We start from the raw sequence: 144,179 nt of genomic DNA, 5'->3' as shown, positions 1-144,179 counted from the left end.
TCCAAAACAATTCACAATTGTTAATTTTATGTTATGTTCAGTTTGAGAAAAAGAGCGTGAAGATGAGGACTGTGGAGGCCAACTTTTATAGCTTGCTTCTAGCCTACTATAATTTATTTGATTAAAAACAATATGTTTCTGGCCATAATGTAGGCCTATTTTCAGAGTTATTGACCTCACAATACGCCTGATTTGAGTCATTTACATTGTGGTGCTGAAATTTGAAGCAGCAGCCGAGACACAATCAATCGGAAATGGACAGCTTATGGTGCTGAAAGTAGGCAATTTAGAGCAGGCAAAATCATTTTAGTTCGACTTTATTAACGAGGGCTTTGTGTTGAGCTTTTCTTTTTTTTTTTTAAATGAGGTAGACCTACCTGTTTGACAGATGAAATTAGGCTATAGTCTGATATATCCATAGATTTTTCTGTCAATTCTTCCACCCACAATGCATTCTTAAATAGCCTACCTCTTTGTCAGTGAAGGGCTGTTAAATTAAAACCAAGACTTGAATTGAGGGAGTATGAGAGGGTATACCTTAGGCCTAAGCACAGATCTACCCCTTGTCAGAAGACCTATTATATCTGGGGTGGAAAGGTAGGCCTAACTTTTGAAAGTACATATTCCCAATGATGTCTCAGATTAAATTATTTGCAAACAGGGACAGTTTCGTTGCGAACAAGACACACGGATTTGGCATTGGAGAAATATGATAAAGCCTATAACTCCGGTTATTTGTGTGGTATTAAAAATATATTCTGCTTAATGTCTAAAATCACGTAGAATTGCATGACATTTTTTTAAAAAGGGGCATTTTTTTCTTGAACCTAAAAAGACGATGATGGATTCATGCTATGCTTTTACTATCAAGGATATCTTTCCACCCCTACTTTTATCCACGGTGGTCTGCGAACCCAAAACCATCTGTCCCGCAGCCCTGTGTGCTTTCAAAATGCCTGCATTGCCATATAACGCTTAGAGGACGAAGAACAGATTTGTAAAAATTGCATATCAAAGGTTCTGGTCTGTCCAAGAAGTAAGGGTAAGTGGCAGACATGTTCTCTGCTATCCACTTTGTGTTAATGATTATTTTTGGTAGGCCTATAGGGGAAGGGTCACTTTATTTATTTTTTCAAGCGTTCAGGGATGGTTTAGGTCAAATATATTTTAAATAATGTTTGGTTCCCAGCCTTGGCTCATTCTAAGTTAATTGTGGCCACAGCTTGCATGGAGGCATATCATTAGCAGTAATTGCACACAGCAGCCTACTGCCATGTGCCTCCCTTTTCATTCCAGACTTCGGTATCAGTGATTCACGAAAGCATTGTATTACCCCACACATGCTGCTTGAGGTGAACAGTTGTCTAACTTCTGGTGGAATATACAGTAACTTCAGAAAGTATTCACACCTCTTGACTTTTTCCACATTTTGTTGTTTCAGGCTGAATTTAAAATGGATTACATTTAGGTTTTTTTTTGGTACTGGCCTACACACAATACCCCATAAAGTCAAAGTGGAATTATGTTTATCATTTTTTTTAAATATTTTTTTATTTTTTACAAATGTATAAAAAAATGAAAAGCTGAAATGTCTTGAGTCAATAAGTATTCAATACACCCAGTCACTACAAAGATACACGTGTCCTTCCCAACTCAATTGGCGGAGAGGAAGGAAACCGCTCAGCGATTTCACCATGAGGCCAATGGCGACTTTAAAACAGTTACAGTTTAATGGCTGTGATAGGATGGGTCAACAACATTGTAGTTACTCCATAATACTAACCTAACTGACGGAGTGAAAAGAAGGAAGCCTGTACAGCCTGTTTTCAACAAGGCAAATGTGGCAAAGTAATTCACTTTTCGTCCTGAATACTAAGTGTTATGTTTGGGGCAAATCCAATACAACACCTTACTGAGTACCACTCTCCATCTTTTCAAACATAGTGGTGGCTGCATCATGTTATGGGTACGCTTGTAATCGTTAAGGACTGGTGAGTTTTTCAGAATTAAAAATTGAATGGAATGGAGCTAAGCACAGGGAAAATCCTAGAGGAAAACCTGGTTCAGTCTGCTTTCTACCAGAAACTGGGAGATTAATTCACCTTTCAGCAAGACAATAACGTAAAACACGAGACCAAATCTACACTTGAGTTGTTTACCAAGACTGTGAATGATCCAGATTGGCCAAGTTACAGTTCTAACTGAAATCTGCTTGAAAATATATGGCAAAACCTGGAAATGGTTGTCTATCAATGATCGACAACCAATTTGACAGAGCTTAAAGATTTTTGAACATAATAATGTGCAAATGTTGCACAATCCAGGTGTGGAAAGCTCTTAGAGACTTACCCAGAAAGACTCACTGCTGTAATTGCTGTCAAAGGTGATTATGCTGCCAAAGGTGATGTAATAACTCAGGGGGTTGAATACTTTTGGTTAGATTATTAGATGTTTTCCCACACTATGACATTAGAGTATATTATGTAGATCGTTGACCAAATAATTACAATTAAATCCATTTTAATCCCACTTTGTAACACAACAAAATGTGTAAAAAGTCCAGGGGTGTGAATACTTTCTGAAGGCACTGTATAGTATACATATGTGTGTATGTGTGCTTACTTGCATAGATACTCCTATTATGTGGTAGTACAGTAAATACAGTACTTGGGATGTGAGTGGGCTTTATGTATGTGTGGCAGTTGATAGCACATGTGAACAAGCCCTTAAATCAATGTCAGAATGTACGGGGATTAATAAGAAGCAGAGTGTGCTTGTGTGAGCATGTGTGTTTTTATATCAACAGGGGTTAACCTTGATGGCGCTTGTTTCCCTGCTACAGGTTGGGACATGCAGGACCAGAAGGAGCTGTAGATTTAAACCAGTGGAGGCAGGTGGGAGGAGCTATAGGAGGATGGGCGCATTTTACTGGGATGGAATCAATGGAACGGAGTCAAACACATTGTTTCCATGTGTCTGATGTGTTTGATACCATTCCATTGAAGCCATTACAATGAACCTGTCCTCCTATAGCTCCTCCCACCAGGCTTCTCTGATTTAATCACAATTACCCTGTTTCCCCTCTCCTTTCTACATGAGCAGATGGTTGGGGCCCACTCAGCAGCGATGAAGCCCACTGTGATGTCCCACTAGGCTGGGCACCAGCAGAGAGACCAAGAGGGAGCGAGAGACTCTCTGGCTGAGACATAGGAAATCAGTATCCTATCCTTCTACTGGATTATGGTTATGGTAACAGAGGTGGTTCTGAAATGAGTGCTGTCAGAGAGGAAAAAGCAAAGCAAGAAGTTTTACTCACCCCAAAATCTGTCCACGAAAATAAGCCCACGAAGTGAGGAATTTTTGTATTGAGGTCAATGACAGGGTCGAATTTGGTCAACAACATCTTTTATTGCTAATCCTACGTAAGACTTATTTTTATTTTTTTATTTTTTATTTCACCTTTATTTAACCAGGTAGGCTAGTTGAGAACAAGTTCTCATTTGCAACTGCGACCTGGCCAAGATAAAGCATAGCAGTGTGAACAGACAACACAGAGTTACACATGGAGTAAGCAATTAACAAGTCAATAACACAGTAGAAAAAAAAATGGGCAGTCTATATACAATGTGTGCAAAAGGCATGAGGTAGGCGAATAATACAATTTTGCAGATTAACACTGGGGTGATAAATGATCAGATGGTCATGTACAGGTAGAGATATTGGTGTGCAAAAGAGCAGAAAGGTAAATAAATAAATAAAATAAAAAAACAGTATAAAAACAGTATGGGGATGAGGTAGGTGAAAATGGGTGGGCTATTTACCAATAGACTATGTACAGCTGCAGCGATCGGTTAGCTGCTCGGATAGCTGATGTTTGAAGTTGGTGAGGGAGATAAAAGTCTCCAACTTCAGCGATTTTTGCAGTTCATTCCAGTCACAGGCAGCAGAGTACTGGAACGAGAGGCGGCCAAATGAGGTGTTGGCTTTAGGGATGATCAGTGAGATACACCTGCTGGAGCGTGTGCTACGGATGGGTGTTGCCATCGTGACCAGTGAACTGAGATAAGGCGGAGCTTTACCTAGCATGGACTTGTAGATGACCTGGAGCCAGTGGGTCTGGCGACGAATATGTAGCGAGGGCCAGCCGACTAGAGCATACAAGTCGCAGTGGTGGGTGGTATAAGGTGCTTTGGTGACAAAACGGATGGCACTATGATAGACTGCATCCAGTTTGCTGAGTAGAGTGTTGGAAGCCATTTTGTAGATGACATCGCCGAAATCGAGGATCGGTAGGATAGTCAGTTTTACTAGGGTAAGCTTGGCGGCGTGAGTGAAGGAGGCTTTGTTGCGGAATAGAAAGCCGACTCTTGATTTGATTTTCGATTGGAGATGTTTGATGTGAGTCTGGAAGGAGAGTTTGCAGTCTAGCCAGACACCTAGGTACTTATAGATGTCCACATATTCAAGGTCGGAACCATCCAGGGTGGTGATGCTAGTCGGGCATGCGGGTGCAGGCAGCGATCGGTTGAAAAGCATGCATTTGGTTTTACTCGCGTTTAAGAGCAGTTGGAGGCCACGGAAGGAGTGCTGTATGGCATTGAAGCTCGTTTGGAGGTTAGATAGCACAGTGTCCAATGACGGGCCGAAAGTATATAGAATGGTGTCGTCTGCGTAGAGGTGGATCAGGGAATCGCCCGCAGCAAGAGCAACATCATTGATATATACAGAGAAAAGAGTCGGCCCGAGAATTGAACCCTGTGGCACCCCCATAGAGACTGCCAGAGGACCGGACAGCATGCCCTCCGATTTGACACACTGAACTCTGTCTGCAAAGTAATTGGTGAACCAGGCAAGGCAGTCATCCGAGAAACCGAGGCTATTGAGTCTGCCGATAAGAATATGGTGATTGACAGAGTCGAAAGCCTTGGCGAGGTCGATGAAGACGGCTGCACAGTACTGTCTTTTATCGATGGCGGTTATGATATCGTTTAGTACCTTGAGCGTGGCTGAGGTGCACCCGTGACCGGCTCGAAACCAGATTGCACAGCGGAGAAGGTACGGTGGGATTCGAGATGGTCAGTGACCTGTTTGTTGACTTGGCTTTCAAGACCTTAGATAGGCAGGGCAGGATGGATATAGGTCTATAGCAGTTTGGGTCCAGGGTGTCTCCCCCTTTGAAGAGGGGGATGACTGCGGCAGCTTTCAATCCTTGGGGATCTCAGACGATATGAAAGAGAGGTTGAACAGGCTGGTAATAGGGGTTGCGACAATGGCGGCAGATAGTTTCAGAAATAGAGGGTCCAGATTGTCAAGCCCAGCTGATTTGTACGGGTCTAGGTTTTGCAGCTCTTTCAGAACATCTGCTATCTGGATTTGGGTAAAGGAGAACCTGGAGAGGCTTGGGCGAGGAGCTGCGGGGGCGGAGCTGTTGGCCGAGGTTGGAGTAGCCAGGCGGAAGGCATGGCCAGCCGTTGAGAAGTGCTTATTGAAGCTTTCGATAATCGTGGATTTATCGGTGGAGACCGTGTTACCTAGCCTCAGTGCAGTGGGCAGCTGGGAGGAGGTACTCTTGTTCTCCATGGACTTCACAGTGTCCCAGAACTTTTTGGAGTTGGAGCTACAGGATGCAAACTTCTGCCTGAAGAAGCTGGCCTTAGCTTTCCTGACTGACTGCGTGTATTGGTTCCTGACTTCCCTGAACAGTTGCATATCACGGGGGCTATTCGATGCTATTGCAGTCCGCCACAGGATGTTTTTGTGCTGGTCGAGGGCAGTCAGGTCTGGAGTGAACCAAGGGCTGTATCTGTTCTTGGTTCTGCATTTTTGAACGGAGCATGCTTATCTAAAATGGTGAGGAAGTTACTTTTAAAGAATGACCAGGCATCCTCAACTGACGGGATGAGGTCAATGTCCTTCCAGGATACCCGGGCCAGGTCGATTAGAAAGGCCTGCTCACAGAAGTGTTTTAGGGAGCGTTTGACAGTGATGAGGGGTGGTCGTTTGACTGCGGCTCCGTGGCGGATACAGGCAATGAGGCAATGATCGCTGAGATCCTGGTTGAAGACAGCGGAGGTGTATTTGGAGGGCCAGTTGGTCAGGATGACGTCTATGAGGGTGCCCTTATTTACAGAGTTAGGGTTGTACCTGGTGGGTTCCTTGATGATTTGAGTGAGATTGAGGGCATCTAGCTTACATTGTAGGACTGCCGGGGTGTTAAGCATATCCCAGTTTAGGTCACCTAACAGAACAAACTCTGAAGCTAGATGGGGGGCGATCAATTCACAAATGGTGTCCAGGGCACAGCTGGGAGCTGAGGGTGGCCGGTAGCAGGCGGCAACAGTGAGAGACTTATTTCTGGAGAGGGTAATTTTCAAAATTAGTAGTTCGAACTGTTTGGGTATGGACCTGGAAAGTATGACATTACTTTGCAGGCTATCTCTGCAGTAGACTGCAACTCCGCCCCCTTTGGTAGTTCTATCTTGACGGAAGATGTTATAGTTGGCTATATATTTGATAGTATATACGTTTTGTAATCATTAGGTTCTTATGAATGCACTGATATAAGAGAGACGCAAACTCGGTCTCAACATTCAAGTCTTTATTGAAGACTCGTCTCTTCAGTAGGTCCTTTGATTGAGTGTAGTCCAGCCCAGGAGTGTGAAGTTGAACTGAAAGGCACTGGAGCAACGAACCACCCTTGCTGTCTCTGCTTGGCCGGTTCCCCTCTCTCCACTGGGATTCTCTGCCTCAAAACCTATTACAGGAGCTGAGTCACTAGCTTCCTGGTGCTCTTCCATCCTGTCCCTAGGAGGGGTGCGTCACTTGAGTGGGTTGAGTCACTGACGTGATCTTCCTGTCCGGGTTGGCTCCCCCCCTTGGGTTGTGCCATGGCGGAGATCTATGTGGGCTATACTCAGCCTTGTCTCAGGATGGTAAGTTGGTGGTTGAAGATATCCCTATAGTGTTGTGGGGGCTGTGCTTTGGCAAAGTGAGTGGGGTTATATCCTGCCTGTTTGGCCCTGTCCGGGGGTCTCATCAGATGGGGTCACAGTGTCTCCTGACCCCTCCTGTCTCTGCCTCCAGTATTTATGCTGCAATAGTTTGTGTCGGGGGGGCTAGGGTCAGTCTGTTATATCTGGAGTATTTCTCCTGTCTTATCTGGTGTCCTGTGTGAATTTAAGTATGCTCTCTCTAATTCTCTCTCTATTTTTCTCTCTCTTTCTTTCTGGGCCCTAGGACTACCTGGCCTGATGACTCCTTGCTGTTCCCAGTCCACCTGGCCGTGCTGCTGCTCCAGTTTCAACTGTTCTGCCTGCGGCTATGGAACCCTGACCTGTTCACCGGATGTGCTACCGGTCCCAGACCTGCTGTTTTCAACTCTCTAGAGACAGCAGGAGCAGTAGAGATACTCTGAATGATCGGCTATGAAAAGCCAAATGACATTTACTCCTGAGGTGCTGACCTGTTGCACCCTCGTCAACCACTGCGATGATTATTATTTGACCCTGCTGGTCATCTATGAACATTTGAACATCTTGGCCATGTTCTGTTATATTCTCCACCCGGCACAGCCAGAAGAGGACTGGCCACCCCTCAGCCTGGTTCCTCTCTAGGTTTCTTCCTCGGTTCTGGCCTTTCTAGAGTTTTCTTCTAGCCACCGTGCTTCTAGCCACCTGCATTGCTTGCTGTTTGGGGTTTAGGCTGGGTTTCTGTAAAGCATTTTGTGACATCAGCTGATGTAAGAAGGGCTTTATAAATACATTTGATTGATTGATATAAGTGGACCCACATGGCATTTCGGAAACTTTGCAACAAAAAACTATTTGCGTGCCTGTTTTCCGAGATAGATAGAGGACTCATCATGGCTATAACCCATTTTAGCATGGACATTGCCCTTCACCATTTTAAAGTAGTCAACTGGGTGGGGATTCCTATGAGTTGGGAGTAATCAGCCAATTAAGAAGAAAAGGTTCAACTTTAAAATGGAGATAGCCTCAATGGCGCTGACCATGCTTTCACAGACACTATAATTGTACAGATACAAATATGAGTCCTCGATATATCTCTATAGCCTGTTGTTCACACACGTATCTGCCCTTCCATTGGCTAGAATGGTCCCACCTGATCACGCCTCCTCCATCCTTCTCTATATCTTTGAGGACATGTATTTCAATTGTTGGAGAGGTCACTTGACTGTATTGTCAATGCAACAGACAATCTTTGGTGTTTGTTACAAAATGGCCACTGCACTAAAGTAAATCGAAGCAAAAATGTAGGCTGCTAGGGAGATTGTGACGAATGTAGGCTACACCTCACTGGATATCACTATCTGTGGAACATACCCTTTCTCCTTTCCCCATTACCATCATTATGCAAGGCTCCTAATACTGTATCTTTGTTTAAGTTGTGTGGCCCTCTGTGCGCAACCTAGTATAAAGATACAGATTCTTGGAACCAATGGTGCAACCACACTCTCTCTCACCGCAGGGTTTCGAAAATGCTGCAAGCCTGCATTCCTTCCCCTCACTTGCGTTTGAATGGGGTCTGGGGGTAGAATGGATGCTAGGAAACAAACACCGAGCCAAGCGCAGCTCTGAGCATGATGGTCAGCATCATATTTGGACAAGTTAAGGGCCAAAGGAAACAGCTTGGAATGAGAGCTATGAAATCTCTGGCAACAGTGAGGAAAAGCAGTTCAGTAGTTTGAGAGGAGTCAGGGGTATGGGAGGGGTGGGCTGAGCTTCTGAAGTTCCTGGTAAGATGATCTGATTTGGAGATGGGAGGGGGGTTACCTAACACTGGATTGGCCGGCGTGCTGCTGTCCTCCTGGTTATGCAATAATGACATACAGGTAACTGCCAAAATAATGGAAACTCGAGTATGAAAAATGTATGCACTCATGACGGTAAGTCGCTCTGTATAAGTTATTTGTTTTACTTAACCTTTAACTAGGCATGTCTAAAATGACTAAATGACAAAAATGTAAATGTAAAATGTGTAAATGAGGATTCTGGCAGCTCGGATACGGTGTGGGGTGCATTTCCTTGGCATGATTTACAGTACCAGTCAAAGGTTTAGACACACCAACTCATTCAAGGGTTTTTCTTTATTTTTTAAATAATTTCTACATTGTAGAATAATAGTGAAGACATCAAAACTGTGAAATAACACACATGGAATCATGTAGTAACCAAAAAAGTGTTTAATAACAAATCAAAATCGATTTTATATTTTAGATTCTTCAAAGTAGTCACCCTTTGCTTTGATGACAGCGTTGCACCCTCTTGGCATTCTCTCAACCAGCATCACCTGGAATGCGTTTCCAACAGTCTTGAAGGAGTTCCCACATGCTGAGCACTTGTTGGCTGCTTTTCGTTCACTCTGCGGTCCAAATCATCCCAAACCATCTCAATTGGGTTGAGGTCGAGTGATTGTGGAGGCCAGGTCATTTGCTGCAGCACTCCATCACTCTCCTTCTTGGTCAAATAGCCCTTACACACTCTGCTGGTGTGTTGGGTCATTGTCCCACTAAGCGTAAACCAGATGGGAAGGCGTATCGCTGCAGAATGCTGTGGTAGCCATGCTTGTTAAGTGTGCCCTGAATTCTAAATAAATCTAAATGCATTAAGGAAAGAAATTCCACAAATTACCTTTTTACAAGGCACACCTGTTAATTGAAATGCATTCCAGGTGACTACCTCATGAAGCTGGTTGATAGAATGCCAAGAGGGTGCAAAGCTGTCATCAAGGCAAAGGGTGGCTACTTTGAAGAATCTCAAATATAAAATACATTTTGATGTAACACTTTGTTGGTTACTCCATGATTCCATATGTGTTATTTCATAGTTGTGATGTCTTCACTATTATTTTACAATGTAGAAAATAGTCAAAATAAAGAAAAACCCTTGAATGAGTAGGTGTGGCCAAACTTTGTGGACTGGTACTGTAGGTCCACTCAACCCCTTAGAGGGCAAGTAACACCAATACACAGCCATTTTAAGTGATCACCTTCAACCTATAATTAATCATTTCTATCCACAGGGCACGAGTGTTCAATTGTTTGATGAGCATGAAAACGATGTAAACCATATGCCATGACTGTCTCAGTCACCAGATCTCAACCCAATTGAACACATTTGGGGGAATCTGGAGTGGCGCCTCAGTGTTTTCCACCACCAACAACAAAACACCAAATGATGGACTTTCTCATGGAAGAATGGTGTCACATCCCTCCAATAGTGTTCTAGACACATGTAGAATCTATGCCAAGGCGCATTGAAGCTGTTCTGGCGGCTCATGGCAGCCCAACGCACAGCAGGCAGGGGTCAAATAAATCAACACTGACATGACTTCAAATGAATGAGAGCCATCCAGGAGGCTGGGGAGAGTAGAGCAACACAGCAGCACGCTAATATCAACTTAAATTGGGGGCATCGAGGTAGAAGTTTGATTTTTTTTTTGTTAGGGTGAATGAGAGTTCAGATTTCAATTCGATTAGCAGTTTTCTACTGATAATCGTGAAAAAGCAAGAGAGTTGAACAGTTCCACCATTTACAAAGTCAGCTGGTAGCAAATCACTGTGATAATGAGGAGAGTATGGCTATCATATGACCAGTGTGGCTAATGGAGGACGAGTAGTTGACTTACACTAGGTAACAGACAGTGCTTCACTTAACTGAGTTAAGCGAGGTGGTGAATGGTTGCATAAAGTTACATAAAGGTAAACCTGGCTGGACCAGACTTGTATCACAGTAGTGGTGCTGACACACAGGTGAGAGCTAAACTACATCAAGTTAGTCAAAATTAATAGAAGTACATTGAAATATACACAAACCAGCCAGCGCACGTATTGCCTGTATATTTTATTTTATGTACATGTAAAAAAAAAATAAAAAAAAAATAAACTGAAAATAGCCAATAACATTGACCAATGTGGGCAACAGCAGACAGCCATGTAGCTCACCAAATACAGGAATTTCCTGACATCTGCTTCCATCTTAATCATAAACCAGGTGAAAGGGGGAGCTAGGCACTCTCCTTCCCCATTCTTCCTAAAGAGTCAATCAAAACAAAAGGGACTCAAAACGGAACACAAATGCGACAGGAGCTCTGGGTAGTGTTCATTAGGGCTTGCAACAGAAAACTAAAATAAGGGATTTCTATTGGACAAGTCCAGGTAGTCCTTGCCCGTTTTCTTGTTTAGTGCCTACTGAACAACCCATGGTTCCTGCGGTCCCTCCCTTCCCCCTACTTTCCAACAGTGCTGCTTTCAACTCCAAGGTCAATAAAGGTTGATCCTGCAGTCTCTCCCTCTCCGGACTGCAATCTGCAACCTGTATTGAGCATACAGAGTAGCCACCCATCTCCCCCCCCACCAGCACACTCAAAGAGTTGAATTCACAGTATTCTTACAGCATTTTCAGGTGAATATAAAGCTTTAATTGATGGATAGGGTTTGACATTTGATCATTTTCTCCAGTGGAAACATTTGATGGAGCTGGGACGAGTTGAAAGAATGTACAAATACACACCCGAGACATAAATGCAAGAATACAGTGTACACAACCACCCCTGAAAAAGGTTCAATCGCTGGTGTCCCAAAACTTAAAAAAAAATATATATATTCTCCAAGGCCATGGATAGTCAACCGTGATATGAACTCCCGCTGCCTGGCAGTGCTGTAACTCCAGTTAGTGAAAGGACAATGAGCTTACAGCAGGCCACCAAGGTACAGATAAAGTGCTTTTTCTTTACATGACACATTAAATAATGAAAGTGAGTAGAAATTAACTTTGGGGATCTCTCAACAACGACCAATACATACCACACTTCTAAAAAGGTATTCAAACCAAAATGGAAGAGACAAATTTGAAAAAAAAAGTATAAATAACATTACGTCGACATATCCAACTAGCAACGCTGAAGAAGGCTACAAGGATGAATCACTGTATAATAGAATAAACTACAGTACTATCTCTAGATGGAACAGTTTCACATTCTCATATTTGGAAAGTAAAGAACTTAGTGTACGACTTTTCACCAGAAATGCAAATATACATTTCCTGGTCTGTTCGGGAAGAAAGTGGGTGGGCTTCCAATGAGGATGGCACTGGGACTGAACAGACCTGACGAGGCCCTCTGACTGGTTGTCGTTGAACCACTTCACGACCAATCGGTCGAGAGGACGTTCACAAAAGCAGCAGTATGGAGATCTTAAGGAATTGTAGAAAGGTAAACTTAAATCGTTATGGATAATAAATGGTTACAGATAATAAATACATTCTGATTTGTAGTGTGTTGCTATTCAGTTTCTACTGATATGGTTAAAAATAAAAAATTATTGAAGAATTGTTCCTTGTAGTCCATGAGATGCCTCAAACTGGCATTTCTTGCTCCCTTATCCAGTCAACAACACTCCACCTGGGTGGCCATTTTCCTCCAGCCATGTGGGAGGGCAGGGGGGCTGTATAAATAGTGACCTTAGCAACTGCACACGCTTCCTTTCTCTCCTGGGGAGTCAGATTTCCGTGAAGCCTTTGAAAGGAGACTATTCTTCAGTCTTCAGACTCTACAGAGAGAGAGACAGATGGGAGAGAGAGCAAATAATGGTTAGGCAAATAATGGCAGTATGGTTTCCAATGGAGGGACATTCTAACTACAGGCCTAGACTTTGCACTGGAACAGTTATGCATGTTTACAGAAAACATGGATTCTCACTTGACCATTCAAGATATGCAACATTTCTAACTGAACCGTTTCAGAAGTCACTCTTGAGCAGTGGGCGAAAATGTACCCAATTTTCATACTTGAGTAACAGTAAAGATACCTTAAAAGAAAATCACTCAAGTAAAAGCCATCAAGTAAAATACTACTTGAGTAAATGTATTTGTTATTAAAATGTACTTAAGTATGAAAAGTAAAAGTATAAATCATATCCGTATATATTAAGCAAACCAGTCTCGATTTTCTTGTTTTTTATTTTATTTTTGATAGCCAGGGGCACGCTCCAACACTCACAGACATAATTTACAAATGAAGCTGTTGTGTGTAGTGAGTTCGCCAGAACAGAGCCAGTGTCCTGCTAAGCATTCAAAATGTAACAAAGTTCTTTTGGGTGTCGAAAATGCAAGGAGTAAAAAGTACATTATTTTATTTTGGAATGTAGTAGAATAGTCAAAAATAAATAGTAAAGTAAAGTACACATACCCAAAAAAACAACTTAAGTAATACTTAAAAGTATTTTTACTTAAGTACTTTACACCACTGCTCAAGTAATGAAGAATGTATTCCAGACACTTTACAGCCAGATCTCTGGACATCTGACGTGGCAAAACTATTTATGAGTTACGGAAAGAATGGCATTCTCAAAAAGAGTCTGGTGTGCATTATGAACATAGTTCAGTACAGGTGTACCTTCACCAAGGCAAACAGTGGCCCTGGGAGCTGTCTGGCAGTGTCATATCACCCTAAGACAATATTTAACCTAGGTGTAGGTGAACGGCCTGGTGCTTGGCTACATGGGATCTGATTCCACACACCTATCAACAAAAGAATACCAAGGGAACAAGGGCTTGTGCTTTCGATCTATATGATCAGGCCTAATGTTTTATGACAACTATTGCTAGGCAGACTGAGACCAAATCATAAGTCCCTGGGTTCAGTCAAACAAAATGATTCAATTAAGAGTATTTTACCATACAAGGGTGAGGTGAGCAACAACTTAGTTTAGGCAATCAAAAGAGAGGATGTATTCTGCGTGAAGATTTGAATGAGCTCAGAGCCCAAACCATTGTCCAGCATGTAGCATTAATCCAAGGTACCGGACTACTGTGTATTTAGTGATCAAACTCAAATTGTCTGAGTGTTGTGGACTCACCTACGTTTCGCAGTGAGAGGTGAGTAGAGAGGTGATCTCAGGGCTCATGTGGCCCACGGCCTTGGCAGCTTCCACAATGGCTCGTCGGTACATCCCTTTCTTCTTGCGGTTGAACCGCGACCTGAAAAACTCCCGGAAGGGAGAGAGTTTGGCAACGGTGAGCTGGGAGGTAGTGGGTGAGCCAAACCAGGCCACCTTAGCCTCTGGCCACTGGGCTTCGCAGTTAACGGACTCCTCTTTGCGGCTGCCGCTGATGCTGAGCACCCTCGCCGGCCACCAGGGGAACCCATGGATCTTCCCCCACACCACGTCTCCCACGGCCACCGCATGGCCCTCCTCCGTCACACACTTGGTCATGCTGCGCGTGTGCAGGCGCACGGTGAGTGGCGGCACAGTCTTGCTGTCGTCTCGCGAGAGCGATGAGGAAGACACGGAGGAGATGTGCTCTCCGGGAGCCAGGTCGCACAGCTCCAGGGGCGTGCCGTCTGAGGTGAAGGATTTTGATTCATCCAGGCTATCGGTGCTGCACACAGACAGGCTGGAGGAGTCCGCCTTCCTCTTGCGGAAGTTGATGAGCAGCGTGAGGTCACTGTGGCCTCGGTCGGCCTCCTCTCCAGAGCTCCCCGACCACAGCTCCATGGGAGTCTTCTCCTCAGAGTCCTCCGAGTGGGGCATGGGACCAGGGACTGGCACCCTGGAGCCTTTCTTCCTCGACCCCTCTACCAGCTCCGCCTCGTACACCGTCAGGCTGTCCTCTCCGTCCCCCAGGGTCGTCACGCGGATCTTTGGGGAGGGGAGGTCCAGGCCGGCCGTTAGGGGCCTGGGGAGCTTGAGTTTGGGAATGGACACGGTCAGGCCCGTCCTGGTGGCGTCCAAGATGTGGCGCTGCTCCTGAGTCTGGGTTAGGGTGGTGGGCTCAGGCACTTTGCCCTGGTGGTCTCTCAGGCCGTTCTGCATCAGCTGCTTGGGGCAGAAAGGCTTGACGGAGCCGTGGACCCGAGCTGGGATCTTCATGACCTCAACCTTAGCTTGCGGAGTGCTGTACGAAATCTTGATGACTGGGCTGTGGGGAATGATGTCTACTGCAGGGAACTTTGGATCGTCATCCCTTTTGTCCTTCCGGAGCCGCTTGCCGTCGTAGCCAGTGGGGCCATTCTCCCGTCTCTTGTTGCTATCCTTGGTGGCGTCTGCGTCCTCTTTCCTGGCCAACTTGACGGACCCCTCGTCACTGTATAGCGCGTTCTCTTTCCTAGACGTCTTGGTGGTGGGCATCCCGTCTTTACTGTCTTCGTCACTGTTCAGCGTGTTCTTACACTTCTCGCACAACACCTGCCGGGGGCGGAGCCTGATGGTGCTCATGGTCATCTGCCCGGGCTCTCGGGTCCGCCTCTTCTTCCTCTTGATTGTTCGCGGTGGTGGCTGGGGTACCCATTGACCATAGCTGTGGCGGACCCATATGGGTGGAGGGAAGGGAGCACCTTCAAAATAAGGAGGGTATGGAGCCTGCCCGGCAGGCACTGGTGTGGGCAGAGGGGCAGGGAGATGGGCACCTGGTGGATCATTCTCAGGGAGCGTGTTTTCATCCTTTGGTCTATGATGTGAAGACTGGCTGGGAAGTTTAGTAACTGGCTCCTCTGTCAGGACTTCAGGGATTTCACAACCAGGTTTGAATGCAGGGCATTTCACTGGCTTTGTTGTGACATCTGGTAGGCAGAAAAGCCCAGTCCTATAAGAAAACAGTGAAAATAAATACTTTAGTATGTTTTGTAGCTTCTGAGTGTTTGCATCCAATCGTGATAAAGTCAAATTGTTTGCACTCAACATCCACATTGTGAAATAAAGCAGGAATGTCAACGCCTCACTGAGTTCCTGTTCAAGACCATTAACTCAACAAAATCTATGCGCAACAGATGCACTCCTTTGACCCTGTCGGAGCACTTATGAAAGCCCTTATGGTTGCAACACTTCAGTTTGTATAGAAGACACAAATCAGACAACAGATGCTAATTGCTACTTACAACAGATGTTAATGCTGTGAACAAGCTAATTTACAAAATCCACGTCCATTTTCCTAATCAGTGTAGTTCATATCCCAATTACTTCAATACTATAAAAAAGGCAACATCAAAAAAGATGTTCCTTTGTTAGAACATTGCACTTTCTACTGGATTGGGGGTTGGGAGACAGAAAGCAAGCAGGTTGTTGTCTAGCTATCCTATAGCCTGCCCTCCAGCCGTGTGCTACAAACTGAAAGAGCTGGAGTGTGTTTTTTTCTGTAAATTCACATGTTCCTTTCCATTCCAGTGGACCTGCAAATGTAACACATCCAAGCCAGGATTCTCGAAGGAACCCTTTGAAAGGTAGCTGACAGTAGCAACATGGCTGTGCTCTGCTGTCAGAGACAGCAGACAAAGAGACTACAGGAAACCCAGGAGCCCCCCTCCACTCCAACTGACTGAACAAAAACAATCCCATGAATCACTCGGGACCAAGAGAGCCAGGGGATTCACTTGTTTCCATATCAGTGTCTGCTGGGAGCTTGTATGTTATGAGAATATTAATTAAAGCACATTTAGGAAGCCCGAAAGGCGTTTCCCCATGAGCCGCTATTGGCACCTTTCAATAAAGCGGCTCGGCGAGGCCCGTTTCCTGTGGTTTGGGGGAAGACCTTTAAAAAGGCCCTTATTGAGAAACAAAATGTCAGCCATCGCGAAGGTTTAAACAGGAGGTACAGTCCTGGCCTAGGCTGTGTACAAGGTCATAGCGGGTAACCGGCCATGACTCAAACACTTGCCATTTAATCCTGTATACATCATAACCAAATAAAGTGATCCTGCTAAAAAAAAAGTTGACGACATGGAAACTAGAGACACAATGAAGGGAAATGCATTTTTATGAACCTAAAACGGAAGAACTCGCATTTTGACACGACAAGGCGAAATAGGCCTGTATGCCAAACCACTGTTCTTTGTTAAAGCCACAGGGGAAGGTGAATCTCAGGGCATTTGGAGTGATCGATCACATGAACATGTAGGCCTACTGACAGGAAAAGCCATTAAGAGTAAAAACAAATAAACACAGTAAAATATAAAAGGTGCACTCACTGCACTGTACTAGTGCAACACAAGGCCAGAACATGTGACTAGAGTCCTGGTGTGACACACTGCATGCCCCATATTAATACCAATCATTCAAAGAAAATGTTATACCTTAGGCTACCCATTGTTAACACCCTATACATAGGCCTAAATGTGATTTCTAGCCAACATTGTCTACTCTAGTTCACCCTTTGTCATGCACAAAGTAGGCCTATAGCCTAGTTTTACTGGTGTCTGTAACCTCCTTGGTAACTCAACGAGTGCCATCTTTAACAGCTGTATAATCTCTTCTTTTTTGTTTCAGGTCAATCATTTATAACAAAAATATATATTTAATTGTATCATTATAAAAGGGTAGAATTATATGACTGTGAGTTTCAACCTAGGCCTACAGTAAAAGCACCAGAAGTCGGCTAAATTATTAATGGTGTTTATGCCCATCACCTTACACAGGCCTAGCTATTAAAACATGATGTAGGTAGATCGATGAATTATAAGAATGCATATACAAAAGTGTAATATGAGAAAGGGTGTTTCAGCAAGGCCTGTCATAGTTGGATACATTGTCGCCAGTCTAAATCTAGACAACAGTAAACTGGCTTGATAGCTAAGCTAACAATGAGGTATGAAGGTACCCACAAATATAATGTATAACTAACCCCTGTCTGTGGTACCCACGTAGGCATAATTTTTCTTGAAATGCCCATCGCATGTTACTTTGTTTTTATTTTATTTACTTTATCCAAGTTTCATAGTAATGATACACGTGTTTATATGCTGTTAATACATGTTGGCTGTAAAAGTGAGCAAAACAAATAGTTAACGTTAGCTGGCTAACTAGCTAGCTAAATCGCCTTGGAGTCTTTTGTATGAAGGCCCATGTAGCTACCTAGCTAGTTTAGCCAGCTAACGTTAGCTAGGTAATTACTTTGTGATAAATGTATCAAATTATTCGAAAAAAATAACTTACTTTTTGTTGCAATCGAGTAATATCCCCATGTAGCTCCTTTCTTGATAGGTTAGCGTAACCACTAGTGTATCGTTAACTATTTGATCGATAGTAACAGGAATCTGAGAGCCGGCCCGCAGCTCGTCGGCCACAGCCTCCATATTTTCCGGCGTGAGATGTCCGGCTTGGCGGTACTCGATCGCGGCCGCGGGAGCCACGATCGCCTCGGTTAAAGATGCTACTCCCCTTCTACTTTCGAGCACGGGAGGCTACACCAGGGCACGAAATGATCAACCCCCACATAGTCAATTACAACAGTTCTGCCACTGATGACATCACACAAGAAGAACAGAGGAGAGAAACCTTTTTAAATTGCCTCTCTGTCTTGCTTGAAATTATACCATTTGGCTTTCAGTTTATTAACTCTAATGTAGCCACAATTCAGAAAATATAGCTATTTCATCATTAGCTATTACTCTAGCTAAAAGCCATGTCTGCTCTGCTGGTTTGCAGACAATACATCCACCCTTCTTGGAATGACGAATGCATGATTTTTTTGTATTTATTTGTATATTTTCTATTATCTTCTCTTCAAGGACATTTGTATCGTGCCATTCCCAATTAAATATAGGTTACCCTCTTTAACTTTGCTGGTTTACATGCATCACCCCACCCCCATCTTTACTGTCTGTCTGTACTGTATCCAAGAAATAGGTCATTTAGGCTATAGCGTATACATGATCAGTCATTGTATAGCTTATTTATAGATGCAGGCACCTGAAATACAGTGACCTATTAGGCTATATATGGCACTATATTGACTTGAAGAATGAGTTTGTTTTCTTTGGGACACAAGCACTTTATAAATACTATATAATGTCGTGTCAAATCAAATTTCTCACGTATACATATTAGCAGATGTTAAAGCAGGTGCAGCGAAATGCTTATGTTTCAAGCTCCAGTAGTGTCAAACAGTACAATTCTAACACACAAATATTGTATTAGAATAAGTTAAAAACAAAAAAATAAGAACGAGCAATATCAGAACTAGCAATGTCAGAGTCCGGGAAATATTCTGTGTATACACAGTATGGACCAAGATTATTATAGTAAATTAAAACTGACACAAAAACGAATCATCAAAAAACGATTTAGTAAACTGACATATACACAACCCCGTTTGAAAAGCTTTAAAGCTATACTGAAACGTATCTTTGACTCCAAAACTAACAGCAAATAAATAAACACATCATGAATTATGTTCAGTTTAAGTTTTTTTACCTCACAATTCTGGGCAAAAATGTAATGGGGTTTGGTTTTCAAGTTTTTTCTTCTAATGGGGTGTCTGTATCTCGCAAGTCATATTGAGATTGACTTCAATTTAAAAGGTAGACTGAGCTAGATTGACATTTTTTGGTAATTTAGCTGCCACTTTCATCCAGAGCAATTTACAGGAGAAATGAGGTTTAAATGCCTTGTTTAGAGCAGATCGACAGATTTTTCACTTAAATCGGCTCGGGGATTCGAATCGGCGACCTTTAGGTTACTGGCCCAACACTCTTAACCAAGTATGGGTAGCTGCAGCCCAATATGGTGACCGAAAATTGGCGACTGAGTGTGTCGAAAGCAGTGGGTGTATGGAAAGCGAATCAGCTAATTAGGCAGATTGTTGCCACTTGTGGGATGCACAACGAGTCGATAAGCTGTCGACCGGTGTTGTGCCTGCTGACATGAAGTGCCTCCTTCCTACTAATTAAAGAAAAAAAATCATTGTAGTGTGGCCGGCAATAGTTACGTGGCAATTGTTTTCCTGACACGTGATTTTATTTCAGGTAGGTTAGCTGCATACACAATAAATAACTAATAACTAATACTAAAACTAATATAAATAACTAATATTGATAACCATCTAGATTACCTTGATTACATACAGTCTACTACTCAATGGGGAGTGCATAATATATGCCATCTAGCTTCTTAAAAAAAGTCATTTAGCAGACTAAAAGCGACTTACAGTCATGGCTGCATACATTTTACATATGGATGGTTGCGGGAATCGAACCCACTACCCATGATCTACAACATTAACACTGGGGCAGTGCCCTTAGCTCCCGATTGACATACACTACCGTCCGGCAACGGCGTGGGAAGTAGCTAACTACCTAGTCGCCAATATCAGGGTGACAGTCACAGTAAACACACGCATACAAGACAATAAGCAACAGTTCACCCTTCATCGATACTTTATCATAAATAAACAATCCTCAGTTTTATAATTGAAAATGTACAATTATTTGTGTTAAACTAACAGCCCACTCAGCACGTGAAGTCCATGGACGTCGAATTATGGGTGATATCAGGTCTGTCCGTCGTGGCTGCTATTTCACCCAAAAATACATCATCCCAAATGGGCTAGGTTTAGTCCGTCCTTGGTTTAAATTTAGCCGAAGATCAGCCTGACCGCTCAGCACAGGGGAGACCAACTCCATATTACTGCCCATGATTTCGAGATGTTCAACGAACACATACTTTTGGTCATGTAGTGTAGTTAGCAAACCAGCTAGCTATGCGTTCCTGCCTTGTTTACTAGCTAGGTAATTTAGCATCTGACTGCAGGTAACTTTACCCAGAGTAGCTAACGTTAACTGCTAGAGAAAAATAGTTCGCTAACGTTTGCTATCTAGTTACATACTGTAACTAACACGCACACAATGACTAGATAAGTACCAGCAGTAGATAAGCCCTGGTAATGTTGCCACAGAAGCAAATTGGTGGTTAAAATATATTCAAATTTATATAAATTCAGTTGTTAAATTGTGCACCCATAAAGATACAAGCCGTTTTCAGTCATATTCTACCAATGTCAAAACATCTAACACATGATGGAAAGAGTGCGCCCCTTAGCGGATAATCCATGAATTGCAGCGAATTAAAAATATTAATTCCATGTCTTTTATGCATTTTTTCCACTTTCAAATTATCCTGCGGGCCTGATCGAACCTCCTTGGGGGCCGTATGTTTGACACCCCTGTAAATGATCTCATATTTCCAAGGAGCACAGCAAGCTAGGCTGCCAAAACAGTCTCCACTCTTCTGGGAAGGCTTTCCACTAGATGTTGGAACATTGCTGCAGGGACTTGCTTCCATTCAGCCATGAGCATTAGTGAGGTTGGGCAGTGATGTTGGGCGATTAGGCCTGGCTCACAGTCAGCATTCCAATTCATCCCAAAGGTGTTCGATGGGGTTGAAGTCAGGGCTCTTTGGAGGCCAGTCAAGTTCTCGACAAACCATTTCTGTAGGGACCTCGCTTTGTGCACAAGGGGCATTGTCATGCTGAAACAGGAAAGGGCCTTCCCCAAACTGTTGCCACAAAGTTGGAGGTACATAATCGTCTAGAATGTCATTGTATGCTGTAGCATAAAGATATCCCTTCACTGGAACTAAGGGGGCTAGCCCGAACCATTATTCCTCCTCCACCAAACTTTACAGTTGGCACTATGCATTGGGGCAGGTAGCCTTCTCCTGGGATCCACCAAACCCAGATTCATTCATCGGACTGCCAGATGGGTAAGTGTGATTCATCGCTCCAGAGAACGCGTTTCCACTGCTCCAGAGTCCACTGGCAGCAAGCTTTACACCTCTCCAGCCGACGCTTGGGATTGTGCATGGTGATCTTAGGCTTGTGTGCGGCTGCTCGGCCATGGAAACCCATTTCATGAAGCTCCCGACGAACAGTTCTTGTGCTGACATTGTTTCTAGAGGCAGTGTTGCAACCGAGGACAGACGATTTTATGCGCTACGCACTTCAGCATTCGGCGGTCCCGTTCTGTGAACTTGAGTGGCCTACCACTTTGTGGCTGAGTCGTTGTTGCTCCTAGACATTTCCACTTCACAATAACATCACTTACAGTTCACTAGAGCAGCTCTAGCAGGACAGAATTTTGACGAACTGACTTGTTGGAAAGGTGGCATCCTATGAAGGTGCCACGTTGAAAGTCACCAAGCTCTTCAGTAAGGCCATTCTACTGCTAATGTTTGTCTATGGAGATTGTATGGCTGTGTGCTTGGTGTGGCTGAAAGAGCCAAATCCACTCATTTGAAGGGGTGTTCACATACTTTTGTTATATACATTACCAGTCAAAAAATGGACACAGCTACTAATTCAATTTTTTTTTTTTTTACTATTTTCTACATTGTAGAATAGTAGTGAAGACATCAAACTATGAATAACACTTATGGAATCATGTAGTAACCAAAAAAGTGTTAAACAAATCTAAATATAATTTATATTTGAGATTCTTCAAAGTAGCCACCCTTTGCCTTGGCATTCTCTCAACCAGCTTCACCTGGAATGATTTTCCAAAAGTTTTGAAGGAATTCCCACATATGCTGAGCACTTGATGGCTGCTTTTCCTTCACTCTGCGGTTCAACTCATCCCAAACCATCTCAATTGGAGTGAAATAGCACTTACACAGCCTGGAGGTGTGTTGGGTCATTGTCCTTTTTAAAAACAAATGATAGTCCCACAAAGCACAAACCAGATATGATGGCGTATCGCTGCAGAATGCTGTGGTAGCCATCCTGGTTAAGTGTGCCTTGAACTCTAAATAAATCACTGACAGTGTCACCACCATACATGCAGAGCTCATCCGTTCACCTACTCTCCGTCTCACAAAGACACGGTGGTTGGAACCAAAATTCTCAAATTTGGAATCATCAGACCAAAAGGACAAACTTCCATTGGTCTAATGTCCATTGCTCATGTTTCTTGGCTCAAGCAAGTCTCTTGTTCTTATTGGTGTCCTTTAGTAGTGGTTTCTTTGCAGCAATTGGACCATGAAGGCCTGATTCAGCCAGTATCATGTGAACAGTTGATGTTGATATGTCTCTGTTACTTGAACTCTGTGAAGCATTTATTTGGTCCTCATGAGATCCAGTTTCACCATAGCGCTTGATGGTTTTTGCGACTGCACTTTTCCAGATTGACTGACCATGTCTTATGTCTTAAAGTACTGATGGACTATCGTTTCTCTTTGCTTATTTGAGTTGTTTATGCATTTCTCTTTGCTTATTTGAGCTGTTCTTGCCATAATATGGACTTGGTATTTTTACCAAATAGGGCTATTTTCTGCATACCAACCCTACCATGGCACAACACAACTGATTGGCTCAAACGTATTAAGAAGGAAAGAAATTTCACAAATGAACTTTTAACAAGGCACACCTGTTCAATGAAATGCATTCCAGGTGACTACCTCATGAAGCTGGTTCGGAGAATGCTAAGAGTGTGCAAAGCTGTTATTAAGGCAAAGGGTGGGTACTTTGTGTTTAACACTTTCTTGGTTACTACATGATTCCATATGTGTTATTTCATGTCTTCACTATTATTCTACAATCTACAACTTTTGACTAGTACTGTAAATTGTGCTTCCGTGAGATTGTATAGCCAGCATGAAGCCTGGCCCCTTAACCGGCACAGGGGGCTCTGGCAATGGGTGACGTAATTCCCTGTTTGCCAAACGTAGGGGCACTGTTGTCACAGTAATGTTTTTGGGTAGGGGCGTAATGTTTTTGGAACTGAAAATAGGGGCGTTGCCAAAGCTGGTCACTCAGACCCGTGCATAAGCTAGCAAGGCCCAAGCTCGCTCAGGGGTTACACAACTCCACCCTGGGGAGGCAGGAATAGCTAGCTCGCCTCTGTGAATTAGCCAACTTGGCTAGCATACTATGCAGCGCTCATTTAGCTAGCCTGGTCTTGAAATATCACGTAGAAACGGATCACCAAGGTGGGACCAGGTCCTTCATCAACAAGTCTGGGAAGATGGGCAAGAGATGTTTGACCGAAGCGGCGGGGGTACCCACCAAACCTGGCCTTCCACTCTATTTGAGTAGCCTTCCGTAACCAGCGACAGAGTGCACAGGAGCTGAGTTGGGCGCAGGCAGCCACCGCATAACCCACGCCCAGGCAGACAAGACATTTGCTCTGACCACCCAATCCATCTCCGCTTCCTGCACCTCGGTCTCAGCCAAGATACCGGCATCCGGGAAAGGAAAGTCGCCATCGGTAATTCCAAGCTTCCTCAAGAATGCTAGACATCTTTCCAGGGAGTTTGTACACAGTACGTGGCAATGCGCACACTGACTGGTTCGAGCGAGGGCCACCTGAGTGTGCTCCAAGCCAGACAAACTACACGAGACAAACTACACATAGATCCTATCTTACAGAGAAACCGCATGACTGGGGGCATGATCTCGACCCTGAATCCAGTTTAGCCAACGTCGTCTGTTAGTTTACTTAGCCAATTTACTCATTGCACCAGCAAATTGAAGAATAACAAATTGTTTGTGATTAGAAACAAGTACAACCTTTAGGGGTTGAGTATGCATCGCCCAGGGGGTGAGCATGCTCTACCACTATGGGACAGTTTATTTGGCACAATGTAAGCCAGTCTCGTTTTCAAATTGTTTGTTTTAATAGTTTGAATCGTTCACACTGAAGTGAACAGTGGAATAATTTAAGAAATGAATCCAAGCCTCACACATATCACCTGTGGAAGTGGAGGCCCTTGGCTACACATGGATTTCTTGTCAGGCGTGATTGTAGATCCTTCAACCGAAGTCGCAAGAGTGCGACTCCCCATAGTATGTTGTTTTTACTCGAAGACTGGAGTTGGAAAACTCTGTACTAAATGGTAGCAGGTTGAACAGGCCATGGCTCGGTTGGCTGAGGTCCTTGATGATCTTCTTGGCCTTCCTGCGACTCCGGGTGCTGTAGATATCCTGGAGGGCAGGCAGTGTGCCCCCGGTGATGTGTTGGCGATGCATTGGGCTAACCGCACCACCCTCTGGAGAGCCTTGCGGTTGTGGGCAGTGCAGTTGCCATACCAGGTGGTGATACAGAGCGACAGAATGCTCTCAATGGTGCATCTGTTGAATTTTTTGAGGGTCTTAGGGGCCAAGCCAAATTTCTTCAGCCTCCAGAGGCTAAAAATGCGCTGTTGTGCCTTCTTCACAACTGTGTCAGTGTCGAGGGTCCATTTCAGGTCCTCAGTGATGTGCATGCCGAGGAAGTTGAAGCTTTTGACCCTCTACACGGCCCTGTCGATGTGGATGGGGGCGTGCTCTCTCTGCTGTCTCCTGTTGTCCATAATCAGCTCCTTAGTTTTGTTGACTTTGAGGGGAAGTTTATTTTCCTAGCACCGCTCCGCCAGGGCTCTCACCTACTCCCTGTAGGCCGTCTCGTCGTTGTTGGTAATCAGGTCTAGCACTGTTGTGTCGTTGATTGAATATATCCGTAAACACTCCAGCCAGCTGGTCTGCAAATGCTCTGAAGATGCGGCTTGGGATGCCGTGTGGGCCGGCAGCCTTGCGAAGGTTAACACGCTTGAATGTCTTACGTCGGCCACGGAGATCAGGAGCATACAGTCCTAGTGAGCTGCAGGGGCCCACGTGTGTGTGTGTGTGTGTATGTATGAGAGACATAGAGTAGCAGGGTATAGCATCATACTGTGGGTAAATTAAGAACACTTCATGGTGGTCAAGTAAGAATATGAAATGTTTATTGATGAATGGGTATTGGATACCATTGTGAATGAGGAAACTGTGCTTGTAGAGTGCTATAATTCCATACTACTTCTATTTTTACATGCAATGTAAATTATTTTAATATTGCAACAATTCAAAATGGCAGTAGGGCTACACACTCCAAAAATACTTTCACCTGTCATAGCAGAGTTGTCCCCAGTAAACACGATGAATCGATACTCGATGTCTCCCAGCGAGTTCTGACTGCAACTTCTTGGCCTGAAACAGAAGCAAAAAAATTGAAAAACCCACATATTCATTCAATTCCTGGGCCTTCTTTGTCATTGAGCACTGAACATTATTGACTTGTTGATTAACCATCTGTAGAGGATCTACAGATAGAAAATCCAGACTATCCAAATAAAGTGTGACCTACAGTAGAAAAGTAACATACTTCCTCCATATCTTGTCTTGCAGCTTTAATCTCCTCTTTGGCCAGTGCCCCTGGGCCTCCTTCATCATCTGAACATGGCTCCTGATACGCTGCTCCAACTCCCTGTCTCAGGCCACCCTGAGGTCACAATGGTCAAGGGTCAAATGAACTACCAATCCACAAACTAAAGATTACCTTAGTTATGTACCACTATATGTGGTTGTCATTATCATCTTAGCATGTCAAATACTGGGGTTTAATTCATTAAAACAATCAGCTGAACAAAAGTATTTCACAGAGGGGACAAAATATATGCTATGAACAAAAGAGATGGCTGTACAAGCACCCTCTTTCCACTAGATGTCTCTGAACATCTTTGAATTATCTGCCATTGGTTCTGTTGGTGGCTGCTGTTAGTAGCTGCCCACTGGGCACAGAAGTCAATGGAATGTCTATTCCACGTAGGTTCAACGTAATTTTGTTGAAACGCTGTGGAAACAATGTTGAATCAACCAGTGTGTGCCCAGTGGGTTATTGCAACAGTGTAACTATCGAGCAGACCTGTTAGTTACATCATACCAGGCTTCCACGTGTACAGGAACAATCTCTATCTCTGGATCCTCTTTGGTAGGGGGTTGAGGGTTTTGACCCCACCACTACATAGAGACAGCGGTACATGTAACATGAAAATAGATGAATTTCTTTAGAAAGCTGGTATTTTCTTTATATAACCGAAACTGTGAGCTTATAGTAAGTTAAGGATAGATGACAGGACATTCAGTGACACAGATGGACTACTACTATCCTGGCACATTTCTGAAGAGGTTAGATATACAGCTATGTTTAAACCATTTAGATTAGACTGTAAGACTGTAAACTCTCCTTCCAGACTCACATCAAACATCTCCAATCCAAAGTTAAATCTAGAATTGGTTTCCTATTTCGCAACAAAGCATCCAGAAAATCACATTGTAGGATTTTTAATGAATTTATTTGCAAATTATGGTGGAAAATTAGTATTTGGTCACCTACAAACAAGCAAGATTTCTGGCTCTCACAGACATGTAACGTCTTCTTTAAGAGGCTCCTCTGTCCTCCACTCGTTACCTGTATTAATGGCACTTGTTTGAACTTGTTATCAGTATAAAAGACACCTGTCCACAACCTCAAACAGTCACACTCCAAACTCCACTATGGCCAAGACCAAAGAGCTGTCAAAGGACACCAGAAACAAAATTGTAGACCTGCACCAGGCTGGGAAGACTGAATCTGCAATAGGTAAGCAGCTTGGTTTGAAGAAATCAACTGTGGGAGCAATTATTAGGAAATACAAGACCACTGATAATCTCCCTCGATCTGGGGCTCCACGCAAGATCTCACCCCGTGCGGTCAAAATTATCACAAGAACGGTGAGCAAAAATCCCAGAACCACGCGGGGGGACCTAGTGAATGACCTGCAGAGAGCTGGGACCAAAGTAACAGAGTCTACCATCAGTAACACACTACGCCGCCAGGGACTCAAATCCTGCAGTGCCAGACGTGTCCCCCTGCTTAAGCCAGTACATGTCCAGGCCCGTCTGAAGTTTGCTAGAGAGCATTTGGATGATCCAGAAGAAGATTGGGAGAATGTCATATGGTCAGATGAAACCAAAATATAACTTTTTGGTAAAAACTCAACTCGTCGTGTTTGGAGGACAAAGAATGCTGAGTTGCATCCAAAGAACACCATACCTACTGTGAAGCATGGGGGTGAAAACATCATGCTTTGGGGCTGTTTTTCTGCAAAGGGACCAGGACGACTGATCCGTGTAAAGGAAAGAATGAATGGAGCCATGTATCGTGAGATTTTGAGTGAAAACCTCCTTCCATCAGCAAGGGCATTGAAGATGAAACGTGGCTGGGTCTTTCACCATGACAATGATCCCAAACACACCGCCCGGACAACGAAGGAGTGGCTTCGTAAGAAGCATTTCAAGGTCCTGGAGTGGCCTAGCCAGTCTCCAGATCTCAACCCCATAGAACATCTTTGTCGAGTGACAGGGCATCACAATACCCTGGTTCTGGTACGTTGTGATTCGTACTGAAGTAGGGGGAGTGGGACCTAATGTTCATAATGATGTTACACTTGCTAATGTACTAGTCTGCTGCTGTGTTTGTATGTTTCTGACTGTGTGTGTGTGTGGGGGGTGTTATGTTGCCCTCTTCTGGTTGAGAAGTGCACTTCAGGTATGTGAAAAAAAATAGTGGATTACAAAATTATAATGTAGTGAAAGCAGACATACACAACAGGCATACCTCCCCTCTCATATGTCTCTCACACCTTTCTTGCTTGTGCTCTAAGATGTTCCTCTCCTGCATGGTCCTAGCATGAGTATGTCATTTCTTGAGGAGCTCTTGGTCTCTAAGGGACAAAGAAAGGCAGGGGCCATACAAAGCACAGTGAGGATTCAAGTACCCTATAAACACTGATCTAAGGTCAGTTTAATCTTGTTTAGGTTATGGTTGTGGATAAGCTGCTCTTAGATCTTTCTGCATTTCTTTACCTACCCCTTATTGGCATTGTCATTGGCTTTTTGCGGCACATAATATTGATCCCTCCCTTTCTAGGATTTCATCAAACACCAATTTGACACAATACACCCCTGCTTTCTGAAACTGCAAGGAGAGTGAAAGTTCTCTCGCACCCGTGGTATTACATAGTTGGCAGGCAACTATATACGGTATGTCAGTGGAGGCTGGTGGGAAGAACTGTAGGAGGACGGGCTCATTGTAATGACTGGAATGGAATAAATGGAACGGTATCAAACATATGGAAACCACTTGTTTGACTCTGTTCCATTTACACCATTCCAATGAGCCCATCCTATACCTCCTTCCACCAGCCTCAACTGCTGTAAGTAATTCACATGATTTGAAAGGCCACAAAAGCAGTAGGGAGTCAAAGGAGGTAAACTGATGTGAGATACTTCTGCTTGGGATCTGTAAAATCAAACAGTAATAACTTTCTTCCTACTTTGTTCATTGCAGCCAGTCTTCTCTCCCTCTGACCTCTTCCAGTACTGCATGTCAAACGGAGGGAGCTCTGGAAATATATTTCCACTGGTAATCTCTTTCTGACAAATAAATGAATCGAAAGAAAATGTTTCATTTTTTATTGCTCTCAGAAGGACCGTGTCCCTGCAGAGCCTGGGCGAATTTATCGCTAGGCCTTCTCCTCAAAGACTGTCATAAAAATACTTACACTGTCCATGCTGTATTTTCCACCTCTATAGCCTATTAGTCTAGAATGGCTCCCTCTCCTTGTCTCCTTTCCTTCACTGCATTGAATTCCCCAGAGAAGGCATCCAACATATTGCTTTCACCCATCATTGCTTTCCTCGTAACCCATACTGACCACTGCACTGAACATAGTGGTCAATCTGGTTAACCAGTTCCGGAGAGGACACTAAACTACTGAGTCCTCCCCCTAGATCTGCAGTTACCAGACGCCTGTCATTTCTCCCATAAGAGACGATTAACCTTTTTGACTTTTACCTTTTCATGACGGGCAGGGGGTGTGTCAGCCCTCTGCTGCTCTAGGGAGGCGTGAAAGAGGGAGACCATAGCCAAACTCAGCTCTGTCCATTTGGACAGGTTCTCTGAACCTCTGCTGCTCGTCTTCACACACCACCTCTTCACAGAGGTCCAAACTGGACTTCACAAGCTCTGTCAACTGTAGCTTCTCCACCATGTCTGCAACCAAAACATTAAGAACTTTCCATGAAAACTATTATGGCAGCAAAATAATACATTTCAGTCACTTCCTATGCAAACAATTATGCAACAATTGTCCTCTTTTCATTTGAACTCTTGACCAAGGTGGATCCTTTGCATCAATGCTGAAATAAATGTTTCAGTGTAAAATGGTTGGTGTGAATGCCTGATGAAAAGACAAAACTGTAATGAGCCTATAGTAAGCATGTCCTCTCATCCATTAAATAACATGATGAAATCTGGTATGACATGATCTGAATGCCAGCATATTGCCCTGGTAGTGACAAAATAATATCCATCAAGACTAAATGACTTTTCCAGAGACAGTGAGCCTTGAACCTCTTTTTTTAATAACATAATTATATAAAGATACAAGGCACCTTTGTTCTAGGTGTAGGCTTTGTGCTGTGGGGTGACTTGGCTAGTCATGCTGATTAGCCATAGGCACTACTAGCCAGTGGTTGATGTCAAAGTGCCTCTGTTAGAAGCACATGGGTTATCGATAATTTTCATCTGGCTAAAAATATGAATGTGTAGAGCTGCACATAAAGTCTGCCTGCTGCACACGCCGTCTAAAAAGGAAACAGAGTCACACCGCTGAGGTGGAACCAGGGCAAGGAGCTATTTTGGTGGCCATCCTTCTTTTCTTATGCATAATAACAGACGGCGGTGGACGTGTTCAGAAGGGTGCAGACCACTGTCGCATTGTCCAACTTAATCAGGTGACACTACAGTTATTGTTACCATTCACCTGGAAGAGAGTTCTGCACGCTAACCGATGCAGTGGAGGCCCTGCTGCACAACCTCTTGAGGCGGAAATGTGACAGGGCAATGCCTCAGACTCAGGGCCTTGAGAGTAATCGCGTTACCTGAGAAATACAAACGCATATGTCAGAAATAGCTGGAGATGAGTTACTGAAGAATAAGCTGGGGAAAAACATCATGTCACACTCACACCCCACTCTTCAAGTAAAGGAAATGAAGTCCAAGCATCCTGAGAGGGACATATCCCAAAATACCGTCAAAGTCAGTGAAGACTGTTGATGCAATGCAGTGATGTTCTTGTTTAAAGGACAACGGGGAAAAACTGATAAAGGTGACAAAGTTCAACTAACCCAATTTCAGTGGAAGCTCTGTGATTGGATTCCTTTCTAACATTTTCAGACATCTGCATCAACCAATAAATAAATTAATCCATTCGATTCCACAGCACATCCACAATCTACAGACAAATATTTTGACTGAAAGGCCTATACAAACTAGCCTATAATACCTGTGCAGAATAATTTCCACAGGAAAGGATGTGATTTGATTATTTCAGAGATCTGACCACACCGAGTTTGACAAACTGATGAACAGGGTATCCGGAAGACTGGATATTTCATTACCTTCAAGATACAAATTCTTAAAGACAACAGGAAGATAGAGAATAAAGTCAGCTACGAATAACAAAGACTATTCTTGAAAGCGAGAGCATCAGAATCACCTGCTTGACCTACTTTTAACTTAGTATTCTTCAAAATGCAATCCACAACATATTTTCAGTTTCTTATGCTTAAATATAGGGTGTCAGATGTGACATATTCAGTGACATGCATATGTCCAACACACTCTGAGAGAATGTGCGGGGGTCTCTGTTTTAACAGTAGTATCAGCACAATCTAGGCTTAAATTAAGGTTAGTAATTTCCGGTTCTAAGGAAGACATTGTTGCTGTGCTGTTATATCCTTTGGTTGGTTAGTAAACCTTCAGCCCATTATTAAAGTGTAATCTTGCAATCAGATTGTCAATGCTGATGATGGCTAGAGGGAGAAACAATAAAAAAAACATGTCAGTCATGAACTAATCTTCCAGTAAAATACAATGATAGTCCAATTAATTCCCTGGCCCTTTGGGAGCAATGAATGTGTACAAACTATCGACGACAGATTTGTATATTGTCAGCTCGGGGATTCGCACTTGCAACCTTTCGGTTACTAGTCCTTTCGGTCATTAGTCCAACGCTCTAACCACTAGGCTACCCTGCCGCTTGTTCTGCCAACTATGATTAATTTGCCCCATTGGAAACGACAGGCTCTCTTCTATCTTGTTAGTTATTTTTAAAAATGCTATTACCAAAGACTACACTAAGAGAGTAGGGCAGAAACTGCTTCTCCAATAGAAATCCCAGATCACGCTTGTAAACGATGTTGGCTCATGTTGGCTGGCTAAGCTCATGCGCAGAAACGCGTCATCGGGTCTAACGGTCGTCTCGCGCCAAACTGCGCATGTACAGGCCGTCAAATCAAAGTTACGCCCTCGATATAAAGTTGTTTTTGACGAAAATTAAAACAAGTAACATGTTCAACTACCTAAGACATTGGCTCGAGTCTAGGTTGTGCCTTCCTTCATATTTTGAGAAAATGAACAACTAAGGAAGAATGTTTCACTTCTCTCATTGACTTCTCTAACCCTAAACCCCAGCAAAGACCTTTATAACTAAACCAAGATAGACCACAGGAGTTTCAAATGGGAACAAATGATTTTATTATGATTTTTTTTATTTAATGGGAACAATTGAGTCATAGAGGGCAGTGCACAATTGGCCCAGCGTCGTCTGGGTTTTGCCGGAGTAGGCCGTCATTGTAAATAAGAATTTGTTCTTATTAACTGACTTCCCTAGTTAAATAAAGGTAAAATAATAAAATGTAGTTCTAGTTTTGGGAAAAGAAAACTAAATTGAGATCAAATGTATCATTGATGAGAAAATTAGCAGAATGTCGGCCAAAATCCATCTCGTTCCATCTTCTCCTACTGCAGGCCACTGGGCTTGTGGAAACGCCAAGCGGATGCTTCACATTTATACATCCTGAATATCTGTCTCATTATTATATCTGTGATCTCAAGCCTGGTCTGCTTAGCAAGCATTCCCGGAAGTCTCGAAATGTTGAGGCTATGGGTTTAGAAACTCTTTGGTAATTCCCACTGAGCACAGACATCAATTCAATGTCTATTCCACAGTGGATCAACAAAATTTAATTGAAATGATGTGGAAACAATATGGATTCAACCACTGGGTGCCCAGTGGGTAGTGACCAGTAGCAGGATAAATAGATAGATACTAATGGTAATGGCAATCAATAATCAATGAACAGCAGCGTAGTGGTAGTAATACATCTAATCAATAATAATTTTAGCAGCAGTGTAGGTGTGAGGGGGAGCAGTAGTTGTTAACCATTTAACTGTCTTATGTCCAAGGGATAGAAGGTGTTTAGAAGTCTGATAGTCTGAGCATTGATTCACCTGTACTGTCTGCCGGACGGGAGCATGGAGAACAGTCCATGTCTCAGGTGGCTGGAGTTTTTGGCAATTTTTCTGAATAGACACCGCCTGGCATCTCTGTCCTGGATGGCTGGGAGCTCACCCCCAGTGATGCGCTGGGCCGTCCACACCATCCTCTGTAGGGCCTTCCGGTCGAGTGCACTGTAGTTTCCATACCAGACGGTGATACAACCAGTCAGGATACTCTCGATGGTACAGCTGTAAAATGTCCTAAGGATCTGAGGGGCCATGACAAATCGTTTCAGCCTCCTGAGGGAGAAGATGCTCTGCAATACCTTCTTCACAACTGTGCTGGTGTGAGAGGACCATGTTAAGTCCTCAGTGATATGGACACAGAGAATCTTGATGTGAATGTGCACCTGCCCCAGTTTCATGTAGGTTTCATTAAAATTACTTTTTAAAATGACATTTTCTATTATTATCTACAGTTGAAGTCGGAAGTTTACATACACTTAGGTTGGAGTCATTAAAAGTTGTTTTTCAACCACTCCACAAATTTCCTGTTAACAAACTATTTTTTTGGCAAGTCGGTTAGGACATCTACTTTGTGCATGACACAGGTAATTTTTTCAACATTTGTTTCAGACAGATTGTTTCACTTATAATTCACTGTATCACAATTCCAGTGGGTCAGAGGTTTACATACACTAAGTTGACTGTGCCTTTAAACAGCTTGGAAAATTCCAGAAAATGATGTCATGGCTTTAGAAGCTTCTGATAGGCTAATTGTCATCATTTGAGTCAATTGGAGGTGTACCTGTGGATGTATTTCAAGACCTACCTTCAAACTTGCAAGCCAAAGAACACCATCCCAACCGTGAAGCACAGGGGTGGCAGCATCATGTTGTGGGGGTGCTTTGCTGCAGGAGGGACTGGTGTACTTCACAAAATAGATGGCATCATGAGGCAGGAGAATTATGTGGATATATTGAAGCAACATCAGTCAGGAAGTTAAAGCTTGGTCGCAAATGGGTCTTCCAAATGGACAGTGACCCCAAGCATACTTCCAAAGTCGTGGCAAAATGGCTTAAGGACAACAAAGTCAAGGTATTGGAGTGGCCATCACAAAGCCCTCACCTCAATTGTGGCCAGAACTGAAAAAACGTGTGTGAGCAAGGAGGCCTACAAACCTGACTCAGTTACACCAGCTCTGTCAGGAGGAATGGGCCAAAATTCACCCAACTTATTGTGGGAAGCTTGTGGAAGGATACCCGAAACGTTTGACCCAAGTTAAACTATTTAAAGGCAATGCTACCAAATACTAATTGAGTGTATGTAAACTTCTGACCCACTGGGAATGTGATGAAAGAAATAAAAACTGAAAAGAATAATTCTCTCTACTATTATTCTGACATTTCACATTCTTAAATAAAGTGGTGATCCTAACTGACCTAAAACAGGGAATTTTTACTAGGATTAAATGTCAGGAATTGTGAAAAACTGAGTTTAAATGTAGTTGGCTAAGGTGTATGTAAACCTCCGACTTCAACTGTATATTATTATTTTCACTGCATTGTTGGCAAACAGCTCCGTAACAATTCCACTATACTGTTTTACTCTTGTTGTATCCTGTGCACGTGGCAATTCAACTTTGAAACTTGAAACTAGTCCACGATCAGCTCCTTGGTTTTGCTGTCGTTGAGGGAGAGGTTGTTGTCCTGGCACCACACTGCCAGGTCTCTGACCTCCTCCCTGTAGGCTGATTAGGCCTACTACCATCGTGTCATCAACAAACTTAATGATAGAGTTGGAGTCGTTCGTGGCCACACAGCCATTGGTGAACAGAGAATACAGGACAGGGCTAAGGCCATCTCCCTGGGGGGCCTCCGTGTTGAGGGTACGCATGGCAGAGGTGTTGTTGCCTACTCTTACCAACTGGGGGTTGACCTATCAGGAAGTCCAGGAACCAGTTGCAGAGGGAGGGGTTCAGTCCCAGGTTCCCGAGCTTGATGAGGATCTTGGAGAGCACTATTGTGTTTAACACTGAGCTGTAGTCAATGAACAGCTTCCTCACATACGTATTCCTTCCTATTTTCTAGATGGTAGAGGGCATGTGGCGTGCAATTGAGATTGCGTCGTCTGTGGATCTGTTGGGGCGGTATGCAAATTGGAATGGGTCCAGTATGTCTTGGATGAAGGAGTTGACGTGTGCCATAACCAGCCATTCAAAGCACTTAATGATTACAGATATGGGTGCTACAGGGCGGATGCGATGTGACAGGATGCCTTAGAGTTTTTGGGAACAGGAATGATGGTAGTCAGCTTTAAACATGTGGGGATTACTGACTGGGACAAGGATAGGTTGAAAATGTCAGTAAAGACGCCTGCCAGCTGGTCTTCACATGCCCAGAGGACACACCCTGGAATATCATCTGGCCCTGCGGCCTTACAAGTGTTGACCCGTTTAAAAACCTTACCCATGTCAACTACTGTGTTGTTATGTCTGTCTGGTCATTATGTCTTGTGATGTTGTATGATCTGATATGATATCTTGTGAATATGTTATCTGCATGCTATATGAAGCCTACTTTGTTGCAAAGCAATATCCTTATGGGTTTTCTATTCTATTCAATTAAGAAATCTAGATATCCAATTCCAACCATAGCATGCCTTTCTATCATATTCTATTTTAAGTTATATATATATTTTTTCCTGGCCTATCCCATTCCCAATGTATGCCATGATGAAGCATTATGTGTAATCTCACATCTATTCATTGATGTGGCCTATTCTAATGCTGTGTTCATACCAAAGTGGGAAGGTGTTAATTACCAGTTGATAAGTCGGAAATATCAGTTGGATGCATTCATCTTTGAAATCGTTGAGAAAAGACGATTGGCTAATATTTTTTCTTTTTTACATTTATTTAACTAGGCAAGTCAGTTAAGAACAAATTCTTATTTTCAATGACGGCCTAGGAACAGTGGGTTAACTGCCTGTTCAGGGGCAGAACGACAGATTTGTACCTTGTCAGCCACTAGGCTACCCTGCCGCCCCCAACAAGCTGCATCAAACATAAACAAAAATTACAGCTATCATGCTTGTAAACACATTTTCGTTTTCAAAAACCACATTACTACACTGCTTATATAGATAATGTTTTGTTGTTTAATTTAACTGCTGAAAAAGCTGTTGTCGAGGTAATTTCCTTAGTAGGGGACGTCAGAGGTCAGCATGTGTGAGAAGTCGGAGCTCAGGGAAGATAGAGATGAGATTCCCACTAGTAATTATACATTCAAGTGGATTTTCCGTCGTATGTTGTAAATACCGCATTCCCACTTCGCTATGAATGCAGCATAAGGTCAAGGAAGTAACGTGTTATGCTGCATTCATAACCATGTGGGAAGGTGCTATTTACCACATACAACTGGGAAAATTCCACTTGAACATCCCTACAACTCTCGTCGGAAACTCGTCTATCATCCCTGAGTTCTCCCACATGCTGACCTCAGACGTCACCTACAACTAAGGAAATGACCTAGATAACACAATTTTTGGCAGTTAAATGTAACGACAAAACATTATTTATTCGTGTTTTTTTCTTTTTCTCCCCCCCTTTTCTCCCCAATTACGTGATATCCAATTGGTTGTTACAGTCTTGTCCCATCACTGCAACTTCATATGGTTTCTGAACACTATAATTGGTTTACAAGCATGATAGCTATACTTCTAGTTTATGGTTGAAGCAGCTTGTTGGCTATTAGCCAATTGGCGTTTCTTAACGAGTTCAAAGCACGTGAATACATCCAACTGGTATTTACCATGGTGATGGGAAGTTCAGCTCTTTTTACTGACTTTTTATCGAAGCATTTGTGACTGAGACTTGTAAAAGTGTGCTTAAACATTATTTTATTTTTTTGCTAGGCATACAAATAATTGTATTTCTTGATACATCTGAAAAGAGGTTTAGTTGTGGCCGCAACCGGATTAGATCGTGAGCAACTCTTGGCAGAAGGCATTGCTTGACTGCCGGGAGGGTAATAAGCACAATATAGTTCATGATTCGTTCTGGAGTTCGAGTTTGTTGAGCAGAGGCTTTGTATATTTTGGTTCTATAATGTTGTGTCCATCATAACATTCAATAATCCATTAATCAAAGTAATTCTTGCACCATGCGATCAATGATCAGTTCTAGGCATATCTTTCTTTGCCGTGTTGCCTGCAGCATGATCTATTTTCCTGTGACCATATACTGTACAATGAGAATACAAAACATTAAAAACACCTGCTCTTTCCATGACATCGACTGACCAGGTGAATCCAGGTGAAAGCTGTGATCCGCTATTGATGTCACTTGTTAAATCCAGTTCAATCAGTTTAGATGAAGGGGAGGAGACAGGTTAAAGAAGGATTTTTAAGCCTTGAGACAATTGAGACATGGATTGTGTATGTGTGCCATTCAGAGAGTGAATGGACAAGACAAAATATTTAAGTGCATTTGAACAGGGTATGGTAATAGGTGCCAGGTGCACCAGTTTGTGTCAAGAACTGCATCATGGCTGGGTTTTTCATGGCCAACAGTTTCCAACGTGTATCAAGAATGGTCCACCACCCAAACGAAATCTAGCCAACTTGACGGAACTGTGGGAAGCGTTAGAGTCAAATGGGCCAGTATCCCTGTGGAATGCTTTTGAACCTTGTAGAGTCCATGCCCCGACGAATTCAACTAAATATTAGAAAGGTGTTACTAATATTTGCTATGCTCAGTGTATGTTGGTTGGAGACATAGGTCAGAGCACATCTCTGGTGACACTGAGCCGGAGGAGCGTGTATCAATCTTTCTGTACAACTCATTGCGCCTAGTAGATCAAATGACGACTAAAATGAACGAGTCACTCAGAAATACAAATCATAATTCTCGAATCAGTAATATGAGTAATTGAAAAAACAAACAAATTGCTCTCGAACTGCACATCACTAATTTACATGAAATGTACATGTAAAATTTACGACTTCACAGCTGGTAATTACCACCTTCCCACTTGGTTATGAACGCAGCATTAACCCCTTTTTCAATGATCTGGCGCCAATAATCTCTGAATTAGATTCGCATTTTTGCAACGACTGAATCCAGTTGTTTAATATACAGCAGAACTTCCTGTAATATTGAAAATGGTCTTACATTATAACACGAGACCTGCATAAAGGCATGGTTCTTGACATCCATGACAGAGACTCAAGCTACGACGACTAGAGGCGAAGTGTCACACACAGCTCCGCGAACATAGCTAAATCAGTTGAGGACGGAATAGAAAAATAGGCAAGCCGAGTGTTTTTCTTTGAAATACAGTATTGAGACTCTCTCTCCGATCTAATCGCTCGTCTTCATTGGTTTAGCGAGACAAAGTCGCGGTGCGTTAATGAGAGAAAATCATCGACAAATAATAACCGAGAACGGAGCGATGCATTTGTTCGACGTGTTCAATACAGAGCTGTAGCTAGTTTTTTGTAAGTGGCGAGGAATGCTATCTGAGCTCACGCATCAATGTTTCACTGGGGCAAGTGGAAGAAGAGGATGGGCGCGAATAGTTCTAAGAGACCGGTCTACGATGAAAAGGAAGATGGTAAGAAAACACAAAGAAACGAAAGCATCGCTATTCTTTTGCGTTGATAGTGAACTATAGCGCAACATTGTAGCGCCAACTAAATTGCATTTTTTGTCAAAGTTCGTTCAATGGATCAAGCAATTTCATCACGATGTTGCCTAGGCTATAGATGATGAACTCCTATTGATGTCACCTCGATCATTTTGGGGGGAAATTCCTCCTCAAAATACATGGTCTTGCAGCCTAGAGATGAAAGCATATGTCGGGGGTGTGGGGTTCAACTTTAGATTGATGGACAGTGAAACCAAATGTAGAATTTCGGCTAAAGTCTAGCAACTGACACCATATTTCACATGTACACTTTTTTTTGCCAAATTATACCAATGTTTTGTTCTTGATGATGACACAGGACACTGAAATATTGGTTGCAATTGATTCATTTTGGAGATCAATCAAGTGGCTACAGTGTCATCCAGTCAGTGTAATTACTGGGGATTGCATTTCATGTAGATGTCTCATTATTTGATAATTTTTCTTGCTATTCTTCAGACTTCTCAGGATGTGTTTGCTGAATGCAATACCTGCACACTTCACTTCATCTTTACATGCCTCGTTTGTATGCAGCTGTCTTTGGGGAACTATTATGAAATATGAGTATGTGGAGTCATTGTGTTAATCGAAAAATTCTTACAAGATTAGTGGCATGCATGAAAGTAATGCACGTTCATGTCTGTCACTGTGATGGAGAATAAGCCCATTCGAGCTGAACCAAATATGCCTTGCTTTGAATCATCAATGCCCCTTTATACTGTTGCCAACAAATCTGAAATGACAGATGAACTGACTAAATCAGTGAAAAACTGTAACTAAATGAGGTCAGTTCACTGCAGACTTGTGGTCATATGATTAGGAGGGGATGGAGATTGTGTGTGTTCCTGTGTGTATGTGAGTTCTTGTTTGTTTGTTTGTGTGTGTGTGTTTAGCTACAAGGGTGACCCATTTAGAAGCTACATTTTGTCCATACAGTTCAAATGGTACTTTTGATGTATTAACAGACATCAGTGAAAATGATGTAAATGTTATGAAAGGTGTAATGAGAAGCTGTGGACCTGCAAACAGTGCAATTTTTGTTGTTTTTGTCAATGTTAATTTTTTTTATGTGGAGCTGTGTACAGTATATCTGTGTTTGTCAAATAAACAATTATAGAGGTGGTTCTATTTGCAGAGGGAAAAGGGCGGCAGTTTGACAGGCATTATGATATTGTTTTTCCCCCTATACTTTTGATTAACGAGGAGCCTTGAGGCTCAAGGCTGGCATGGCAAAAATGGGGAGGAGACAACATACACTGAGTATACAAAACATTAGGAACACCTTCCTAATATTGAGTTGAACCCATCCCTTTGCCCTCAGAACAGCCTCAATTCGTCGGGGGATGGACTCTACAAGGTGTCGAAAGCGGCCCATGTTTACTCCAATGCTTCCCACAGTTGTGTCGAGTTGGCTGGATGTTATTTGGGTGGTGGACCATTCTTGATACACACGGGGAAACTGTTGAGTGTGAAAAACCCAGCAGCGTTGCATGTCTTGACACACTCAAACTGGTGCGTCTGGCACCTACTACCATACCCCGTTCAAAGACACTTAAAGCTTTTGTCTTGCCCGTTCACACTCTGAATGGCACACGTACACAATCCATGTCTCAATTGTATCAAGGCTTAAAAATCCTTCTTTAACCTGTCTCCTCCCATTGATATGCACTGATTGAAGTGGATTCAACAGGTGACATTGTAAAGGGATCATAGCTTTAAAATGGTCAGTCTGTCATAGAGAGAGCAGGTGTTCCTAATGTTTTGTATACTCGGTGTATGTTCTGTTTTTAAGTCTTATATCATCTCTATGGGCCGGGGTGATTGCTGCGTATTCTTTACCATACTGCCGTATCTGAATCACTAGTTACATGAATAACTAACCCCGCCTCCACTCCACCTCACCCAGAGTGAGCATGCCATGTATGATCATAATCACCATCCCCATCACAGGAGGTTGGTGACGGCTTAATTGGGGAGGACGGGCTTGTGGTAATGGCTGGAGCGGAATCAGTGGAATCAAATACACTACCGGTCAAAAGTTTTAGAACACCTACTCATTCAAGGGTTTTTCTTTATTTGTACTATTTTCTACATTGTAGAATAATAGTGAAGACATCAAAACTATGAAATAACACACATGGAATCATGTAGTAACCAAAAAAGTGTTAAACAAATTAAAATATATTTTAGATTTTAGATTCTTCAAATAGCCACCCTTTGCCTTGATGACAGCTTTGCACACTCTTGGCATTCTGTCAACCAGATTCATGAGGTAGTATGGTATGGAAAGCATGTCAATTATCAAGTGTGCCTTAAAAGTACATTTGTGGAATTTTTTTCCTTAATGCTTTTGAGCCGATCGGTTGTGTTGTGACAAGGTAGGGGCGGTATACAGAAGATAGCCCTATTTGGTAAAAGACCCAGACCAGCTCAAATAAGCAAAGGGACGACAGTCAATCATTACTTTACAAAATGAAGATCAGTCAATACGGAAAATTTCAAGAACTTTGAACGTTTCTACAACTGCAGTAACAAAAACCATCAAGCGCTATGAGAAACTGTCTCTCATGAGGACCGCCACAGGAATGGAAAACCCAGAGTTACCTCTGCTGCACTGGATAAGTTCATTCGAGTTACCAGCCTCAGAAATTGCAGCCCAAATAAATTCCTCGCAGAGTTCAAGTAACAGACACATCTCAACATCATCTGTTCAGAGGAGACTGTGTGAATCAGTCCTTCATGGTCGAATTACGGCAAAGAAACCACTACTAAAGGACACCATTAAGAAGAAGAGCCTTGTTTGGGCCAAGAAACACAAGCAATGGACATTAGATCGGTGGAAATCTGTTCTTTCGTCTGGAGTCCAACGGATGAGTGAAGGGATGATTTCTGCATGTGTATTTCCCACCATAAAACATGGAGTTGGAGGTGTTATGGTGTGGGGGTGCTTTGCTGGTGACACTGTAATTTGGTTAGAATTCAGGGCACACTTAACCAGCATTGCTACCACAGCATTCTGCAGCGATACGCCATCCCATCTAGTTTGCGCTTAGTGGGACTATCATTTGTTTTTCAACAGGACAATGACCCAACACAACCCCAGGCTGTGTAAGGGATATTTTACCAAGAAGGAGAGTGATGGAGTGCTGCATCAGATGACCTGGCCTCCACAATCTCCTGACCTCAACCAAATTGAGATGGTTTGGGATGAGTCTGACCGCAGAGTGAATGAAAAGCAGTCAACAAGTGCTCAGCATATGTGGGAACTCCTTCAAGACTGTTGGAAAAGCATTCCAGGTGAAGCTGGTTGAGAGAATGCCAAGATTGTGCAAAGATGTCATCAAGGCAAAGGGTGGCTACTTTGAAGAATCTCAAATATAAAATATATTTTGTGTTTAACACTTTTGTGTACTACAATGATTCCATATGTGGTATTTCATTAGTTGTTATGTCTTCACTATTATTCTACAATGTAGAAAATAGTACAAATAAAGAAAAAGCCTTGAATGAGTAGGTGTTCTAAAACTTTTGACCGGTAGTGTACATCAAACACATGGTTTGATGCTATTCTATTTACTCGGTTCCAGCCATTATTATGAGCCATCCTCCCCTCAGCAGCCTACACTGATCCTCATCATCATCATCATCATCATCATGCGTAGATGCACATACATTAAGTGGAGGCGGTTGATTGAATTCCTTTCACAACATGAAAAGACCATCTTCACAGAGCAGAAATACTCTCCTGAAAGGGTAGGTAAGGCACAAGTGGGGTTGCACATTTTGGGGAATATTCAGAGGTGGACACTTTCTGTGGGAATTAACGGGACTATATGGGAATTAACGGAAAGATATGCAAATTAATATTAATACCATTTAAATGTAGATGTTTTCTGCTTTGGATATATTTACCATATCATATGGAGACAGAATCATAAACATTTTACCTTATCATAAGTAGACATAAATTCTTCCAATAGAATTTAAATAAACAATTTAGTTATGAATTTAACTTTAATTCAATTAGTTGACTCTTCACATGGGATGATTTCGCTGAACAACAAAAGAAAGGGAATATTGAATGATCCATCGCATCTCCCAAAAACCTTTTCAAAATACATCTGTAAAATGATAGTCTAGAAACGAAAGCTTTGGTTGTCTTCTTCTCAAGCTTCCATGTCTTCTCCCTGGACCTCCTCAATGTCCACCTCTTGAACATCAGAATCTGAGGCCTCATCTACACTGTCACTTTCCAACCTTGTTGAGGATGGCTTTGTTGTCGGGCACAAAAAGCCTCAAATTTGCCCGGGTGGCCACCAATTTTTCTACCCTTGTATTGGTCAGCCTGTTGCGTGCTTTGGTGTGTGTGTGTGTGTGTGTGTCCAACATAAGGAACAGTTGCGCTCTGAGGTGGATAATGTTGGTGGGATTTGGAGGATGATGGAAGCAACAGGGGAAAGAGCCTCAGATCCACGAAGTTCCTTCCACCAGGTGTCTGATGAGATATGTTGGCATGACTGCCATATTGCATCTCCATCCCAAAGCCCTTGCTAGGAAGTGTACTTCACCAGACTGCCAAGAACCATGCCCTCATCCAGGCAAAGGTGGCTAGACATGGTAGTGATGACACCATAGGCATTGTTGATCTCTGCACCAAACCGGATGCTCTTGCCAGCATACTTGGAGTCCAACATGTACGCTGCTGCGTGTTTTGACTTCAGGCAGAAGTCTTCACGCTTTTTGATGTATTTCAGAACTGCAGTTTCCTCTGCTTGGAGCAACAGTGAAGTGGGCTGGGCAGTACGGATTTCCACTCTTACATCTGCAAGCAGAGTCTAAACATCAGTCAGGATGGCATTGTCTCCCTCAATCTGTGCAATGGCTACTGCTATAGGTTTCAGACTGCTTTACCACTCTCCCAAAATACATCATCAGGATCCTCTTGATATGGCTGTACATATCGACAGAAATATGGCCATTTCTTGGAAAGACTCCTTCCCCTCCAGGAGACTGTCAAACATGATGACAACACCACCCCAACGGGTGTTGCTGGGCAGCTTCAATGTGGTGCTCTTATTTTTCTCACTTTGATTAGTGATGTAGATGGCTGCTATAACTTGATGACCCTTCACATACCTAACCATTTCCTTGGCTCTCTTGTAGGGTGTATCTGTTGTTTTTAGTGCCACGATGTCCTTGAGGAGTAGATTTAATGCATCAGCAGCAAAGCGAATAGGTGTGATGTGAGGGTAGGACTCCTCCACTTTAGACCAAGTAGCCTTCATGTTCACAGCATTGTCTGTCACCAGTGCAAATAACCTATGTGGTCCAAGGTCATTGATGACTGCCTTCAGCTCATCTGCAATGTAGAGACCGGTGTATCTGTTGGCCCTTGTTTCTGTGCTCTTATAGAATACTGGTTGAGTGTTAATTATTCCTTGCCCACGAACATTCAACCACCCATCAGAGAGGATTGCAATACTGTGGCACTTATAACTCTTGTGCCTAGGGTTGCAAAGGGTCAGAAACTGCCAATACGGTCTCCTTTCTCTATGATTTGCTTGACCTTCACTTGAACTCTATTGAACTCTGCATCCAGCAAATGAGTAGATAAAGCATGTCTGGTTGGAGGGGTGTATGCTGGGCGAAGAACATTTAGAAATCTCTTCCAATACAAATTGCCTGTGAGCATCAGAGGTGAACCAGTTGCATACACAGCTCGAGCAAGACATTCATTAGCATTTCTCTGACTACGTTCCTCCAGTCAAAAAAACTTCTGATTCCAGGAGGACCATGAGCTGTTGCTATCGATAATGTGTCTGATTCATCATTTTTACCTCAAATAGAAGTAGAGGGACTTTTGTCAGAGGTTACTTGTTGTGAGCACTGAGGGAACTTTATGCACTTGGCCAGATGATTCTGCATCTTTGTTGCATTCTTCACATATGATTTGGCACAGTATTTGCAAATGTACACAGCTTTTCCTTCTACATTAGCTGCAGTGAAATGTCTCGACACATCAGATGGTGCCCGTGGCATTTTCCTGTAAAGATTAAGGAAAAAATTGTAAAAAAGAACCCCAAATACAATTCCATGTACAGATAAATAGTTATGCAGTTAGAATAAACAACTCCGTTGTAAGATAAATGTTTTTAAATGAACCCTGTATGGAGTTAGCACTCCTCAGTTAGCAGGCTCATGCAATTTAAAACCCACATGGAAGCAAAAACTAACTAGCAGAAATGGTTAAGTTAGAAATGATTTAAACACACTTTGCTGGAGGCTACTATTTACTAGTTAACAAAAAATTATGTATGTCATCTAAAATATATTCACCCCACCCAGTATTTTATTCAAAAGTTACCAGAAAGCATGTAGTCCTTGGCTCAGACAGTGTGTGGTAGTGTGGGCTCAATAGCATCTCATTAGTGTGCAAGATCTTGAGAATCAGCTGTAGATGTGATTGAAGAATGCAATGTGTATGCAGAGGGTTGCAATTCCATTGAATTGGTGGATAGTTTAACCAAAATATGCCACAAGACCTAGAATTGCCTTGTGTATCCCACAAAAAAAGGTTAACTGTTAACTTTTAAGCTAACTTTTTTAATGAATTACCACAAAATTCCCAAAATTCCCAGGCTTAACTTCCCATGGAAAATTTCCCGGAAAGTGTCCGACCCTTTGCAACCCTAGGCACAAGAGTTATAAGTGCCTCGATACTTTCTTAATGCGTTATCCTTCGATGTATATGATCTCTACTAGGGATGTGATAAGTCACCGATATGCACCGGTGCATCGGTCTGCGGACCCCAAACTGATCCAGATGTAGCATGCATCAGTCAGAAAATCGCTTCAAATGTTATGGATCGCCATGTTACATTCTTTTTACCTTCCGAAAATACCTAATCTTTTGTGACAACTGATGCGTCGTCTCCTTCAGCGTCGAACCGCATGTAACTGTTGACAGTCATTGATCTATACTTTATTTTTTATGCCGAACAACAGGCAATATCAGTAACCTAGTCAAACTGCACTGTGCCCAGCTCACTAACGCGAGGTAGGCAGCCTGTTCCAGATCTTGGGATATTACAGGGTAAAGTAAATCATTTCATAACGAGGACAGCAATCACTTTTACGAGATGCGCTGCACGGCCAAAGCGAGAGGAGAAGAAAAGATCACTTCCTAAAAACTTCCAAAAACATTTTATTTTAAGATGGGGAGTGAAATCCAAAGTTGTGCTATATATTCATTCCCTATGTTGTAGCTAATTTGTAAACGATCAATATTGATGGATACTAGCTCAAACAGTTAATTTGCAAAAATGACAAGTTAATTAGAGGGTGACGATATTTCACAACCAAAGTGAGGGGACAAAAAAACATTGGCTACATTGCCTACTAATCCGATGGTGGTAGATGCCTAGTCTCCTTTATGGCTGAGCTCAGGTGCCTACATAGTACACACACCATAGACACTCACACACAGAAGTAATTTCAGACAAATCCAGCTCCGAGAGGCCCATCTCCTCATCTCTATCAGCAGCAGAATTTAATTTAGAATGGAAAATGAATGTGTTCATGCAACAAATGTATCATATTGCATCCGGCTCTCCCACCGAATTCTTCTAAACTACAACGTATCGTATCAGAGCCCATGTATCTAAATACAAATCGAATCGTCTTGAAAGGGAAAGATGCACATCCCTAATCTCTACACATTACACCAATAGTAGCATCACATCCCATTCAGCCGACTGTATCGAAGTTGCTGAGTTGGTTTCATGTGAAGAGCATCCACTAAGTGTTGTGTTTGTTTCTGCCTGGGTCTCTCAGAAACAATATCTCTTGGCTTCTTGGAAAACAGTATATGGTCTACATTGGGCAGTAATATTAGAGCAGTACTTGGCTAGAATGGAGTTATCAGGTTAATGTCTAACAGAAGCTGCCCGAGGGCTATTTCAGTAGATTATTTTTTTTTAAACATTTATAGCAAGGAGTTAAGAAAGAGCCTGTGGGATTGATTAGGGCACTCATCCTCCTTGCTTGACTGTTGTACAATGCAATATTTCTCAGAACTACTTCCAGCCTTGGTGACAATTTAACTTGTGTCGTATAAACAGACCGACATATGACCGGATCCCACTGCTCCACTCAAGCCTTTCTTCAGAAAGGTCATGCAAACACTAGCTGGATGAACGTGTTGAAGCATGTGCCAAGGCAAGCCCCTGGAGAAAGAAGCACTTTCCTTTGAGAACCTTGACCGGACCACTGCAGTAATGCACATACCGTCGCCCACTTTTGAATGGAATGTGTTTGCATCGAAAGAGTAGACAATCCAGGGAGACGCCGAATGGAGATATCCATGCGTTCTTTGATAGAGCCCACCAGGCATGTTCTTCGTGTACTCCATACGTTTCATTGCTCCTTTGATTTACTATACAGAGAAGCCTACTGTGCGCGTAATGTGCTCGATGTAGTGTGTGCAAGTTTGTATGTTGGGAATGTGTACTTCCGTGAGTATGAGGGTATGAGGAACAAAACAGCGAGGCAGACATGGAGGAGTGTGGGAAAGAGATGAAGAGAGAGATGGCAGATTGCTTGCATGGAATACTGAGTCCCGGTTTTCTTTCATCTCCAGCATTAGTGTCTCTCTCTCTCTCTCGAACAGAGCAGGAGCCCTCCTATGCCTGCAGCTTTTAGCCTCACTAGTACTGACTAATTCCCCTTATGCCAGTAGTAATCCAATACGTGGCTGATATATGGTGGTTATACTGCGGTATTATCTGATTTGTGGTGAGAAAGGAATACCTCACCAACTTCACAAGTTGGACATACAGTACAGTTATAGAATAGCAATAACATCACAAACTTTGGGTGACGGATTAGACTACTTTGAACAATGTGTAGTAGTAGGCAGTAGTCCTTGTTAAAATAGTGTATCTACAGGTCTTGAATATATTTGCAATTCCCTTAACTTACTTCCGGTGATAAACAGGAGACAGGTTTCATAGCAAAACTAGTTTCAGACTGTAGGTGTCTTCAAAGAGATCAGCTCAGTTGGGTTCTGAGATAAAAAAAATGAAAAAAATGAAAGGTCGCTCGGTGTGTTTGTGTGCGTGCTTGTGTTGGCCAGCGCATGATGTGAGGAGCGGATGAGGGCACACAGAGAATGTAATTGACGTCAGCCCAGTGGGTTGGATGAGAACCTGTCATATATTCAGGGTGTATTCTCACAGCTGCAGACTTCTCTTTTTTATATGTTTTCCTTTCTCTTTACTGTGCTTTTTGTTGCTCTTATTCTCCATTGATTTTCCTCTCAGTTTTAAAATGTGTATTGATGTAGGCTAATAAGAAAATGATTGATTATGCAAATCTCTTTCTGCCCTTTTGCAGTGTTTACTGTCACTGTTGTTTCCGTCGCTATTGCAGATGGTTGTCTATGCAGCTAAGAATGATTAATACACACAAGTAAACACTGTTCTTTTATTTTTTTTTAATGGACAAAACATTATTTAACACTGCTTATAACCCCCACAGTTTACAGTTTACTACACTGAACAGAAATATATATAAATGCAACATGTCAAGTGTTGGTCCCATGTTTCATGAGCTGAAATAAAAAGATCCCAGAAATGTTCCATACGCACAACAAGCTTATTTCTCTCAAATATTGTGCACAAATTGGTTTCACATCCCTGTTAGTGAGAATTTTATCCTTTGCCAAGATGATCCATCCACCTGAGAGACGTGGCATATCAAGAAGCTGATTAAACAGCATGATCATTACACAGGTGCATCTTGTGCTGGGGACAATAAAAGGCCACTCTAAAATGTGCCGTTATGTCACAACACAATGCCACAGATGTCTCAAGTTTTGAGGGAGTGTGCAATTGGCATGCTGACTGCATGAATGTCCACCAGAGCTGTTGTCAGAGATTTGCATGTACATTTCTTTCTGTAATATAGCCCTTTTGTGGGGATGAACTCATTCAGATTGGCTGGGCCTGGCTTCCCAGTGGGTGGGCCTATGCCCTCACAGGCCCACTCATGGCTGCACCCCTACCCAATCATGTGAAATCAATAGATTATGGCCTAATGAATTTATTTCAATTGACTGATTTCCTTATATGACCTGTAACTCAGAAAATTCTTTGAAATTGTTGCATGTTGTGTTTACTGCATGAATCAGGCCTTCGTGGTCGAATTGCTGCAAATAAACCACTTCTAAAGGACACCAATAATAAGAAGAGACTTGCTTGGGCCAAGAAACACGAGCAATGGACATTAGACCAGTAGAAATTTGTCCTTTGGTCTGGAGTCCAAATTTGAGATTTTTGGATCCAACCATCGTGTCTTTGTGAGACGTGTGTGGTTGAACGGATAATCCCGCATGTGTATTTCCCAACGTAAAGCATGGAGGAGGAGGTGTTATAGTGTGGGGGTGCTTTGCTAGTGACAATGTCTGTGATTTAATTAGAATTCAGGGCACACTTAACAAGCATGGCTACCACAGCATTCTGCAGTGATACGCCATCCCATCTGGTTTGTGCTTAGTGGGACTATCATTTGTTTTTCAACAGGACAATGACCCAACACACGTGTTATTTCATCATTTTGATGTCTTCACTATTATTCTACAATGTAGAAAATGTTAAAAATAAAGAAAATTCCCTTGAATGAGTAGGTTTTCTAAAACTTTTGACTGGTAGAGTGTGTGTGTGTGTGTGTGTGTGTGTGCAGTACCAGACAAAAGTTGTGACACAACTACTCAAGCTTTTTTCTTTCTTTTTTATATTTTATACTTTGTAGAATAATAGGGAAGACATCAAAATGATGAAATAACACATACGGAATCATGTAGTAACAGTTATTTTACATTTTAGACTCTTCAAAGTAGCCACCCTTTGTCTTGATGACAGCTTTGCACACTTTTGGCAATCTCTCAACCAGCTTCACCTGGAATTATTTTCCAACAGTCTTGAAAGAGTTCCCACATGTGACCCGATTCAGGAAACTAGGCGTATGTCGCAAGTCACGACATCACAGGAGTGCCATTTTGAATGTAAAAAAATATTTTATCAAAATGCATTTTGTGATAGAAATGCGTTTTTTTTTCGAACATGTGAACTTTCATGTGCCTTAATAACAAACTGTATGCCATCTGTAAATACGAATAAGATTGTTAAATTACGAGCCTTGTTAAGCCACAGAAAGAGAGCATCTTTCCCACTAGCCATGATTGGCTGAGATAACGAGTTGCCTGGACATGCCGAGAGAGGAGTTCGGATTGGTCTGCCATATTGAAGGCTTCTGTCAATTTGAGCTCATCAGTCTGTGTTGGTAATCCTGTTGAACGCGGCTTTAAAACAAAATGTATTTGGTAGTGGAGCTGCATAAGTGTTGCTCTCCACTTTCTGGAGGATCAAGTTTTGAAATCAGTGGAAGTAGAGTATGATAGCTAAAGAGCTGGAGAAAACACCTGTCTCTGGATTACATCTTCAAACTAAGGGCAACCATGGTATGGCATTCCTGACCGGGTGACTCGTCCATCATGCATGATGATGTATACAGGTAAGATAGCTAATGTTGGACTAACTACATTTTCAGATATTACACGTTTCTAATTTTGACAAAGTGGTTTAATTTCAAGCTAAAGTGTACTGTTAACTAGCTAAAGTGCTAACGTTAGCTGGCTGACTCCCTAGCTAACATTAGGCTCCAAATAGAAAAGCAAACTTTGGACCTGGTTGGTTTGCTCCCAGCACTGTGGCCTTGTTGTTCGTTGTTTAACTAGCTAACGTTAGCGGTCTTGCTCGTTAGCTAACGTTACGTGACGTGTGTGTGATCTTAAATGTTGTTTACCTAGCTTGGTTCATTGTTTAGCTAGATAGTTAATGTTAGCTGGCTGGCTCTCTAGCGGAGGTTATTATTAGTTTCCCAGAGCTGTTTGCTTTTCTTGTTAGAGCCTAATGTTAGGCATTGTTGGCACTTTGTTCATTGTTGTTTATCTAGCTAACGTTAGCTGGCTGGCTCGTTAGCTAACGTTACGTGACGTGTGTACAACACTCGTTGAATATGGTCGGTGTCAGTAACCGTCTGCAAAAAAGTAATACAATTGTTTCCATCAGAGCTGGTTAGGCTGTTTTCATGTTATCCAGAGTGTGTGCTCCGAGAGCGAAAAGAGATGGGTGGGGCTAAAGCTTAAGAGTGTGTGAACGATGCTGAATGGGTGTAGTCAAAGAAGAGCTCTTCAGTAGATACCAAAACATTCAAAGGCTGTTTAGTCAAAAGTGAAGTTACAAGTTTATCAACTTTCAAATCAGAATTTCTTTCCCATTATTCCTCAAATGCAGTGTATCATATACCATTTTGTAGCTCGGAGTGTCTGCTTTTATCCAACGTAAAAAACACAATTTCAAATTTTGCTACATGAGACTGAATCAAGGCGGTTGGTCACATTCACTGTCCATGAGAAAGCAAGCGAGAACGATACTAAGCAGAAGAGAAGAGGGATGATAAAGATGTCAAAAACAAAAAAGTTGTTTGACAAAAGCATATATTGTAATTTTCCTTAATTTATGTGTAAATCCTGGCTCAGTTTTTTTAGACCAGTGGTTCTCTTTTGTGTGTGTGTGTGTGTGTGTGTGTGTGTGTGTGTGTGTGTGTGTGTGTGTTCAAAGGGGAGTACTGGAGCTTCTTCTCAATCCTCTGGGCAGTGCACTGAAAGCTGGCCAGATTCTTGCCTTTCATTTGGCCCCTCTGCTTTAGACATTTCAGAAATGCCTGTTGAATCCAATTAGGCTCAATTTATAGGTAATCTCAAACAAGTCTCAGATTGGGCTGGGGAAGTTCTGCAACATTTTAAGATGCGACTGGACTTGCCTACTTTTACATAGAAAAAAAAATAGCCTCTGGAAACCTGTCTGTGCGTGGAGGTGTTGAGAGGTGGTTGTCCTTTAGGAATAAGAGATGCCTTGGGAAGATTTAGTGTGTTAATTTATTCATGTGGCACTTTGGAGTTCAGGGAGGGATTGTATTTTGTCTCGAGCAGCAGATTCAAAACAGTAAGAGATTGAGGCCAGGGGAGGTTACTGTAGTGCTGTATTCTCAGGCTGGTTGTGTGTCTTCCGCCCTGTGCATATTGATTGCTATATTGAATGAAATTGCATTTTGATTGCTATATCATGAAAGAGAGAGTGCGAGATTTTGTCAATTAAGCCCTTTAGCTACTTACCCAGAGTCAGATGAACTCATGGATACCATTTGAAGGAAGTTGAAGATAGTTTTGCGAGCCATTGCTAAAAGTGTTAGCGCAATGACTGGAAGTGTACCGGAACAACTAGCATGCTGGTACCCATGAATTCATCTGACACTGGGTAAGTAGAAAAAGTGCTTAATTGGTAAAATCTCACACTATACTTTTTAATGTTTTCTGGGAAGTTGAACACTTCTCCAAGGCTTTTTGAGGTGTGATAATATGTGCAACACGACTGTGTTAAAGACGGGTCGGAAATGCATCAACCGATATGTTAGAGTTAGCCTGTTGGGCTTAGGACAATGCCAGCTCACTGTACCACACCACACCTCTAAAGATGTGAGCCTCACTCGTGATGCCAGAGGGGGTGTCACTCACGGTGGCAGCATGCTTGGCTCATTCATGAAACACTGCTCACTGAACCCATGAATCGGCCATGAAATGTGACACCATCAAAGCTGACAGAGGCCCCTCCCCCCACAGCTGCCCGTTGGTCCCCCAGGGAGCATATATGCAAATCAACCTGCAAAGAAAATCCTACAACAAGTGTAGACTTAAAGTGAAATGCTTCATTATGGGCCCTTCCCAACAATGCAGAGAGAAATTAAACAAATAATTGAAAGATTATAACACAAGGAATAAATATACAGTGAGTAACGATAACTTGGCTATATACACAAGGTACCAGACTGTGCAGGGGTACCAGATAATTGAGGTAGATTTATTCATATAGGTAAGGGTAAAGTGACACCCACCCCATTGGTTCTTCAATCACATTCGGAAACACAGGACTTCTTTCAGGTGCCACGAGGGATCTGTCATGCCCAATTGAACAGCAGCGTTTGAAGAAAACTGTCTGGAATAATCATGTAAATAGCTGTGGTGTAGCCAAAGCCACAACACAGATTATGGCCATTCCACTATGCCTGTTTGCGCAGATGGTGGATGGACATCATTCACAATTTACTGTGACTAGGGTGTTTATTTTAGCACAAATGTGTTTGTGTTATGCACCTGTGTGTGTGTGTGTGTGTGTGTGGTGTGTGTGTGTGTGAATGAATATATAATTGCTGGAGCGCTGTGTCCCAGATACCTGGTAAGGCTCACAGAAGCAGGTGTATCTGGGCCAGAACTCAACGTGTCCTGCCGCAGCCCCAACCAAGAGCTGGACAGAGAACTAGGCCAGCCCCACCCCCCCCCCCCCCCTTAGTCACATGCAATGTCAGAGGTTGTACTTATGAATTTTGTCATGCGCGATTGCCAAAATAATATGTTTGCAGCGTCTGAAGTTGGTAGGTGCCATCAACACCTCTCGTTATCAATCAATATGCCATGAAGGAGCAGACTCATTTTTATGGTGTTCATCCTTCCCCTTTGCACCATGCTTTCAATTTACACCGTAATTGTTTTCGTGCCTGTTCCTGTTTGTGTTTCTATGTTTGTGCATACCTGTTTGTGTTTCTATGTTTGTGCATACCTGTTTGTGTTTCTATGTTTGTGCATACCTGTGTGTGTGTGTGTGTGTGTGTGTGTGTGAGGACAGCTGTTGTAACGATGAATTATTCAGCCCTCTATGTGTACTTTTCACCTCGGAAAGAGTCTTAAAATAGAACGACGGTGTAATTCCCTCTCCTCACGATCACCCCTTTACACTTGTGGGAATTGGCCTATATAGATGTTTCTTACAGAAGAAATATGAAAAGCATATGCATAACCACGGTGGCAATTGAAAGGGAACAGTGTGTAGATTATGGGCAAATGATTAGACCAAAAGTGAGGACACAACAGTTCACCTGACACAAGACTGAATCCTAACATTCCACTATGGATTTTATGTGCATTCTACATTTGTACTTTTCGCCGTATTTGTTGATAAGCAAATCTGAAACTACTCTGGATACATTCAGTAACACCATAAGAATATTCCTGGAAAATATGGGGTAGGTGCAACATAAGAAAATAATTGCAAGGGTTTGAGTGAGAGGACCAACCAGACCCGGCACCATGATAAAGTGACCAAGGGGGCAGTTGAAATCAGTGAGGGGGCAAAACATTTTGGGGTTCTTGCAGTGGAATTTATATTTAATTCTGCTTATATAATCACGCTATTCCACAATAAACATAAAGTTCAAATGCCAAGACTCCGAGATCATTAAATGATTTTGAAATCGGTAGCATATCTCTGCTGCTCTGTATCAGCATAATGGACAGTGCTCTACAGTTAGGCAGTTTTGGTAATGAATATAGGCTATAAGATAGGCTGTTTGTAATAGGAGAATGCAGCCGTACACATGGCTGGCTTACCAAAGAAATGCGAACTAAATGCCGAAAGTAATAGCCTAGTTAGTCATGCATGCAAACAAAAAATACTGAATAGCAGTTTGGCTTAGAATACCGACTGCGAATGCGACCTAGGGTTGGGCGATATGGCCAAAATATCATATCACTGTATTTTTCAAATCTTTGATGTTTTTTATGGTTTAGAAATATAAAAGTTCAACATTTGCTTTATGAGTAGTATGTGACGCTAGGGTGTCGACACATACCTTCTAAGTGATTTCAATGGGTCTCCCTCCATTTTGATTGTTATATACTGTTCAATATATACAGTGGCAAGAAAAAGTATGTGAACCCTTTGGAAAAACCTGGATTTCTTCAACAATTCGTCATAAAATTTGATCTGATCTTCATCCAAGTCACAACAATAGACAAACCGTCTGCTTAAACTAATAACACACAAACAATTATACGTTTTCATGTCTTTATTGAACACACCAGGTAACCATTCACAGTGCAGGGTGGGAAAAGTATGTGAACCGTTGGATTTAATAACTGGTTGACCCTCCTTTGGCATCAATAACCTCAAACAAACGTTTTCTGTATTTGCGGATCAGACCTATACAACGGTCAGGAGGAATTTTTGGCCCATTCCTCTTCACAAAACTGTTTCAGTTCAGCAATTTTCTTGTGATGTCTGGTGTGAACTGCTCTCTTGAGATCATGCCACAGCATCTCAATCGGGTTGAGATTAGGACTCTGACTGGGCCACTCCAGAATGAGTCTTTTCTTCTGTTGAAGCCATTCTGTTGTTGATTTACTTCTGTGTTTTGGGTCATTGACCTATTGCATCACCCAACTTCTGTTGAGCTTCAATTGGCAGAAATGTACTAACATTCTCCTGCAAAATGTCTTGATAAATTTGGGAATTCATTTTTTCCAACGATGATTGCATGCTGTCCAGGCCCTGAGGCAGCAAAGCAGCCCCAAACCATGATGCTCCCTCCACCATACTTTACAGTTGGGATGAGGTTTTGATGTTGGTGTTCTGTGCCTTTTTTTCTCCACACATAGTGTTGTGTGTTACTTCCAAACAACTCAACTGTAGTTTCATCTGTCAGAATATTTAGGCAGTAGCGCTGTGGAACATCCAGGTGCACTTTTGCAAACTTCAGACTTGCAGCAATGTTTTTTTTAGCAGTGGCTTATTCTGTGGTGTCCTCCCATGAACCCCATTCTTGTTTAGTGTTTTACGTATCGTAGACTCGTCAGTAGAGATGTTAGCATGTTCCAGAGATTTCTGTAAGTCTTTAGCTGACACTCTAGAATGCTTTTTAACCTCATTGAGCATTCTGCACTGTGCTCTTGCAATCTTCTTTGCAGGATGGCCACTCATAGGGAGAGTAGCAACAGTGCTGAACTTTCTCAATTTGTAGACAATTTGTCTTACCGTGGACTGATGAACATCAAAGATTTTAGAGATACTTTTGTAACCCTTTCCAGCTTTATGCAAGTCGACAATTCTTAATTTTAGGTCTTCTGAGACCTCTTTTGTTCGAGGCATGGTTCACATCAGGCAATGAGTTTTTATAGGGCAAGGCAGCTCTAACAACATCTCCAATCTCGTCTCATTGATTGGACTCCAGGTTAGCTGACTCCTGACTCCAATTAAGCTTTTGGAGAGGTCATTAGCCTAGGGGTTCACATACTTTTTCCAACCTACTCTACACTGAATGTTTAAATTATGTATTCAATATAGACAACACACAAATTATTGTATTTTTCTTACCTGTTTAAGCACATTATGTGTGTCTATTGTTGTGACTTAGATGAAGATCCGATTCAATTTGTTGACCAATTTATGCAGAAATCCAGGTAATTCCAAATGGTTCACATAAACTCCTCTCACTGTCAACTGCGTTTATTTTCAGCAAACTTAACATGTGTAAATATTTGTATGAACATAAGATTCAAGAGAGACATACACTGAACAAGTTCCACGGACATGTGACTAATATAAATGGAATAATGTGTCCCTGAACAAAGGGGGGGGGGGTCAAAATCAAAAGTAACAGTCAGTATCTGGTGTGGCCACAAGCTGCATTAAGTACTGCAGTGCATCTCCTCATGGACTGCACCAAATTTGCCAGTTATTGCTGTGAGATGTTACCCCACTCTTTCACCAAGGCACTTGCAAGTTCCCGGACATTTCTGGGGGAATGGCCCTCACCCTCCGATCCAACAGGTCCCAGATGTGCTCAATGGGATTGAGATCCGGGTTCTTCGCTGGCATGGCAGAACACTGACATTCCTGCCTAGCAGGAAATCACGCACAGAACGAGCAGTATGGCTGGTGGCATTGTCATGCTGGAGGGTCATGTCAGGATGAGCCTGCAGGAAGGGTATCACATGAGAGAGGAGATGTCTTCCCTGTAACGCTCAGCGTTGAGTTTGCTTGCAATGACAACAAGCTCAGTCAGATGATGCTGTGACACACCGCCCCAGACCAGGACGGACCCTCCACCTCCAAATCGATCCCGCTCCAGAGTACAGGCCTCAGTTTAAGGCTCATTCATTCGACGATAAACGCGACACCAGTGAAGAGCACTTTTTGCCAGTTCTGTCTGGTCCAGCGACGGTGGGTTTGTGCCCATAGGCGATGTTGTTGCCGGTGATGTCTGGTGAGTACCTGCCTTACAACAGGCCTACAAGCCCTCAGTCCAGCTTCTCTCAGCCTATTGCGGACAGTCTGAGCACTGATGGAGGGATTGTGCGTTCTTGGTGTACCTCGGGCAGTTGTTGTTGCCATCCTGTACCTGTCCTGCAGGTGTGATGTTCGGATGTACCGATCCTGTGCAGGTGTTGTTACACATGGTCTGCCACTGCAAGGACGATCAGCTGTCCGTCCTGCCTCCCTGTAGCGCTGTCTTAGGCATCTCACTGTACGGACATTGCAATTTATTGCCCTGGCAACATATGCATGCCTCCTTGCAGCATGCTTAAGGCTCGTTCACGCAGATGAGCAGGGACCCTGGGCATCTTTCTTTTGGTGTTTTTCATAGTCAGTAGAAAGGCCTCTTTAGTGTCCTAAGTTTTCATAACTGTGACCTTAATTGCCTACCGCCTATAAGCTGTTAGTGTCGTAACGACCATTCCACAGGTGCATGTTCATTAATTGTTTATGGTTCATTGAACAAGCATTGGAAACAGTGTTTAAACCCTTTACAATGAAGATCTGTGAAGTTATTTGGATTTTTACAAATTATTTTGGAAAGACAGGGTCCTGAAAAAGGGACATTTATTTATTTGTTGAGTTTACTTTTTCTTGCCACTGTGTGTGTGTGTATACACAGCATTTTCTTCAATTTCTTTATTTCCTTCTCTCATTTGTGATCATTTCCACACTGCCATGCAGGGCGGCTGCACAACATGTTCCAAAAATATAGACCTTTTTTTAAACCAAATGTTACAATTGCGATTTACTTGCGATTTAGATCAAACTGTTTGAATAATGGAAAAATTATGATTATTCAAATTCTATAGTTAGAAGATAATAGTGGGCAAATTTGAATATAGTGTTTGACATGAAAACGAATACAAATGCCAGGGAGGAGTTTTTGTGACCATGTAGGAACCAAAGTGTTGGTTAGGGTTTCCTAGGGGACCCTATAATCTTTGGCTACATTAAATGTTTTCTCTTAACTACTTCATGTAGTTAACATATTCATGCGTTGCCTATTCCTCTTTGATTTAGAAAATAATGTTGCACAAACAACATACTGATTTAGCCCTACACCATCACTGGTATCAGGCTGTATAGCTAGCTACATTTATTCGGACTCCGTACATTTATTAGCTAGCTAGTTAGCATTAGCGGCTAACTTGACTTAGCCACAATTTGCTAAGAAAATACAAACTTGCTGTTTGCAGATGTAAGAAACACAAACTAATAATGTAATTATAGAACGCTTGTGGATTTATATTAAAAAGCAAAGTAGAAACAGCATTCTAATCATCAACATTGTTGCATATGCTGCATTGACCATGCAGACTGAACGCAAGTGTCTCGTGCTTGAGCAACAACCAATGCTTTCCTTGAGTGACAGAGGGCGGGACAAGGTCTGTCTGGAAAGCAGCATGGAGAGAGATGATTCGAGTAGCGAGTAAACTATAAAAATGATGTTACACAAAATTAAACTTTTAGCATTTCCCTCACTGAGACAACAAAACATTTGCAAAACTTGGCAACTTCTTGTTGCGTGAGGTGCTTAATTTCAGAACTTCTGTCTGTCAACCCATACAGCGTTGTGAAGCGCAGAACCAGAGCTCCGGCATCATGTATAGCATGTCACTGCACAGCCACTACTTTCCAATTTAGGTCACTTATTAGTGCCCAAATCGGGAATTCTAACCCGTATACGGGGACTTACGGCTATGAGTGTAAAGGGTTACCCCATTGCAACCTCCTCCAACCTGAACACAGAAGGCTGCTACACACTATTAATATACTGTAGCTCTCACCCCCGTCTTTTCATTTCTTCCATTTCCTCCCCTCCATCCCTCGCTCTCTTCCTGTGGTCTTTAAATAGGTCTCTAATGTTATCCTGTGTGCTTTGTGAAGAGGAGAATATGGCATTTTAACCCTGCAATATGGGCCATTACCTTTACCAAGGACTTCTTCCGAACCAATGGTTTGTTGATTCATTGGCTGCGAAGGAGGACAGTGTGGTAATGATGATGTTTATGATCAATTTAATATCTTGATCATATTACAAAAAAAACAGACAGACTTAGAGCCCTCTCAATGCGTGTTGCCGCTAGTCTGTTGTTTTGGCAGTCTCTTTTAGCTAACATTCCACTCCTTGCCACTCCTTCTCATTGCCAAGGAGACTGACATCTCAACATTCAATATGTGCTGGATTTACGGCAGAGTTGCTCATTGGTTGTTGTAAATAACATGAATATTTTCCATGGTAACATGTGGAGCCTCGAAAATAGAATTAGAATTTATAACAAAGTCCCCCAAAAACATTTAGCTGTAGCTAGGCAAGTTGATGTATTCTGGGGCTTAAACATCTAAACTAAGACAGTTGCCAACATATTTATAAAAATGTTAATGACATTTTATAATTAAAAAACATTATTTTAATGAGTATTACTAGCCTGTTCAACCCCTCTTTCGTATCGTCTGAGATCCCCAAAGATTGGAACGCTGCTGCGGTCATCCCCATTTTCAAAGGGGGGTACACTCTAGACCCAAACTGCTACAGACCTATATCTATCCCACCCTGCCTTTCTAAGGTCTTTGAAAGCCAGATCACCGACCATTTCAAATCCCACCGTACCTTCTCCGCTATGCAATCTGGTTTCCTAGCGGGTCATGGGTGCACCTCAGCCACGCTCAAGGTCCTAAACGATATCATAACCACCATCGATAAGAGACAATACTGTGCAGCTGTATTCATCGACCTGGCCAAGGCTTTCGACTCTGTCAATCACCACATTATTATCTTAACAGCCTTGGTTTCTCAAATGACTGCCTCTCCTGGTTCACCAACTACTTCTCAGACAGAGTTCAGTGTGTCAAATCGGAGGGCCTGTTGTCCGGACCTCTGGCAGTCTCTATGGGGGTTCAATTCAGGGGCCGACTCTTTTCTCTGTATACATCAATGATGTCGCTCTTGCTGCTGTTGATTCTCTGATCCACCTCTACACCATTCGGTATACTTCTGGCCCTTCTTTGGACACTTTAACTAACCTCCAGACGAGCTTCAATGCCATACAACTCTCCTTTCGTAGCCTCCAACTGCTTTTAAATGCAAGTAAAACTGAATGCATGCTCTTCAACCGATCGCTGCCCACATCTGCCAGCCCGTCCAGCATCACTACTCTGGACGGTTCTGACTTAGAATATGTGGACATATACAAATACCTAGGTGTCTGGCTAGACTGTAAACTCTCCTTCCAGACTCACATTAAGCATCTCCAATCCAAAATTAAATCTAGAATGGGCTTCCTATTTCGCAACAAAGCATCCTTCACTCATGCTGCCAAACATGCCCTTGTAAAACTAACAATCCTACCGATCCTTGACTTCGGCGATGTCATTTACAAAATAGCATCCAACACTCTACTCAGAAAATTGGATGCGGCCTATCACAGTGCCATCTGTTTTGTCACCAAAGCCCCATATATTTCCCACCATGCGACCTGTATGCTCTCGCTGGCTGGCCCTCGCTTCATATTCTTCGCCAAACCCACTGGTTCCAGGTCATCTATAAGTCTTTGCTAGGTAAAGCCCCACCGTATCTCAGCTCACTGGTCACCATAGCAGCACCCACCTGTAGCACGCGCTCCAGCAGCTATATTTCACTGGTCACCCCCAAAGCCAATTCCTCCATTGGCCGCCTTTCCTTCCAGTTCTCTGCTGCCAATGACTGGAACGAACTGCAAAACTCACTGAAGCTGGAGACTTGTATCTCCCTCACTAACTTTAAGCATCAGCTGTCAGAGCAGCTCACAGATCACTGCACCTGTACATAGCCATTTGTAAATTGCCCATCCAACTACCTCATCCCCATACTGTTATTTATTTATTTATTTTGCTCCTTTGCACCCCAGTATCTCTACTTGCACACTCATCTCTTCAGTATCTCTTCTGCACATCTATCACTCCAGTGTTTAGTTGCTATATTGTAATTATTTTGCCACTATGGCCTGTTTATTGCCTTTACCTCCCTTATCCTACCTCATTTTCACACACTGTATATAGACCTTTTCTATTGTATTATTGACTGTATGTTTGTTTATTCCATGTGTAACTTTGTGTTGTTTGTCTCACTGCTTTGTTTATCTTGGTCAGGTCGCAGTTGTAAATGAGAACTTGTTCTCAACTAGCCTACCTGGTTAAATAAAGGTGAAATAAGAAAAAGGTGGCCCAATCGGCTAAGACGTTTCAGGCAGGACGGTCACGTGTTTGTGAAGCAGAGGTCCCGAGTAATGCTCCAGGTTTGGGCCAAATCGTGAGGAAGTGTTACTTGCCTAGCAAGTGATTAACTTGCTTAGCAAGCTGCGTGCTGTCATCTACACTTCGCAACCGGATACCAACGTGTTCTGTGGAGAGACAAAGTATTAGTATTCCAATATTTGCGTAATCATTGTTATTGGAAGATAGTTGTGAGGGTGATCGAATCCAGATCAAATCCTCTGTGCTCCTCAAGCTCATTGATGATATAATGGTCTTTCTGCCATCTTCAAATATGAACAGTTTCTTTGGCACATGACATGAGTACAGGAAGTGGGTTAGCTAAAGAGACTGGTACCCAGGCTGTCGCCTGCATGCAGTGCCATGAATAGAAATTAGGTTTTTATCGGTATCGGACGATAATCGGATGATAATTATCGGTATCGGACGATAATCGGACGATAATTCCACCGATAACAGATATTCAATATATAGGAGGAAAAAGGGAATCTCAAGCTTATCTGAACATTTGTGGCTATTCTTATAATGTAAGAAATCAACATTTGATGCATATTTCTTGGACAATTGCTCTTTGGGACGGCAATTTATGAGCACTCAGTGTGGAAAAATGACACGTTTTAGTTTCCCTGATGAGAAACAGTATATCGGCAGATGTATCTGTAAGTTTTGTATGCCGCGATGATATGGCATGTCATTACTATGGTAACCTCAGATGTTTTCTTGGGTATTTTGATCAAATTGCTTCTGGTTGCTTAGTGGCACCAGGCGCACCACTGTGCACCACTGTGCAATGTCCCGATCAACTGAAGGATTGAAGGTTCTCTGTCTGTCTCTTTCTCTCAAGAACAATGTTACCCTTTAGAATCACTGTATATTCTCCTGTTGTGAATGCTGTATGCGAAGTAGTCCAATTTCACATCACTATTAGAAACTCAGCATGTTTGTGAGGATCTGCTGTGTGGCTTTATCATCCCTCCAAACTTTTATAAATGAGTCATTCATACGCGTGAGCATGCACGCACACAGAAACACACACACACACACACACACATACACTGTAAACATAAGCATAGCCAATTTGATCTCTTTTTGTGCTGAGTGTAGAGGATTCGACGTAAACAAGCCACTTTGCGAGATGTGTCAAGCAGCAGTGCTTTCAGTGTGTGTGTGTGTGTACAAACAGCTGATGAAGCACATCTGTCTAACAGCAGTGCGGAGAGGGACCCTGCCACTGCTTACTGTAAGCCAGAGACTATAATGACAGGGTACCGGAGAGACAGGCAGGAGGAGGTTTGGCTCATCATGTTAAAGCCTCCATCTGGGGTAATGCACTCATAGTGCATTACATAGTCATAAGGCATCTCTTATGATGTTTTATCTCTGATAGGCCTACAGAGAATGGTAAGATGGAGAGTCGAGAAAGTATGGACCGAAGAATTATGTTCACAGGTGAAAGCTAGTCTGTAGAACAAAGACCTAGTGTTATTGAAAGTGAAAATGAATGGGCAGGCAAAGAGAGAGAGGAAAATAATTGGACAATTTGGAGAGGATGTTAGACTTTTGAAAACTGATTACTGATTGAGCCCATTTCCCCTCTGTCGGAGTCCGTGGAACACAATCATTGAGGATGTGGATGTACTAAGGACAAATAAACAAGCGCAACCCCCTTGTTGGAAAATCAATGACTTCTATTTGCTGCTGCTGAGCCACCCAATAGTGTGGAGAGTGTTGATGCACAATCCTGTGATCTGTGCCCTCTATTGATCCGACTGAGATTCACACAAGTTCATTCTAATTCGATCAACAAGTTTAGACATGGGTTTTGGGGGAAAAGGGTGGATTTCATACCTCACTGTATATTTTGGAAGAGATGTGCATTGCATTAGGGAGTCAGTCCAGTTAGTGGACCACATGCACAGGAGAAGCTGAAATGCACAGGGCGGCGCGCACACAATATTTTGTCACCATAAGATCAGCCTGACATGGGATGTAGGGTATTACACTGCCTTTGATGATGAGGGATAAAACAATGGTACTAAGGACAATTAATACACTGCTCAAAAAAATAAAGGGAACACTTAAACAACACAATGTAACTCCAAGTCAATCACACTTCTGTGAAATCAAACTGTCCACTTAGGAAGCAACACTGATTGACAATACATTTCACATGCTGTTGTGCAAATGGAATAGACAACAGGTGGAAATTATAGGCAATTAGCAAGACAGACGGAGTCTACAACCCACACAAGTGGCTCAGGTAGTGCAGCTCATCCAGGATGGCACATCAATGCGAGCTGTGGCAAGAAGGTTTGCTGTGTCTGTCAGCGTAGTGTCCAGAGCATGAAGGCGCTACCAGGAGACGGGCCAGTACATCAGGAGATGTGTAGGAGGCCGTAGGAGGGCAACAACCCAGCAGCGGGACCGCTACATCCGCCTTTGTGCAAGGAGGAGCAGGAGGAGCACTGCCAGAGCCCTGCAAAATGACCTCCAGCAGGCCACAAATGTGCATGTGTCTGCTCAAACGGTCAGAAAAAGACTCCATGAGGGTGGTATGAGGGCCCGACGTCCACACCGTGCAGGACGTTTGGCATTTGCCAGAGAACACCAAGATTGGCAAATTCGCCACTGGCGCCCTGTGCTCTTCACAGAAGAAAGCAGGTTCACACTGAGCACATGTGACAGACATGACAGAGTCTGGAGACGCCGTGGAGAACGTTCTGCTGCCTGCAACATCCTCCAGCATGACCGGTTTGGCGGTGGGTCAGTCATGGTGTGGGGTGGCATTTCTTTGGGGGGCCGCACAGCCCTCCATGTGCTCGCCAGAGGTAGCCTGACTGCCATTAGGGCCCGAGATGAGATCCTCAGACCCCTTGTGAGATCATATGCTGGTGCGGTTGGCCCTGGGTTCCTCCTAATGCAAGACAATGCTAGACCTCATGTGGCTGGAGTGTGTCAGCAGTTCCTGCAAGAGGAAGGCATTGATGCTATGGACTGGCCCGCCCGTTCCCCAGACCTGAATCCAATTGAGCACATCTGGGACATCATGTCTCGCTCCTTCCACCAACTGTCCAGGAGTTGGCGGATGCTTTAGTCCAGGTCTGGGAGGAGATCCCTCAGGAGACCATCCGCCACCTCATCAGGAGCATGCCCAGGCATTGTAGGGAGGTCATACAGGCACGTGGAGGCCACACACACAGCCTCATTTTGACTTGTTTTAAGGACATTACATCAAAGTTGAATCAGCCTGTAGTGTGGTTTTCCACTTTAATTTTGAGACTCCAAATCCAGACCTCCATGGGTTGATACATTTGATTTCCATTGATAATTTTTGTGTGATTTTGTTGTCAGCACATTCAACTATGTAAAGAAAAAAGTATTTAATAAGAATATTTCATTCATTCAGATCTAGGATGTGTTATTTTAGTGTTCCATTTATTTTTTTGAGCAGTGTATATAAGCCAGAGACAAAAAAAAGGCAATTCACACGACAGTCATCCGACTTGGAGCAGCAACTGAGGAATGGCTTTAAATAGACTGCCTGACTATCGGTAGCAAATGGCTATGTTCATTTCGACATCCCTGAAAGTAGAATTGCCTAGTTAAGATACTCCAGCCTGCAAAGACAATGGACCTGCTTCTGCTAGTGCTCATGAGTATGTATGAGTGTCTGTTTGGAAGGCCAGCAATTACACTGTATTAGGACTGCAATGTATAAGGCGAAAATTATGATGACTGCTTAACAATGATAGTAATTTAAGTAAACAGATTCGCCAAATGTAGTCTTCAGTGTTGCGTAGGGGCATTGGCCCCTGTTTTGAAAGTATGTTTACTTGTGTTTGTTTGTTTGATGTCAGTTATGTTGCTTTTCAGTCCTTTGTTTGTCACTTTGCAAAGTGGCAAGTTCAGCTCATCAATTATGTAGTTCTGTTAGAGCTGGGATGATAAACCAAAAATGATTGACACCGACCACTTACCGAGACATTTTGCTGATTTCGTTCATTACGGAATAATAACCTATAGGGCCCTACTAGAGAAATGTGAAGTTTGAACTGAAATTATTTTTCTAATATCGATGAGTATTGTTGGGACATTGATAGCTACAACATATTAAAGTAGTCGTAGTGGCCTTGTGGTTAGTGTCCGCCCTGAGTTTGGAAGGTTGTGAGTTCAATCCCTGGCCGAGTCATACCAAAGACTGTAAAAATGGGACGATGCGTCTCTGCTTGGCACTCAGCATTAAGGAGATAGATTGGGGGTAAGGCCCTGTGATAGACTAGCGTGCTGTCCAGGGGGTGTACTTGTACATCAAGCTGCCTCGCGCTACAGAAACAGGAGATAGGGCAGGAGCCTGTGAGCCGTTCCGGCTCGCACAAGCCAAGGTCCGTGCAAGGCTACTTACATGGCTGTTCTACCTGTATCGTTCAATGAATCGTTATCGTGATAGTTCAGTAAATTTAGTGTGATATGGAGTTTTGTCCAAATCGCCCAGCTCTAAGTTCTTCCATGTTAGGAATGTTCCTCAACCTAAATGGTAATGCAATTCCAAGAGGGACACACTCTCATTCTTGAACACAGTATGCTTTTTGCCTTTAGTCTGTAGCACACCAAGGCACATGTCTGCAATAGAAATGGCAAAATTGCTTCCCCTCGTGCTGCCATAAACAAGAGTTCAAAAGAACATGATTCTCATCTCCTGTAGATCAAAGCCAAGGTCTGCCTGGAGACGGGATGGGCTTTACAAGTTGCACTCCAACATTGAGCTCTCATGAAAAAATGAACACTGCTAGCAAAGCTGTCACCGTTCCCGAGACGAACACGCTCTTCTCCCACATGCTGCTCTCGATGGCCTCGTTTGGGGAGATTGTCATTAAAGACTCTGTCCTTGTGGTAGGAGTAGTTATTCCACCACTACAGCCTATGTAATCCAGCGTGATCAGGGTATCGTATCACTGTCAGGGCTGACCTATATAACCGTGGTTAAGAGACGTCACTATTTCCCCATATGATTAATATTTCATGTATATGAAATATTAATCATATGGGGAAATATGGATGTCTCTTAACCACGGTTTTATAGGTCAGCCCTGACAGTGATACGATACCGTGATCACTGCGGCGTGGTGGGTCTCACGTGTTCATGCGTGATGCCGAGGCATATTCTCAGAGCAAAACACAGGTTGATCGATAATGGGATTTTTTATTTTATTTTTAAAAATCAATCTGTGCCAGCTCTGTTCAAAAGTGCAAACAGGGTGCTTTTTACTTACTGTGAGATCTGATTAGTCATTCACTTGGGAAAAGATATTCTGTGAATGTCAGATTGTGGAGTTGGTTATTCAGTTTTCAAAGGCTATTAGGTCTTTGAAATGTTATCCTTTCTATGTTATCCTTTCATCCATAATCTGGGAAGTACAGACTGCAGAGAATATTGGGCCACTTACCATCTTCAATTCACCTTCCAATTGCCACTGATCACCTACCGGAAGGCTAATTTCAATGACACTTTTATTCATTTATACCAGACAGTGTCCACTGCAAAACAGCAAATGCATCCCAACAAGTCACAAGCTTTATGTAGTCATTGTGTTCTATGAATATGGGACCAAATATTTACATGTATTCTACTTTAATACACATACAGTTGAAGTCGGAAGTTTACATACACCTTAGCCAAATACATTTAAACTCAGTTTTTCACAATTCCTGACATTTAATCCTAGTAAAAATGTCTTAGTGTCTTAAAGTAATGATGGACTGTCATTTCTCTTTGCTTATTTGACCTGATCTTGACATAATATTGACTTGGTATTTTACCAAATAGGGCTATCTTTTGTATACCACCCCTACAACACAACTGATTGGCTCAAACACATGAAGAAGGAAAGAAATTCCACAAATTAACTTTTAACAAGGCACACCTGTTAATTGAAATGCATTCCAGGTGACTACCTCATGAAGCTGGTTGAGAGAATTCCAAGAGCGTGCAAAGCTGTCATCAAGGCGAAGGGTGGCGACTTTAAAGAATCTCAAATATAAAATATATTTTGATTTGTTTAACCCTTTTTTTTTTGGTTACTACATGAATCTATTTGTGTTATTTCATAGTTTTGATCTCTTCACTATTACTCTACAATGTAGAAAATAGTAAAATACAGAAAAAGCCTTTAATGAGTAGGTGTGTCCAACTTAATGTACTGTATATAAAGCTGATCTCACAGTTCAGCAGCATCTGCATTCTCGATGAACCTTCGCCATAGCACCCCCTAACAACACTTTGTTCCGGGGAACGGTGACTTTGATGGTGATTAATAAAGAACGACTCATGAAAATGACGTCATCTCTGGATTCATAATTAATGCCAAAATATGACCAAAAAAGCTCAGCGCCTGGGAGAAAATTAGTCATTTACATATATTTATAACTTTTTGTTTAAGCCTTACAGTCTGTCTTATTTAGGTCCCATATGTTTTCCATATCTTCACCATTTGGTGTTTTATTGAAGCACACGATGTGTCAGTACGGTTCCCACTGCTCTCGCCTTTAGCTGAGTGAAACCTGTATTGTTTTCATTGCCCTGTCATTCCACATCTCCATTTGCTGGAACTTGCTGTGCGAAAAAAAGTGAATGGTGATTTGTTCATATAACAGGTTGAAAGGGATGTGTCTCCAGACAGTCTAAACCCACAGTTGTCAGTATTGTCTTGTGTAGAATTAGTCTGGGTAAATGATGCTGTCACATCATTGACCATCTTGCAGAGCCTTTTTTGAGGTCTCTCACTAAACTCGGCAAAGGGTACCATGTTTCGCAGCCTGTAGGAAAACTCACTAAATGCTATTAGGGTTAACCCACTTGGGATAGACTGTAATGACACTACCTAGTTAAGGGTCGTTACAGTGTTGTGGTCCTTTCTCAATAGCAGATTCATTTCTGAAGCCCCAGATGGTTGAGGTGGAGGTTTTGATAGGGTTAAAGGATGTTAGACCAGCGAGCTACACTATGGTGCTCTCTCTCGCTCTGTCACCCCGGGCACTTCCTGTTTCATCACTGGAGCCAGAGTTGCTCAGGGGGTTATACTCCCAGTTCCAGAGTAGTTACTGTCATTTGTCCGAACAAGCCAGAGGGAGGGTTAGATCCACCCCCCCTGCCTCAACCAACCATTCACAACCCCCATGAGGCCTACACTAAGCTGCTTCTACATAGCAGTGGAGTTTTGTCAAACTGATGTGGTGCCATGTAGTGCAACGCAGTATCAAAGAGGCTGAGGAAAACATTAATCTTGGTATAGAATCACAATCTGGCTTATCTGGTGTTAAATGCCTTCTTTGCAGTCATGGTATGTCATGTCAAATCTTGCAAATGGGTTGCAGTATATATCATGAAGGCTAGCCAAGTGTAATAGAGTGGACACACACACACACACACACCTACTCTGTGGGCCCAGGAGCCAACCAATCATCCAGAGAGAAGCCCATCACACAGGGGAGCCTGCTTAGCACATCCTGGTGTGTCAGCAATCAGCTTCTTATTGTGACCATGCTGCCAGATCTCTAACTCTTGGAAGCTCAAATTCACCTGCATCACTCTGTCTGCTTGAGGGCAAAAAACCACAGCCCTAATGCAAGCACTCACAGAAGCCTGAGGCGGGAGAGAGGAGGAGAGTCGATGTCATGATTTCAGACGCTTTCTCTCAATCTATCAAGTCAACCCCGGCTTCCGCTGAGCACCACTTAACCCAGAAGTGACCCAAATTACAGGAAGCGTCTACTCGATCTTTGCCGTTTGAATATCGACGTCTCTTCTCAGACTGGAGGTAATTTCCAGAAAAGTTAACTAATGAACTGATTCAGAAGATGGATTGCAATAACATAATTAAAGTGTCCCCTCTTTCAGTGTGGATGAATCCTAAAATAGGCAACCACTATCCCTCACTTTAGATTCACCCCTGTGATATGAATCAGTTCCTGGGTGTTATTCTGTGTCAATTATGCAATAAATCCAAGTCCAAGGACACTTGTTGTGGAAGAGAAGCAATTGGAAGTCAACGCATTTTTGAAGTGGTGACATTGATGACTGAAAGAGCGAGTGTGCAGAGAGAGCAATACATATCACTTTTAAAGGGGTGAAAGGATCCGGGGATATCCAGGGAGACTCATTGTGAGAGGAAAGAAACTGGGACATTGGTTGCTGAAGTTCAAGTGGCGATAACATGGCAAGGTCAGGCAGAGTTGACGATTTGAAAGAACGACTGCAGTAAAACGGAACGAGGAGGCGGAATCTGCGGCCCGTGCTGCCGTTTAGCAGCAACGTGTTTGTATTGGGTAAAATGTGTTGAACTGGACTGAATTACACTTACTGAACTCAAACAAGGGTGATTTGTTAGTCACAGAGTCACTGTCATCTAAAGAGTGTGAAGCAGGCTTAATCCATGTCTGTGAGCCACATGTCTGCAACATGAAAGCCCGGGAACTGCCTCCCCCATAATCATGCTCTCAGCATGACCGTGAGCTAGCAAAGCATATGAAGAGACTAGGGCCTCTGACAATGAATGGATGGCTACAGGAAGTAGCGTGTCCTTTCTAATTACCTTGGCCTTTTCTACTCAACGCTAATTCAAAGGAGTGGCCTGATTCACAGGACTACTACGGGCAGTGTTATGTTTCCCATCATACAATGACTCACACTTCTGGGAAGATCCAGATTGATGAGATGAGCTGGAAAGGTTGAGGCAAAGGGTTTAACCGTCACAAATGATGCTGGTCATTTACATGTAAATGTTCATAGGAGCATGTCAAATTGGGTGTCAAATGAAAATGAAGAGTCCATATGTTTCAGTTATGTTTTCAACCATTTACCGTCCTCAAAATGTGGATTAAGCGAAGGCTTTGATTTCTTGTCAAATAGATAGAAAAGGTGTCTTAGAAAACATCTACCAGTAATAGTCTTCAAATGTATTAGAAATACATCAAAACACAGTAATGTTGAAGTAAAGACCCTTGCCAACTAATAAACACTCTTATTTAGTTTTACTGGCTTCTGTAAGAAAGAAACGTTGTTGTGCCTTGAAATTGCATCACCAAAAACCCACATATCTTTAATTTCTCTCCCTCATGAGGGAGGATAATGAAAGTTCACAGAAGTAACAAGTAAAGGTAGACCTATCATTTACTGATATCAGTTTTGTTTATTCATTATTAAGTGATTAAATCTTAATTCCGTTACCAAATCGGTAACGGAATTTCTGAAAAAATGTTAATGAAATATCTGCAATTGAATTGGCTAGAATGGGAAATCATTGTCACAAACTACAGTTGGGTTCACAAGTTTGGACAGCACTGTACAGTAAGTACAGCATAGTAGAGTACAGTAAAGAGTAGAGTATAGTTCAGTACTCTACTGTAGAGTTCAGTACCGTACACAGTAAAGCACGAGTTGAGTACACTATAATGTAGTTTATTTTACTGTACTGAACTCTACTGTTACTGAACTCAGTGGTGTAAAGTACCAAAGTAAAATTACTTTAAAGTACTACTTAAGTAGCTTTTTGGATATCTGTACTAGAAAAGCCGATACCGATTAATCGGACGATTTTTATATATATTTGTAATAATGACAATTACAACAATACTGAATGAACAATGAACCCTTTTATTTTAACTTAATATATTTTATTTATGTATTTAGTCTCAAATAAATAATGAAACATGTTCAATTTTGTTTAAATAATGCAAAAACAGTGTTGGAGAAGAAAGTAAAAGTGCAATATGCGCCATGTAAAAAAGCGAATGTTTGTAAGTTCCTTGCTTATAACGTGAACATATTGGTGGTTCAATATTCCCAGTTTTAGGTTGTAGTTAATATAGAAATTATGGCACGTTGACTATTTCTCTCTATACCACTTTTGTATTTCATATACCTTTGACTATTGATGTTATTTTTTTGTTATTTTTTGTTGTTGTTGAATTTTTACCCCTTTTTCCTCCCCAATTTCGTGGTATCCAATTGTTAGTAGCTACTATCTTGTCTCATCTCCCGTACGGGCTCGGGAGAGACGAAGGTTGAAAGTCATGTGTCCTCTGACACACAACCCAACGAAGCCGCGCTGCTTCTTAACACAGCGCGCATCCAACCCGGAAGCCAGCCGCACCAATGTGTCGGAGGAAACACTGTGCACCTGGCAACCTTGGTTAGCACGCACTGCGCCCTGCCCGCCGCAGGAGTCGCTGGTGCACGATGAGACAAGGATATCCCTACCGGCCAAACCCACCCTAACCCGGACGACGCTAGGCCAATTGTGCGTCGTCCCACGAAAATGATCATTTCGAAAACAAAACGTTTACTCTTTCAGTGAAATACGGAACCATTCTGTATTTTGTTGAAAGGGTGGCAACCCTAAGTCTAAACATTGCTGTTATATTGCACAACCTTCAATGTTATGTCATAGTTATGTAAAATTCTGGCAAATTAATTATTGTTAGGAAGAAACAGTTCGCAACAAGCCAGGCGGCCCAAACTGCTGCATATACCCTGACTCTGCTTGCACTGAATGCAAGAGAAGTGACACAATTTCCCTAATTAATATTACCTGCTAACATGCATTTATTTTAACTAAATTTGCATGTTTAAAAAATATATACTTCTGTGTATTGATTTTAAGAAAGGCATTGATGTTCATGGTTAGGTACATGAATGTGCTTTTTTCGCGAATGCGCTTCTGTTAAATCATCACCCGTTTGGCGAAGTTGAAGTAGGCTGTGTTTTTCGATGATAAATTAACAGGCACCGCATTGATTATATGCAACGCAGGACAAGCTAGTTAACCTCGTAATATCATCAACCATGTGTAGTTAACTATTGATTATGTGAAGATTGATTGTTTTTTACAAGATAAGTTTAATGCTAGCTAGCAACTTACCTTACCTCCTTGCAGACACAAGGTCCTTTTGATGCTGCACTCCAGTAACAGGTGGTCAGCCTGCCACGCAGTTTCCTCGTGGATTGCAATGTAATCGGCCATAATCGGTGTCCAAAAAGGCCAATTTACCGATTGTTAAGAGAACTTGAAATCCACCCTAATCAATTATGTACTTTTTACTCCATACATTTTCCCTGACACCCAAAAATACTCATTACATTTCGACAGGAAAATGGTCCAATTGACACTTATCAAGAGAACATCCCGGGTCATCCCTACTGCCTCTGATCTGGCAGACTCACTAAACACAAATGCTTTGTTTGAAAATGATGTCTGAGTGTTGGCGTGTGCCCCTGACTATCCGTCAATTTAAAAAACAACAACATGGACTACTTTTTCCACCTCTGACTGTACTGAACTATACTCTACTTCAGCGGTTGTCAAAGTGGGGTCCAAGGGGGTCCTCAGCCAGATCTCAAAATATGTGAATATTAATGATTATTACTAACAACAGAATAATCACGTTTTGACCAAGGGATCCGTGGAATAATTATATTTAGAGTGTGTAAAACAATACAATGTAATATTATTAATCTACAATGTACACTACCAGTCAAACGTTTTTAGAACACCTACTCATTCAAGGGTTTTTCTTTATTTTGACTATTTTCTACAATGTAGAATAATAATGAAGACATCAAAACTATGAAATAACACATGGAATCGTGTAGTAACCTGAAAAGTGTTAAACAAATCAACATGTATTTCATATTTGAAATTCTTCAAATAGCCACCCTTTGCCTTGATGACAGCTTTGCACAATCTTGGCATTCTGTGTATGTTCTTAACCCTGGGCAACATGGGCCTGAGAGGTTTACAGGGATATCCACAGTACTCCCCCAATTATACATTTTTCAACTCAATACTATTCCCCGAAAATTGTGGGGAATTGCAGGAAATTAACTTGAAAAGTGCAACATTTTCTCTCTGATGCCAAGGGCCTTTAAGGCCAGGCACCACACGCAGAAATGACTTTTTGCATCTACCTATCAATTTTGAGATTTGTTGGTATTTTGGTACATTTTAATATTAGTATTTTCTAAAAGTAAACATAAAAATGTCAAAATCGTGATGAAAATGTATATCTTCTTTAGTTTGTTAAACCGCCGTCATCAAAATTGCATGACTTTTAACCACTTTAAAATGAACATACATCCATAATTTCAAAGCTCACTACATTGAATTACACATAATTTAAAAGACAATTTCACAGAGAATGTAACAAACTGGACAATACCGTATGTAGTAACTTACTTTGAAGAGATGGTGATTGGGTCTAAATAGGTGTTGGGCATTTGGTAGTCTTAATTTTAGTGTACATTAACTGCCATTTGCTGAAAGTCTGACTCTTCCCAAATGCTTTCCTCGGCTTCAGAAGCCACTACATTCACCAAATTGTGTGTGGTTATCCAATATATTCTTGAGACTTGCCCAGAGGAAAATGTCCGGAGTTTCTGGAACAAAATGAAACCAAACTGACTTATTCCAGTGACCTTGAAAAATGGATTCGCTGAATATGCAAATAATGTGCATATTTAATGACATTTTTGTTTGCACATTTTAATACAATATTTCAGACACAATTTAACACAAAAAAAGTTTGTTTTTTAAATTCTACATTCAACTGGTAAAAGTTGACTATAATATGATTAAATACATTTTTAAAAATCCCTATTGGGGTGTGGTGCCTGGTTTTAAATGTTGGTTTGTCCTGCCATGCACTGCCAAAGTCATAGTAAAACTCCTTTGTATGCTATTTAACTCGCTCAAGTTGTATTCTGATTATGAGGGGGTCCCTGATGAATTTGCTATCGCAAAAGGGGTTCCCGGCCCCAAGAAGTTTGAGAACCCCCTACTCTACTGTACTGATCTCTGTTCTGTACTGAACTCTACTGAGCTGTACTGTACTTTGATGTAGACATCAATAAATGCATAAAAAAATTCTACAATGTGATTTTCTGGATTTTTTCCCCTCATTTTGTCTGTCATAGTTGAAGTGTACCTATGATGAAAATTACAGGCCTCTCTCATCTTTTTAAGTGGGAGAACTTGCACAATTGGTGGTTGACTAAATACTTGTTTTGCCCCACTGTATGTAGATACTCCATAAAAAAATAAGCAGTTTCCAGCTACAATAGTAATTTGCAACATTAACAATGTCTGCACTGTATTTCTGATCTATTTGAATGGAAAATTAAACAAATATACATTTAAAAAACAAGGACATTTCTAAGTGACCCCAAACGTTTGAAAGGTAGTGTATGTACATATAGGTAGAGATAAAGTGAATAGGCAACAGGATAGATAATACACAGAAGCAGCAGGGTATGTGATGAGTCAAGAGTTAGTGCAAAAGGGGTCAATGCAGATATTCCAGGTAGCTATTGGTTAACTATTTAACAAACTATTTAGTGGTCTTATGGCTCGGTGGTAAAAGCTGTTCAGGAGCTTGTTGGTTCCAGACTTGGTGTTTTGGTAACACTTGCTGTACGGTAGCAGAGAGAGCAGTATGACATGGGTGCCTGAAGTCTTTGACAATCTTTACATCGCATTTTGCCATGTCTCAGTGCATGGAATGCAATATCAACACACAGAGAGACTTGTAGCCTAGTGCATATTCTGAATGATAAATTCAACTCACTGGTGTGGAGAGGATGTTTTTCCCTGTAAGCGATCTAAGACTGGAATTCCAGATTGAATCAAATCAGCAATGATAGTGTTTACTGTTTTATGCTACAACCACTTTACAGAGCCCCAAACTATTGTACAACATTATTTGACTCGGGAATAGAAATATGTTGTTTAGCCCTGTGTGACCAAAACGTGAAATATTATGAAAAAATTGGTCCTCTCTGACGTTTCTGTGCACCTATCCATTTCAATCATCTAGTTACATTACGAGTGCAGTCATTTCCTCCGTCTTCTAACACTGTTCCTGTTGCCCCTTTCCTCTGCTGTGGTTCTGTCTAAGCACTGCCATATGAAAGGATTAGCTATGTACAAAATGTTGAGCGGGAAGAATCCACGGAGGATTAGCTCGTCTTGCAGAGCAAGACATGCAAACCAGGCCTGATGCCTTTTGTGTGGCGCCGCTGCAGTACCCTCTCAGTAACGGCCTGTGTGCCCAAGTCTGATCTGGTGGGTGGCATTGTGGGCATAAGTTAATAACGAGGCGCCTGCCGAGGGGGGGGGGGGGGCATCAAGATATCCCTTCCCATGTTTTATTGTAGACTTGGCACTGTGATCTGTGCGTGGTGTGTTGGAGGCAGAGGAACTTTTTAAGATAAGCAGGGCGGGTGAGTCAGAGAGAGGTCTGCTGGCCCCCTCCTGTGCCACTGTTAGCTGCTGGGCACACCTGGGCTTCACACACACAAACAGAGAGCTCCCGCCTGGCACACGCCACAGGGTGGGGCCAGTGGAGGCCCCTCATGACACCCACACAACATGCACTCCAACAGGGCAGCAGAGGCACCCTCCAAGCCCCCCCTGGGCCTTCGCCCATCATGACATACCAGTCAGATACACTGTAATTGCAAGTGTGTGGCTTTCAGCTACACTTAGTTTATTTTCCATCTTCAACATCACAGCGGCATGATCCTTTTATTACTGCTTATCTGCAATGGAGAATGATGCCCGCATCACATGGGAGCTTTGCCAAATGATCCACATTCCCAGTTACAATACCAGGGTTACAGTAAGCTCATTATTTTACAGTAATGGATAAGGTTGTACTGTGTCTACAGTACAATAGCATACTAACAGGATCACGCTAGGCTTTAGAAATGGAGATTGTTGTCTGTACATGTTTCTGTAGTAATAACCTGAATTAACCGTGTCCCTGTTACTGTGCCTCTGATGTCCAAAGTTGTTCTCAAACTGCTGTCAGAATGTTAGATGCTACTACTGTGTGACACCAACAAAGCAACTTATCGTGCCTGTCCGTTTTTTGCCAGTGACAGATTTTCTTTTCTCTGTTTTCACAGTAACCTTTGACCACTTCCAGATTCTCCGGGCCATTGGGAAGGGGAGCTTCGGAAAGGTAATGAAGCCAGAGCTCTGACTCTACTCTCTATCTGCTCTTTGTGCGTACATTTGTTCCTGGGAGGAGTGACCGCTACGCAGCTCGAAGGCTTGGGGGAGATCCAGTACCTCCAACCAGCCAGCTACAGATATGTGTGTGAGCTTTGCGGGCAGGCGGTGGCTGCCACCGCTCAGGACCCTGGGTAACTCTGTGGCACTAATTACACCCTACAATCATTATCCTCAACGAGGAAGCAGAGACGGTCTGGTAAAGTGGGCCTGAAGTAATTACTTTTGAATTCTGATTAATCTAAACCGCAGCAGTTAATTAATTTAGCTGTGGCTGCATTTTTGTTTCTTTTAAATGTAATCTCGTGTCAGCTGGGATGTAAGTAGATTTGACTCGCTGTCTTATATCTAATTACAGACAATGTAAGATAGCTCAGATCGTTGTTTTGCTCAATGCTTATCTTTGTGTAATGAAATGCCAATAGGGAAAGTGTGTGCGCGTGTGTGCGCGCGTGTGTGTGTGCCCGTGTTGTTTTGAAACTAAATACCACAACTCTTCAAATCCCATCTCAAGTGACATTATGGGCTTTGATTGGTACTCTAGTGCAGTAGACTCAGTTGAGTATAGTTTGCATTCGATGTGTGGAGAATAAATCAGCATGGTCATGCACAACAATGTATGTATCCAGCCACACTTTATAATCATCAACGATATAAAAGGAGGACTGTGGTTGTGCTAAGTCGGTTGAAAAAAGCTTATCTGCAGTTTGACTCTAAAATATCATGACGACTGATATTTGTTCATTATTCTTGCTGTCGACGCAAGCCCCTATGCAATCTTTCCGCTTTGCTCTCATCAAAATCTTTTTTGGGGGGGGGCAAAATAAGTGTCTCTTTTATACAGAAAGTCAGCCCCGGCTGCAGAATACATTACCATCTGAATTGATGTTCATTTCACTTATTGCTTCTTTCCCTCAAGCTGCTGTCACTACCCTTATGATGTTAGAGGGAGTATGAAATCCACAGCACCCAGCCAGGGCTTTAAAGGCTGAGCCATTAGACACAACAGGCCATAGACTAGTGTCCAAAAGGGTATTACATATCACTGGATATGAGAACCCAGAGGGAGAGGAGCCCTGACAGTTATGTCTCTCTCACACACGTACGTGCTGACACGCATGCCTGTATGCGCACACACACATGGGTACAGACACATACACTTTTACAAGCATTAAACACGTACAGTTGAAATCAGAAGTTTACATACACCTTAGCCAAATACAATTTCACAATTCCTGACATTTAATCCTAGTAACAATTCCCTGTCTTAGGTCAGTTAGGATCACCACTTTATTTTAAGAATGTGAAATGTCAGAATATAGTAGAGAGAATTATTTATTTCGGCTTTTATTTCTTTCATCACGTTCCCAGTGGGTCAGAAGTTTACATACACTCAGTTAGTATTTGGTAGTATTGCCTTTAAATTGTTTAACTTGGGTCAAACGTTTCGGGTAGCCTTCCACAAGCTTCCCACAATAAGTTGGGTGAATGTTTGCCCATTCCTCCTGACAGAGCTGGTGTAACTGAGTCAGGTTTGTAGGCCTCCTTGCTCGCACATGCTTTTTCAGTTCTGTCCACAAATTGTCTATAGGATTGAGGTAAGGGTGTTGTGATGGCCACTCCGATACCTTGCCTTTTTTGTCCTTAAGCCATTTTGCCACAACTTTGGAAGTATGCTTGGGGTCATTGTCCATTTGGCAGACCCATTTACGACCAAGCTTTTAACTTCCTGACCGATGTCTTGAGATGTTGCTTCAATATATCCACGTAATTTTCCGTCCTCATGAAGCCATCTATTTTGTGAAGTGCACCAGTCCCCCCTGCAGCAAAGCACCCCCACAACATGATGCTGCCACCTCCATGCTTCACGGTTGGGATGGTGTTCTTCGGCTTGCAAGCCTCCCCCTTTTCCTCCAAATATAACAATGGTCATTATGGCCAAACAGTTCTATTTTTGTTTCATCAGACCAGAGGACATTTCTCCAAAAAGTACCAACTTTGTGCCCATTTGCAGTTGCAAACCGTAGTCTGGCTTTTTTATGGTGGTTTTGGAGCAGTGGCTTCTTCCTTGCTGAGCAGCCTTTCAGGTTATGTCAGTATAGGACTCGTTTTACTGTGGATATAGATACTTTTGTACCTGTTTCCTCCAGCATCTTCACAAGGTCATTTGCTGTTGTTCTGGGATTGATTTGCACTTTTCGCACCAAAGTACATTCATCTTTAGGACACATGATGGCTGCGTGGTCCCATGGTGTTTATACTTGCATACTATTGTTTGTACAGATGGACGTGATACCTTCAGGGTTTTGGAAATAGCTCCCAAGGATGAACCAGACTTGTGGAGGTCTACAATTGTTTTTCTGAGGCCATGGCTGATTTCTTTTGATTTTCCCATGATGTCAAGCAAAGAGGCACTGCGTTTGAAGGTAGGCCTTGAAATACACCCACAGGTACACCTCTAATTGACTCAGGCTAATTGACATCATTTATCAGAAGCTTCTAAAGCCATGACGTAAATTTTCTGGAATTTTCCAAGCTGTTTAAAGGCACAGTCAACTAAGTGTGTGTAAACTTCTGACCCACTGGAAATGTGATACAGTGAATTATAAGTGAAATAAACTGTCTGTAAACAATTGTTGGAAAAATTGCTTGTCGTGCACAAGGTACATGTCCTAACCGACTTGCCAAAACTATAGTTTGTTAACAAGAAATTTGTGTAGTGGTTGAAAAACGAGTTTTAATGACTCCAACCTAAGTAAACTTCCAACTTCAACTGTAGATGTTACCAAGTAATTGGCCTTCAGGTAACCTTGTTTGTAAGGCTTGTAAAACTGTAACGTGTTTGGTAAGATGGTCTAACCTTCAAGTGAATGTTTGTAGCCCACAACGGGCATGGATGAGATGTTAGTACTCTGAAGCAGACCTGGGTTCAAATACTATTTCAATTATCTCAATTACTTTCACATACATTTTGAGTATTTAGATATGTTTTGTATATGTACTTGAATATGGGAATATATTTGGAAATACACTTGGAAATTATTGGCATGTATTTGAAAATACACGGACTCAAATCCACTCCTATGCATTTAACCCAGATATTTATTAATAGTATTTGAAATAAGTATTCCAATACCCTACTATTATTAGAAAATGCTTTTAAATACATCCAATAGAAGTAGTTGATTCGGGACACATTATTTGAAAATACTCAAAGTATTTAAATAACAAATAATCAAATACACATGTATTTAAACTAAGTTATGCTCTGTTGTAAAGCCATTTTACCCATAAAGCATGAGTCCTCTACCTGTGGTGTTTTTTTGTCATTTATCATCTTTCATCTGACTCTTCGTGTGTGTGTTTGCAGGCTAGGTTGTAGATAACACTTCCTTGTAGCTCAGGGTCTGATTGTAGATATGTGATGGGAAGGTTGTGCAGGCAGACGGACAGAGGGACATATAGCTCAAACACTCAGACTTCCAGACCAAGTTTGAACAGTTTGGAGGTCATCTTGCCTCGACCATGGGGAGCTGTGTGATGTAGCTGCACTTGGTATGCATGCTATTACAGAGCAGCATGGTCTTCCTACCAATAGGGGACTGTCACACGGGAGAATGTGCTGACTGTGTGTTTCTGTGTGCTTTGAGGTGTGTTTTGTGGTGTTTGGGGTTTCACAGCACGAATGGGTCTTTTCCTCCATGTTTTATACCAAAATAGTCCCTGCCGTGTGGGTACTTGTGCGAGCCAGGCATGTGTGGGGAGCCCGCCTGTGGGGAACGAAAGGAGGCTCTCAGTGGGAGAACTGTTTGGAGCTGCGGAACCCCACCGAGACCACCTCTACACTGGCTATCTAAAAGACATCCTCTTTGGGCGCTGATACAGGCTCTTGTGCCTGTCCGCTCCTGCATGCGTACACACACACACACACCCACACACCGCTGCTGTCTGTAGGAGTGGCTGCCTTCCCATCTTCCTGTGATGGGTGGTAGTAATAGAGGAATTGGAGAAGGAGAAAGGTCTGATTATTTCTCCCGGTCGCGATGGAGAGTGACGCCGTCCTACTTGTGAGGCCGAGCAGCCTGCCGTCCCCTATGGCGAGGGGAAATGGCCCACATACTGGCTGCGGAATAATTGCCTCTCCCCCTGTTGCTCGCTGTGCTCTCTGGTCCAGGAGTCCATGGCGCCACTAGACTCATTAAGGCCCTTGCGACGGCTCTGTGTGTGAGAAGAGACTCCACATAAAGCCATCCCAGCGTGGGGACCACCACCTGAGACGGTGACAATAAGACAGAGACGGCTCCTTAATGGCAGCAGGTATAGATTGACAACCGTCTCAGCCTCTCAGTGGAGAGCAGGGCACAGGAAGGTCAGGGGAGAGATGTCAGCGATGTCACAGAGCTTGGTTAAGGTTGCGTTGACAGCGGAGCTCAGCTGGTGGATTCACAATGTAAAGGTCCCTCTCGAAGTGCTGTGCGAAGACTCGTTATGATATGGCTCCTGTGGCGGACTGGCAGTGACAGTGAGCGGAAACCGAGAGGCAGGGGGACCGGAGGAGGGGGATAACAGACCAGAGAGATAACATGGAGAGAAAAGGACACACAGACAGGGCACACAGATGGGACACGCAGACAGGTAGGGTTTTGTGCTGCTGACGTGTCTGTCAGATTGTACGGTAGGTATCCACATTGCCTGTTTCCAGAAAGGTCAGGGTGATCACTGATGACAGGTCTTTGTGACTGGTTCTATATCAGGCGGAACAGCAGGATATGGCTGTGTCTGAAATGGCACCGTATTCCCTGTACAGACCGTTACAATACCCCATAATGTCAAAGAGGAATTGTGCTTTTAGAAACGGATACAAGTTAATGAAAAATTTAAAGCTGGCTGTCTTGAGTCAATAAGTATTCAACCCCTTTGTTATGGAAAGTCAAAATAAGTTAAGGAGTAAAACATTTGCATAACAAGTCACATAAAAAGTGTGCAATAATAGTGTTTAGCATGATTTTTGCATGACTACCTCATCTCTGTACTCCACACACACATACAATTATCTGTAAGGTCCATCAGTCGAGCAGTGAATTTCAAACACAGATTCAACCACAAAGACCAAGGAAGTTTTCCAATGCCTCGCAAAGAAGGGCAACTTTTGGTAGATGGGTAAAAATAAAAAATAAACACATTGAATATCCCTTTGAACAAGGTGAAGTTAATAATTACACTTTGGATGGTGTATCAATACACCCAGTCACTACAAAGATAAAGGAGTCCTTTCTAACTCAGTTGCCGGACAGGAAGGAAACTGCTCAGGAATTTCACCATGAAGCCAATGTTGACTGTAAAACAGTTAGAGTTTAATGGCTGTGATAGAAAACTATTGGTGGATCAACAACATTGTTGTTACTCCACAATACAAATCTAATTGACAGAGTGAACAGATGGAAGCTTGTACAGAATAAAAAATATTCCAAAACATGCATCCTGTTTGCAACAAGGCACTAAAGTAATATTGCAAAAAAATGTGACAAAGCAATTACATTTTTTCCTGATTACAAAGTGTTCTATTTGGGGCAAATCCAATACAACACATTACTGAGTACCATTCTCCATTATTTCATTCATAGTGGTGGCTGCATTATGTTATGGGTATGCTTGTAGCCGTTAAGGACTGGAAAGTTTTTCAGGATAAAAAAGAAATGTAGACCGCTGCGCCACTCGGGAGGTCCCTAAGGCACTGTATTGCAGTGCTAGAGGCGTCACTACAGACCCGGGTTCTATCCCGGGCTGTATCACAACTGGCCATGATCGGGAGTCCCATAGGGTGGCGCACAATTGGCCCAGGGTTAGGGGAGGGTTTGGCCGGTGGGGTGGGGTTTACTTGTCTAATCGTGCTCTAGCGACTCCTTGTGGCGGGCCGGGCGCCTGCAGGCTGACCTTGGACGTCAGTTGAACAGTGTTTCCTCCGACACATTGGTGTGGCTGGCTTCAGGGTAAAAAATAAATACATTTAATACATTTTAAATTCAGGCTGTAACTCAAATGCGAAAAAGGGGTGTGAATACTTTCTGAAGGCACTGTACATAAACAGTGAGTGAATAACAGTATATACAGTTGAAGTCGGAAGTTTACATACACTTAGGTTGGAGTCATTAAAACTCCTTTTTCAACCACTACACACATTTCTTGTTAATATAGTTTTGGCAAGTCGGATAGGACATCTACTTTGTGCATGACACAAGTAATTTTTTCAACAATTGTTTACAGACAGATTTCACTTATAATTCACTGTATCACAAATCCAGTGGGTAAGAAGTGTACACACACTAAGTTGACTGTGCCTTTAAACAGAATATTATGTCATAGCTTTAGATGCTTCTGAAAGACTAATTGACATCATTTGAGTCAATTGGAGGTGTACCTGTGGATGTATTTCAAGGCCTACCTTCAAACTCAGTGCCTCTTTGCTTGACATCATGGGAAAATCAACAAAAATCAGCCAAGACCTCAGAAAAACAATTGTAGACGAGTCCTATATCGACATATCCTGAAAGGCCGCTCAGCAAGGAAGAAGCCACTGCTCCAAAACCGCCATAAAAAAGCCTGACTAAGGTTTGCAACTGCACATGGAGAGAAAGATCATAGTTTTTGGAGATATTTCCTCTGGTCTGATGAAATAAAAGTAGATCTGTTTGGCCAACAGGATGCATGTTTTGGAAAAATGGGGAGGCTTGCAAGCCGAAGAACCCCAACCCAACCGTGAAGCATGGGGTGGTAGCATCGTGTTGTGTGGGTGCTTTGCAGCAGGAGGGACTGGTGCACATCACAAAATAGATGGAAACACGAGGAAGGAAAATTCTGAGGATATATTGAAGCAACATCTCAAGACATCAGTAAGGGAGTTAAAGTGTGGTCGTAAATGGGTCTTCCAAATGGACAATGATCCCAAGCATACTTCCAAAGTTGTGGCAAAATGGCTTAAGGACAACAAAGTCAAGGTATTGGAGTGGCCATCACAAAGCCCTGACCTCAATCCTAAAGAGAATTTGTGGACAGAAATGAAAAAGCTTGTGCTAGCAAGGAGGCCTACAAACCTGACTCAGTTACACCAGCTCTGTCAGGAGGAATGGGCCAAAATTCACCCAACTTATTGTGGGAAGCTTGTGGAAGGCTACCTGAAACGTTTGACCCAAGTTAAACCATTTAAAGGCAATGCTACCAAATACTAATTGAGTGTATGTAAACTTCTGACTCACTGGGAATGTGATGAAAGAAATAAAGGCCGAAAGAAATCATTCTCTCCACTATTATTCTGACACTTCACATTCCTAAAATAAAGTGATGATCATAACTGACCTAAGACAGGGAATTTTTACTAGGATTAAATGTCAGGAATTGTGAAACTGAGTTTAAATGTATTTGGCTAAGGTGTATGTAAACTTCCGACTTCAACTGTAAATGGATTATGAGGTGACCAGCGTTCAATGACTGTATACAGTGCATTTGGAAAGTATTCAGACCCCTTGACTTTTTTCACATATTGTTACAGCCTTATTCGAAAATGGATTTAATATTTTTTTCCCTCATCAATCAACACACAATATCCCATAATGACGAAGCAAAAACAGGTTTGTAGAAATTTTTTGCTAATTTATTAAAAATAAAAAACTATCACATTTACATAATTATTCAGACTTTTCACACAGTACTTTATTGAAGTACCTTTGGCAGCGATTACATCCTCAAATCTTCTTGGGTATGATGCTACAAGCTTGGCACACCTGTATTTGGGGAGTTACTCCCATTATTCTCTGCAGATCCTCTCAAGCTCTATCAGGTTGAATGGGGAACCTTGCTGCAAAAGCTATTTTCAGCTCTCCAGAGATGTTTGATCGGTTTCAAGTACGTGCTCTGGATGGGCCACTCAAGGACATTCAGAGACTTGTCCCGAAGCCACTCCTGCATTGTCTTGGCTGTGTGCTTAGGGGCATTGTCCTGTTGGAAGGTAAAACTTTGCCCCAGTCTGAAGTCCTGAGCGCTCTGGAGCAGGTTTTCATTAAGGATCTCTCTGTACTTTGCTCCGTTCATCTTTCCCTCTTTCCTGACAAGTCTCCCAGGGCTTCCCGCTGAAAAAGATTCCCACAGCATGATGCTGCCACCACCATGATTCACGGCAAATGATGGTGCCAGGTTTTCTCCAGACGTGAGGCTTGACATTCAGGCCAAATAGTTCAATCTTGGTTTCATCAGACTAGAGAATCTTGCCTTTTGGCAAATTCCAAGCGGGCTGTTGTGCCTTTTACTGAGGTGTGGCTTCTGTCGGTCCACTCTACCATAAAGGCCTGATTGGTGGATTGCTGCAGAGATGGTTGTCCTTGGTACCACCTCTCTGACCAAGGCCCTTCTCCCCTGATTTCACAGTTTGGCCGGGCCGACAGCTCTAGGAAGAATCTTGGTGGTTCCAAACTTCTTCCATATGAGAATGATGGAGATCACTGTGTTCTTGGGGACCTTCAATGCTGCAGAAATGTTTTGGTACCCTTCCCCAGATCTGTGCCTCGACACAATCCTGTCTACGGACAATTCCTTCGACCTTATGGCTTGGTTTTTGCTCTGACATGCACTGTCAACTGTGGGACCTTATATAGAGACAGGTGTGTTCCTTTCCAAATCATATCCAATCAACTGAATTTACCACAGGTGAATTTTAGAATACAGCTGTAACGTAACTAAATGTGGGAAAAGTCAAGGCGTCAGTACTTTCTGCACTGTACATGTGACATTTTTGCAGGGCTGAGTACCGGGCAGGTAGCTGGCTAGTGATGGCTCTTCAACAGTCTGATGGCCTGGTGATAGATGCTGTTTCTCAGTCTCTCGATCCCGGGTCTGATGCTCCTGTACCGTCTCTGTCTGCTGGATGGTAGCAGAGTGAACAGACCATAGCTCTGGTGGCTGAGGTCCTTAATGATATTTTTGGCGGACTTCCATTGACACCGAGTGCTGTAAAATCCTGGAGGGCAGGCAGTGTCCCCTGCGGTGATGCTTTGGGCTGACCGCACCACTCTCTAGAGAGCCTTGCTGTTGAGCGGGGTATAGTTGCCATACCAGTTGGTAGTACAGACAGACAGATTGTTCTCCATGGTGCTTCTGTAGAAGTTTGTGATGGTCTTGGGGGCCATGCTGAATTTCTTCAGCCGCCTGAGGTTGAAGAGGTGCTGTTGTGCATTCTTCACCGACGTGTCATTGTGATTGGAACATTTCAGGTCTGCAATGATGTTCACAACAAGGACCTTTAAGCTTTTGACCCTCTGCACTGTGGCCCTGTTGATGTGGATGAGGGTGTGTTCCCTCTTCTGTCTCCTGTAGTCCACAATCAGCTCCTTTGTTTGTTTTTTTGCGTTGAAGGAGAGTTTATTTTTCAGGCACCACTCCTCCAAGGTACTCACCTGCTCCCTATAGGTTGTTTTGTCGTTGTTGGTAATCGGGCCTACCACTGTTGTGTCGTCAGCAAACTTAATGATTGCGTTGAAGTGGTGCGTAGCCACGCAGTCATGGGTGAAAAGGGAGTACAGGAGGGGGCTGAGCACACATCCCTGTGGGACCCCTGTATCCAACCTAACATACTATTACAGTATTGTAAGGAACGGTCATATTATATTTTTTCCAATTAATTCCAAATATCCCAGCTAAAGCGTAAAGCTGATTTACTAAGGGTTTTCTTCTCACACAGCCATAGTTGTGCGAGACGAATAGTAGTCTATAATTTATTGACTGCTGGCAGGCTGTTGTTTGGACCTCCATACACTTATATCCACAGGATGGTGTGAATGAACTAGTAAGATGGGAAAGCTCTTTCATCCTTCCCCGGCACTAGGAGGGCGACAGTTCCTGAGAAAACAAACTTTCCTGTTAAGCTCTACTATCTCGCTCTGAGGCCAAGCTCAAGCAGTCAAATGGAGGCTGTTTTGTTATTAATGACTATGGCAGCCTTAAAAGTGCGTCATGTAGCTCTGAAAATGGCCCCCGAGCTCGGTAAACATTTTCCTCCCGCCTGTCACTAGCGATATAAGGGAAGATGGCGAGGGGAATGAATTAAATAAAGGGGATTATTTACTCTTCTCTCTGTGACTGACAAGTTCATCAGAGCCTGAAAACATACAGTATTTGCCTTGCTCATCACTGCCTCTCGACAAAACAGACAGCTAGAGCCCATGTTACATCCTATTGTTTGATTGTGTGTGTGTCTTGGTGTATGTTATTTTAAGCTTACATCACTCTCTGTTTCAATCACGTCCTACTTCTGTTTGCATACAGTATGATATGCACTACACTATTATACTGACAAAACCAAACCTATCCCTCTCACGCAACACCCCGCCTGAAACCCCAATATGAGATGTTGATATATAGTATGTGAGCACTTGTGTTTCCCCAGAAACAGGAGCACATAGTTTAAAAGTCAGTTTAGGGTCTTTGAGGAAGTTCTTCCCTCTCATCTCTTAAAGCAGTGGTCATCAACCGGTCAATCGCGACCGACTGGTCAATCTTCAAGGCATTCCTAGTCAATTAGCAAATATTTCTGTAGAAATGCCAACGATAAAAGCCTTGCACTTCTATTTTTATTTTATTTTTTGTCATGCACTGTAGGTGTTCCCATTTTTAAATATAACATTTTTCTGAAGGGGCACTCCACCTACCCGATTGACCAGGAGAGCTAAATCAGGAGAGGTAAATCAAGTGTGCCTTCTGCGTTGGCCAATCGGATAGCTCAAATCACTGTGCCTACAACTTCCACGACCGCACAGCAAAGTTTGATACTAGCCTTCCTGAGATGTAATAACTTTTAAAACCAGGATCAGGGCGAGACTGTCAAATAATACAGCAAAGAGCTGCTGTTTTTGAGTCACTTCATGTTTGTTTTTATTCCACACTTTTACAAAACTTAAAACATGCTTCTCCCTACTTCCACTCACGCTACAACGAGCACTACAGCTGCAATGAATGAGTAGCCAAGCGTATGCCTGCATTTTTATTGTTAGCAGCTCGTTGTGTCTATTTTATCGAGGCATATTTCACTTTCTCTGGTCATAGGAACAACATTAATTTGTGCATGAGGCAGAAATAATGTGGTGTGATGCAGGTTTTGCCATCAGGTGGATGATGTGTCCCCTCTCCCTAGTCAGTCTCACCTTTGGAAAGGAAAGAGCAGGGACCGTAAGAGGTGGACCCTCTGCTGCTCTCTCCCTCCTTCCTGTGAAACTGACAATCAGATGCCGGTACAGTAAAATGGACGCAGTCCAGTAATATCAAAAAGCTAATTATTTGCAAGATATTTCAATTGATTTATGCTCAGCTGTGCTTCACATGTAGTACAATTGATCTATTTTTGTTATCAAAGCTCTAGTCTTTAAATACAGTATAATAGGGTCTGAGAAGAACAATATTGGCAGGCCAAGCATTACCAATATGCTGTGATAATGTTTAAAGCCTACTGCACGAACCTCATTCCTACATAACCATTTTTATTAGATTAATGTTGGTTAGGCTTACAAATTTTAAGTCCTGTTTCAAAAAAGAACCTGGCGGTAGGTCTAGGCTTGCTTTTTAAATCCAAAAGTAATCTTGACTCAGAAAAGGTTGGGGACCACTGTCTTAATGTAACAACATAGTGTGGTTAAAGACATAAGCTGTGTTCGAATACTCATACTAACTGCACTAGCCCATACTATTTGTGACATAAATTGAGTATGTAGTATGCTTAATGGTCATAGTATGGATATAGTTAGTATGCCAAAAATTCCTGGATGTCATACTAAATTTGCAAAATACGAAGTATATAAGCAGTGGACACGATTTCCCTGCTTTTAGGGCCCATAATGCAATTCTTCAGAAAATGAGCGTGGCTTCACAGCGTTTTCAGATTTGAAGAAAATGGTGCAAAATATGCAGCTGAAGTCCGACGAGAGCGGACACAATTAAATTAATTAATTATGACAAATGTTAAGAAAATATTGAGCAATGTAATAAAGTAATGGCTTTTCAAATAAGTTACGTTACACGTGATGTTGGCCGAGAATTGGTTAGTTATGCTATCCTTACGAACCGCATACATTACAGCAGTATGTACCTGTATGTTAGCTAGTTACTTAACGTTAGTTGGCTACTAATACATCGAACTTGCCAGGCAGTATATTAACCATAATCTAACTAACTACCCAACGTTTATTGACTTGATTATTCACGTCATTCTTAGCTAAGTGGTATAGTTGTGGTGTGTTTTCAATGGACAATGTTAATTCTGCCTATCTACCCTGATTTCAGAGCACTCTCGTCTGTGTGCCAGAGCGCAGAATAACTGATGAATTTATGAACGCTCAACATCCGTTGAATATATGGCCGGTGTAAGTAAGCGTCTGCAAAAAAAGCGCAATTAAATTGTTGCCAGCAGCACAATTCCAATCACCAATGCTCTGGACAACATGAAAACAGCTTAACCAGCTCCGCTGGGGTGAGTAAAATTGTCAGAGTGAGGTGTCATTTGTGTCTGGAAATGGCTAACAAGCTAGCCAACGTTAGAAAGTTAGCTTTGGTGCTTGACTGTCGTTGTGAGGTCAGAACGCTCGGATCAACCCTCCTCGGCCAGAGCGTCCAATTACACGCTCCAAGAATTTACAAACTGACAATCTGACAACGCGCTGGATTTACGAACTCACAGAGCGCACTCTGGCACTTCAGATAGAAATTATGAACACACCTTGAAAACGTAAAATGTCTAGCTCGTCATTTGTTATGCTATCAAGCTAGCAAGATGTTGCATAGCAACCGCATCAACTTCCGGGAGACTAGTATGCTCAACTGAAAGGATACCGTTCGTTTACAGTATACTAAAATGAACTAATAGTATTGTTAGGTTCTAAATGAACCAAGTAAAACTCACAGTTGATTAGTAAAGCTTAAACCAATTTTATTCACCCATTGGGTTATACAGCTGCATAAGACATGGTTCCACCAGTGGTAGTATATATACCCCAATTTGGGGTGGAATCTCCTCCTCCTGTCTAAATATTTCATTTTTGTTGCTAGGCAGGAAATTAAGTGAGGACAATAAACTGTTCCTTCTCCCTTAACGTCACCTGACCTGACCTCGGACCCCTTCCTCCCTAAACCACATCTCCACTCTGATCAGTGCCTGCCAACGTCTTTCCTTCACTCAGTACATTCCCAGCTTAATTGCCTCCACCATATACATTTCTCCTACAGATAACAATTAACTTCTGGTGTAGACCCTAGACTATAGCACTCAATATTTCAATAGGATACCTGATAATTAACACTATTCCAAGATTAGGAGTCAGAACCCAGAATCCATCAGTATGTAGTATATACTCATTAAGTATGTAGTGTACAGTATGTTAGTATGGGTATTCAAACACAGCTTTAGTAACTTAGTTGTAGTCACGATCTGGTTACCTATTAGTACAAACATAGTTATGTTTTTGGGTTATTAAATATTTATAAATTATTTCCATATCTTCTAAACTACCCACAATGCACTATTTCTCAATGTGATATGGAGGATTTACTATGTGCTACCAAGTTCGTATGCTAGCTCAGTAGCTAGCTCAAGCTGGCTAACACTAGCCACACCATGCGCTTCACAGGCTTTGTGGCTGTGTTATCTAGTGGGAACCTGTTAGCGCGGCAGGCCATGGGCCCCTTAAAACAAAAGAGACAATCATACCTGCTTGCTCTAGTTGTGTAATACCTCGTCTGTTCTCCTTTTTGTTTTGTCAACTTTTACAACATTTTCTCTGAAGTAGGCTACGGGAGCATTGTAACTTTTCCCACCTTGGCTTAGTGCTAGCGTGCTAGCTGCCAGATATCTGGAATCTATCTATTTTGGATTCGCTATATAGTTATTGGATTTCCCTGACTCTCCCTTGGGCTGGTGTAGACCCCGCCTCACCTTTGCTTTGGTAGTTACTCAGCCTGCACATTTTAAAAAAAACGTTTTACCATCGGAAGGACCCAGCCAACAATCTGTAAGTCTCTGCTCACTTTTTGCTTTTGATCTGCAGTTATGTTTTAGTTGTGTTGTGTTCTAGCAGATCTCCAGGCATTGGGCTCTAGCTTGCCAGCCATAACCGTGGTGATTGGCTAGGCTAATAGCAAGTTGGCTAAATACCTAACATTTTCTGGCTAAGATAACTGCATACAGCTAACATTCTTTGATAACTGGTTAGATGCCATTATGCATTTAAAAAATGTTGTTTTACTTTAAGGTAGCTGTAAGGTAGTTGTTGATAGGAACTGGCTGACTCAGTCAGTGTTAATGTAACGTTACCAGGCTGGTAGGGATAATGTTAGCAGGCTAGTAGGGCTAACGTTAGCAGGCTAGTTGGCTAGCAACCTTGCAAGTTGATTTGTAACAATACATTCATAAAGTATTTGCTCATAAATTGGCTGAAAATGTCATTTAAACCAGTAGTCATGAGTGCAAACGATTTGGTTTAATTTATGTTATACATTTGAAGTTATTTATTTTGGAGTACATTATAGGGAATAGGCTGGTTTTTGGGTCCTCCATATTACATTACACCCTGGAAAAACATTTCCCGACATGACTGCGGAATTATGATATGTTTTATGTAATAATTTTAAAAATAGAAACGTGAGTTGTAACTTTGCATTGGGACTTTTGATGCGTATACTTATGTAAATCCATATGTTACATGTGGTTACGTTTAATGCTTCTTACTCTTTAAGACAGGTGCCTGATGCTGTTCACGTTGTATGTTTTTCCTCATCTGTCCTAAAACAGCTGCTGCTTGGTTCACTTGACACTTAGCTGACCTAGAACAAGACAATCCTATGCTTCCTGACTCCACTAAATTTAATAGCCAACCTTTTTTTCCTCCTTCACCACACCGAGGGCTCCCTGGAGTTCTGGGCTGTGACAACAATTGATAGGGCAGCGGAATCAAAGTTCATTAAAAGGTATCATCCCGGGCCAACCTTGGAGAGCCACTATTCATTAGGAGGACAACTAATAGTACTGCCTCATCTGTGCAATCACCTGCTTTAAAACTGGACCCACAAACACAGTTAGCCTAAGCACATTAGCAGCAGAAAATGGTTGCTTTTCAGGCCATGTGTTGCCTGGCTCCGAAGACCCAGCTACATAAATGTAGTTCAAGGGATTGTTATGATTTCATATCAGATTATATGTGTAGTAGAGGTAAGGTGTTAGTAAGGCTGTATACGCCCTTAAGCAAACAGAAAAATACTCATCCAGAGGTGGCGCTCCTAGTGGCCGGGAACTTTAATGCAGGGAAACTTAAATCCGTTTTACCTCATTTCTACCACCATGTTAAATGTGCAACCAGAGGGAAATAATCTCTAGACCACCTTTACTCCACACACAGAGATGCTTACAAAGCTCTCGCTCGCCCTCCTATTTGGCAAATCTGACCACAATTCTATTCTCATGATTCCTGCTTACAAGCAAAAACCTAAAGCAGGAAGCACCAGTGACTCGGTCAATAAAAGAAGTGGTCAGATGAAGCAGATGCAAAGCTACAGGACTGTTTTGCTAGCACAGACTGGAATATGTTCCGGGATTCATCCAATGGCATTGAGAAATACACCACATCAGTCACTGGCTTCATCAATAAGTGCATCGATGACGTCGTACCCACAGTGACCGTACGTACATACCCCAACCAGAAGCCATGGATTACAGGCATTATCTGCACTGAGCTAAAGGGTAGAGCTGCCACTTTCAAGGAGTGGGACTCTAACCCAGAAGCCTATAAGAAATCCCGCTATGCCCTCCAACGAATCATCAAACAGGCAAAGCATCAATACAGGACTAGGATCGAATCGTACTACACAGGCTCTGATGCTTGTCAGATGTGGCAGGGCTTGCAAACTATTACAGACTACAAATGGAAGCACAGCCGCGAGCTGCCCAGTGACACGAGCCTACCAGCCGAGCTAAATTACTGATATGCTTGCTTCGAGGCAAGTAACACTGAAACATGCATTCCAGACGACTGTGTGATCACGCTCTCCGTTTCACAAGGCCGCAGGGCCAGTCGGATTGCCAGGACGTGTACTCCGAGCATGCGCTGACAATCTGGAAAGTGTCTTCACTGACATTTTCAACCTATCCCTGTCCTATTCTGTTATACCAACATGTTTCAAGGTGACCAACATAGTGCCTGTGCCCAAGAACACTAAGGTAACCTGTCTAAATGACTACCGACCTGTAGCACTCACGTGAGTAGCCATGAAGTGCTTTGAAAGGCTGGTCATGGCTCACATCAACACCATTATCCCAGAAACCGTAGACCAACTCTAAATTGCTTACCACCCCAACAGATCCACAGATGATGCTATCTCTATTGCACTCCAAACTGCCCTGTCACACCTGGACAAAAGGAAACCTATGTGAGAATGCTATTCATTGACTACAGCTCAGCGTTCAACACCATAGTGCCCTCAAAGGTCATCACTAAACTAAGGACCCTGGGACTAAACACCTCCCTCTACAACTGGATCCTGGACTTCCTGACGGGCCGTCCCCAGGTGGTAAGGGTAGGTTACAACACATCCGCCACGCTGATCCTCACCACGGGGGTCCCTCAGGGGTGCGTGCTCAGTCCCCTCCTGTACTTCCTGCTCACTCATGACTGCATGGCCAGGCAAGACTCTAACACCACCATTAAGTTTGCAGATGACACAACAGTGGTAGGCTTGATCAATGACAAAACAGCCTATAGGGAGGAGGTCAGATACCTGGCCGTGTGGTGCCAGGACAACAACCTCTCCTTCAACGTGATCAAGACAAAGGAGATGATTGTGGACTACAGGAAAAGGAGGACCATCGACAGGGCTGTAGTGGAGCAGGTTGCGAGTTTCAAGTTCCTTGGTGTCCACATCACCAACAAACTAGCATGGTCCAAGAACACCAAGACAGTCATGAAGAGGGCACGACAAAACCTATTCCCCCTCAGGAGACTGAAAAGATTTGGCATGGGTCGTCAGATCCTCAATAGGTTCTACAGCTGCACCATCGAGAGCATCCTGGCGGGTTGCATCACTGCCTGGTATGGCAACTGCTCAGCCTCCGACCGCAAGGCACTATAATGAGTAGTGCATACGGCCCAGTTCATCACTGGGGCCAAGCTTCCTGCCATTCAGGCCCTCTATACCAGGCGGTGTCAGAGGAAGGCCCTAAAAATTGTCCAAGACTCCAGCCACCCTAGTCATAGACTGTTCTCTCTGCTACCACATGGCAAACGGTACTGGAGCTCCAAGTCTAGGTCCAAGAGGCTTCTAAACAGCTTCTACCCCCAAGCCATAAGACTCCTGAACATCTAATCAAATGGCTACCCAGACTATTTGCATTGCCCCCCCCCCTCTTCTACGCTGCTGCTACCCCCTTATTATCTATGCATAGTCACTTTAATAACTCTACCTACATGTACATAGTACCTCAATTACCTCAACTAACCGGTCCCCCTGCACATTGACACTGTACCTGTAATATAGCCTCGCTATTGTTATTTTACTACTGCTCTTTAATTATATGTTACTTTTATTTATTTATTTGGGGGGGGGGGGTATTTTTCTTAACTGCATTGTTGGTTAAAGGCTTGTAAGTAAGCGTTTCACTGTACGGTCTACACCGGTTGTATTCGGCGCATGTGACAAATAACATTTGATTTGATAAGGGCGGTAATGGTTTCTTCTTCGTTTCCCATGTTGACCAATTTGGAGGCTTATCCATTTGGAGCTGTCATTTAAAAAATGCTTTTTTTAAAAACAATATCTCTCCTCTGAGAAAGCTCATAAATGTGGCAGCACAAAGCTCAGTTGTTGGATTTCAAATATTCACTGGTCCATAAAACAGGTATTTGAAGAGCTGGTCATCTTTAAATTGTTCTGACGATTAAACCTGAAGCCGCCGTGTGCATCTAAACAGACTGGATGCCTTTTTTGTTTTGGTCGCATGCTTGAATAGTTCTATGTGCCGATTTAAAGTTTAAATAAAAAAATATATGTTGATCATAATTAAGTTAGGAATGCAGAGATGGGTAAATAACTGACACCTACAGTATGACTTACTGTACATGGGCTTTAGCTATTTTGAAATCTCAACGTGTTTCTGATGTATTCTTTTGATACACAGTACAAGATACTATTCTACAAAAACCATTTCCTTCCTTGAATAAAAATGACTGGTTTTGGACATGATGAATCATTAGTGGTTTTGATATGTATTTATTCATGCCAATAAGCTGTATAAAATCTTTGCCGCCGTTTTTGAGTGACAGGCTCTATTTTGTTGTCGGATAAACCCCTATTATTTATTTTGCGGCGTGCACTTGGCACCTTCTCCTGTCTGTAGAAGAGGCTCTTTGCCTTATCAGTCATGGACTGTATCTGTCTCATTTTCAGGTCCAATTAAGAATTTATACTCCATTAGAATTGCAGAGAGATTCCAAATACCCTGACAGGGACAGGGTATTTCGAGTCAGAGGGATGGGGTGTGGGATTAGGCTCGATAATGGAGGAGATGATTGTGCTAGCAACAACTAGCGAATGCTTTGCGATTACTTAAATGGATGCTCCCATTACGACTCCTGACAAGTCCACAATCGTTGTTTTGTGTTTGCTGGTGAGAGTCTCCTCATTAAGCATAGGCTTACTCAAAGTTCTAAGGAGTATATGGATAAATAAGTTAATGTTATGGTGGCCTTTTTTTGTCTCTATTTATTTATTTATAGGGGTCAATGCATATTAATCAACATCAATATTACAATAATGCAACATCCATGTAAAGGGGCCGGTGTCACGTATACGTCCGCTCTCACTGTTCAGCGTCACCGGTGTACTATCCACCGGTCCTGGCAACCAATCATTACGCACACCTGGCACCCATTATTACTCACACCTGCGCCCCATCATCAGTCACACCTGAACTTCATTACTACCTTGATAACTTACCATTTATCTAGCAATCTGTTCTTTCAGTCATCAGGTAGTATTGTTTGTTTTCCTTGTTAGACTCGTCTCTTGTTTTGTATTCGTTCCATGTTCATTTTCATTAAACTCACATGGCACTTGCTTCCAGACTCCGTGTCTACGTTACAGGATACTACCTAAAAAATATGGAAGCAGCAGAAGAGAGAGAGAAATATATATATATATATATATCAGACGGTCGGCGAACAGGGACACCTACTCCACCAACACAACGATCAGCTGGCGCAACAGCTTGCGGCTATGGATGAGGTCCACCATCCAACAACTCTCCTCTGGAACGTACCCCTCCCAGTCCACCCGTTGCTGGAGCCGACCCCCATGACATTGGGAGTCCAGGAGGAAGCTGACGCTATAGACGGGACTCCCATTACTGTCCTGGGGAGGGGTGTCGTGGGGGGGCATCAGCCAGGGGACCAGTACCCAACGGCTTGAGAAGGGAAGCGGTAATGGACTTAGTTATTCGATCAGATCTGTTAGTGAACACCAGATACATTTGAGTCTGGGACGTCTGTTACTCTGGTTGGTCCTTGTATTATTTTAGTGAGGTTGAAATGGTTTGTGATCTGAGTTTTTTCCCCTGCAAGTTTTGTTTTCACAGTTTATTGAAATCGACCATGAAGATTCTCCTTCTTATGATCACATTCTTTAAGCATGGTATTTAGATGGTCATAAAACAAGATAGCAGATATTGGTGGTTGATATGCAGGGCATTTCGAAGGTATTTAGACCCATGACTTTTTCCACATTTTGTTACATTACAGCCTTATACTAAAATGATCACGTTTCAGGGAACACCCAGATGCAGACAGTGTTGAAGTATATAGTTTATTACTAGTACAGGGGCAGGCAAAATGACAGGTCAAGGGCAGGGAGAGGTCGGTAATCCAGACAGTGTTCGAAAAGGTCCAGAATGGCTGGCAGGCTTAGGGTCAAGGCAGGCAGAATGGTCAAAACCTAGAAAACAGGAACTATAGAAAGACACGCGCAAGGGGGAAAACGCTTGTAAGGCTTGACGAACAATACGAACTGGCAACAGACAAACAGAGAACGCAGGTATAAATACACAGGGGATACTGAGGGGAGATGGGGGACACCTGGTAGGGGGATGGAAACGAGCACAATCAATACCCCTAAATGTATTAAAAATACAAAACTGAAATATCACATTTACATAAGTATTTAGACCCTTTACTCTTTGTACTTTGTTGAAGCACCTTTGGCAGCCATATTTCCAGAGATGTTCGATTTACATTAGCATTACAGCCTCAAGTCTTCTTGGGTATGACGCTACAAGCTTGGCACACCTGTATTAGGGGTTTCTCCCATACTTCTCTGGAAGCTCTGTCAGGTTGGATGGGGAGTGTTGCTGCACAGCTATTTTCAGGTCTTTCCAGAGATGTTCTATTGGGTTCAAGTCCAGGCTCTGGCTGTGCCACTCAAAGACATTCTTGAGACTTGACCCGAAGCCACTCCTGCGTTGTCTTGGCTGTGTGCTTAGGGGCGTTGTCCTGTTGGAAGGTGAACCTGTTAGTCTACATCTTTTGTTTATTTATGTGACAAATTAAATGTGATTTAATTTGAGTTTGCTCATTTATTATTATCTGCTTTCTGGTCACAGAACACTGATTTAAATAAGAATTGTGAAAAGAGGGGGGAAAAAATTTACAAACTATAATGTTCAAAACAATTTAAGTTTGTCGTTTGATCCTTTCCAGTGATTGAGCATTTCGTTGAGGTGTGGATCTCTTTTAGGACAGGTGTTTTTCATCTCCAGCCTCCGCCCTCCCTTCCTTCGACTCTTTCCACATCAAACGGCTGCTGCACACTTCCCTCTCTCCAAGGCTGTGCAGGGAGGAAATCAATATCCAACCTGACCAATGGATGGGTAGTCCCTCTTTTGAAAGGCCTCTTTAGAGGCAAGATAAGCAGGTGTGCTGTGCAGCTGGTGGCCAGAGATTACAACCATTCAGCTAACGTTGTCACTACGTAGGGTGCCTCACCTCCAGGCAACGCTGTCCACCGCGCCGCTCCTGCCAACAAAGCTGGAAGCAGGCAGTACACACAGTCTGTTCCTGTGATTGTGCCAGTTTATTAGCCGGCGCTTCACCAAGTCACACCGCATGCCCCAGTCGACAGCCTGCCGAGCGGTTTGGCACCATCCTCAGGGCTGGCCCCAAAGTAAAGACTCCCAGTTTCCAAAAAGGTTGACCTTTTACTATGCCTATTTATTAACTCTGAAGTTAGCCTGAATAGCAGGGCTTCATAATGAATATTTAACAATGAAATATAGCCAGCGGGACCATAATGCTTTGGACTGTGCCGCCCATTAGCATTTTAGAGAAAACAGTTCGGAATTAATTAGGCTCACTTTGGCGTCTATTACCCCGAGAAAGGCTCAGACCCAGAAGCCATCGCTCTGACAGTCAGTGCTACAGTCCTAGTCTAGGACCACCATGCTAATCTGTCCTCGCCATCTCCAATGATTTGAATTTTAGATGGTGTAAATACTCTACCCTATATTCATAAGCTAATAGTTATGAAAATGGTCAGATTCAGACCTTCAGCTCAGTTTGATTCCAATTGTCTATACCTATACAGAATTGGTCTCTGATCTATTGAATCGCTAATATTCTCTATGAATAAATGAATAAACTCTTAATAAATTATCTTTCTGGCTGCTGGTCACGCCCCCATCCACATTGACAGGGCTGTAGTGGAGCGGGTCGAGAGCTTCAAGTTCCTTGGTGTTCACATCACTAAGGACTTAACATGTTCCACACACACCTGCACAGTTGTGAAGAGGACATGACTGTGCCTATTCCCCCTCAAGAGGCTAAAAATATTTGGCATGGGCCCTCAGATCCTCAAAATGTTCTACAGCTGCACCATCGAGAGCACCTTGACTGGCTGCATCAACGCTCGGTATGGTAACTGCAACTTCGTTGACCGCAAACGCGCCACAGAGGGTGGTGCGGACGGCCCAGTACATCACTGGGGCCAAGCTCCCTGCCATCCAGGACCTCTATCAGGCGGCATCAGAGGAAAGGCCAGAAAAATTGCCAAAGACTTCAGCCACCCAAGCCATAGACTGTTCTCTCTGCTCCATCCGGCAAGCGGTACCGGAGCATCGGTTTTCGGACCAACAGTCTCCAAGGAAGTTTGTATCCCCAAGCCATAAGACTGCTATATAGTTAATCAAATGGTTACCTGGACTATCTGCATTGACCCTATTTTGCACTGACCCTATGCACACTCGCAAGACTCTACCCACACACACATTCTCATACATACTATACTGACACTCTCACAGAAACTCACACACATACATACACTACATACGCAGATACACATATAATACACATACAAGCATACTGATGCCACATACACACACACACACACATATATACTTTCACACTCATCATATAGTATATGCTGCTGCTACTCTGTTCCTTTTTTAGTCTTAGTATTATCTATACTCTGTGTATATGAACATATCTCCTCAAGTACCTCGTACACCTGCACTTTGATATGGTACTGGCACTCCCTGTATATAGCGTCATTCTTATTTTTTAACTCTACATTGTAGGGGAAGGGCTCGTAAGTAAGCATTTCACGGTAAAGTCTACACCTGTTGTATTCGGGCACATAAAATAAACAAATCAAATGTGATTTGTTCAGTCATACAAATGTGTCTGAACTGAAATGAGGGGCCAGAGATTGGGTATTTGACAGCAGATTTGATAGGTCTGATAGGTCGTTGGCTTCTCGGTGCGATAAGACAGTTTAGTTTAACTGTGGCCTCGAGTGTGAAAGACCGCTTTGCTCTGGGGCTGAAATCACAGGCTGTCACCAGCGCTCCATGCTTTCCAGCGACAAGGGGAGTCATGAGAAGAGCTAACAGCCTTAGGACAAGCGGTAAAAAGCTTTAGCCGTTTGGTTAGCAGTTGCAGTGTTTCATTTTATTTCCGTTCATCGTCCATCCCCTCGCGCAGTGCAGATGACTGGCTGGCCTCTATGAAATGAGGCTGAGGAAATTGGGTCTGTGTGTAGGCTAGGGCAACAAGGGAGGAAGGAGGAAATCTGGAGGGCCGTGAGCCGCGGTGTCACCACGAGGGGCCAAGAAAATCTTTAAGAACATAATTGGTTTTACTCAGCAAGCTTCTCCTCTTCCACCACAACCATGTCCTCTGTCATCTACCCAATGCCTCTTCCCACACCCTCTCTCCTTACAACTTAACACAGATCCGCAAGGAGGAGGGAAATTGTATTACTTTATACTGTACTGTAATGAGCCTTTGACAAAGACTGACAGAGGAGAGAAAAACCTGAGTAGGAAAGACGAGCGGGACGGAGAGCAAGGTGGTAGAGCAGTTCTTATTTGTGCTCCAGCTAGAGGGAGAGGGAGGGAGGCAGGCAATTAGATTGCGTTTTGGAGAGTAATAGATTTCCTCCTGTCATTCCATCCTCTAATGCTGTAAACCAACCATCTGTTGTAACGAGGACACCTGGGCTGTTGTGGACAATTCAGTTAGGTAGCTGGAGCAGCACGTGAATGTTAGGTTTTACTGAGCTGTGTGTGGGTGCATGCTCAGCCACATAACACCGCAGTAACTTGGTACTACCTGAGACGTGACAGTTGGGGTGGGCTGTATCATCCTGGTACTTTGTCATTCCAACTGTTCAATGGGGTTTGAGGCACACAAAAAAAATCACATAAAAAGCTATGTGAACATGTTCCAAACTTGCATGAATTGTTTTATCACTCAACATGGGAGTGGGATAGGTGTAAACAGTGTGTTAATATCACAATTGATTACTTCAATCTTTTACTGGGTACAGTTGATTTTCTATGTTCTTCATTGGAGATACGTACTTATTTATAGAAGTGAGTTTTCTTCCCGAACCATTGTTTATTTTCTGCAGCAGACCGTTTGCGTAACAGTAGCTGAGGTCATAGCTTCCTGGTGTCTGATGTGTTCTGTATTGACCTTAGTGATAACTGTTTTACAGACGCTTGCTAAAAACACTTTAATGAGCAACCCTTCCTTCATGAACTGGCCTCTGTAAAATGGTGTAGAATCAGCTTGATCCCCCCTCTGTCGAAGACGCTTGGACCTTCTTTTTAAAAATATTTTCAGTGGTATTGTTAACAAACACGCCCCCAAAAAGAAAATGAGACTTAAAAACAGGTTCAGCCCCTGGTTCAACCGTGATCTTGCAGAGTTACTCCACCTCAAGAATTGCATTTGGCGTAAGGCTCGGCACACGCAAGCTGACTGGCTATCGTTCAAACAAATGAGTAATAAGTGCACTCAGGCTATTCGGACGGCCAAGGTTAGTTACTTTAAGGAGCAGTTCTCTCTCTGTGGGTCTAACTCCAAGAAGTTCTGGAAAACGGTTAAAGACCTGGAGAATAATCCCTCCTCCTCACAGCTGTCCATGTCCCTTAATGTTGATGATGTGGTCGTTACTGACAAGAAGCACATGGTTGAGCTCTTTAATCACCACTTCATTAACTTCTTAGGGATATCCCCCTAACATAACACATCTAACTGCCTATGCTCAGGCCCTGAAGCAAGGATAAGCATATTCTTGGTACCATTTGAAAGGAAACACTTTGAAGTTTGTGGAAATGTGAATTGAATGTAGGAGAATATAACACAATAGATCTGGTAGAAGAAAATACAAAGAAAAAAAGTTTTTTTTTTTTTACCACCATCTTTGAAATACAAGAGAAAGGTCCCAGTTCTAGCCATCACTCTGGTTATACCAATGTAATTCCAATGTTGTCCACAAGATGGCAGCAGTGTATGTGCAAAGTACCAGACAGATAACTTGAAGTGTGAGCGAACTACACGACATTTAATGTGAAGTCACCCAGGTACATGTAGGCAAATCGTGACGGAGACGGTTGCATTCATATTAAATTTTTCTTCAAGAATATCGTCAAATCTGTATACTTGGACTTTGATTTAGCTTTCCCAGTATTAGTAGCCATATTATAAGTTCAACATTTGCAAAACAACCAGTTTTCATAACTCTGAATATTCTTATAATTTTTGTCCAAAAGGAAAAAGCATACTGTTGCAAAAGGTTAGCACCTACATTTTGCGACAGACACTCCAGTATAGCCCAGCACAATGGCTTTCTACCTAGCTTTGTTTGACCCCGATTGGTGCTTATTTGATAAAGATACAGTCGTTCAAGTGAAGACCACCCGCGTTATCGGAGTGCCATGAAGGTGTCGCTCTCTGACTAAATATGGTGTCCTATAGGATATACTACACCCCTAATGATATAGTGAAGTCTTTTTACGTTCTAGGATCTCTGAGGAATACATTCGATTGTGATTTGACTCGTTGAAACAAAGTTAACTTCTTGCGTCGAGCAATCCCGTATCCTGGAGCGTAATTATAGCCTCAAGCTCATTACCATAACGCAACTATTCATGAAAATCACAAATGAAATGAAAGAAATATATTCACTCACAAGCTTAGCCTTTTGTTAACAACACTGTCATCTCAGATTTTCAAAAAATGCTTTTCAACCATAGCTACACAAGCATTTGTGTAAGAGTATTGATAGCTAGCATAGCATTAAGCCTAGCATTCAGCAGGCAACATTTTCACAAAAACAAGAAAAGCATTCAAATAAAATAATTTACCTTTGAAGAACTTCGGATGTTTTCAATGAGGAGACTCTCAGTTAGATAGCAAATGTTCAGTTTTTCCAAAAAGATTATTTGTGTAGGAGAAATCGCTCCGTTTTGTTCATCACGTTTGGCTAAGAAAACCCCCCGAAAATTCAGTCATTACAACGCCAAACTTTTTTCCAAATTAACTCCATAATATCGAAAGAAACATGGCAAACGTTGTTTAGAATCAATCCTCAAGGTGTTTTTCACATATCTATTCGATGATAAATCATTTGTGGCAGTTGGGTTTCTCCTCTGAAGCAAATGGAAAAATACACGCAGCTGGAGATTACGCAATAATTTTGACGGAGGACACCAAGTGGGCACCTGGTAAATGTAGTCTCTTATGGTCAATCTTCCAATGATATGCCTACAAATACGTCACAATGCTGCAGACACCTTGGGGAAACGACAAAGTGTAGGCTCATTCCTGGCGCATTCACGGCCATATAAGGAGACACTGGAACACAGCGCCTTCAAAATCTGGGGCATTTCCTGTTTTAAATTTAATCTTGGTTTCGCCTGTAGCATCAGTTCTGTGGCACTCACAGATAATATCTTTGCAGTTTTGGAAACGTCAGAGTGTTTTCTTTCCAAAGCTGTCAATTATATGCATAGTCGAGCATCTTTTCGTGACAAAATATCTTGTTTAAAACGGGAAAGTTTTTTTATCCAAAAATTAAAAGAGCGCCCCCTATATCGAAGAAGTTAAAGATTAGATTTTTACAGATTCCTTTCTTTGCAAATTGAACGAGTGGAAATACAAAATCGATCATGCATGCTATATATTTTTAGGATATGAAAAATGATTTTATCTAACAAAACAACACTATCTAACAAAACATGTTTTCTCTGGGACCCTTTGGATGATAAATCAGAGCAAGATTTCAGAATGGAAGTACACATTTCACCTTCAGAGGTGAATTTATCAAACCTATCACGGTGAAAAAAAAGTGTTTTGTTGTTGGGAGCTCTCCTCAAACAATTGCATGGTATTTGTTTGCAGTAATAGCTACTGTAAATTGGACAGTGTAGTTATGTTAACAAGAATTTAAGCTTTCAGCCGATATAAAACCCTTACCTGTACCGACATTTGTTGTTTCTCTCAAATCTGCCATCTTGACATGAGGCGCTGCATGATTTAATGTTGATGATGTGGTTGCTACTGACAATAAGCACATGGCTGAGCTCTTTAATCACCACGTCATTAAGTCAAGATCCCTATTTGACTCGGCCATGCCTCCTTGCCCGTCCAACATTTCCTCATCTCCCACCCCTTCTAATGCAACTATCCCCGATGCTTCTCCCTCTTTTTTCCCCTGCCCCGCTAAAAGTTTCTCCCTGCAGGCAGTCACTGAGTCCGAGGTGCTAAAAGAGCTCCTTAGACTTGACCCCCACAAAACATATGGGTTAGATGGTTTAGACCCTTTCTTCTTTAAGGTTGCTGCCCATATCATCTCCAACCTTTTTTAACCTGTCTCTCCTTTCTGGGGAGGTTCCCATTGCTTGGAAGGCAGCCACAGTTTGTCCTTTATTTAAAGGGGGAGATCAAGCTGATCCTAACTGTTATAGGTAGACCATTCCATTCTTGTGGGCCGGCTAAGGAGTATTGGTGTCTCTGAGGGCTCTTTGGCCTGGTTTGCTAACAACCTCAGAGTGCAGTGTATAAAGTCAGAAAATCCGCTGTCTCAGCCACTGCCTGTCACCAAGGGAGTACCCCAAGGCTCAATTCTAGGCCCCATACTCTTCTCAATTTGCATCAACAACATAGCTCAGGCAGTAGGAAGCTCTCTCATCCATCTGTATGCAGATGATACAGTCTTATACTCAGCTGGCCCCTTCCCGGATTTTGTGTTAAATGCTTATTTATTTAATTTCTTAGTGTCTAACAAGCTTTCTCTACCCTTAACCTTGTTCTGAACACCTCCAAAACAAAGGTCATGTGGTTTGGTAAGAAGAATGCCCCTCTTCCCATATGTGTTATTACTACCTCTGAGGGTAAGAGTGTCATAAAAGTACTTGGGAGTATGGCTAGATGGTGCACTGTCCTTCTCTCAGCACATATCAAAGCTGCAGGCTAAAGTTAAATCTAGATTTGGTTTCCTCTATTGTAATGGCTCCTCTTTCACCCCAGCTGCCAAACTAACCCTGATTCATATGACCATCCTACCCATGCTAGATTACGGATCCATCATTTATAGACCGGCAGGTAAGGGTGCTCTTGAGTGGCTAGATGTTCTTTACCATTGGACCATCAGATTTGCCACCAATGCTCCTTATAGGACACATCACTGCACTCTATACTCCTCTGTAAACTGGTCATCTCTGTATACCCGTCGCAAGACCCACTGGTTGATGCTTATTTATAAAACCCTCTTAGGCCTCACTCCCCCCATCTGAGATACCTACTGCAGCCCTCATCCTCCACATACAACACCCGTTCTTCCAGTCACATTCTGTTGAAGGTCCCCAAAGCACACACATCCTTGGGTCGCTCATCTTTTCAGTTCGCTGCATCTAGCAACTGGAACGAGCTGCAACAAACACTCAAACTGGACAGTTTCATCTCAATATCTTCATTCAAAGACTCAATCATGGACACTTACTTACAGTTGTGGCTGCTTTGTGTGATGTATTGTCGTCGTCTCTACCTTCTTGACCTTTGTGCTGTTGACTGCCCAGTAATGTTTGTACCATGTTTTGTGCTTCTACCATGTTGTGTTGCTACCATGCTGTGTTGTCATGTGTTGCTGCCTTGCTATGTTGTTGTCTTAGGTCTCTCTTTATGTAGTGTTGGGTTGTCTCGTTGTGATATTTGTTTTGTCCTATATTTGTGTTTTATTTATTTATTTATTTTTTAATCCCAGGCCCCCGTCCCCCGCAGGAGGCCTTTTGGTAGGCCGTCATTGTAAATAATAATTTGTTCTTTAACTGACTTGCCTAGTTAAATAAAGGTTAAACAAAAGAAATCAAAAAATGCTAATGACTGGATGTTACAGTAATGAGGCTTTCCTCCCATACCCCCTGTCCTGCTCTTGACATTTCACGTTTACTTTTCTCCACTTTGTCCACGGAACGTCTAGTTTTAATGAGCACAACATGATGAGGATCGGAGACTGTTTGTGGCTTGTTTTCCATGCCACACTGGAAATACTGTAATGGAGGGCAGTAACATCAGCCATTATGAAAAGGCATTGTCTCATGCCATGGTGTACTGGATATCATTGCATACTAATGTGTGCGTGTCTGTGTGTGTCTGTGTGTGTCTGTGCGTGTCTGTGCGTGTCTGTGCGTGTCTGTGTGTGTCTGCGTGTCTGTGTGTGTCTGTGCTTACTTGCTTTATGTGAGTCTGGTTCCAGTCCTAAGTTAGTTGGTAGCTCACTCTCTGTTCTTCTGTCCTTGTCTCCCCTGCAGGTGTGCATCGTGCAGAAGAGGGACACAGAGAAGATGTACGCCATGAAGTACATGAACAAACAGCAGTGCATAGAGAGAGACGAGGTCCGAAACGTCTTTAGAGAGCTAGAGATTCTACAGGAAATAGAACATGTTTTTTTAGTAAACCTCTGGTGACTATCCTGTGTTTTTTTCACTTTCGCTACTGTTTGTACATTCTGCATGCCTCGGCTGGTACCCTGTGTGTGTGCGTGTGTGTGTGCGTGTGTGTGTGCGCGTGCGCGTGTGCGTGTGTGTGTGTGTGCGTGTTCTCTGTTGGGGGTGGATGCATGTTTTAACCCTCAATTGGACAATGAGATGAGAACATTTAATTGAAGGGAAACAACAGCTGTGGTCTGTGTCTCAAATGACACCATATTTATAGTGCACTACTTTCGACCACAGCCTTTTGATAAGTCGATGCCTGCCGACTGTGCCAGTTTTAAACGGACCCTGAAAGTGGTGATGCGGCTCTGGTCAAAAGTAGTGCACTAATACAGGGAACATGAGATTTGACCAGATTATTTTCATTCAGATCCATGCGCCCATTGCACCACACATTTCTTAATTGCTGTAATGTAAAGTAAGTTGACCCAATACTTTCCCCTCAGGAGTATATCTGGGTGATGTAGGGGGCCAGCTTCATTATTCAACTGTCTCCGTGTCTCTGCAGCACATATTCTAAATGTAATTGGGAAGCTAGCACAGTGTTTACAGCATATTACACCAAAGCACTTTGCTCCTGTTTAATTGGTAGAATGATATTGCACACGGTGGTAATATCCTCTGAGTAATTGATACAGGGAGCATCAGTCATTTCATACAGACCCTTTTATCACCGAGCACCAAGACAAAAGTACACCCGCACACACTGCAGCTTTATTACTCTAAGTCTTATATGCATGTTAGTTTTTACCCAAAGTTGGCGGATGATTAAAGTTTTAACACTGGAATGTTGTTGTTGTTTTTTCTCTCAGAGAGAAGCTTCCAAACGAAAATAAACAGAGGGCTTTTTAATGAGGTGGTGGTAGTAGTAGTAGGGTCTGTGTGTGTTTAAAAAAAATATATATATATATATAATTCCCTCAAGGAGTGTACAGCCCTATCCTTGTTCTAGTTTCCCAGCTTTTCTCTGATTGGCTCTGCTCAGCTCTGTATCTGTGCATCTATGGCACATCAAAAGCCCCATTAGCGACAAAGACACAGCAGCGTTATGAGTAGGCAGGAATTATAGTGCTCCTTAGATCGCACCTCAGCTTCCTGCGATTCAAGTCAACTTCAGAGGGAAACTGGGTAAGTGGTCAGCCCATCTCAAATTACGCTGGAACAAAACAACAACAACAAGGCATGCCAGAGTGGCGTGGAATTGGTTCCATCCCCCTCAGCCAGTATACGCTTTTTTTTAATAGAAAGTTTGAGTTATTATGTATCCCTTTTGCCGGTGAATATTTTGTTTGGATAATTGATCCATTGTTTTGAACTCCTCTCCTAAAACACAGGCTATCAAATCTGCATTACAAAGACCATCAATGCATGGGGCGGGGGGTTGATAGGAAGGCACACCCGCAACCGTCGCCATCAAACTGTTCAGATTTAGCCAAACAAAGGTAGAAAGCTGGCAAAACCCACATGGAGACGGCCTGCCTGTCAGGCAGCACAGCTGTTCCCGTCTGTCGACTCGAGGGGAAAAAAACGATAGTATGTTTTTTCCAAAGTTGATTTGCTTTTTGAAACCCACGGACCCCAAACCTGAGCAGCTGTCGGAACCGTAATACTGGCCAGCCTGGTCCCCTGCCAAGCCACCAGAGAACGAACGGCAGAGTTTCTAAAAATAACTTTGTACAGAGTGTATCAATCACACTAGCCTCATTGTGTATTGCTCCTGCAGATGAAGGCTCTCACTGACCAGACTCCTTTTGTTGGTAGATTCGGCCTTGCTGTTGAAGTTGACATCTGATGTCCTGCTGAGCCTATCATGATTACTCAGTGAAAAAATTGAATGAGTAAAGGTTCTGACTTTTCTCCTCAAACCAGAGAAAGAGAGCTCAGCACGGAGACAAAGGAATTCACTGTTTATTTTCCTGCTTAGACAGGGAACTGTCTCCTTCATGAACTTGTTCTTACTTTCAATCAAGCAGGTGATGAGTTCCTAATATGGATGTCATCACAATATTTGGTGATACTTTTACTACCCTCTTTACAGTGTAAGGGTCTTTAATTAGTACTGTTCGTGGGTATGCTGCTGCACAAAGTCTTTGCTGACTTGCAGAACATTGGCAGTGTCCATGGGCATGCACTGTGTTATGTGTTCTGGCTGTAGGAGTTTGCCCAATGAGGTGTTCCATTATTGATGGACTAAAGATGGGCCAACCAGTGTTTCTGGGAACTGCAGTGCCTATATTCCCCAAAGTAAACATCAAAGGCTGCCACTCATCAGAACGCCAACTTTGATTAAGTTTAGGAGGAGTTGGTTCCTAGACACAAGACACAGAAAGAGAGGGGGAGAGCGGAAGCTTGGGAGAAACAGCCATCTCGTAAAGTAACGATTCTTGAAATCACAACGAATGGGAGAGGGGGGGGGGTAGAGAGGTGGGGGTAAAAGGTGTTAAGAAGGGATTTGGGCATTGTTTGGTTTGTCAAAACAGAGTTTCACCATCTACGACGCATTGGATTTGCTTCCTTCTCTCTATCTCACACACACACACCATTTTGAAGCCTAGGTTTGCTTTCATTATGATGTCCTGAATTCTGTTTGCTTTTCTTTTGAAAAAGCTCCATCCATTGCTTCAGAGAGAATTCATTAGAGGGAACCTGGGCACCGAATCCACATCACTAGAACAAGACTGCTTTAAAAGCCTGGAGGACTGTCAAGTTTGCGGCATGCGCTAATTGCCGTGACCATTCACTTGCTGCAGATAGATGCCATATAATGTGTAGGAGTGGGATATACATGTATTCAAATGGTTTAGCCACCTTGAGAGAAAAAAAAATGTGACTATCATCTGCAGCATTCAAGAAATCCACCCAAATCACCCAAGCCATCACGACAGGTGTAGGGGCGCTCTACGTCTCATCCCCCGATCAATTTGTATTTCTAAATTGCCGAGGTCATTTTTCCCTACCCCCGGACGTACAGTATTACATGCATTAAGTGTATGCAGTGAAATTGATCCTGTGCACTTTCCAATGTAAATCATTACCAGGACAAGGTTTTTGCCTTAAGCATTACACTGAAACAAATCTACTCTCAAACACCGTTGGCCAGATTCCCCTGAGATGTGGACGGAGGCAGTGAAAGCTTGAACCAAGTGGAGAAGAAAGTGATGCGAGAGGGAGTTAATGTGTCAGAGCTGAGCACTGTGAGATATTTGGTCGTCTGTGAGCTACAAGGCTTTGGAGACCCTTTTTTAAAAGAGGGTTTTTAAGGCATCGCAGAGGGTGAGTCATCAGTGGGATCCGCCGAGCTGCGTTCTTCCTCCGCTGTCCATCCGTCCTGTCCATCAGAGAGAGTGAGCGACTGAGCGAGAGAGAAAAGTCACTGTGGTGAGAATGGATGCACACCCTGTCCTCCTCCATGTCTATTAAGAATATTGATTCCTTGGCTGAAGAGAACAATGCTCTGGGAGGCGGTGAGACAAATTAGGGCTTTACCCCAAACACAATAGGCATAACAAGCCCTGGGTGGAAGCTCAGGTTCTGTTGACAGCCATAAAAATAACTGAGGGATATTTCATCAGGGGGCTAAGTCCTATTCGATTTCTTCTTCTGCTGTTACAAACGCATTTATACAGCAGTCTTCATTAGATACAGAGCGCCACAGGAGTTAGTCACAGTCACAGGACTCTGTAACTTTCCAAAGCAACCTCGCCATTAAAGTGATGTTCTGTTCTCTCTGCAATTGTAACTTTCCAGAGCCACCATACCGTTTTACGGTCCTGTAGGAGGTCCAAAGTGCACCTTGTGAAATAAGGCCAGTGGAGGTGGGGAGAGGGGTGTGCTGAGGGGACCAGAGGAGGGGGACTAGGCTAGGGACCGCAGAGCGAGAGGCAGCGCTCACTCATTCATTGCATTGTTAAGTGGGATCCTCAGAGGAACCGGATGTGTCTTGTGATCCAGCCCCTTGACCAGCCTGAGCCACGCTGTCTCTATCGCAAGACTATCTAGGCCACAGTCATGAAGCAGACCACATTCAGAGCCCCGCGTCTCTTATTTTTTTTTCTCTCTTCCTTTCTCTCGCTCTCTCTCTAACCCATCTCACCCCCATCTCTCTTTCACCCTCTCTCCCCTCCGTGTCTCTCTCCTCCCTCGCTCTCTCTCATCTAACGCTCTCTCTCTTTCTCTCTCTCTCTCCTTCTCCCTACGCTTCCCTCGGCTCATTTGTCATCATGGCCTGATTATTTCAGCCTGTTTCTCAGACTCTTTCCAGCATGGTAACCTTCCTCTGTACTCTGCTGTCCCAGTCAGTCCAGGCCTGTGTTTGTTCCACATGGCCCCTCTTCTCCTTGGCCCTGCCAGAATTCTCCCAAGGCTCAGGTCTTAGCCAGGTCCCCAATCAACTGTCTTGGTCATATTTGACCCATGACAAGTCCATTCTCAAGCTGTTTCCTCTTATAGCTTTCTCTTTATAGTCTTCTTTTCAGAACTTTAACTTCTGTAATATTGTCAATGAGAGAGGAGATAAAAGGAGGTGTTTGGAGAACTCCGTTTGTCTGGTCACACACATTACAATTCTCTTTCACCAACTTGCTTTCATATCATCCATTTGTTTGAGCTGCTGCCTTGGCCTCTCCTTGAACGATTTTTACAGACATTTTTACAGGGTGCTTGTGTGCTTTGATTTTGAATTCCCCAAACGTAGTGAGACACATGCTGTATTTGCTAAAGCATTCATCCGGAATGTTCTCTCTCTCTCTCTCTCGCTCTCTTCTTCTCTCTCACTTTCTGTCGCTCCCTGTCCTTGGTGTTAAATCTGTATGTGACAAGGCTGTCACTATCCAAGCTTAAATACGGCTCAGATGTCAGCTCCACGTCTGACAGTTTACCTGAAGGGGATGTGAAAACCGTTCTAATCTCAGCCACGGGGGCTCAGGAAACGGGCACTAATACCACTGCTATCACACTGGACGCCACAGAGGGCATTCTCTTCACCATGCTGCTCAGGTTCAGGGCATGACAAGGAGGTGATAAGAAGGTGACAATAACTAAGGGACTTGTGGACAGCAAACTCCATCTCAGCCTGGCCATCTGTTGATGCTGCGTGTGTGTGTGTTTGGAGTGGAGGTTAGGTTAGGTTTGTTAGAAGATCTCCAGTCATCAGACCAAGCTATCGGGACACGTCACCAGGATGTCTACGGATAGATCCTGCATCCGTTTTCTCTTGATCTGAAGGAAGATGGGTGCTTTGGTGGAAATTATTTTGTCATGCTGTTTTTGACCTCAACATTTTACCCCTAGGTCAGTGTTTCCTGAACTTGGTCCTGGGGATCCCAACAGGAGCACGTTTTTGTTTTTGCCCTAGCTCTACACAGATAATTCAAATAATCAAAGATGAATGATGAGTTGATCATTTGAATCAGCTGTGTAGCGCTAGGGCAAAATCCCCAGGACCGAGTTTGGGAAGCACTGCCCTAGACTAGATGATTTCACTGACTTACAATAATAACCTTATACAATGCTGATCACATAAGTTCAATATTGTGTTTAGCATGGATCCCTCACAATCCCTCCTTCTCAGAACTTCTTTTCAACCAATCCCTCTGACAGAAATGGGAAACCCCTGTCAATCATATTTTATTTTATGGGGAATATTCATTGAGGCAGTAGTCTTTTTCAAACTCGGACCATTTTATCAGTTGATCTGTGTGTTCCTTTTGACGTTGGGCTTGACATTGTTGTGAACAGCGTTCGGCGTTGCAAAACCGATGTCCTGTTGAGGATAGGTTGATTTTTCACTTTCTCTGAAACATGGTGCTCCATTTTCTCTGATAAAGAGAGAAGGAAATTGCGCATGGAGAGGGCCAATCAAAATGCGCCCTGAGTGTGAGGGGTTAAGCCTGGTGATATAGAGGTAGGATGAGGAAATCTGCCAAGGTGAAACATATATAATAATGCTGCAATAATCTACCAGGCTTTAATGGGAAAAATAAAGAAATCTCCCTCTATCTCTCGGCTTGAGTGCCTCCGGAAAGCCTTCTCGCTCTCTCTATCTCTCTCTCGCTCTCTCTATCTCTCTCTATCTCTATCTCTCTGTCTTGCTCTCTCGCTCCCTCTGTTGTGACTACTGTGAGATGATTGTGGATTTCTGACATTTTGTGTTTATGTACTGTGTGGTTTGGGTTTCTAGTGTGCCGCTAGGGCTTGGTGTTTTTAGTCGACACCTGTGGGGAGGGGGTGTAGTAGAGTGTCCCAAATCCCACCCAGATTATTTTCTGGACGCGTTTTAATGTGATGTGCTTGATTAGTAAGCCTGATTGACAACGATCTTTAGCCGCCCATCAGCCGTTTTCAATTAAGAGACATCAATCAAAGGCTGTCTCTGTTCTTGCCTTAATTTGGCAATCACTCTCCTGCATTCACACGCTCCAACAAATGTCAGCTCATTTAAGATAACGATCACTCTCAAAGTTATCGCTCCCACTGTGCTTTGTTTTGAGCTTACATGCGAGTACGCACTCACACCAACTCCTGCATACATTAACACATAATAGGCTACAGGCCAGGGCTCTCTAACCCTGTTCCTGGAGAGCTACTCTCCTGTAGGTTTTCGATCCAACCCCACTTGTAACTAACCTGATTTCAGTTTATCAACCGGCTAATTATTAGAATCAGATGCGTTAGATTAGGGTTGGAATGAAAACCTACAGGACGCTAGCTCTCCAGGGACATAGTTGGAGAGCCCTAATCTACGCACATGCAAACTCAGTTCCACACATACATAGTGAGTGTCTTGTGTGAGCTATTCTACGTTTGTGTGTTTTTGCGGTTGGTAGACGCAGGGTTCAGCAGGAGGCATGTGTGTCTTGTTCCCGTGTGTGTGTGTGTGTGTGTCCTTGTTTGTCTGTATCCTGGCCCCAACAGGATGTTGACTGAGCCCTTTGACCTCCGCCTTGTGTCCCAGGTACTCGTTCCAGGACGAGGAGGACATGTTCATGGTGGTGGATCTGCTGCTGGGAGGGGACCTGCGCTACCACCTCCAACAGAACGTCCATTTCAACGAGGACGCTGTCAAACTATACATGTGTGAGATGACCCTGGCACTGGACTACCTGCAGAGCCAGCACATCATCCACAGGTATGGGCAACAACCATAGACACATCTACTGCACTGGGCTACATATAGGCACATCATCCACAGGTATGGGCAACATCCATAGACACATCTACTGCACTGGGCTACATATAGGCACATCATCCACAGGTATGGGCAACAACCATAGACACATCTACTGCACTGGGCTACATATAGGCACATCATCCACAGGTATGGGCAACATCCATAGACACATCTACTGCACTGGGCTACATATAGGCACATCATCCACAGGTATGGGCAACAACCATAGACACATCTACTGCACTGGGCTACATATAGGCACATCATCCACAGGTATGGGCAACATCCATAGACACATCTACTGCACTGGGCTACATATAGGCACATCATCCACAGGTATGGGCAACATCCATAGACACATCTACTGCACTGGGCTACATATAGGCACATCATCCACAGGTATGGGCAACATCCATAGACACAACATCTACTACACTGGGCTACATATAGAATAATGACACCGTTTCTCCAAAACACCCAGCAGGTGATTGCTAACACACAGCTGGCCACCGCCTGCTTTTAGCTGTTTGTCTTCCCTCCCTGACTACGCCTACCCTGGGTGCCACTCCTGGGACTCCTGGCCCTCTCTCTCTCTCTCTCTCTCTCTCTCTCTCCAGAGACCCGACATCCCATCACCTGCATGTCCAGTGGGAGATGAATGGCCTGCTTTAGGGGTTGTAATGATTCATCATCATCCTTTTCTCATCTGTCTTGAGTGTCCCCGGGCAGAGCGCGTAGTCCTGCATCACTCTATTCACTGTCCCAGCTCTGACACCGGCTACATGCTCACCTCACTGCAGTACTTGAGAGCCGCCACTTTTGGTCTGATGATGTAGCCTTTCAGTATGTGGGCTCATTGGAGGAAAAGCCACAGCTTTTAATTGACTAGTATATCACTGGACAGTGGTTTAGTTCTTTTGTATGCTTTTTAAGGCGCTGAGTTCTCTCCATCTGACTTTGAAACTTAAATGGGTTTGGTAGCCTATAGGGTGTGTGTGTCCAACAGTCTGTTGTTTGCGGAACAGAATTGTCTCGATAATCACCTGGGCATTCTCCTTTCATTTTTGCTTCTTTGCACATCTAAACAAAGCTCTGGTATCTATGTTGCTGTAACCATCAATCTTCTTCAGCGTGGGATGACTTGCAGTCGTGAGTGTTTGTTGAAATTGCAGAGTGCAGTAAAAAAAGAAAGTGTCAGTGCTGTAAATGAGAAGTGTTTAGGTCCCTGTAGACCACGAACTCCACTCACTGATGGCCTCAAAATGTTTTAACCTTTTATTCCAAAGCTCGTTTTCAGCAAATCGCTCCTCGAAAGTGCAAAGAACTGTGTGGGTGCTTGCATACTGGTGAGAAGGTGAGTGCGCGTGTGCGTTTGTGCCGTGGAGCGCACACATACACAAAATGATGTCGATCCAACTAGATCATCACACACTTGTCCTTTTCTTGAAACTCGGCAGTTAATTAAAAACACTTTCACCTCGTGAAATTGATAAATGTGCTTCACGATAGGGTTGGCGCTATCCAGATTGCCATACCGCTTCAAAGAATATCATGCCATCGGTAAGCGATATATATATACACGGTATATCGCCCTAGCCTTCTTTGTTATCTAAATACCAATGAAGTCAGTTAAAAAAAAGATTCAGTGAGTTTTACCAAGTCTCTCTGTTTTTATCTCATCCTGGCATCAACTGTTCTGACTTGACACAATTGCGTCTGCTGGAGGAGGCCAAGTCCAATCCCTAGGTATCTGTGGCCATCTCCTGCTCTACAATTTGGTTTCACGCTGTGGGTTTGTGAAAGGAAAATACTATTATTTTGTTGCACCAACTGGGGGAAGAAGTGTCTCCTAGCAACAGTCTGCTGCTGCCATGATGCCCGAGGAATGAAAAATTAGTCCAAGCGAAGAAGTCCCCAAAGAACGCCAGAACATTCCCCCTCTTTTCTTCTTCTTCTGCACCGGAGACAAACTAAAACAGTGGAGAAAAAATGTTCACTTCGCCACTTCTAAAGTGGAGGGCTTTGAGGTGGAATTCCACCTCACGCTTGTCAGTCGTTTGCTGCTGGAGTTTCCATGCTTGGTAAACACGTTTGACTGCTTTGCTAGTCACGTAAAATAGAAAATTGTGTTCAATGAGCAATGCTCTGTCTGGTTTTACATATCAAAATATCCACGGTGGCGGTATGGCAGGGTGGCAGAGCTTTCATACTGGATTTTCTCGCATGGCTATAGGGCAGGAATAGAATACATTTCCATTAAAACTCTTGAGAAATACATCAGTTAGCAAGGGAGATGTACTTTTTGGTATAGTATAGCCTCGGCGCTAACAGGAATGTTACTTCCTTATCGCAAAACCAGAATGAGCTGGTTTTGCGATATCGGGGCTTTCATATTGGAGTTCTTCCTATACATTTCCATTGAAATCTCTTGAGAAATACATCAGTTAGCAATAGAGACTTACCTCTTGCTATAGCATAGCCTTAGTGCACATGCATGTTATAGTAGTGGCATGTATGAGACAAAGACTCTGTGGGCTAAATGGCTTGGGCTTGTGATTACAGTTCCATTTTTCTTCATTTTTTATTTAACCTTTATTTAACTAGGCAAGTCAGTTAAGAACAAATTCTTATTAACAATGACTGCCTACCCCGGCCAAACCCGGACGACGCTGGGCCAATTGTGCGCCGCCCTATGGGACTCCCAATCATGGCCGGATGTGCAGGGTAGCCTAGTGGTTAGAGCGTTGGACTAGTAACCGAAAGCTTGCAAGTTCAAATCCCCGAGCTGACAAGGTACAAATCTGTCGTTCTGCCCCTGAACAGGCAGTTAACCCACTGTTCCTAGGCCGTCATTGAAAATAAGAATTTGTTCTTAACTGACTTGCCTAGTTAAATAAAGGTAAAATAAATAAATAAAAAAGATTCGAACCAGGGACTGTAGTGACGCCACTTGCACTAAGATGCAGTGCCTTAAACCGCTGCGCCACTCGGGAGCCCCATTAAACCTCTTGAGGAATGCACCAGTTAAAAAAAGACCTTGATATATCCTGAAGTGGTCTTGATACATCCTGATATCATGTTAGTGTAGTGTATGAGACTCTCTATGTGGACTAAATGTATTAGTCACACTTGCGTGACAGGCTGCATAATTTAGAAAGTGGTGTGGGCTTTGCTAATTGGCTGTGGGCTGCGCTGGTGGGTAAACACCAAGGTGTTGTTGTTTGTGTTGGGACTCCTCTGCACGGGTGCCTCATGTAATAAGCATGTGTGGAGAAAAGCTGCAAGTGTCTCCAAGGGATTGGATTGGAAATCGCCATGTTCCCGTCTATCCATGTCCAATGTAGTGTTGTAGGGATCGATACATCGGAATACATTTACATATGTAACACACAGCCACATGATGTAAGCATAGAATAAAATATGCCAAGACACACACACATACACACACACACACACACACACACACACACCTACAAGCCTCCAACATGCCGATACACATGTAACACATACAGCTACCCATTCTGTTCCACACACGTGCAAGCACATGCACGTGCGCACTTAGAAACGCACGTTCCGTGACACACGTTTTATATTGACTATAAATAGTTCCATGTTCTTAGACACACTGATTTATCTGTGGTTTCTCTCCCTCTTTCTCTCACAGGGATATCAAACCAGACAACATCTTGTTGGATGAGCAAGGTGAGCCTGCCTCTTCTTAGAGATGACTTTATCCCGTACTCATTACATGTTCGCGACATGTCACAGACAGACCTGTGTACATGTTTTGCCTTCATGTAAACATACTACAGTGCGTTCAGAAAGTATTCACACCTCTTGACTTTTTTCCACTTTTTGAATTTACATTTAAATTGATATTTTGCATTTAGTGACCTACACACAATGCCCAATATGTCAATGTGGAATTGTGTTTTTAGACATTTTTACAAACTGACTAAAAATGAAAAGCTGAAATGTCTTGATTCAATAAGTATTCAACCCTTTTGTTATGGCAAGACACATAACAAGTTGCATTTACTCTGTGCGCAAAAATAGGGTTCATCATGATTTTGAATGACTACCTCATCTCTGTACCCCACACATACATACAGTGGGGCAAAAAAGTATTTAGTCAGCCACCAATTGTGCAAGTTCTCCCACTTAAAAAGATGAGAGAGGTCTGTAATTTTCATCATAGGTACACTTCAACTATGACAGACAAAATGAGAAAATAAAATCCAGAAAATCACATTGTAGGATTTTTTTATGAATGTATTTGCAAATTATGGTGGAAAATAAGTATTTGGTCAATAACAAAAGTTTATCTCAATACTTTGTTATATACCCTTTGTTGGCAATGACAGAGGTCAAACGTTTTCTGTAAGTCTTCACAAGGTTTTCACACACTGTTGCTGGTATTTTGGCCCATTCCTCCATGCAGATCTCTAGAGCAGTGATGTTTTGGGGCTGTTGCTGGGCAACACGGACTTTCAACTCCCTCCAAAGATTTTCTATGGGGTTGAGATCTGGAGACTGGCTAGGCCACTTCAGGACCTTGAAATGCTTCTTAAGAAGCCACTCCTTTGTTGCCCGGGCGGTGTGTTTGGGATCATTGTCATGCTGAAAGACCCAGCCACGTTTCATCTTCAATGCCCTTGCTGATGGAAGGAGGTTTTCACTCAAAATCTCACGATACATGGCCCCATTCATTCTTTCCTTTACACGGATCAGTCGTCCTGGTCCCTTTGCAGAAAAACAGCCCCAAAGCATGATGTTTCCACCCCCATGCTTCACAGTAGGTATGGTGTTCTTTGGATGCAACTCAGCATTCTTTGTCCTCCAAACACGACGGGTTGAGTTTTTGCCAAAAAGTTATATTTTGTTTTCATCTGACCATATGACATTCTCCCAATCTTCTTCTGGATCATCCAAATGCTCTCTAGCAAACTTCAGACGGGCCTGGACATGTACTGGCTTAAGCAGGGGGACACGTATGGCACTGCAGGATTTGAGTCCCTGGCGGCGTAGTGTGTTACTGATGGTAGGCTTTGTTACTTTGGTCCCAGCTCTCTGCAGGTCATTCACTAGGTCCCCCCATGTAGTTCTGGGATTTTTGCTCACCGTTATTGTGATCATTTTGACCCCACGGGGTGAGATCTTGCATGGAGCCCCAGATCAAGGGAGATTATCAGTGGTCTTGTATGTCTTCCATTTCCTAATAATTGCTCCCAGAGTTGATTTCTTCAAACCAAGCTGCTTACCTATTGCAGATTCAGTCTTCCCAGCCTGGTGCAGGTCTACAATTTTGTTTCTGGTGTCCTTTGACAGCTCTTTGGTTTTGGCCATAGTGGAGTTTGGAGTGTGACTGTTTGAGGTTGTGGACAGGTGTCTTTTATACTGATAACAAGTTCAAACAGGTGCCATTAATACAGGTAACGAGTGGAGGACAGAGGAGCCTCTTAAAGAAGAAGTTACAGTTCTGTGAGAGCCAGAAATATTGATTGTTTGTAGGTGACCAAATTCTTATTTTCCACCATAATTTGCAAATAAATTCATTAAAAATCATACAATGTGATTTTCTGGATTTTTTTTCTCATTTTGTCTGTCATAGTTGAAGTGTACCTATGATGAAATTTACAGGCCTCTCATCTTTTTAAGTGGGAGAACTTGCACAATTGGTGGCTGACTAAATACTTTTTTGCCCCACTGTATATAATATATATACATATATAAATTATCTGTAAGGTCCCTGAGTCGAGCAATTTCACAGATTCAACCACAAAGAGCAGGGAGGTTTTCCAATGCTTCGCAAAGAAGGGCACCTATTGGTAGATGGTTAAACATAAAGACAAAGCAGACAGTGAATATCCCTTTGAGCATGGTGAAGTTATTAATTACACTTTGGATGGTGTATCAATACATCCAGTCACTGCAAAGATACAGGTGTCCTACCTAACTCAGTTGCCGGAGAGGAAGTAAACCGCTCAGGGATTTTAAAACAGCTAAGCATTCTATTATTTTGGGGACAGGTGGAAAAGCATTAAACATTTATAGCAATTTAGCTAGCTAGCTTGCAGTTGCTATCTAATTTGTCCTATTTAGCTAACTTGCTGTTGCTACCTAATATGTCCTGGGATATAAACGTAGAGTTGTAATTTTACCTGAAATGCACAAGGTCCTCTACTCCAACAATTAATCCACACATAAAAAGGTCAACCGAATCGTTTCTTGTCATCTCTCCTCCTTCCAGGCTTTTTATCCTTTGGACTTTATATGGCGATTGGAATATAAACGTTCATAGTATTACCATGACAACCGACGTACTCAGTTCGTCTTTCAATCACCCATGTGGGTATAACCAATGAGGAGATGGCACGTGGGTATCTGCTTCTATAAACTAATGAGGAGATGGGAGAGGCAGAACTTGCACTGCGTTTAGCGTCACAAATAGAACTGACTTCTATTTTAGCACTTGGCAACGCAGACGCTAGTTTTTTTACCCCCTTTTTCTCCCCAATTTCGTGGTATCCAATTGTTAGTAGTTACTGTCTTGTCTCATCGCTACAACTCCCACACGGACTCGGGAGAGGCGAAGGTCGAGAGCCATGCGTCCTCCGAAACGCAACCCAACCAAGCCGCACTGCTTCTTAACACAGCGTGCATCCAACCCGGAAGCCAGCCGCACCAATTCACCTTTCAGCAGGAAGAATAACCTACATCACAAGGCCAAATCTACACTGGAGTTGTTTACCAAGAAGACCGTGAATGCTCCTGAGTGGCCAAGTTAGAATTTTGACTTAAATCTGATTGAAAGTCTATGGCAAGACTTGAAAATCGCTATCTAGTCATGATCCCCAACATCGTGACAGAGCTTGAAGAATTTTGAAAAGAATAATCGGCAAATATTGCGCAATCCAGATGTGCAAAACTCTTATGGACTTATCCAAGAAGACTCACTGCTGCAATCATTGCCAAATGTGTTTCTAACGTGTTGACCCAGGGGTTTGAGTACTTATGCAACAGCTATTTTAGTTATTTTGTGTAGATTGTTGACAAAAAATGACAATTTAAATACATTTTAATACCACTTTGTAACACAACACAATGTGAAGAAGTACCAGGAATGCTTTTGCAAGGCACTGTATATGTTTTATTGTCACGTACACCGGATAGGTGCAGTGAAATGTGTTATTTTATAGGGTCAGCCATAGTATTTTGGCACCCCTGGAGAAAATTAGTGTTTAAGTGCCTTGCTCAAGGGCACATCAACAGATTTTTTGCATTAGTAGTGTTCATGGCAGGATTCATAACCCCGTCGCTAGCGGTTATATGTGGTCTGGATTTGGCAGTACTACCACTAGACCAGACTCCGGCACACAAGTCTTGTTGACACACTGAATCATGATTTCATTAAGCTATTTGGGTTTTATTTTTCGTTACAGTTAGTTAGTCAGAGTTAGATGCTGTAGCTTGAAGTTAATTTTGGCTAGTTTTGTTGGAGAAATAAACATGATTTTTGAATTTTATGTATGTAGTGTTAAATATAAGTAGATTGGTTCTGATGCTGCATTCATGAGTGGGAAACTTGGAAAATATAACTAATAACAAATTCTAGTGTTCATAAACCATATTAATAGATTGTTTTTATAAATCATGTTTTATTGTTCCATTTAACTGCCGAAAATGCTGTTGGCAAGGTAATTTCCTTTAATATGTGATGTGAGAGTTCAGCATATGGGAGAAGTCGGAGCTCAGAGATGGTAGACACGTTTCCCACTAACCAATAAAATGAGATGTAATGAATGCAGCATAAGCACGATATCTTCACAGGCCATGCCCACCTGACAGACTTCAACATTGCTACAATAATCAAGGATGGAGAGAGGGCCACTGCCTTAGCTGGAACCAAGCCCTACATGGGTAAGACTCTCACCTGTTATTCCTTCAGCCCTTGGAAACCCTTATCACTGGCCTGGTCCCAGATCTGTTTGTGGCATCTTGCCAACTCCTATGGTCATTGCCACAACTATGACAAGACCAATCTGGGACCCGGAAACCTTATCATTAGCATACGGTGTAAATATCCCATCAGTAAGCTATGGTCTTGACTGGGTGTAGCCTAGCTGTCTGACCCTGTCTGTGTTGTATCCCCTTCAGCACCAGAGATCTTCCAGTCCTTTGTGAGTGGGGGGACGGGTTATGCCTTTGAGGTAGACTGGTGGTCACTAGGCGTGACGGTCTTCGAGGTGCTGCGTGGTTGGGTAAGGAAAGGCCTTATGGGCAGTGAGGCTGTTCTTGAGTTATGACAACTGACGCTTACTGTGTGTGGTTGATACTCATCCTCTTCTCTCTCTCTCTCTCTCTCTCTCTCTCTCTCTCTCTCTCTCTCTCTCTCTCACTGTTTATCTATGCTCCCCCCTATCTCCCTCCCTCTTTTTCTCTCTCTTTCTCTTTCCCTGCCTCTCTCATGCCCCCTTAATCTCTCTATCTTCTCTCCCTCATACCCTCTCTCTCTTTCTCCTTCTGTCAGAGGCCCTATGAAATCCATGCCAGTAACTCAGTGGAGTCTTTAATGCAGCTCTTCAGTACCGTTAGTGTGCAGTACAACACCGCCTGGCCCAAGGACTTGGTCCATCTCATGAGGAAGGTGAGTGGAAAGGGGAGGGGGAAAAGTGGACAGCAGAGGAAAGTTGAGAGGGAAGAGGAGAGTGGAGGGGAGGGAAGATGGACCAGAAGTGGAGAGATGGGCTTCTGTGTGGAGAGTTGCCGGGGGAGAGTGTACAATGGAGTAGAGAGTCGAGGCAGTGGTCAGAAGACAGTGGGAGGCTAATCATAATTGCGGGTGGGGGGGGGGGGGGGGGGGCTTGCAGTAGTGGAGGTGAACGTGGATGGAGGGAGAATGGCCCGAGGGTAAGAATGGGAGAGATTGAGAGAGATAAGGTCAGGGAGGAAAGACTGATGGAGTGGCAGGGAGACGGAGGAGTGAGGGACTTGTCGCTACTCTGTCCATTCAGAGTCAGAGTGGAGGCTCCAGAGCGATGTCATCGGTCTCTTCCGCTCGGCTGCTAGTCTATTACCACCGAGACAGACTTAACCAGCCCTCTGGGAGAAATGACTCGCCGTCGGAATTTCGGGAGTGGGAGAGTTGGGAGAGAGACTGTTGCCATGACAACAGACCACATCCCCAAAATTATTTATCCTAGGTGTATGTTAAGCTGTACCAGGGAGAAGTCAAACAGCTGTTTTCCTCCATTGTAGATACAACACTATTGATACAAGTCACATGTATTTCGTTTCTCCCCTGACAATGATCTCAATCCTTCTCTGATTCCATCTATGCTAATCAGGGTAACATCTTCATTTTGGATTCATAAGGGACCTGATCCTTGTACTGTACGACGGTGGCTGACTTAAGAGCGCCCCCTAATGGTGACACCACCTAGGTTATTGGATCTGATTTTAGCATTCAACTTGTCTTGTCTACAGTAATAAGGTTTTTTTTCACTTCAATACAACTTTATTAATCCCTGAGGGGAATTTAGGAAGGAATGATGTGTATCTCTCTGTAGAGATGATATTCTTTTGAATCTTTAATGGGTCTAAATTAGGTGTGTGTGTGTGTGTGTGTGTGTGTGTGTGTGTGTGTGTGTGTGTGTGTGCACGCCTTCCAGCTGCTGACAGTGAACCCAGAGCATCGTTTCTCCAGCCTGTCTCACATGCAGACGGCTCCCTACCTCTCTGACATCAACTGGGACGCTGTCTACGAGAAGAAGATAGATGCTGGGTTCGTTCCTAATGTAAGTATGGTCCATAAACCTATCACAGAGGAGCATAGAAGTTTCACCTTTTGTGGACCATAAACACGGATTCTCACATAATACAGTATGTGGACACCTGCATGTCGAACATCTCATTCCAAAATCATGGCCATTAATATGTAGTTAACCCCCCCACCCCCAACCCTTTTGCTGCTATAACAGTCTCCACTCTTCTGGGAAGGCTTTCAACTCGTTGTTGGTTTGGTGACTTGCTTCCATTCAGCCACAGGAGCATTAGTGAGGTTGGGCGCTGATGTTGGGCGATTAGGCCTGGCTCGCAGTCAGCGTTCCAATTCATCCCAAAGGTGTTCGATGGGGTTGAGGTCAGGGCTCTGTGCAGGCCAGTCAAGTTCTTCCACTCTGATCTCGACAAACCATTTCTGTATGGACCTTGCTTTGTGCACAGGGGGCATTGTAATGTTGAAACAGGGAAGGGCCTTCCCCAAACTGTTGCCACAAATTTGGACGCACAGAATCGTCTAGAATGTCATTGTGTGCTGTAGCGTTAAGATTTGGCGGTGAGCTTCACTCCAGCTGACGCTTGGCATTGCGCATGGTGATTTTAGGCCATTTCAAGGATACACCTAAGCTCAATTTCGAGTCTCATAGCAAAGGGTCTGAATACTTTATTTATTTTATAAAAACCTGTTTTTGCTTTGTCATTATGGGGTATTATGTGTAGATTGATACGTTTTTTTTATGTAGACAATTTTAGAATTAGGCTGTAACATAACAAAATGTGGAAAAAGGGAAGGGATCTGAATACTTTCTGAATGTACCGTATTTGTCATATGCACAAATACAGTACACAGTACAATGAAATGCTTACTTGCAGGTACACCTGTGTGTGTGTGTGTGCTTGCGTTCGCCCATACGTGTGTGTGTGCCTATATTAGTGTATAGTCATTCATTAGTGTACTGTGTGTCTTGGTTCCACAGAAGGGTCGTCTGCATTGCGACCCAACCTTTGAGCTGGAGGAGATGATACTAGAATCTCGTCCCCTCCACAAGAAGAAGAAAAGACTGGCCAAGAACAGGTCACGGGAAGCCAGCAAGGATTCCCAGTCGGTGAGTGTCACATCACCCAGTCACTACTGACTGTGCCTGGGTCATGTTCATTAGGCACCAAACTGAAGAAAACGGACTGAAACTTGGAGGTTACTACCCGAACTTGTCCAATTAGAAACGTTTATTTTTGTTTTCCGTTGCAAAATGTTTTGCTACGGCATACCCTAAAGAATTCAACCCTTGTAAATAGTGCTTTAACCTGAGGTATTGGACAGTTTGGCAGGTCTTGGTTTACTCAGAGTGCAGGGTGCCTTCTCTAGCCTTCTGTTCCCCAATTGTTATTTTTGTCCCTTCATTTCATGAATATCATCTCTTTGTCTTGAAGGCCGGTTATTTGCTTGCATGATTACAGTATTTTAACAAACCCACTTTATATTATCTTTGATTGTGGCCACAATTTACCATGGATTTTAGACCATCCATATTTATGAGCTGTGCCAGGTTTTCATCCGCCAAGCCTCTCATTACGAGCTCCACATTATTGTTGTCGACTTTCAGTGTTATCGAAGGTGATCTCTGGGCGCTGTAAATGCAGTAAAACTTGTATCTTCTAACAATCTTACTCCAGGCCTTCTAGTGTGTGAGGCGGCTGGGTTATTACCTAGATTATTAAATTATGAAGCCTTCAGTGGTGTTGTGATGCCCCCCAAGTGCTTTTGTAAATATGAACTTCTATTTTTGTCCCGTGCCAAACGTCTAATTTGAGGGAAAGAACACAAACAAATCACCAATCATTATTGAAAGTAGGGAAGAAAGAGGAAGAAGGGGGTGTTTGTAATCTTTCAGGTTTCGTTGGTGATTGTTTGAGGTGAAATGTATCTCCTCGTGCGCCGTTGTCGCCCTATATGTGTGTGTGATGATGATGGCTGTTCCCTGTCCTTACTGCCCTCAGGAGAATGACTACCTACAGGAGTGCCTTGAAGTGGTGCAGTCTGAGTTCATGATCTTCAACCGTGAGAAGTAAGACCACAAACCAAACACTTTGCCTGGGAGACCAATCAAAATACATTCATGTTAAACCATTTAGGGAAATTGTATTTAAAGTGACATGCATAAGGCTGACATAACACCTACATAAGGTCTCGGCAACCTGACATACACATGAATAGATATTTATGAATATCCTAAGCATTGTTAGTTCTATAATATACTAAGACGATTTAAACGCGGACCCAATTACTGAACCTGGGAGACCAATAAAAAAAACACATTGTTACATCAGTCTTAGCTCTATTTATACCATAGTATTGTTTAATATTCATTCCTGATTGGCTTGAAGGGCATTCTAGAGTGTGCATTATTTTCCTATAATGCACAGTATATCAGCACGGTAGTCAATGGCTATAATTAATTCTTCCATGTTCTATGTTTGAGCTGCTTTTGAAAGCAGAAGTCGAATTGAAAACATAATTGGCATTGTTGAATTGAACTTTCATAAATCAAGTTAGGACCAATGTTTTGGTAAGCTAAACTAGCACGTCTGTTTGTTTGGTTACCAAGGCAACTGCTGTAGCTATATATATATATATGTATATATATATATATATATATATATATATATATATATATATATACTGTAATAACTTGCTAGCTACTTCAGTGGACGTTGAACACATTTCTAGTGGCAAATGTGTTAAATTATAGCCATGGTATGAAAGGGATAATCAACTCGGGGCTCTGGGTACTCTGGAACGTGATGCAATTTCGTGGAAGTTTTGCTCCTCTCCGCTATTGTATTGCATCGTGGAACGCCATTCATTCTTTTCGAGAGCGCATAAGCCCCCTTGTTGATTATCCCTTACGTATGACATAAGCACTAAGATGATATAACGAATATTTACATGGTCATTTCTCCATGTAATCTATCATTTGCAGAACAATATGCAATATGTGGTCATCGTATCAAAGGTTAGAAGGTGGTGTTATGAATCAACCATATGATAGAGTTGGGTTTCTGCCGTCATCATTTTATGGTGAATAGCTGTTTATGCGCTACTGTACATCCTCCCTGTTCAATGTTGCTTCCAGTGACATCACTCTGCAATAAATATAGAAATGCTCTGTACATTACCTCGACGTAATGATAGCGGTACAAAAATATATATAGCAGTTTTATGACCCTATATTGTTGCCGTAATGCTGTGTTTATATTAATAAGAGATTCTACACTGGTGGTGATAGTTCATATTTCATGTAATAAAAAAATGAGTACCTCATTTATTATTTACCTGTCTGAGATTGCAGCATAATTTGAATTCTTCCCGCATGGCAAATTTAGTTTTCTTATTGCTGTAATTAATGGAGCTTGAGTTCTATTTTTACTACATGGGCATAATCTCTAGACAGATAGTATGTCACAGACTCCCACTATGTATTCTAATCACATTTTTTCCCCTCTCTCCTATCCCGTGTGTGGTTGAGCGTGTACATGTGTATGTATGTATGTTTGTATGTATGTATGTATGTATGTACACTACCGTTCAAAAGTTTGGGGTCACTTAGAAATGTCCTTGTTTTTTAAAGAAAAGCTTTTTTTTCATCCATTAAAATAACATCAGATTGATCAGAAATACAGTGCAGACATTGTTAATGTTGTAAATAACTAATGTAGCTGGAAACGGCTGATTTTTAATGGAATATCTACATAGGTGTACAGAGGCCCATTATCAGCAACCATCACTCCGGTGTTCCAATGCAAGTTGTGTTAGCTAATCCAAGTTGATCCTTTTAAAAGGCTGATTGATCATTAGAAAACCCTTTTGCAACAAAAAAAATGTGCTTTTCTTTCAAAAACAAGGACATTTCTAAGTGACCCTAGACTTTTGAACGGTAGTGTATGTATGTATGACCCCCAACACTTTTTTGGTTACTCCATGATTCCATGTGTGTTATTTCATAGTTGTGTTGTCGTCACTATTATTCTACAATGTAGAAAATAGTAAGAATAAAGAAAACCCTTGAATGAGTAGGTGTGTCCAAACTTTGAACTGTTTCTGTATGTCTCTCAGGTTGAAAAAGAGGCAGGAGGAGGGTGCAGAGGGAGGGGAGTCTGAAGGAGCTGCCGAGGGGGGTGATGATGGTGATGGAGACGGATCCGGGGAGGCTGAGGGAGGCACAGAGGATGAGGATCCTGAACCCGAGTCCTCCTCCAAACTAAGCATGTGCGGCTCGGTCTGCTCCTCTCCTGGCAGCTGCTAGCACCACACCACCACCTGGTGGTCTCTCAGGCTGCTGTGTGTGTGTGTGTGTGGAACCATGCCTATAGATACTCTAACCTCTCCTATGTAGCCATGATGACTGGAGGAACTGGAAGGCACAGCAGGACAACAACGCACAGCAGAACACAAAATGGCTCTCCTATTTCTTCTTCTGTAGCATCCACCGTTAAGGCATGAATGAAACTGCAGGGTTACAGAGCAGGGGTCCCGCCCTCCGCGCCCTAGAATAAGCTCTAACTCATTTCTATGCAACGTATAGCATGAAAGTAAGGTATCACTACAAGAGGGGATAACAAGCAGCAGAAGCCACACGATATATGAGCATGACAACATAACAGAGAAATTAGGAGCCAGGTTTAAGAGTTTCTTTTTAAATATTTGTCTTTTGTTTGCGCTCCCGCTCTTTTAGCCTCGAGTAGATGTAGCTACCTCTGCAAACTCACAAACTGAATTATTCAACTGAGTTAGACAGTTGCCTGTGTAGCTCGTGCAATCCCTCTCCTACTCTCTGTGCAGTCCTCCTATTCTGAACGGCTATTACTGTTGCCCGGTTACCTTCTCCAAATGCCTTTCATTTCAATTATAGTATATAATTGTTCAAGTATCACAATGCCAATATACAGTGCAGTGCACATAGACATAGAATAACTATTATATTACTATGTTCTATGTAATTCTATTCCTAAGGTAGTGCAGTGGAAAGAGACTTTTAGAGGAGGGTAAATGTTGTTTTCCAGTCACAGTAAGTGAGTCTTCTAATAGATACATGCAATACAGTATGGGCCATTCGGGACAAGGAGGTTTTGCAATTGAAAATAAATCACTCGTTCAATCTGATAACGTAGAACCATTTTTAAGTGGTGTTGATTGTTAATCAATAGCCATTCATTACGCGTTAGTTGTGTGACTATATTATGCATCAGCATGCTGGTTTGATTAGTACTACAGGCGATTACGCTCCTCCAACGGAACCTTCTTCCAGACATTGTTCGTTTTTTTTCCAAACGCCCTGTCAGTTAGAGGGACTTAGTACATCTGTGGTGTAAATGGAAGGTTTCCCTCACCGTCGACCTCTGTGACTGTTGCCAAGATGCGGTTCTATTATCCCACTGCTCCACTGTGGGTTACATGCTGATACTGCTTGAGTTCTTCTACGTTAAACATAAACATTGTCACCGCCGGGGGATCCGACCATAGAAGAAGAATCATATTGAGTGTACCCCATAAAGGGTTTAGTTAAATTGACCTGGTCTTGGGGAGGCTTTTCCTGTTCTAGTCTTTTCTTTTTCCCATGGATCAGACATGATCAACTTCTATTGAATAGCTACAGAAGAGTGTCGTCGTGGAACATCGTCCCTTATTAGACTAAGATGACCGTGACATTTGAACAAATCGTCTCTCATATGATTGTCTCGATCACTCCCATATGAAAAATGATCATGGGGCAGTATTATTAGTTGTGTGGTTGAAACGGTCACCTAATAGGGATAGTGGTACATTTTAAGGTGGTGCCATTCGTCTCAGCCTGGACATCTGGGAACATGTAGCATCGTCCACCTTAAAACCCTAAGGCCTAACAAAGTAAGGTGTGAATAGCCTAACCTAACTCTCCACAGTTCTATGTGGGACTGCTTACTAAACATACATGTTACTAAATGGAGAGCAGTATGAAGCCAAACGTTCATACACTGTTGTACTCATTTTATTTCCAAGTGTGCAGGCACAACTTGTAGGCAGATATGCCAAAGCTTTTCTACCATTTGCATAGCCATTTCTAAGAACTTTGTGTGTGAACGTATGTTTCCTCTCTGTAGCGCATAGAACCACCGTTCCTTCTGTGAAAATACTATCATTTGTATACAAACATTTATGGGATTATATATAAAGGAATGCTTTTTGGGGGGAAATAAAATATTATTCAATTATATGGGGGTAATAAAAAGAAATCTGACTTCCTGTGAAAACAAGCTCATTAGTTACCCCGATAGCGTCTCGAACCCTGCATTTTTGCATGTACCTCTATTTACAGTTTTAAAGCAGATCTTGTAGGAGAGCCAACCGCTAGGGTTTGTGTGGCTTACAGTATGTGCACATGCAAGCTTCAGGCAGTAGAATTCCTTGATGTTCACCTGTGTTCTGATGATTGACAGAGGAGAGGCCTCATATAATCAGTGTAGCCCTGTCCTGCTTGCCTGTCTATGTGATGTCTAGGTTTGCTTTTAAAAAACGGATTTTAAGACCTACGACTGTACAAATCATTTATTCCCAGTGTTATACTTTTGGCATCCCGTAGATTGTCTTAAGAATATGTTCAAGCGCACAGGCTTTTCTTTAAGTGGATGATTGAATAAGTCAGTATCTATGCCCTCCTATGCTCCAATGTGGGTAAGTTTAGGTTTTCGGTGTTTTGTTATGTATATGGGAAAGGGCCAAGGGCTTGGGGCATTGTGTGAGTCTGCCCTTAGCTATGTGAAAAGTCTTAAATACTGCTCATCGACATGTCTTTACATTGTCCTCACTACTGACGACTAGGTGAAAAAGCTTGACTGAATGTCTCCAGTGCTAGAAATGGCCATGGAATTGTGTTGATTGCTTGTAATGAATAATCATTGATTTTAATGGAAGCCCTGCTCTGTAGTTTATTTCTAAGTTCAACAATATTGTAGCCTAATGTCATTCCCTTGATATCATTTCAAATGCATCTCCATTCCTGGTTGGATGTTGCTTGCCTAAACCCCCCCCCCCAAAAAATCTTTAATATGTTTGTACCATTGTGTTTACAATGCTAGTTTATTGGATAAAATTGTAAGTATATTTACCTGGGTGTTTCAAACAGCATTGTGATAGAACGAGTGACCAATTACCACAGTACTTTTCCCACCAACTGGATAAGGATTAAAGCTCTCACAGATAATATTACTGTCTTATCTTTGTAGCAACATTTTAGTATTTTGGTGTCCATTTTTGAGAAAACAAAATCTATGACCACTCTTCTCTTTGTGTTTCGATTTTGAACATGTTCTGTAAGATCTTTATGGGGACTAAAATAAAAACACTTGCAACTAGCCTGGGTCTCAGTGGAAGCCATGTACTGTACCTATTCAAACTGCTCTGTGTATTGAAACATGTTGCTTTAGCTGCTTTGATAAATAAAATCCTTCCAGTACTCTCTAGTGGTTTTCATCATTCATCCACATTGAGATTATTAGTTGCCCTTAACCACTGATACAAGGTTGGGTGTTATTTCAAGCCTACCTAATGGTTTAGGATAGGGGTTGTGTAACCTGATTCTTGATCTGTGGTAAAGGGCACGGCCTACCTTGTGGCTCGGTGCTGCATGTGTAGCTCTCAACTGGCACCAGGGGGTGGAACAGAGGCATGGGACGAGAAAGGGACACAATCCCACACAGAATAGAATACATTACTAGATAAAAAAAACAAAGTATCAATTGTTTAGAACTGTAGCCATCCTGAGAGGCTGAGACAGTTACCCTTGTGTGTAGGGATTCCGGTTTAGTCTAAGAAGAAAGGATGAGAGTGTCTGAGGATTAGAGGAGTGTATTATGCAGTCAAGTAAGCATTAGTGTCGTGATCTATCAACTGTTGCACAGAATACATACTAAGCCTGTGTTTACTCATCAAAGGGCTTGTTTTATACAGTTTGTGTACACTTTCAAGTCCAGAAAAACAAAGATTGTACATTCAAGTATCTTTCATTGTCTGTCCTTGCCAGGTGCACCCTCATCAGGGCAGAGTGAAGTAGCATAGCCCCTCGACAGAGATCTCTGCTCTCCTCTCTCAGGAGTCGCCACCTTCTCCCAGTCCCTGGCCATCCAGGATGTCCACCACAGGTTTTCCAGCAGTTTCCAGCAGGGGGCTCCACTCAGGGGCCTCTATGGCGTCCAGGAGCACAGCCAGCTCATCCTCCAGCTTCTGGACTGTGTCCTCTACACGCTGCAGGGGACAGACAGGGTCATTATCAGCTCAACTCACATTGATTTCTAGGTCCTACCCCTAGAACCTAGACCCATCTGAGTGCAGATCTGAAAGAATTGGATAGTAAGCAATATGGCAAAAATGTAATGTAGCCTATCAAGGTGACGCTGTTACATAATGGATAAACACTGACGTTCTGTACAACGCCTTGGAAATAATGGACGACGCAGAGTTCTTTGCAGAGTTAATTTTTCCAAGGTAATGTACAGAATGGAGGCGTTTATCCCGCTTATACCACCGTTTCCAAAGAAAACAATATGAAAGCGCATATTCACCAGCAGAAAATAAAATGTTTCGCCTTTTATTTTAATTTTTTATAACAAGTTCCTACTTTCTCATCTTCTGGTTGCTAGAGATACAGACCAAGAGTGTGCAATGCTGTCATCAAGGCGGCTACTTTGAAGAATTTTGATTTGGTTACTACATGATTCCATTTGTAATATTTCATCGTTTTGATGTCTTCACTATTATTCTACAATGTAGAAAATAGTAAAAAATAAAGAAAAACCTTGGAATGAGTAAGTGTGTCCAAACTTTTGATTCTCCTCAGATGCAGTCAATACTCATTCAACAGCAATACTCCCTGGGCGGTGTGAACCAATACTTTTTTGTAACTGAGTGATTTCCACTGCTGAGTGGTTTGGATGGGCATTGTTAGTACAAAAAACTTTTCCTTTTAAGGAAATAGTGCAGATTATTTTAGTGTCGCCATAAAAAAAAATGATACAATGTAGTAATGTTACAAACCACTGGGAAATCTCCCAAATTCCTTGGATGATTGAATGTCTGCCCTGGAAATTGGGAAATGTTGAAACTATTTTTAAATAAGGCTAGATTTATTTGTGTGTGACATACAAAGAAAGCTAGGTCACACTTTAAAGCAAAGTATATATGTTATGGTTTATTGAAGCCTACATAAATGCTTAACAAATAATTAATAAGAATTAGAATATCATTATAAAGTGTAGCCACAAAAGGCTACATTTTTGGAAAAGCACCATGTTATATCCCCCTCATATAGTATGACATTTGGTTTTGATTTAAATTTGACAGTGGATTTAGAAGTGGATATAAAATAAATCTTTACTTCAACTTGATTGGTCAACTACCTCAGCCCTCCTGCAGCAATTGACATACTTGGTATCCTTTTGGGTTGCTGAAGTTCAGTGTTGTGGCACTAACTTGGCCCACTCAGAGGGATGTAAGAAAACTCTAAATCGGTCACCAAAGATATGGGATAAAAGGCAGGAATTCAGATGGTGAGGGATGAATATTGCACCATCCTTGTTAGTAGAGACCTTGAAGAGTAGGAATATGTAAATACATTTCTCTACCAGGCAGTTGATATGTCATTAAAAAGTACGCTGGACTAAGAATAGGGCACAAATATTTTTTATAACAAATACTTATTTTGGTGAAAAATATGATTGGATTGTTGGCAACAAATGGGTTAAACCCCATTTCATGTCCATGGGGTCAATTAATCAATATTCAGATGAAAGGTCACCTGTAAAATAAGGCCTATAATAGTCATTAAAACCTGCTCTTTGTCATTCATTATCTCAAAATGTAGTCTGATCATGTGGAACCATGATGGAAGAACCTGGATTGGGGACGGGCGACCTCGATGGGGGTGGGGGCACAGTGGCTAGCGATTCTGTGCACCCACATCTGTGCCATGGGGCAAAGAGAAGAATGTTGTAGTTTTAAAGCACGTTTGATGCAATTCTTTTGCCATGGGGTGGAGTAAAGATTTAGCAATTTCCTAACTAATTTCATGCAATTCTACTCATTTGAAATGAGCAGTTTTAGAGCTAATTCCCATTCATTCTAAACATTTTGCCATTGGGCATAGAAAACATTTTGCAATTTTAAAGCAAGTTTGATGCAATTTGACACATTTTGCCATGTGGCAGAGGGAAGATTTTGCAATTTTATAACAAACTTCATGCAATTCTACTAATTTAAAATTAGCAGTTTTAGAGCTCATTTCCATTCATTCTAAACATTTTGCCATAAAGTAGAGAGAAATGTTTGCGGTTGTTGAGCAAATTTCCTGCAATCCTACATTTGGCCTGACTAATATGATATCTGAGTGAGAGTGACTTACAAAATCAATGGGGTCCCCGGGTCCATAATTCGACCATGATTACCACACGTTTGGATAGCTGGCTAGACAAATTTACCAATCTAAAAATGTTTAGCCGGCATGGACTAATTCAGTGACTGTCAGTGACTTACATAACAAGAGAGAAACTGCTGATGCACAACCAAATTTCAAAATGAATTGTCTATTCTACTATTATAACTTTCAACATTAAGTTGAGACCCTGACTGAGTTCCTAACTTTAATTGAATTTTGGGGGGAAATTGATCTGTGGGCCTACAAAACGGGGGCTTTGGGCCGCTAGTTGGCCATCCCTGACCTAGATCATTTCAAATTCAAGAAAACCATATTATGTCATTGAATATTCATATTTGGACACACAAACATTATATGTTCAAATTTGAAATCAGTCCTTGTTTACCAATGCTTACCTATAAAAGCCATTGAAGTAATTAATGTTCTATTTTTGAGCTGAGTAAAAAATCCCATGCAAATTGCCATTCTAATGTGACTTCTCAACCACGTGGTAGAGCTCTGTAATTGACTTAGAAAACATCAACTTGAAAAAATTATATTTCTAGTTCTTATTCGAGTTATTAGAAATAGGAATGCAAAGGTCAAATCATTTTTTCAACATGTTTCTCAAGAAGAGGCAGTTAAAGGGATATAGGGTTTGTGAAGGCTTTGTAACTCCATCATATGACGTTGTTATAGTGTGACAGAAAGAGACCCGTGAAAAGCATTGCGTCTTACTCTACCTTCTCCACTACATCCAGTCTGTCATGAAGAGTACTGTGGTCCTGACAGGCACTCGACCGCACAGCTCTGGGTTGGAGCTCAGACTCAGGTCCTGATGGAAAACATAGAGGAGAAGGCATCATTTTCCATACAATACAACAATATTTCTAACAGTATTTCTGATATTATCTTTCCATTACAACACCTTAGTATCCTACATAGAGCCTAGACTATAGGATACATTGTAGTATGTATGGACCCCAATACACAGCACAGCAAAATTCTCAAATTCTCCCTCGGCCTGAGAATGCACAGTATATTTTTGTCTACTATCTCTATCCACAGCTTGAGTTCCATTATAAATCTTCATCCAGCTAATCTCTAAAGGTCACCAAAACAAGTCTTTCTTGTCTCCTCTCCTGCTCCTTCCTCTCTCTCTCTCCCTCTGACTGGTTCACAGCCCGTTCCAAGTGTTTTCTATTACCTCTACATCTCTGCTCTGCAGGCAGTCTGCAGCACAGCTATCCAGTTCACCACAACCTCTGACCACATGCCATTCTGTTGACATCACACTGCCACAAACTGAGTTGGGATCAGTTCACCCTCACTCTCACCAGTACGTGACCCAGTTTGTTTAGAAGAGATGCCGCTGATCCAGGGTTAGCATTAAGGAGCAGCATCACTGCCTGTGTTTTACCTTGCTACCTTTAGGCTTGGTAGTCTACTACTAGAAATGGCTTTGATGCAACCCTTTGTCTGGAAGGGAAGGCGGTCTCACTTTGAATCAACCTGGAACCTTTATGGGTTGGGTGTGGTGAAGAAACCTCCATATACATTGTTCCACCAGGTTATTTCTCTTGGTCATCCAGGTTTCATGGTTCCAATTAACCACCCAGACCCTTTTAAAGAGCCCCCCTATTTTCTCTGTGAGCTGAAGCTCTGGTCTCTGCCGATGAATGTGGCTGGGATGTGCGGCCCGTATGTCTGTGAAGACAAGTTTCTTCTTCATAATTAGTGGAGCATAATCTATTGCATGGTGTCCTTTCTATTCTCTTCAGCCACACTTCCTGTTGCATCTGGTTTCCATCACATCACAGAACTGTTTAACGTTTACATTTCTTACGTACTATATATTGTCCCAAGCCCTTGTGCACGCTGAAGGGTATTACAAACACAAGACAAAGACATTTACATACAACATACTGTACACTGCATACAGAGATACTAGATATAATGATGAGATGCCTATGTCTCCGCTCTAACAATGGGATTTGTGGTCCCCTTAGCGGAACGGCAAGCTCTCAAGCGCTCGCCTTTTACTCTCTTTGGATAGGTGGATACATCTTGTTATTTGAATACTATTTTGAACATTCGATGATGGGTGTTGACGTCAACCGCTTGTATGCAATGGAAAGTGAGATGCTATGCTAGTCTCATGAATATGCATAGACCGTCTCCGACATAAAATGTGTTTTCTCTAAGTTGCCGCGATGTCACGTGCATCACACTTGTATCGGTACATTCTTAACAGCCTAAGCAGTACGAAACTTCATTTAGAGAAAATAAGCCTCGTATCAAAATAGCAATACATGTTTATCCTGACTAAATTCTCCTTGCCCCCCATATAAACACTGCTCACTTGCTTAACAACTAATGATCTTCTGAACGTGGAGAGATTTTAGGCGGAGTAAACCCTCTCGCTTCGCCTCTCCTTCTCTGATATATAGCAGTCTACTAGGTGTTGAATTTGGCCTCATAGTTCTAGTTGTCTATTCCCTGCCTGTCAGAAAATGAGCACAAGATAAGGACCATTTATTTTCCCGGTGTGTCATGACTGTCCTCCAGTGTCCTGTGAATAGCAGCCATTGATTGCCGGTTGTGCTGTTTTTATGGAGCTATCCCGCGGTACAATTTCACAAGCTCTATTACAACACCACAGATCATATCTAGGACAAAAGCCAAGGAAACCCAAGGGATGATCGTAAGATAGAGCTCCATAACATACCAGCAGACATAAGCAGACATAAGACATGTACACAGACATAAGCAGACATAAGCACCATTCATTTTCAGTAAATGAAATCCATCTGAGTGTATAAGCCAGTTGACAAACTACAATAAGGACTTTTTTTCTTAGGAAGATGTGTCACATGTGAGCATCGATTGATCCCATTCTGTGAAAGATGTGTGTTTTAGTACGTGACACAGTGGATGCTGTCTCAGTTCGAGAGTTATGTGGCGTATGTAACCTGAACACAGTGGTTTGCTGTCGAATGCAAGACTTCCCTGCTTTGCCAGTTTAAACAGCCTTTGCTGCTCCTAGTTTGGTTATCAACATGGAGGGGAACCAAAAGACCCTAAGACTGCAGCTGAAGACTGTCAGGGAAGTGTGTGTGTTACTGGTATAACCCTGTTCCGAGCCAATTGTCCATTTTCCAAGGTCCCTCTTTGTGGCACCTGACCACACGACTGAACCAGTGGAGGCTCCTCAGAGGAGGAAGGGGAGTACGATCTATGTGTTGAGAAGCTTGGTGAGTTGGTGACATGATTAGATAGAGATTGAAAAATGATAGTTGAACATTTTTGGGGGACATTATTCAATTCAAATTAGTTTCTTCAAATTACAGGAGACGGAGGAGGTAGATTATACATTGTTTTCTTGGTTTTAGAACTTTATGTTTGTGTCCAGCTAATGCAATTTATTTCAATTTGCCTTGCTAACTTCAGTAGCAAGTAGCAGTAGCTAGCTACTTGCAACTGAAGAAGTGAATTAAAACCGAGGGTTGACCTCTGCCTGAAATCAGTTTCATGAAGAAGGATGAAAAGGTGAGGGCGTTCAATACCAATTGGTATCAAAAGTATAACAGTAGCTGGTTAACAGGGAGCCTCTCATCAAGCCGCCTATATTTCTGGCCTTGCCTGCTTTTTGGAAAGTCATCCTTGGGCAAAAGAGGGGTACAGTTACCTAAAGAACATAGATCGTTTAGCTAAACGCCAAAACAAAATCAGGGAGCATATAAATGCCCACATCAGATTCAAGCTTCTGGGAAAAAGACAAGATGAGAGGGATAGTTCCGCTAGTGCAACTCCAAGGAGTGCAACAAGTGCAACTCCAAGGAGCTTGCAGCGGTAATTTCAAATTACGAGGAACTTGAAGCTCTCCACCTTCTCCACTTTGACGGAACCGCAGTGGTGAAGCTGGAAAGCTTCAAGTTCCTCGGCATACACATCACAAGAGGCGCAACAGTGCCTCTTCAACCTCAGGAGACTGAAGAAATTTGGCTTGGCCCCTAAAACCCTCACAAACTTTTACAGATGCACAATTGAGAGCATCCTGTCGGGTTGTATCACCGCCTGGTACGGCAACTGCACCGCCCGCAACCGCAGGGCTCTCCAGAGGGTGGTGCGGTCTGCTCAATGCATCACCGGGGGCAAACTACCTGGCCTCCAGGACACCTACAGCACCCGATGTCACAGGAAGGCCAAAAAGGTCATCAAGGACATCAACCACCTGAGCCACGGCCTGTTCACCCCACTATTATCCAGAAGGCGAGGTCAGTACAGGTGCATCAAAGCTGGGACCGAGAGACTGAAAAACAGCTTCTACCTCAAGGCCATCAGACTGTTAAATAGCCATCACTAGACGGGTTCCACCCAGTTACACAACCCTGCACCTTAGAGGCTGCTGCCCTATATATATATAGACTTGGAATCACTGGCCACTTTAATAATGGAACACTAGTCACTTTAATAATGTTTAAATAATGTTTACATAGTGCTTTATTCATCTCATATGTATATACTGTATTCTATTCTACTGTATTTTAGTCAATGCCACTCTGACATTGCTCAATCTAATATTTCTATATTTCTTAATTCCATTCTTTTACTTTTAGATGTGTTGTTGTGAATCGTTTTTAGATACTACTGTATTGTTAGATACTACAGCACTGTTGAAGCTAGGAACACAAGTATTTCGCTACACCCACAATAACATCTGCTAAATATGTTTATGTGACCAATGAAATTTGATTTGATTTACTTGCTGAACATATGGAACTTTCTACTGTCTTTTTCTGGGATGTCAAAATCAATGCAATAGCTTCCATCGCGTCATACATTAAAAGTTAGAATAAAGAGGAAGCACATTTTTTTGCGCGAACTCAAGTAGGTTTTCCACTTTCTTCAGGTATTTATTTAGCAAAGATGATAACACATAACCACTCTGGACAGACACAAGCAAAAACTCCTAGGCAGCCTAGGCTTCACCCTAACATTAGAGATCTGACATGCTGAATGGGATGAAAACGAGACCAATTTTCAGTCTGATCAACTGCATACAGCCTATGTGCTCTGTCCATTTGGTCAGGGTAACTAATTGATAACTTCATTATTTATAGTCCATTTGTGTGTCGGGAGCGAATGTGATCAAATTAGCTCAGCCTTGTGAGTTCTATTGTCGATCAGTTGTTGTCTTTTTATTTATTTTATTTTATTTAACCAGGTAGGCTAGTTGGGAACAAGTTCTCATTTACAACTGCAACCTGGCCAAGATAAAGCATAGCAGTGTGAACAGACAGCAACACAGAGTTACACATGGAGTAAACAATAAACAAGTCAATAACACAGTAGGAAATTTAAAAAATTAAAATAAATTTAAAAATGAGTCCATATACATTGTGTGCAAAAGGCATGAGGAGGTAGGCGAATAATTACAATTTAGCAGATTAACACTGGAGTGATAAATTATCAGATGGTCATGTGCAGGTAGAGATACCGGTGTGCAAAAGAGCAGAAAAGTAAATAAATAAAAACAGTATGGTGATGAGGTAGGTAAATTGGGTGGGCTATTTACCGATGGACTATGTACAGCTGCAGCGATCGGTTAGCTGCTCAGATAGCAGATGTTTAAAGTTGGTGAGGGAGATTCGTTCCAGTCACAGGCAGCAGAGAACTGGAAGGAAAGCGACCAAATGAGGTGGTGGTTTTAGGGATGATCAGTGAGATACACCTGCTGGAGTGCATGCTACGGGTGGGTGTTGCCATCGTGACCAGTGAACTGAGATAAGGCGGAGCTTTACCTAGCATGGACTTGTAGATGACCTAGAGCCAGTGGGTCTGGCGACGAATATGTAGCGAGGGCCAGCCGACTAGAGCATACAGGTCGCAGTGGTGGGTGGTATAAGGTGTTTTAGTAACAAAGCGGATGGCACTGTGATAAACTGCATCCAGTTTGCTGAGTAGAGTATTGGAAGCCATTTTGTAGATGACATCGCTGAAGTTGAGGATCGGTAGGATAGTCAGTTTTACTAGGGTAAGTTTGGCGGCGTGACTGAAGGAGGCTTTGTTGCGAAATAGAAAGCCGATTCTAGATTTGATTTTGGATTGGAGATGTTAGATATGAGTCTGGAAGGAGAGTTTACAGTCTAGCCAGACACCTAAGTACTTATAGATGTCGACATATTCTAGGTCGGAACCATCCAGGGTGGTGATGCAAGTCGGGCGTGCAGGTGCAGGCAGCGAACGGTTGAAAAGCATGCATTTGGTTTTACTAGCGTTTAAGAGCAGTTGGAGGCCACGGAAGGAGTGTTGTATGGCATTGAAGCTCGTTTCGAGGTTAGATAGCACAGTGTCCAAGGAATGGCCAGAAGTATACAGAATGGTGTCGTCTGCGTAGAGGTGGATCAGGGAATCGCCCGCAGCAAGAGCAACATCATTGATATATACAGAGAAAAGAGTCGGCCCGAGAATTGAACCCTGTGGCACCCCCATAGAGACTGCCAGAGGACCGAACAACATGCCCTACAATTTGACACACTGAACTCTGTCTGCAAAGTAGTTGGAGAACCAGGCAAGGCAGTCATTAGAAAAACCGAGGCTACTGAGTCTGACGATAAGAATAGGGTGATTGACAGAGTCGAAAGCCTTGGCCAGGTCGATGAAGACGGCTGCACAGTACTGTCTTTTATCGATGGCGGTTATGATATCGTTTAGTACCTTTAGAGTGGCTGAGCTGCACCCGTGACCGGCTCGGAAACCAGATTGCACAGCGGAGAAGGTACGGTGGGATTCGAGATGGTCAGTGATCTGTTTGTTAACTTGGCTTTCGAAGACCTTAGATAGGCACTAGGGCCTGTAGGAACTGCCTTGTTGATAGTGTTGTTAAGAAGGCAGAGCAGCCCTTCACTATGAATTAGAATACTAGTAATTTAATAGGATAGGATCTCTATGTATAAAACTGCACATTTTTCTCACTGCCCCATAGCAATAGTTTCGCGAGGGGCCACAGGAAACTGTGCTACGCCACTGGTGTGTGTGTGTGTGTGTGTGTGTGTGTGTGTGTGCGCAGTATGTGTTGGACAAAGGCAGATGATGACATGCCTGATGAAGTGCACACTCATATGTGTATGATGTCACAGCTGCACCTGGAGAAATACTGACCCACACACTCAGAGGACATAGAAAAGGAAAACACAACAGCCCACAAGAGTCTGATCTAACACCATCTGCCCTGGGAGACAGGTTTGGAAGATGGTGTGTGTGTGTGTGTGTGTGTTGGCCTGTCTCTGTGGGGTGTCCATGTTTACATGTGTGTTTGCGCTGGCCACAGGAGACAGGGCAAGACGTGCAGTGGAGTGAATACTGACGAATACAGCCCGAGCCAGAGCATTAGGTCAGTTTGTACACAACACCAGTGGTCCCACAAACCAGAGCTTGCCTAATACAGACCCGCCCATGGAAAAGAGACTAACAAGCTGTTAGTCAGATCTCCAGAGTATTTCCTGAATCAATATTGGGTTGGCAGAGAGAGAGCAAGAACTAGTGTGTGGTTCCATGTGTTGGCCATTCCTTGTGTATGAAGTCACACTCAAGCCCAATCAAGTCCTCAAAGAGTAGGATACGGAGGGGGGGCTAAAATGTTTACGATTTTCGTTGAGCAGTAAACAAGATTGGAATGATAGATAAACATTAGACATATAAGGATAAAATAGAAGATTTTTGTTAAAAATTCAATACCGATGAGTACTACATGGAGAAAGGTCAATGCTGCATTAAAAATAAGAAACAGATGTTTTAACCTCATGAGTGTAATCTCTCTCTATACAGTACCAGTCAAATGTTTGGACATACCTACTTTTTCCAAATGTGTACTATTTTCTACATTGTAGAATAATAGTGAAGACATTCCATATGTGCTATTGCATAGTTGTGATCTTGTAGTAGCCAAAAAAGTGTTAAACACCTCAATTACCTCGACTCAGGAAGACCTCTATTACCTTGACTAACCGATGCCCATGCACATTGACCCTGTACCGGTACCCCCCTGTGTATAGTCTCGCTATTGTTATTTTACTGCTTCTCTTTAATTACTTGTTACTTTTATTTCTTATTCTTATTCATATATTTTTTTATCCGCATTGTAGCGAGCATTTCACTGTAAGGTCTACACTTGTTGTATTCGGCGCATGTGACTAATGCAATTTGATTTGATTTTAAACAAATTAAAATATATTTTATATTTATACAAAGTAGCCACTCTTTGCTTTTATGCCAGCTTTGAACACTCTTGGCATTCTCTCAACCAGCTTCATGAGGTAGTCACCTGTAATGCATTTCAATTAATAACAGGTGTGTTAATTTGTGGAATTTCTTTCCTTCTTAATGTGTTCGAGCCAATCAGTTGTGTTGTGACAAGGTAGGGGTGGTATACAGAAGATAGCCCTATTTGGTAAAAGACCAAGTCCATATTATGGCAAGAACAGCTCAAATAAGCAAAGAGAAATGACAATCCATCATTACTTTAAGACATGAAGGTCAGTCAATTCAGAAAATGTCAAGAGCATTGAAACTTTCTTCAAGTGCAGTCGCAAAAAAACATTACACGCTATGATGAAACTGGCTCTCATGTGGACCTCCACAGGAAAGGAAGCACCAGAGTTACCTCTGCTGCAGAGGATAAGTTCATTAGAGTTAATTGCACCTCAGATTGCAGCCCAAACAAATGCTTCACTGAGTTCAAGTAACAGACAAATCTCAACATCAACTGTTCAGAGGAGACTGCATGAATCAGGCATTCATGGTCAAATTGCTGCAAAGAAACCACTACTAAAGGACACCAATAAGAAGAAGAGACTTGCTTGGGCCAAGAAACATGTGCAATGTTCATTAGACTGTCCTTGTGTCTGATGAGTCCAAATTTTATATTTTTGGTTCCAACCTCCGTATCTTTGTGAGATGCAGAGGAGGTGAACGGATGATCTCTGCATGTGTGGTTCCCACAATGAAGCATGGAGGAGGAGGTGTGATGGTGCTTTACTGATGACACTGTGATTTATTTAGAATTCAAGGCACACTTAACCAGCATGGCTACCACAGCATTCTGCAGAAATACGCCATCCCATCTAGTTTGCGCTTAGTGAGACTATAATTTGTTTTTCAACAGGACAATGACACAACACACCTCCTGGCTGTGTAAGGGCTATTTGACCAATACGGATAGTAATGGAGTGCTGCATCAGATGACCTTGCCTCTACAATCACCCGACATCAACCCAATTGAGATGGTTTGGGATGAGTTGGACCGCAGAGTGAAGGAAAAGCAGCCAACTAGTACTCAGCATATGTGGAAACTCCTTCAAGACGGTTGGAAAAGCATTCCAGGTGAAGCTGGTTGAGAGAATACCAAGAGTGTGCAAAGCTGTCATCAAGGTAAAGGGTGGCCATTTGAAGAATCTCAAATATAAAATATATTATCTATCTATCTATCTATCTAATATATATCATGCGCACACACACACACACACACACACACACACACATGTTCATCCAACTGTCACCCACGCACACACATATCCTGTAACTTTATTGCTCATTGACATATCCTGAATGGCCAAGATGGATATTCCTTGAAGAATCCGCCCATTTTACAGTGGAAAGATATCCAATTCATGTAAGGTTAGACATCACAAAGAACTATTCAACTCCACTGCATAGTGAGTACTGTTCATCACTACACTGTTACAAAGTCACTTAGAAAATAGCACTTCTATCAAACAACTTAGAACAGAATCTAACAGAGTGAACCGCACATCTATTTATGGTTTGTTTACACATCTGCTGTGCCCCCTGCTCTTTCCCCTATGACCTCTAACCCCAGCCACACCGAATCACATATCTTACCTGCTGCTGTGTAGCCAATGAGGAGGAGCAGAAGTCCAAGTGAGATGGTGGCGGGGCGGGTCATGGCGGAGGAGAGGAGCTGGAGGGTAAGAGTAGAGTCTAACTGGTGCTTGCAATAAGAGAAATACGGGGAAGAAAGAAAGAAATACTCACAGTGTATTCAGTGCCCAAAATCTCCTGAATGCTAACCTAGACTGTATGCAATTTTTTCCTTCCTTCTCTCTCTATCGCTCTCTATCGCTCTCTCTCTCTCTCTCTCGCCCAGTTTCCTAATGAAAACATTAGGTGCAGAACAAAAGCCCTCTATCTGGGAGGAGGCTGAGGGGTGAACGGAGGGGTGGGGTTATTTCTAGGGTGGGACTCCTCAGCAGAGCTTTACTCCTGTAACTGTTTTCAGGGAAGGTAATTCCAACACGGATAACATTTAGTATGAAGGGCATGAAGATAGGGTTGTAATCATTGTGGAACGGTATGGCGTGTAGTGACACACTGGGTCAATGCAGCATGAAGAAACCATATCCTTTATAATCTGTAGGAATGCTTGTAGTTACAGCTGCCTTAATTGATTTTGTAAAAAAAAAAAAAAAATGGTGTACTGTCACATGCACATGCACGTGCACACACTCGCATGAACTCAGGCACACGCACACTGCGGAGGCTCTTACGTAGTGAACATGGTTATCTCCATTAAGCATTAAAGCTTGACTTTCTTTGGCTCCATCAGGGGCTGACTGTCTGGCCTCGTAGGCAGCTCTGAAGAGGAGAACTTAAGCAGGGTGGGAAAGAAGTAGAGGAAAAGTGGGGGGATGGTGGGTTCGGACAGGGACCATTGATATGACTGTCGAGAGAGAGGGGGAGAGAGAGAGAGAGAGAGCGAGAGAGAGAGAGAGAGAGAGAGAGAGAGAGAGAGAGAGAGAGAGAGAGAGAGAGAGGCATGAAGATGGCTGGTTGTGGAACATGTTATTACCGAATACCACTAATAAACCAAAACTCAACACAGAGAAAAGAGGCAGTCAAGAGACGCCTGACAACCAAGGGGACAGAGAGAGAGGGAGGGGAGGGTGGGTGCAGGGATAATATCTCTCTCTCTCTCTCTCACAAGGAGAGTTGTGTGGGAAGCACAGCTAGGTCCCCTGGTAGCCTTTCCAGGAACAACAGTGGTTGGCCTGCCAAGAGGGTCATCATCAGATAGACAGGGAGTTGTGCTGAATGGAACAGAGCCTCCCAGCCATCTAAGCCTCAATGCTCCAGGGTAGGGGGTGGCCGAGTGCTACACAGCCCATTAGAAAGGACCTTTGGGGGGGACAGCTTGCACTCACGCCCTGTTTCTTAGTTCATGCCCCATCTCCTAGCATTCTACAGACCCTACAAA

General features: G+C 42.7%; 3 protein-coding genes and 1 pseudogene across 6 annotated transcripts; 1 reads left to right on the top strand and 3 right to left on the bottom strand.

Moving 5' to 3' along the window:
- Positions 1-10,847: 10,847 nt before the first annotated feature.
- On the bottom strand, positions 10,848-18,329 carry LOC115113341 (PWWP domain-containing protein 2B-like). 2 transcript variants are annotated; one of them, XM_029640874.2, is made up of 3 exons: positions 17,945-18,329; positions 13,877-15,602; positions 10,848-12,568 (listed from the first exon to the last, which is right to left on the bottom strand). In XM_029640874.2, exons 1-2 carry the CDS (start codon positions 18,082-18,084, stop codon positions 13,877-13,879), a joined length of 1,866 nt encoding a protein of 621 aa, XP_029496734.1. In that variant the 5' UTR covers positions 18,085-18,329; the 3' UTR covers positions 10,848-12,568. The 2 variants fall into 2 exon arrangements, with proteins under 2 accessions (XP_029496734.1, XP_029496733.1); XM_029640873.2 differs by having other exon boundaries at positions 13,881-15,602.
- A 9,739-nt stretch (positions 18,330-28,068) lies between these two features.
- On the bottom strand, positions 28,069-31,341 carry LOC135565577 (uncharacterized; annotated as a pseudogene).
- A 6,635-nt stretch (positions 31,342-37,976) lies between these two features.
- On the top strand, positions 37,977-129,955 carry LOC115113339 (serine/threonine-protein kinase 32C-like). 2 transcript variants are annotated; one of them, XM_029640869.2, is made up of 12 exons: positions 37,977-38,519; positions 76,068-76,123; positions 105,332-105,483; positions 112,467-112,640; positions 116,347-116,384; positions 120,513-120,602; positions 120,840-120,943; positions 121,213-121,329; positions 122,354-122,479; positions 123,440-123,568; positions 124,461-124,528; positions 126,577-129,955. In XM_029640869.2, exons 1-12 carry the CDS (start codon positions 38,441-38,443, stop codon positions 126,764-126,766), a joined length of 1,323 nt encoding a protein of 440 aa, XP_029496729.1. In that variant the 5' UTR covers positions 37,977-38,440; the 3' UTR covers positions 126,767-129,955. The 2 variants fall into 2 exon arrangements, with proteins under 2 accessions (XP_029496729.1, XP_029496730.1); XM_029640870.2 differs by lacking the exons at positions 37,977-38,519; positions 76,068-76,123 and adding an exon at positions 88,494-88,678.
- Positions 129,956-130,328: 373 nt separating this feature from the next.
- Positions 130,329-143,641, bottom strand: LOC115113340 (placenta-specific protein 9). Of its 2 annotated transcripts, none has more exons than XM_029640871.2 (4): positions 143,473-143,641; positions 142,808-142,886; positions 133,648-133,739; positions 130,329-130,740 (listed from the first exon to the last, which is right to left on the bottom strand). In XM_029640871.2, exons 1-4 carry the CDS (start codon positions 143,500-143,502, stop codon positions 130,585-130,587), a joined length of 357 nt encoding a protein of 118 aa, XP_029496731.1. In that variant the 5' UTR covers positions 143,503-143,641; the 3' UTR covers positions 130,329-130,584. The 2 variants fall into 2 exon arrangements, with proteins under 2 accessions (XP_029496731.1, XP_029496732.1); XM_029640872.2 differs by lacking the exon at positions 143,473-143,641 and adding an exon at positions 142,961-143,187.
- Between the last annotated feature and the right edge of the window lie 538 nt (positions 143,642-144,179).

Source organism: Oncorhynchus nerka, linkage group LG28 (genome assembly GCF_034236695.1).
Source record: "Oncorhynchus nerka isolate Pitt River linkage group LG28, Oner_Uvic_2.0, whole genome shotgun sequence".
Lineage (NCBI taxonomy): Eukaryota > Metazoa > Chordata > Actinopteri > Salmoniformes > Salmonidae > Oncorhynchus > Oncorhynchus nerka.
This window is presented reverse-complemented; position numbering and strand designations above follow the sequence as displayed.

Coding starts and splice junctions, on each gene's coding strand:
- LOC115113341 (XM_029640873.2), bottom strand. CDS start 18,084: ATGGAGGCTGTGGCCGACGAGCTGCGGGCCGGCTCTCAGATTCCTGTT. Junction 15,603..17,944: donor TTACTCGATTGCAACAAAAA/GTAAGTTATTTT, acceptor GTTTTCTTATAG/GACTGGGCTTTTCTGCCTAC.
- LOC115113339 (XM_029640869.2), top strand. CDS start 38,441: ATGTTTCACTGGGGCAAGTGGAAGAAGAGGATGGGCGCGAATAGTTCT. Junction 76,124..105,331: donor GGAAGGGGAGCTTCGGAAAG/GTAATGAAGCCA, acceptor TCTCCCCTGCAG/GTGTGCATCGTGCAGAAGAG. Junction 105,484..112,466: donor GTTTTTTTAGTAAACCTCTG/GTGACTATCCTG, acceptor CTTGTGTCCCAG/GTACTCGTTCCAGGACGAGG.
- LOC115113340 (XM_029640871.2), bottom strand. CDS start 143,502: ATGCTTAATGGAGATAACCATGTTCACTAC. Junction 133,740..142,807: donor CATTGGCTACACAGCAGCAG/GTAAGATATGTG, acceptor GTTTTCCATCAG/GACCTGAGTCTGAGCTCCAA. Junction 130,741..133,647: donor GACTGGATGTAGTGGAGAAG/GTAGAGTAAGAC, acceptor TGTCCCCTGCAG/CGTGTAGAGGACACAGTCCA.